At 35.0% G+C, this 122,728-nt stretch overlaps 9 protein-coding genes and 2 pseudogenes across 11 annotated transcripts; 10 read left to right on the top strand and 1 right to left on the bottom strand.

Moving 5' to 3' along the window:
- The first annotated feature begins 2,148 nt into the window (after positions 1-2,148).
- LOC114725867 (LEAF RUST 10 DISEASE-RESISTANCE LOCUS RECEPTOR-LIKE PROTEIN KINASE-like 1.1) lies at positions 2,149-5,783 on the top strand. The gene is made up of 4 exons (XM_028912438.1): positions 2,149-2,930; positions 3,255-3,293; positions 3,995-4,252; positions 4,634-5,783. Exons 1-4 carry the CDS (start codon positions 2,219-2,221, stop codon positions 5,620-5,622), a joined length of 1,998 nt encoding a protein of 665 aa, XP_028768271.1. The 5' UTR covers positions 2,149-2,218; the 3' UTR covers positions 5,623-5,783.
- A 9,057-nt stretch (positions 5,784-14,840) lies between these two features.
- On the top strand, positions 14,841-18,295 carry LOC114725868 (rust resistance kinase Lr10-like; annotated as a pseudogene).
- A 6,673-nt stretch (positions 18,296-24,968) lies between these two features.
- Positions 24,969-25,514, top strand: LOC114725875 (uncharacterized). The gene has a single exon (XM_028912447.1). The coding sequence runs from the start codon at positions 25,044-25,046 to the stop codon at positions 25,491-25,493; it is 450 nt and encodes a 149-aa protein (XP_028768280.1). The 5' UTR covers positions 24,969-25,043; the 3' UTR covers positions 25,494-25,514.
- A 14-nt stretch (positions 25,515-25,528) lies between these two features.
- On the top strand, positions 25,529-48,954 carry LOC114725889 (LEAF RUST 10 DISEASE-RESISTANCE LOCUS RECEPTOR-LIKE PROTEIN KINASE-like 1.1). The gene is made up of 4 exons (XM_028912455.1): positions 25,529-25,784; positions 26,106-26,147; positions 47,649-47,906; positions 47,984-48,954. The coding sequence occupies exons 1-4, from the start codon at positions 25,547-25,549 to the stop codon at positions 48,952-48,954; spliced, it is 1,509 nt and encodes a 502-aa protein (XP_028768288.1). The 5' UTR covers positions 25,529-25,546.
- On the top strand, positions 29,774-31,015 carry LOC114725873 (uncharacterized). The gene is made up of 2 exons (XM_028912445.1): positions 29,774-30,509; positions 30,900-31,015. The coding sequence occupies exons 1-2, from the start codon at positions 29,801-29,803 to the stop codon at positions 30,983-30,985; spliced, it is 795 nt and encodes a 264-aa protein (XP_028768278.1). The 5' UTR covers positions 29,774-29,800; the 3' UTR covers positions 30,986-31,015.
- A 1,948-nt stretch (positions 48,955-50,902) lies between the features above and the next one.
- On the top strand, positions 50,903-52,226 carry LOC114725874 (LEAF RUST 10 DISEASE-RESISTANCE LOCUS RECEPTOR-LIKE PROTEIN KINASE-like 1.1). The gene is made up of 3 exons (XM_028912446.1): positions 50,903-51,076; positions 51,517-51,564; positions 51,895-52,226. Exons 1-3 carry the CDS (start codon positions 50,932-50,934, stop codon positions 52,212-52,214), a joined length of 513 nt encoding a protein of 170 aa, XP_028768279.1. The 5' UTR covers positions 50,903-50,931; the 3' UTR covers positions 52,215-52,226.
- A 7-nt stretch (positions 52,227-52,233) lies between these two features.
- LOC114725872 (LEAF RUST 10 DISEASE-RESISTANCE LOCUS RECEPTOR-LIKE PROTEIN KINASE-like 1.1) lies at positions 52,234-53,699 on the top strand. The gene is made up of 2 exons (XM_028912444.1): positions 52,234-52,609; positions 52,864-53,699. The coding sequence occupies exons 1-2, from the start codon at positions 52,293-52,295 to the stop codon at positions 53,426-53,428; spliced, it is 882 nt and encodes a 293-aa protein (XP_028768277.1). The 5' UTR covers positions 52,234-52,292; the 3' UTR covers positions 53,429-53,699.
- A 5,634-nt stretch (positions 53,700-59,333) lies between these two features.
- LOC114725888 (uncharacterized) lies at positions 59,334-59,804 on the top strand. The gene has a single exon (XM_028912454.1). The coding sequence runs from the start codon at positions 59,334-59,336 to the stop codon at positions 59,802-59,804; it is 471 nt and encodes a 156-aa protein (XP_028768287.1).
- A 922-nt stretch (positions 59,805-60,726) lies between these two features.
- Positions 60,727-66,614, bottom strand: LOC114725871 (nicotinamide adenine dinucleotide transporter 1, chloroplastic-like). 2 transcript variants are annotated; one of them, XM_028912442.1, is made up of 9 exons: positions 66,035-66,614; positions 65,706-65,789; positions 65,153-65,259; positions 64,527-64,575; positions 64,257-64,369; positions 63,280-63,374; positions 61,588-61,676; positions 61,387-61,481; positions 60,727-61,271 (listed from the first exon to the last, which is right to left on the bottom strand). In XM_028912442.1, the coding sequence occupies exons 1-9, from the start codon at positions 66,114-66,116 to the stop codon at positions 60,891-60,893; spliced, it is 1,095 nt and encodes a 364-aa protein (XP_028768275.1). In that variant the 5' UTR covers positions 66,117-66,614; the 3' UTR covers positions 60,727-60,890. The 2 variants fall into 2 exon arrangements, with proteins under 2 accessions (XP_028768275.1, XP_028768276.1); XM_028912443.1 differs by having other exon boundaries at positions 64,257-64,366.
- Positions 66,615-83,110: 16,496 nt separating this feature from the next.
- LOC114725870 (probable protein phosphatase 2C 15) lies at positions 83,111-87,649 on the top strand. 2 transcript variants are annotated; one of them, XM_028912441.1, is made up of 9 exons: positions 83,111-83,266; positions 84,066-84,471; positions 84,721-84,892; positions 85,022-85,175; positions 85,257-85,320; positions 85,549-85,656; positions 85,768-85,893; positions 86,046-86,278; positions 87,170-87,649. In XM_028912441.1, the coding sequence occupies exons 2-9, from the start codon at positions 84,262-84,264 to the stop codon at positions 87,387-87,389; spliced, it is 1,287 nt and encodes a 428-aa protein (XP_028768274.1). In that variant the 5' UTR covers positions 83,111-83,266; positions 84,066-84,261; the 3' UTR covers positions 87,390-87,649. The 2 variants fall into 2 exon arrangements, with proteins under 2 accessions (XP_028768274.1, XP_028768273.1); XM_028912440.1 differs by lacking the exon at positions 83,111-83,266 and adding an exon at positions 83,395-83,762.
- Positions 87,650-100,930: 13,281 nt separating this feature from the next.
- LOC114725887 (rust resistance kinase Lr10-like) lies at positions 100,931-109,950 on the top strand (annotated as a pseudogene).
- Positions 109,951-122,728: the final 12,778 nt, after the last annotated feature.

The raw sequence follows: 122,728 nt of genomic DNA, 5'->3' as shown, positions 1-122,728 counted from the left end.
TTGAGGGTGTAAGTATAAATGAAAAATTCGAAGTAGATTCTATCCCTAAGAGATAACTAGATCAAGAAAACTGTACCCAAATTTCTGGTTAAAAAAAAAAACTGTACCAAAAAAAAATGTAAATGTGTTATATATATTATAATATTTATTTGGACGTCTGTGTATATATATCATTGCCTTTAGTTTTTTTTTAATTTTTTTTAATGTGAACATCGAATTTTCGCCCTTCATTAAATAAATACTTTGTCCTAGTGTTATAGATCAGCCTAAAAAATTTGGTCATGAATGAGATGGTTTCGTGTTGGGCTAAAGAGGAAAATAACAAATCAAAATAGCCTAGAGACGGAAGTAAGCCTTTTATATAAATGGCTCAAGGGCTTATTGTTTTTTTTTTTTTTGATCAAACGCTCAAGGGCTTATTGTGTATTTGCTTTAGAGTTTGGAAAATTGAATTTGGTTAGAATTTATTTTGTTACAGCGTGATTTAGGAAATGTTTGGGTTGAAATCAAATCATTATATTTTAATAGTGATTTTATGATATATAAAATAAGTATATGAGAGCAGTTTTGTCTCTATTTGCAAGAAAATTTTTTTAAAAATACTTTTTACTTAACCAAACACCCCTTAATTTATATTTGGATGCGTAATTATTAAAAAAAGAGAGTTTACAATATAACTTAACATAATGAATATTAATTGATTAATGAACTTACATATATTTATTTATATAATAAATAAAAATGTATATAAATATAAAACAAGCAAGAAGGGGTTAGAAATCGCAGGTGGCGAGAGAAAGAACAAAGAAAAATCTTAAAACAATACTTCTTGAATTTTAAAATTTCAAATCATTTTTGTTTATTATATTTTAATAGCAATCGACTACACTTAAAAAGCAAGTGACAACATATTTTTATATTAATTTTTGATTTGGTATTTTAAAATTTAAAAAGTATTTTTTAAAAGATTTTCTCAGAAGAATTAACGAACGAAGAAGAGAAAAAAAAGAGCAACAAATGGGGTACTAGTGGTTGGTGAAATATTTATTGCATGTAGCATGATTTTTTTTTTTTAAATACAAAAGTTGGTCTTTTTTCTCTTTCGTGGTTTGTAGGGCAAAGTCGGTGGATGTTTTGATCACTTCCAAAAAATCATTTTTATAAGACAATTCCTATCTCATTTATTTCATAGTGTAAAATTATTTAAAATCACTTAAAATACTAGTTACGTTTGGGTATGTTCTTAACTTGAATCCGATATTAAAGAACTGGGTATGGCTTGAGGGGTAATTTTATAAGTTGAGCTATTCTTATTTGAGGGATGATGACTTATTTACAATTTCACATAAGATTAGAGATCAAGGTTTAATCCAACATAATCTGACACCAAGCTTATTATAGGTAGATGGGTTGTGTTGGTTGTTAGAATCCAAGCAAAAGCCAACAGAATACAAGATAATAATGGTGGGATCCAATTTTTGAACTACTGAGATTACTGATATACTGTCACTGCTACAACAGGGCAACGTGTTTTTAGCATTGCTTAAATCTTTTTAGTATCATCAATTTCTTTATCTTTGGTTGTCTGTATAGTTTCTCTTCTTTTTACAGATTCCAAAAGCCTGTCCTCCTGTGATACACCCTCATTCTATGTAGTGTGGTCCTTGTAGCTGATTTTTGGAGTTAAATATAGACGTGCAAGCACAGTAATCATATTTACTTGACTTCCATCTTCAATACCAAACGCACTGAGCCTACTATTCCGACTTCCGAACGGCCATATCTTCGTCGTCCATTCCATTGGTCGGTTTGACAAAGTCACAAAGGACGGAAAAAAGTTTCATTTCGAATTTGATTGCTTGAACAGTAAACTTGGAGGATCGTATGAAAACTTTGATGGGTCCAAGATTCAATAGGCCAACTTGAGATGGAAAATTTGTCTTAGCTTCCTTCTTACAATGATCAACATAACATTTAGCTAGACCCTATTGATTACTCCCTTGGCTAGCTACCCCTTATTTTCTTTCAGGTCTCTTTCACCAAGTCTTGCCTGGTCACTTTCCAAGTCAACTTGCGTGTCAGTCAGTTCAAGTTGGAAAGGTTATATATGGATACACACACACACACACACCCGTATTATTATCTTGGGGGTGACAGTGGAAACAGCATTAGTCTGAACTAAATTATTATTAGATAACAAGTCTTTTGTTGGAGTATCATGGCTCTGGTTTTTGAGTTTCGTTTCCTCTTGATCTCTCACCTTTTACTTGTTTCAGCTAGGTATGGACATGCGAGCCATAATAAGTGTCCTAGATCGTTTAACTGCGGAAAACCTGGGAGCATCCGGTTCCCTTTCACCAAGGTAGAAAGGCCAGACTGTGGCTTACTGATGGTTCGTAATTGTGATGATCCAAATGCATCTTCAGAAAAAATTATTGAACTAGAGAAGGAACCCTGGCAGCTTACTAGAGCCCCTCGCCAATCACATAGCGTTACGGTTTTCAACCCAGATTTACACACTCGCTTACAATCCAATGGCTCTTGTGAAGCCCTCAAGAATAATATCAGTCTTCCTGCGAAAGCACCTTTGATTTCTTCTTATATCAAATATAACATAACACTCTTTAAATGCCACCACCACCTCAATGTCAGCATCCCAACTGGTTTTATTAAAAATCCCTGTCCTGGTTTTGATATATATCATTACAGCCGAGACGCTAATCTTAAACCTGTCGAAGAAAGCTCCTTCTCAGCATGTTCAACTGTGGTGCTTCCCAAGAAAGACTGGCCTGATAGCACAGACCTTCAATCGTTCTTATCTGCACAAATGGCTCTTGAGGTACGATTGTCTGATGGTTGTGAGAAGTGTTACAACGACCAAGGAGGCTACTGTCGACTGGACAACAACAATAACTTCTACTGCGACAATGGTCTGTGTTCCAAGAATAACCCTTGTCTACACAGGATAAGTGAAATTGTCACGTACCATAAATAATTTTGTCCTTGACATGGTTGTGTCAATTTCCGAATTGGAGTTATTTTCCTTGTTATTTATCTATGGCAAACGCAGAACTTTCTTGCTAACTTCCTTATATCTTATATATTCTAATTCCTTCGATTCCTCGTCTTCCCTTCCCCGCCTAATTTCCAATAAACACATCTTAAAGTTATGGCTCTGCACTAATTTGGTCTTATATTTTGTCGTTGTGTTTACTTCAATTTGTTCCTTCTTTTGATTGCAGCTCCGTCTAATCCAAGGAAACTTTGGAAGCTGGCACTGGGACTTGGGCTAGGTAATACACATATATGTTGTTATATTCTTTCTCAGCTATTAGCATCATTCTCTAATATTATACCTGGGTCCTCTTTCAAATTCTGTTTTGAGATACTGTGGATCCATTCTTCTTCACATTCAAAAATCAGCCTTCTATTAATATTTCAGAAAACTTTTTGTTCTCTTCCTCTGTTTCAGGCTATCACTCTCCATTCCGTTTCCACAATCCTTACAGTTTCAATCACTAAAATATTTCTACCTTGACAACTAACAAGCTGTGGAAGTCCCAAGATTATCTTAAACCAGCTTTTCATTACATCCTCTCTTGGTTAACAATGGCTAGATTTAAGAATTACTCCCTCCGTTCCTTATTATAAGAGACATTTGATGCTTATACCATGTTCCTAAATATAAGAGACACTTAAAAGTTGTCTCTACTTTTTTGTGTTGATTTCCTATTTTACCCATATTTATTGTCTCCAACTCACACTCTCTCTCCTTCCCACTTCTCTTTCTTTTAAGAATTTACTATTGTTCTCTCTCATACTCTCTCTCCTTATTAATGAGGGCATTTTTGGAAAAAAAATTATACTTTTTACACATTAATTGTTCTTAACTAATTTTAACTGTTTTTTTGATCAACGTAATTCGGTTATTCGTCTCTTATAATAAGGAACGGATGGAGTATAATATTAAAAAGTGGGAACTCCACTTTTGCAGGTCTATTTGTTGGAGTTTTAGGCATGTTGATAGTTTGGCGGCGACTTCGACAGCATTACAAACGAAAGTATCCATCAGACAACCAATTGCAAGTAACAAGCAATTATGCAATTGATCCGTACTCCAATGCAGACCGAGAAAGTGGCAGAATCTACTTGGGGGTGCCACTCTTCTCGTACGAGGAGCTTAAGAAAGCAACAAATAACTTTGATCGTTCAAGAGAACTGGGAAATGGAGGCTTTGGCTCTGTTTACTATGGTAATTCACTCACTATGATCTTTCTTCTAAAACATATAAATTACGACCTCTTGTCCTTATTATAAGGAAATTAGTGAAGTTAATTATTTTAATAAATATGTCTTGTCTTTTGTAAAATACTTTTACTAATCTAATCATATGTATTAGTAAGAACTACTATTTGATGAAATCTTCAATATATACAAACATTACAAGGGCTACTTTGAAAAAAATAGATAAATATGAGAGACCAAGTAGATTGGAGTCTTAAATTTAGGAACAAACTAAATGTCAAACTAACTCCTACATTTTGGCCACGGGTAGTATTATCTTGTCTTCTGATTCGTTTTAGAAACATGTTCCATCTTGTTCATATGCTGTGATTTGATGTTAAATAACCAGGAAAACTCCAAGATGGGCGTGAAGTTGCAGTTAAGCGCTTATATGACCACAACTATCGGCGAGTTGAGCAATTCATGAATGAGATTGAGATGCTAACTCGCTTGCACCATCCAAACCTTGTGTCCCTCTATGGCTGCACTTCATGCCGTAGCTGTGAGCTTCTCCTTGTTTATGAATACGTTCCCAATAGAACAGTTTCTTGTCATCTCCATGGTGAACCAGCAAATCGCAGTTTACTACCATGGCCTGTAAGAATGAAAATTGCCATAGAAACTGCAACTGCATTGGCTTTTCTCCATGCTTCTGACACCATTCATCGAGATGTCAAAACTAACAACATCCTTCTTGACAATAACTTTTCAGTTAAGGTTGCAGATTTTGGACTTTCAAGATTGTTTCCTGATGATGTTACCCATGTTTCCACTGCCCCACAAGGGACTCCTGGTTATGTTGACCCAGACTATCACCAATGCTACCAGCTTACTAGCAAAAGTGATGTGTATAGCTTTGGGGTGGTGCTTATCGAACTGATATCATCTATGCCAGCAGTTGATATGAGCAGGCCTAGAGATGAGATAAATCTAGCAAATCTAGCTGTAAATAAGATTCAAAGAAGTGCATTTGGGGAGCTGGTGGATCCTTGTCTCGGTTTTGAGTCAGACAATGAGGTGAGGAGGATGATAGTTTCAGTGGCGGAGCTGGCTTTTCAGTGTTTACAAAAGGAAAAGGAATTGAGACCTTCCATGGATGAGGTTTTGGAGATTCTGGAGAGAATAGAGAGTGGGAATGAGGAGCTTAATCAGATTGAAGAAGTTGATGTTAATGGTGCTATTGGGATATCACACAGTGGTCCTTTACATTCATCTTCACCACCTTCACCGGATTGCGATGAGATCGGATTATTGAAAAGTATCACGTCATTGCCTTCACCTGCAGCCGTGACTGATAAATGGCATAGCGAATCAACTACAAATTTTGGGAGTTCTTAATAATCATTCATCATACTGATTTATTAAAGATCATAGTGATTACAGAGGTTGTGGATGTAGATATAAATGAAAATTCAAATGTACGTTCTATTTGTAAGGGATAATTACACGAAGATATTAAGTTGATTATATTTTAATTAGGTTAATTATGACAACCATAATTTTACTATGAGTTGGTGGGATTTATTTTAGTAACTCCCAATTCATTCCAATTATGTTATGTGTAGTGGTTATCTTTCTTTGGTTTTTTTTTGCCTTTTAATTTTTTTGGGGATAATGTTATCTTTTCACTTATAAAGCTGCTTACACTATGCTTACAGTATTTTTTTTTTGGATACAACGGGACACAAAATAAAATAAATTACCAAATCTCTATCAAAAAAATGATTATCCTTTAGAGTTTTTGCTGAGACAGACAGTCTGAAAGCCAACGCCTATGCTTAGTCCTTTCTTTGCTAGCTTATTTGTTAATTCATTCGTGCAAAGTGACTTGCCATTCCTGTCTTAACATGGATTTGATTTGTCACTAGAGATAGATGTTCATGAGTTTCAGGAGTCTCATAAATAATTAGCTCAATTGTTTCTATTATATTTAATTGTTTTTCTAATTAATGAGCATGACAAGTTATAATATCCCAATAGCATAGATTCTACTGGTTGAATCTCGTTACTTTGTTAGGGAATGGTAATGCCTTCACCTTGATCTGACCACGAGAATTAATATATAGTCAAAGGTAAAAGGCTCTATGTATAATTTCAACATTAAAGATAAGAGATTAAATTTATATTAATAAGAAATTATAGGAAATGCCTCATTAATAATTGGATGGCACAATTGATTTTGCAATAGAAAAATAAAATTATTCAATTTTCAAATCAAAACAATCTAGGCTAGATTTAAAACAAAATATTAACCCCTGTTCAAACAGTTAACTAAATAAAACTAAGATCTCTTGGATCTCTTTACACTGCTTGGGCCTGTTGGTGGAAAGCCTTTATCATGTTCTATTGGGCTTAAAGATATGTGATCATGTGTCTTGGATTGGGCCTTGGTATATATCCCTTCTCCAAAAGGTAGGTGGGCTCTCTTTGTTGTAGCTCCATGATCCATCCTTGTAATGCTTATTTATTTCATAGCTTTTCTCAATGACATTGTCATTTTTTTCACCCAAAAAGGGGGGGGGGGGGGGAACTATCATTGCTGCTTCATTGTCGACTCCTTGAGGACCTCCATCAAGAATATTTTACAATGGCTTTTCTTTTACCATGACTTTTCTAGGGAAGTGCGAAGCATGCATCTAGGCTCCGGATTATAACTCAAAATTTTAAATTCAAATTAAACGTTTCCTTCCTTTAATAAAACTTCTAGTTTTTAATATAAGAGTTATATAATTAATTTATAAATAATAAATAAACTAGTCAAGTTAGTTATTAGTGATAAATGTGTCTTAGTTTTCCTAAAACTACTATCTTTGATTATATGCGTTGGAATTATTTCTTGATTAGGAGTCTTTTAATATGTGCAATTAATAAGGATATTTTAAGCAAAGATTTATAAATTTGGAAGATAAAATATATTGAGACCTTATATTTAGAAATAAAATTAACCGTTTGTTTAGCTCATATATTTAAGATAAAAGATAGTAAGTGAGTTGACAATATTTATTGCCTATTTAGTACGTGAAAAATAAATTTTAGGTTTAATATCTTACCTTTGTTATCCTTCTTGTGCATCAGACTTTTTAATGTAGCATGTAACTAACTATTTATCAAAATTTGATGCAAGAAAGTGAGGGGTAAATATATTACTATCTCCAATCTTTAATATAAGAGCTATTTAACTAATTTGAGTAGATTAAAGAAATTAGTTAGGTTAGATATTTGTAATAAAAATTTGTCTTTTTTTAAAAGTACTTTTACTAATTATGTATATTAACTAAAACTGCTATTTGATGAAACTTTTAATATGTGTAACTATTACAAGAATTATTTTAGAAAAAAAATAAATAAACATGAGAGACAAGATAAATTAAAGATCACATATTTAGAATTAAATAAATATAAAACTAGTTCTAATCGGATATATCTAATGCAAGATGTACGATGAGGATATTTATTTATAAACTAAATAAATTTGCCATATATCCCACCTGTACCTTCAACTCATATATTTGAGCTTCAAAAAAGATATTTTAATCCTACAACTTTTGTTTGATGCAATTAAAGTCGCCGTTCTAAATTGAATGCTCAACAATTCGGAAAGTTAAACGGAAAAAAAATATTTTGAACCCTGCCTATAAGTTTCATCGATAAATTACAAATGCGGCTTCAAATACTCTTTCAAGTGAACATTCGTAATAAAAATTTAGGACTATAATTCTTTTGGTAAGAGTATGTAGTTTGGCAAGTTGTTGTATCAGGAATCGATTGTCCAGGGGTCTAGTTGGATATGAGGGTGGACCGAAAAACCATGTAATGATACAAATATTGATCACAATAGTCAACATATGAGGTTTTTAAATATTCAAAAAGTCAAAATCAAAACATTGCATTTGGGTGAATGCGGTTAAATATAGAACATTTACTTAATGACTAAAAATTGATATAATGGTGAGTCATAGTTTTTTTTTTTTTTTTTGCTACGCATGTGTATCCTTTTATTAGAAATAGTTTCATCCAAAGCACAATTGGGTACCAAGTGTGAAAAGAAGAGTTTCAAACCGTGATCTGTCATATTGTAAAGGAATGACAAGTCACAGTTATAATCATAAGTTTAACTCCAACAACATGCTTTAATTTGAAGAAGGCGTGTGTTGGAGGGACTTGTTGGATTGGTCAACATAGCGTCATAACAAGGCAGTATAAAAGATTGGAATCATCTGATCAAAATATGGTGCATGAATTGATGTAATATGTTGTATGACTTTTGGCCTTATATAATAAACGATGGGTTGAATTCAAAATCAACCAATACGAAGTGCCATCTCTTTGGGGCAAACGAGATTCCCGTGCTCTTCAATTCAAAGCATGCATGGCTCTCATGGCTTCTAAGTCTTCCCCACTCGTTTTCCAAGTCAACTTTCCCTCTTGCATGAATCACTTCAAGTACGTGATATATTACCAACACCCTGAAATCACAATCTCCAGAAAACACTTGTCTCGTCTTCTTCTTGTTAGTTTTCTTGATTTGAAATTCTGGCATGGCTTCTTCAGTTCCTGTGTTTCTTTCCGTCTTCTTTCTTCACCTGGTTCATGTTTTCTCATCGGGGTATATTAATAGAATCCATGGAAACTGTTCTAGCTCGTTTGAGTGCGGAGAACTTGGGACATTCCAGTTCCCTTTCACCAAGCCAGAACTTTAAGACTGGGTTTATCACAGTTCATGGCTGTGATGATCCAAGTTCAAACAATTATTGATCTGGACAAGAATAACGGAAGGAAGAAGCTGCGGCTTCTAAACGTCTCCCAGAAGAACATCATCACAGTCTCGGACGAAGATCTAGACAAGATTCTGAAATCCAAAGGTTATTGTCAGGTTTTCGACACAAACCCAAGTCTTCTTCCGCCGAACTCAGCTTTGGTCTCTTTTGAGATCCTAAATCATGGGAATTTGATCAAATGCAGTCACTGTGACCATGTGCATCGTCCCGCTGGTTTTTCCAAACATGTCTGTTCTGACTTTGATGTCTACTGGGAAGACTCATCCAGGCATAAACCTAACAATAATATTCAGGCACCACTTGGTTCTTTCCCCGGTTGTTCATTTCTTCATCTTCCAAGTAAAGACATATCTAATACTAATGACCATCTGTCCTTCTTAATAGTCAAATTGTTATCCAAGTACGATTGTCTCATGATTGTGATAAGTGTCACAACCACTTGGGAGGCCAGTGTCTTCTTGATGCCAACGACAAGTTTTACTGCAAATATGGTAAGAGCTTTGTGCTTACAAACACACACGCGGACATATACTAAATTTTTATATATAAAAGTAGTATATATACATCATAATTGTTGTTTAGCTGACTTCAAATGGTGTCTTGTCTTAACTTGAGCTGCAGAGAACACAAGGAAGAACTACAAGCTGGGATTTGGGCTTGGGATAGGACGTGATGTGCACGCATATTTTTTTATTTGCCCATACATTTTAATGATTTAGTTTATCATACTTTACTGATATGTCAAATTTTCCATCCTTCTCAAATCTGGATCAGTAAAGAATTTAATAGAAACAGAGAAATTGAGACCCTTATTCACTTTTACAAGTGATGCTGATTTTGAATTTATTGTGCAAAAACAAGTTGAATTTGAACGTGTCCTGAAATGAATTAATTCCAATCTTTACTGGAAGAAGATTCACAAATAATTAGTATTTTCAAAACCTTTCATGTATATGCTATTAGAATTTTTATGTTCTACACTCCAGCCTTTAGTTACACACTTTTACGTTGACTATTGAAAATCCTCAGATGACGAGGCAACAAGGTTATCTCAATATATTTTTGTCAGGTCCATTACAATGGATTATCTGCGGGATTATTTGTTATTTTTTGTGTTTATAGTTATTCTGATAATTTGTCAGCTACGCCAAAGACATTACAAACAAAAAAAATTCCATCTTCAAACATCCAAATGCAATCAGCAAATAATAATAAAAGCAATCCTTTCACAAATGCAAACTCAGAAAGTTACAGAGCCTACTTGGGTCCTCTTCTCTTACGCCGAACTTGAGAAAGCCACAAATAACTTTGATCATTCAAGAGAACTTGGAACTAGAGGTTTTGACATTGTTTGCCATGGTAATTATTTCCTCACACTTCCTTTTTATTATTGTTCTGTTTCTGATAAAAAGGGTTCTTCAGAGTGATGTTTTGCCTAAGAGAGAAAGGAACTTGGTAAGAAGAGAGATCTAAAACCTATATGGAGTCTCCTTTGACGGCTTCTATTTGAATTGGTCCAGTAACTTCATCCCTTGTTCATAATGAACTTATGTTTTAACACCATAATAGAGCAGTTCATAAATGAAGTCAAGATTCTGACTCACCTATGCCATCGCAACCCTGTGTCTCTTTATGGTTGTTCTTCATGTCACTGTCACGAACTTCTTCTTGTCTACGAATACATTCCAAATGGCACCGTTTACTGTCATCTTCATGGTGTGCTAGCCAATCGTGGTCTCCTGCCATGGCTTATAAGAATCAAAATAGCCATAGAAACTGCCACTGCTTTGGCTTACCTTCATGCTTCAGACATTATCCATTGTGATGTCAAAACCAACAACATCCTCCTTGAAAATAACTTTTGTGTTAAGGTTGTAGATTTTGGTCTTTCAAGGTTGTTTCCCAATGCTGTCACGCATGTTTCCACTGCTTCACAAGGGAACCCCAGGTTATGTCGATCCAGAATATCACCAGTGTTACTAGCTTACTAGCCAAAGTGACGTGTGTAGTTTTGGGGTTGTGCTTATTGAACTAATTTTACCTTTACTTCCTGCAGATATTACGTGGGATAAAGGTGAGATAAACTTGGCAAATATTGCGGGGAAGAAGATTCAAGAGGGTGCATTTGGGGAGCTAGTTCATCCTTTGCTAAGATTTGAGTCAGATAGCGAGGTTAGGAGGATGATACTTTCAGTGGCAGAGTTGGCTTTTCAGTGTTTACAGAGGGAAAAGGACTTGAAACCTTCCATGGATGAGGTTTTGAAGTTTTTAAAGAGAATTGAGAGAGGAAATGAAAAGATTGATCACGTAGATGAAGTAGATATTCATGGCGCTATTGGGATTCCACACAGTAGTTATGCTGCACATTCTTCATCACCATACCATCTTGCCAGATTGTGATGAAATTGGATTGTTGAGAAACACAAAATCATTGCCTTCATCTAAAATTGTGACTCATAATGAGTCTAGCGTAGTTCATGTGAGCGCCTAATAATCACTTTTTGTAGTTAAATTGAAGAATAACTTATATCAATGATTAAAGAACCAAACCGGACAATCCAACTAGTTGAACCATCAATAAGACTCATTAACAACTTGGTTTGGACCAAAAAACTGCTTATTTAGTTGAGCTGGATTGATCGTAGTTGAACTGTTATTAAGCTGGAACAAGGACTTGGACTGGAAACTCGAATAATTTTTAGAAAAATGAATGATTTTTTAGCCTGACTGAAAAAATACTGAAAAATTAAAAATTATGTGAAAAATAAAAAAACCCCTCAAATATCCTAATATATTTTTAGACTATTTATAAGTATATAGTATTATTTCATTGAAAATTTCATATATTATGGTATTAAAACCATAAGCCGCTGGCCTTTTTACTTTGATGTTTGGTCTAGCTTTTGAAACAATATTTTGATTTAATGAATTAATAATTTTTAATATTATTGAATATTTTAAACATACATAAATTTAAATATATAAGGTTTTAGTGCATTTTCAATTATTTGTGAGTAATTTTAGATTATTTAATAATTTGATATTTTTCATATATATTAATTATATGTATATAATGTTATTTTTAATTAATTATTGTATCACCAGTCCGACTAGATGGTTTGATCGATCTAATCGATTGAATCATGACCAGCTGATCTTTTCAGTTTTACTTTCGTTTCAACTTTTAAAACATTGATTAATATATCGTACATGATAGCAATATTAAATATTGGGAAGGAAGTATGCATACATATGTAAAATACTTGTTGATTAATTATATTTTAAATGTATTAAAATGCGTTTATTTATTTATTCTTTATGTAAGCGATGAATATAAGGGAGAATAAAAAGGTAAAAGGCAAAAGACAATGAGGCAAATATCTAAGACCCCGTGTTACAGGGCCTAGCCTACCGTTGTATGAAAAAATAGGTACAGAAAGGACAAAAAAAGAAAGGACAAAAGGAATTGTTACGAACAGGGACATTAGTCCTAAAAGATAAAAGAGAATATAAAAAATATATATATTTCCCCAAACTAAACACGATTATGCTCTAAGAATTTTATAAGTTTGAAATTAATAAATCTTAAATAAGAAATTTTTATAAAATTATGTTATGATTTATAAGTTTAGTATTATTAAAATTTATTAAAGTATTGTTGTCAAACCTGATTTGAAGTTTAACAATTTTAAATTTTTTTTGTGTGGGATTCTTTCATAAATATATTTTCTATAGTGCTAAAATAGAACGTCAATTAGTATAACGGGGCGGGCTTTATGAAACCCATGCCCGGTTGACAGAAGCTCTTGGATGTGATCTGATCATCTGAACACGCTGGCCCTCTTGTGCTTAGGGATCAAGTTGGGCTTGCTACTAGATGAATTTTCTTTCTTCTTCTCAAGTGTACCAAAAGAAGTTATTTGTTCTGACCATACCTTTCTTTCCCCTTGTCCTTCTCGGTTCTCATTTCATCTTCTTTCATCCTATACATATTGCATAAATATTGAGTAACATATTTATTGAGTGGTTATAAACCTAACATAGTTGCCTAATTGCAAAGAAACGATGTGCCAAACCATCAACATCTATTTAACAGTAGTGCTGGATTTATGAAACCTGGCCCTTATATAAGTGGGCTTTAGCCGGGACCCGAGTTTTTAGCCTGTTTAAAATTTTTTATTTTTTATATCTTTTGATTTGTTTAAAAGCAATACAATAAACCTCATAACATTCAATTTTTCAATCATTAATATTAGTAAAACAAAATGTTAAATTGTTATCTAGATTTTCGAAACTAAACCAAATCAAGCAATTGTCCTAAACATTATACAAATTACAAACTAAACACTGAATGGTAGCGCCATCATCAATATGATTTTTATCACTATCTTCGATATCAATAATATTTGATTTTGCTTTACTATAAATAAGCTCTTCTTTAGTGACAAAAAAATCGAGGTTTTCTTCTTCAAATAAAATTTGCTTTCAAGTTTTGTGGTCTGGTTATTATTTTATTTTAATTTGGAATACATTAAAGTTGAACCTCGTAAATTTTTAATTCAAGTTATAAAATCACAAATCACATAAGTGTAAAAATATTCTCTCATCCAACATGTGTATAGTTTAAAGTATTGATATATATATAATATAAATCAAATAATTATTTAATGTTTAAATTAACTCATTTTTTAAAGTTCAATCGAACAAATCATTATCTAAAACCAAATAAATTAAACTATTTTATGAAATTTAACCAGATATTTAAAATATTATTAACAATGTAAATAAAAAAACATATTAACATCATATAAATAATTTAAAAAAAAAATTAAAAAGGCCTAAACTGGCCGCACTGGCCCTTTTAGGCCCGTTTTAAATTTAAGAGGTGAAATCACAAGTCTGGCTCTCATAATTTTGGGGATTTAAACGGGTTGGCCAACAAGGTGGCCCTGTTTTCTGGCTGTATTTGACAGCAAAAGGGTTTGGATCTGTTTTGGATGGGCCATCTGGGTTTATTCTTAAACGTGTTCACACTTGGGCTGTTTTAGTCCACGAATAAGAAGAAAATTCTTTTTGGGGACTGTGACAGACAGAAGTTTCACTCTCCTTGCGGTTCATTGGAATGCTGAACAAGTCACAGAACTAGAAAACAAAATCATAGACCTTGAACATTGACTTAACAAATGTGTGTGAGAAGCTTTTAAGGTGGAAAATGGGTGATACTTAAACAAGATGGTACGTGTCGCTTTATTATTATTAATTTTTTTTGGCAAGCCCCTTTCATGGAGTCTTCGCCAGTCATGTTCCAAGTCAACTGCGCATGAAGCAGTTCGAGTAGGTGATGTATAAATGGCAAGACAGTTGAATCATAATTTAGAGAGACTTAGGATTTCATAGTTTAATTTCTTGCTTGAGGATGGCTTCAGTTTATGTGTTTCGTTTCGTCCAGTTTTTTCACTTTGTACTTGTTCTTTCAGCTGTGTATGGAAATGGGAAGCATGACGACGAGTGTCCTCCATCGTTTGATTGTGGAAATCTTGGGAGCCTCCACTTCCCTTTCACCAAGCATGAACAGAAGCACTGTGGCCTCTTCGCAGTACGTGGCTGTGATGGTCCATCTCTGAATAAAACGATTCAACTGCAGAAGAATGGAAGAATATTACAGCTTACTAATGTTGTTCAGCAGGAGAAACTCATCATCACAGTTTTTGACCCAGATCGTCATAGAACCTGCGATGTAGCTTCCAATAGTAACATGCTTCTTCCTCAAAATTCTCCCTTGGCTTCCTTTCGTTTCGAACACAAAGTCGCAAGCCTGTTCAGATGCAAACACGACCCTCACATTAGACCCCCTCCTGGTTTGATCAATCATGCCTGTCCTGACTTCGATGTCTTTTTTCACGACTTATCACCACACACGCCTCCTCCTGGTCCTCCTAATCTTGACCAGATGCAAACCTATTTACCTGATTGCTCCGTTCTTCCCCTTCCTTGTAAGAACCTGACTTATGCCTCAGATTTTTCATCATTCTTATGCGGTGAAGTAGATATTGAAGTGCACGCATCTGGTGATTGTGATGAGTGTTACAACCACAAGGGAGGCCAATGTCAAGTTGATGACCACAATACCTTCTACTGCGACGTGGGCCCCATAGGTATGCGTATATGTTTGTGTGTATATATATGTTTTGGGTGTACCATTCAGGATGACCTTGTCTTTTTTTTGAGACGCACACTCCCATACACACACACACATGTATATAATCACTTAATTGTTAAATGGATACGATGAATAACTAATTCATTAGCTTGATGGTCAATAAATGCAGTAAATATCCTGAAACAGGGACTTTTTACATCAACTCATTCAAGTTTAGAATTTGCTAAAATGTGTTATCAATTGCCATAAGTAGGTAAAGTGAATAGATACATAAGTATTGTAAATAATAGCCAATGAAGCACGGGATATGTGTGTAAGGTCCATCAGCAGCATCATAACATCAAAGTTTTTGTGGAAGATGAATCCGAGCGTTTGAAATCTACAGCCTGTGAAGTTTTCCATAATCTTACAGCTCCTACTCCCAAGTCTCCTTTTGAAATCCAACCCAATTTACTCCTGTTCCCATGCGACCGCGATCTCCCCCTCATGACCCCCGATGCCTGTCCTGACTATGATCATTATTATGACATGCCACAAATATATCACCCAGAATGCTCCACTCTTCGCCTTCCTTGTAATGACACGACCCATTCCAAGGAACACTGGTTCTCATGTGGTGAACTAGATATTGAAGTGCGAACATTTGATGATTGTGATGAGTGTCACAACCATAAGGGAGGCCAATGTCTAGTTGACTACAACAACAACTTCTAGTGCCACATAGGCCACGCGCATACTCATACTCCAGCATCATCCCTTTTATATACTTTTCGGTGCGGGGTGTCTCCACTAACCTAATGATCCATTTCCCTCCACTTTGTTCAAACGATGTCATTGAGAGATGGGAGGCGCGGAGTGAAGCTTAAATTTGAGGAGCAATACATTGAGGACTGTGAAGCTGCTCACATCCAAAGTGTTCTTTTAATTTTACTTTATTTCAGGATCAAAAAAAAATTTTTTGTCTCTTTGTGCTGAAATTGTGAAATGGGAACGTTACAATGGTGGATGATGCAAAATGAATTTTAGGCCTCTAATAATGCAGGTAAACAAATATATCTTAACTAATTTACTTAAAAATAATGGATGTGAAATGGATTTTAGGCCTATCATAATTAATTTTAATTTAATTAATAATGTTTTTATTTTTATTTGTTAAAATAAAATAGACCTTAGTTAAATTAATTTAGCATCGTCCTAGGTTCCTCTGCTAAGCTTCATTCCATGCCTCCTGTCTCTCAACGACGTTGTTTGAACGAAGTGGAGGGAAATGGATCATTAACTTATGGAGACACCCAGCGCCGCTTTTATATATGCTTCTTTTCTGCTGCTTGTTTAATTTTCTGTTTATCATTCATTTATGTGTTTTTATTCTATAATGTACTAACTCGTATTTTATTTTGCTAGGAAACCGGAAGTCGTTGGTCATACCTGCTACAGGTGGTGCGTTGAATTTAATTAATTAACCTTTATTACTATCGGGTCCAACTCCAAACATTAGCCCTGAGTACGTGTAACTATTCTCGTGATGAAAAACACACGTTGTAAAAGCCATGATGAGATTAACATTTGATATTAATTGAGAGTGAGAGAGACCTTAAATTAAGGAAGATTTTCATATATGTTGAATATAGTTGAAAGACTCCTTGCGAAAACAATAGGATAGCTAATCAGTACTTGTGTTACTAAGTAATGTTCTGACATTTTGCATGATCTCACATCCTGTAATTTTATTGATCGCAGTTGTTGCAGCTACAATACTAGGAGTTTTTGTACTTATAATGTATTGGCTTAAAAGTACATTATTTCTTGATAAGATCACTACATTCTGGAAGAACAAATCGAAAACTCATCCAGAGTTTGAGGCTTTATTTATGAAGAGCCATGGATCACTTGCCACAAAAAGATATAGCTACTCGGAGATAAAAAAAATGACCAGCTGTTTCAAAGAAAACTTAGGGCAAGGAGGCTATGGAACTGTGTTCAAAGGGCAGTTACATGACCAATGTCCAGTTGCAGTGAAGGTTTTGAATGAAACAAAAGGTAATGGAGAGGAATTCATTAATGAGGTAGCAAGTATAAGCAAGACTTCCCATGTCAACATTGTCACACTTTTAGGATTTTGTTTTGAAGGGTCAAAGAAGGCACTTGTTTATGAGTTTATGGCTAATGGATCATTAGAGAAGTTCATCTTTGAAAATAAAGAAAACCTGCTTGATGTTAATCTCCAGTTGAGTTGTGAAATATTGCACCAAATTGCAATGGGTGTTGCATGAGGATTAGAGTATTTGCATAGAGGATGTAACACTCGGATATTACATTTTGACATAAAACCTCATAACATTTTGTTGGATGAAAACTTTTGTCCAAAAATCTCAGATTTCGGACTAGCCAAAATATGCCCAAGAAATGAGAGTTTTATATCCATGACGGGCGCTAGAGGAACCATAGGATATATTGCTCCTGAGGTAATTTCTAGAAATTTTGGTGTAGTCTCTCATAAGTCAGATGTTTATAGTTTTGGGATGATGATTCTTGAAATGGTTGGAGGAAGAAGGAATGTCAACGTCAATGTTGATAATAGTAGTGAAATATATTTTCCTCATTGGATTTACAAGCATCTAGAATTGAATGAAGAGCTTGCACTAAGGAGCATTAGAAATGAAAGTGACACAGAGAGCATAAGACAGATGGTGATAACCAGCTTATGGTGTATACAAACTAACCCTTTAGATCATCCAGTGATGAGTAAAGTGATGGAGATGCTTGAAGGCAGAGTTGAGACCTTGCAAATTCCACCAAAGCCTTACTTATCATCTCCTTCAACATCACCACGCTCTTCGTCTTCCTTAACTCACTGACTCTATAATTTTTATGCTATGGGGCATTTTCATTAAGTCATGATTACTCAAAAGCCTATATGTTTTTGTTTCTGTGCGTGCTTTTTTTTTTCTTATAGGACTCTGCTAATGCACTAAATTTTGCCATGTATAGACAACAAGAACATTGTAATGCTAGTGGACTTGTATTGTGGCCTTTTTTGTCTATATTGTTAATTTATATCATTCCTTGGTAATGTTTTTATGAATGCTTGTTAGTTTATGATAAGATCTCTACTATTAGGCTTTTTCATTAATGCTTGAGACTCTGTCTGGGGCTCATATGTTTCTATTTCTGTGCATGCTTCTTATTTGATTGCATGAGTGTCAAAAAAAGTGATGAATTGTGGATGTCAAAGCTAACCAACTATATTGTATTTGATTTAACATTTGCTTTCATCAAATACCATACTTTTTTGTGGTTTTGAACATGAAGCCAAATACAACAAGTTAAACTTTGATTATTGACGTACAAAGATAAAAGTTGGCTATGACTTGTGCTTGAGTTGTAAAATCTATAAGACCGAAAGAATACATTTCACATCTAATTTGATTGTGTCTATTAAGAGAGCCACCCTAGTGTGTTTTAACCTAAGATTATAAGATGAAGCTCAAAATACCTATTAACATGAATGAGGAAGAATCTTGGAAATACTAACGAGGTCTCTAGGAAAATTCAGAACATGCCAAAGATTTTTACAAGCAAAAAGTGATTTTGGTGGGCAGAGAGGTCCCCAAAAAAAAGCATTGCCCGTTGATTAATTATAATTTTCTAACGTCTTAAAAAGAAAAAGTTTTGCAATGTTACATATTTATTGTTTTATGGTTCTATACTTGATAGGCATTCCATACAATTATGACCCTATTTTGGCAGCATGAAGCATAACTAGCTCAAACAAAATTTAATTTCCTTATCAACAATTTTTTTATCCATAACGATCTTAAGTTTGCCCCTTTCTAAGAGTTTTAACTAGTTTTCGCCTTTAATTTCCAAGTTAACACTCATTGCAATAAAGTCCTCCATTAGTTTTAGCCCCCACTTATGTTCTGTTAGTGACTAATAGTCATGGTATGGAGAGCCTTGATTAGGTTAGAATTCACAGAGTGTAACTTTTTGAAATATGGTCCTTCACTAGCACACAAACACAGAAAAACCTTCCAACAATTAGACATTGAAGTCTGAAGGAAAAAGAAGTATTATCCAAGACAAGTCTGAAGGAAAAAGAAGTATTATCCAAGAGAGCAATGTCACCCCATGTTTCCATGTTGTTCATTCTGAACTGAATCTTTTGCTCTTTTTCCAAAATGTTGTGGGTTCCTAGAAACCGAACTTCTAAGCTTGCAAGTGCAAAACTCATTGTGTGAACCCTTTTACTGTGTAGTGTCTATGGATTGTGGTCTTTTCAGCTGATTCTTTTGGAGTTAGAGAGAGGTGTGCAAGCACAACTTCTATACCAAACTCACTAGTTCCACTTCTAATGGCGATATCTTTTCCATCCATTGGCCGACTTGACAAAGCCATAAAGAAAGAACAGAACTTACATCTTGAATTTAATTGTTTGAACGGCATGCAGCTTTGAAAATATGAGATTTTTGGAGGGTCTAGGATTCAACATGACAACCTGAAAAGTTTGCCTTGCCTTCTTTGCTGGAATAATCAAGATAACTTTCAACAAGCCTTATTGCGTACCTATTTTCTTTTAGGTTTCCTTCACAAAGTCTTGCTTGGTAATTTACCAACGCAACCTGCCATCAAACAGTTCAAATGGGAACTGCAGATTAGATACCGCTATCAAAAGAGGCTCTCGTCAGAGACCTTTATTGTTTTGCTCAAAAGTTACTTAATTATGGCTCTGGTTTTTGATTATTTTTTTCCTCTTGATTTCTCACCTTTTACTTCTTTCAGTTGGGTATGGAAATGCCAGGCATGTTGAGTAACTTGGGAGCCTCCAGTTCCCTTTCACTAAGCCAAAATTGCTGGACTGTGGCTTAATGGTGGTTCATAATTGTGATGCTTCAAGTAAAACAATTTAACTAGAGAGGAATGGATCAAGATCATTCTTGCAGCTTAACGGTGTCTTTCTGCAGCAAAATATGATTGCAGTTTTTGACTAGGATCTACATAATGGTTTGCAATCCAATGGCTCTTGTGAAGCCTTCAACAACAATATCCCAATTCTAGCAAGCTCTTCTTTGATTTCTTTTGATATTAAATACAACATAAGCCTGTTTAAATGCAACCACAAACTCAATCTCAGTGCCCCCACTGGTTTTATTAAACATCGTTATGTAAACTTCGATATCTATCAACACAGCCTGATCCTTGATCTTCAGCTTGACCGAAAAAGCCATTTCATAGCATGTTCAACTGCTCCCTAAAAAAGACCTGCCTGATAGCACAGACCCTCAAACGTTCTTATATGCCCAAATGGTTCTGGAGGTACGATTATCTGATGCTTGTGAATAGTGTCACAACAGAGGAGGCCAGTGTCAACTTGATGAAAACAATAACTTCTACTGCGCCAGAGGAGGCAAATTCTTTCAAAATTATAATTTTTTTAATGTTGGTTTGAGACAAATACTACCTCCAGTCTTTAATATAAGACTTCATTTGACTTTTATTTTGGTCCTACATATAATCCCTCAATCTATTTTATTTCTCATTTTTGTACATTTTTTCCTAAGTTAGTCCTTCTCATAATGGTAGTTGTAGCCAATACACTTGATTAGTAAGGATATTTTAAGAAAGACAATACCTATTTATTATAAATAAGTAACTTAACTTATTTCCTTAATCTTCTCAAATTAGTCAACTAGCTCTTATAATTAGGACCGGAGGTAGTATGTAACTTCCTAATTTATGTCTTTAATTTACTGTTAAGCACTTTTGGCTTCCAAGATCAAGTGATCTTTCTTGCTATCTACAGCAAAACTTCACCTTTCTTGCAACCTCCGTCATATGTTTCATATCCTCAAAATCGTATGTTAGAAAATGGAGTTTTTTTTTTTTGGTTGCTTTTATTGTTTTCGTTAAACACAATTAGATTTCATATCAAATAAGTTTGCAATGTTTTATGCGTATCCGATTGAGTTTGATTTATGCCAATACATTTCTTATCGTTGTGACTTCATTTCCTAAGATATATAGATGACACCATATTTCTGGTCCGTATAAAGAAGACAGACTTTTTCCCCCCTTGTGATTATAGAACTATATCAAACATTATTTCTCAATTTTTCTGAGATAAAGATCGAATCCTTTTCTGAAGGGTAACTAATTATTTTAATGTTAACTTTGGCTTAATTCTTCCTTGATTGCAGAGCGTAAGGGAAAAATTTTCAAGGTGATACTTGGAGTAGGTAATTTATGTAGTCATTTAATACATTTCATGCTTATAACGATGCTTATAACTTTCAAACTTAAAACTTACATCCATCCCTTTCGATTTTCATCTTCTTTTTGGCTATTTAGGAGGTCTTTGGATAAATCCAAATCATAGTTTGGAAAATAGTTTCTGAGAAATTAGTAATTTTAAGAGTTTGGATAGTTATTATCATAAGCATTTTTTATGTACAAATGACCAAAAAGTACATAAATTAATATGATAATTACATAAAAGATAGATTGTAATTTATAATTTCATTTGAAGTAATAAATTTGTTAATAATTTTTTTGCCAATATAGAAAATGAAATATAAAAAATATAATTAATCAATTATTAGTATGTGTATATATATTTATAAAATATAAGATTAAAAAATTTTTTACCTACGGAAAAACATATTTTACATAAAGATTACAAATATGAAATTCCATGATTTTTTTTACAAAATTGAATAAACACACATTAAAACAATTTATTATTTATTAAAATAATTAATAATTTGAAGGGTGAGGAGCTAGCGAGGAGATAAAACTAGTATTTTATTTCAATTTGAAGGGCATTTTTGTTCAAATACCATTGCATCTATTTTGACATCCATAATAATTACTCTAGCAACCAGCTGTTTAGCCCCAAGAGCAAAAATTTTTTGCTTTCTCCAAAACCATGGTTTGTGAGATTGAAACTGCGGTTTTGGTTCAAACCATAGTTTAGCAAAAAAATGAGGTGTTTGGATATTTTTGAGTCCAAATCATAGTTTGGGTTTTAAAAGTACTTTTTGAACAATTGTCAAACACTTGCTTAATTTCCATCAATTTACTACTTTTAGATAACAATTCACAACAACGATTTTTTTCCCAACTCATAAAACAAGTAGCCTACTTAATCCGTTTACCACTTATAAACATAGTCAAAAACGAGTCCTTACGGAAACAATAGGATAGCTAATCAATATTCATGTTACTTATTAAGTCATAAAATTTTGCATAATCTCACCTCTTCTAAATCTTATTGATCACAACTTCTGTAGTTGCAATACTAGGAGCTTTTGTTCTTATAATCTACTAGTTCAGAAGGACTTTATTTTAGAAAAACAAATCTAAAGCTCATCAAGATTTTGAAGCCTTTCTAAAGAGCCAAAGATCATTTGCCACAAAAAGATATAGCTACTTGAAGATAAAGAAAATCGCCAATTGTTTCAAAGAAAAATTAGGATAAGGAGGCTAGGGAACTGCGTTCAAAGGGAAGTTACATGATAAATGTCAAGTTGCCGTGAAGCTTTTGAACTAAACAAAAGGTAATGGAGAGAAATTCATCAATGAGGTAGCAAGTATAAGCAAGACTTCTCATGTTAACATTGTCACTCTTTTAGGATTTTGTTTTGAAGGGTCCAAGAAGGCACTCATTTATGAGTTTATGGCTAATGGGTCATCAGAGAAGCATCTTTGAAAATGAAGCAAACCTCCTTAATGGTAATCTCCAATTGACCTGTGAATTATTGCACCAAATTGCAATGGGTGTTGCATGAGGACTAAAGTATTTACACAAAGGATGTAACACTTGGATATCACATTTTGGCATAAAACCTCATAATATTTTGCTGGATGAGGACTTTTGCCCAAAGATCTCAAATTTTGGACTAGCTAAAATATGCGTAAGAAATGAGATCCTAAATCATGGGGATTTGATCAAATGCAGTCACTGCCACCATTTGAATCGTCCCGCTGCTTTTTCCAAACATGTCTGTTCTGACTTTGAAGTCTATTGGGAAGGCCCATCCAGGCGTAAACCTAACAATAATATTCAGGCACAACCTGGTTCTTTTCCTAATTGTTCATTTCTTGATCTTCCAAGTAAAGACATTTCTAATGCTAAATGACCATCTGTCCTTCTTGACTACTCAAATTGTTGTTCAAGTACGATTGTCTCATGACTGTGATAAGTGTTACAACCACTTGGGAGGCCAGTGTCTTCTTGACGCCAACAATAAGTTTTACTGCAAATATGGTAAAAGCCTTGTGCCTACAAGCACCCACACACACATAATAAATTTGATATATAAAATTAGTATATATACATCACAATTGTTGTTTAGCTGACTTCAAATGATGTCTTGTCTTAACTTGAGCTGCAGAGAACACAAGGAAGAACTACAAGCGGGGATTTGGACTTGGGATAGGAGGACGATGTGCACGCATGCTTTTTTATTTGCCCACGTATTTTAACGATTTAGTTTATCATACTTTACTGATATGTCAAATTTTCCTTCCTTCTCAAACTGGATCAGTAAAGAATTTAATAGAAACAGAGAAATTGAGACCCTTATTCACTTTTACAAGTGATGCTGATTTTGAATTTATTGTGCAAAAACAAGTTGAATTCGAACGTGTCCTGAGATGAACTAATTCCAGTCTTTACTGGAAGAAGATTCACAAATAATTAGTATTTTCAAAAGCTTTCATGTATATGCTATTAAAATTTTTATCTTCTACACTCCAGCCTTTACATACACGCTTTTACGTTGACTATTGAAAATTCTGAGATGAAGTTTGACTAGACATGATTATATTCTAACAAGAATCTCACAAAAAGAAGTTTGAAATTAATAAATTTCAAATAAAAATTTATATGAAAATGTATTGTTATTTGCAAGTTGAGTATTGTCAAAACTTATTAAAGTGTTATTATCAAATCTAATTTAGAATTTAGTAATCTCAAGTTTCTTCTTGTGGGATTCTCCTATAAATATATTTTCTATGATGCTAAAATAGAACATCATTTACCATAATGGGCCGGGCTTTATGAAAGCAATGTCCAGTTGGAATAAGCTCTTGGATGTGATCTGATCGTGCCGGCCCTCTTGTGCTTAGGGATCAAGTTGGGGTTAAATTCTCCTTAGCCTACTAGACGAATTTTCCTTCTTCTTCTCAAGTGTGCCAAAAGAAGTTATTTGTTCTAACCATGCCCTGTCCTTCTTAGTTCTCATTTCATCTTCTTTCATCCTATCTGTATTGCAAAGATCTTGAGTAACATATCAAAATGAGTTGTCATAAACCTAAGATAGTTGTATAATTGCAAAGAAACGATCGATGCGTCCAAATCTCAACACCTATTTGACGGCACAACGGTTTGGACCTGTTTTGAATGGGCCAACCAGGTTTATTCTTAAACGGGTCCACACTTGGGCCGTTTTAGTCCGCGAATAAGAAGAAAATTTCTGGTTGAAATTGTGACATGTAGAGGTTTCACTCTCTTTGCAGTTCATTGGAGTGTTGAAAAAGTCAGAGAACTAGAAAACAAAATCATAGACCTTGAACATTGACTTAAGACTTAACAAATGCGCGTGAGAAGCTTTTAAGGTGGAAAATGGGTGATGCTTAAACAAGATGGTACGTGTCTCTTTCTTTTATTTCCTGGCAAGCCCCTTCATGGAGTCTTCGCTGGTCATGTTCCAAGTCAACTGCATACGAAGCAGTTTGAGTAGGTGATGTATAAATGGGAAGACGGTTGAATCATAATTTAGAGAGACTCAGGATTTCATGGTTTAATTTGTTGCTTGAGGATGGCTTTAGTTTATGTGTTTCGTTTCGTCCAGCTTTTTCACTTTGTGCTTGTTCTTTCAGCTGGGTATGGATATGGGAAGCACGACGACAAGTGTCCTCCATCGTTTGATTGTGGAAATCTTGGGAGCCTCCGCTTCCCTTTCACCAAGCATGAACAGACGCACTGTGGCCTCTTCGCAGTACGTGGCTGTGATGGTCCATCTTTGAATAAAACGATTCAACTGCAAAAGAATGGAAGAACATTACAGCTTACTAATGTTGTTCAGCAGGAGAAACTCATCATCACAGTTTTTGACCCAGATCGTCATAGAACCTGCGATGTAGCTTCCAACTGTAACATGCTTTTTCCTCAAAATTCTCCCTTGGCTTCCTTTCGTTTTGAACACAACGTCGAAAGCCTGTTCAGATGCAAACATGACCTTCACTTTAGACCCCCCCCTTGGGTTTGATCAATCATGCCTGTCCTGACTTCGATGTCTTTTTTCACGACTTATCACAACACATGCCTCCTCCTTGTCCTCTTAATCTTGACCAGATGCTAACCTATTTACCTGATTGCTCCGTTCTTCCCCTTCCTTGTAAGAACCTGACATATACCTCAGATTTTTCATCATTCTTATGCGGTGAAGTAGATATTGAAGTGCACGTATCTGGTGATTGTGATAAGTGTTACAACCGGAAGGGAGGCCAATGTCAAGTTGACGGCAACAATACCTTCCACTGCCACATAGGCCACATAGGTATGTATGTGTGTGTGTGTATATATTTTGGGTGTACCTTTCAGGATGACCTTGTCTTTCTTTTGAGACACACACTCCCATACATACACATATATGTATATAAAATTCAAGTTATTTTCCTGTTATCATTGACGCAAAATAGATCGGCTTCCCCATATGGCTATGGTGAACATTATATATCTCTTGGCTTTGATGATTAAAACTGCGGACATTATATTATAGCCTTCTTCTCTATATCGTTGACAAATTTGATGCTGATGATACTTTATAATTGCTCAAGTGCTTTCTGACACCTGATTTATTCTCCATCTCGAGCTGTAGAGGACAGGCAGCCGAATTTGTGGTTTGGACTTGGGATTGGAGGTAATTTTGTTATAGTTATCTTTTAAAAGCTTTTTAAAGATCCTATCCATCATACTGCTATGTGAAATTCACAAGCATTCCTTCTCTATTGTTGTTGTTATTCAACCTTCTCATCATTACAATATTGTAGCAAAGAATTTCAACTGAGCTTATGAAGGAAAAGTATTTATGTACTTTTCTGGTGATGAAATTTTGACCTTTTTCCTCCCAAAGAATTTGAATCACAATTTATTGTACAACGACTGAAATATATATATTTATTTAAAGAAAAATAGTATTTCATTAATACCCATCTGATCTTATTTATAGGGCAAAGAGAGAAGACTTTTGTTTATCTTATTTATAGGGCACTTAGAGAAATTTTTCATAGGGATGTCCAATTTTACCCTTCATTTATTATTATGTTGATTTTGTTTACATTAGGTATAATGCATATTAAATAGGGATAAAATTGAAAAGTTGTTAAATTTTAAATGAGAATTAATGAAGTTTAAAGTTTTTTTGGTTTATGGGAAACATGTTGGAAGTGATTTATAAATAAGACTAAAGAGGCATATCTCTAGTTAATGATAAACCCATCCCTATTTTTATACTACTAAGAGAAGATTTAGGAAGAATTAGTATCTCCGGCACTTTTCATGAGCAAGGTGAACAAGTTACAAGATCATCTTCACCTTAGTTTTCAGGTACTCTTTTGGTCCTTAATATAAGACCCATTTAAATAATTTCATTAGATTAAGGAAGTTAAGTAAGTTAGTTAATTATAAGAAAAGTGATACATTTTCCCTAAAACATCATAATCATTTTTTTAATACCTCCTCTCTCTCTTCTAGTTGATTATGGTTGAGGGAGTATCTATAGGGGTAATTTAGAGAAAGTTAATAAATATGAGAAATGGGCCTTATATTTAGGACCAAAATCAACTCAAGAATTGGGTCCTATATTAAGGACCAGAGAAGTACAATGGATTATAATTTAGAAGTGGTCACATATAAAATGGGATTGATCTCGTATTCTGCAGGTTTATATATCGGACTGATATGCTGTCTAATCATAATTTGGCTGCAACGTAAGCAACATAACAGACATAAACATGCGTCTTCAAATGTCCAATTGCAATCAGCAAACAATGATGGAACTGTTCGTAATACTGATCTAGAAAGTGGCATGGCTTACTTTGGGATACCCATCTTCTCTTACGAGGAGCTTGAAAATGCAACAAATAATTTTGATCATTCAAGAGAACTTGGAAGTGGAGGCTTTGGCAATGTTTATCATGGTAATAATGCTTTTCTTCAATGAAACAATACAGACCATTACATTATTAACTGACTTGTATTGATCTTCAATAACCAGGAAAACTTCGAGATGGACGAGAAGTTGCAGTGAAGCGACTATATGATCATAATTACAGACGAATAGAGCAGTTTATGAATGAAGTAAATATCCTGACTCGCTTGCGCCATCGAAACCTTGTGTCTCTCTATGGCTGCACTTCCCGCCATTGCCGAGAACTTCTGCTTGTGTATGAATATATTCCAAATGGAACCCTTTCCTATCATCTTCATGATGAGCTAGCCAATCGTAGTTTACTTCCATGGCCGATAAGAATCAAGATAGCCATAGAAACTGCATCTGCATTAGCCTATCTTCATGCTTCTGACACCATTCATCGAGACGTCAAAACCAACAACATCCTCTTAAAAAATGATTTCTGTGTTAAGGGTGCTGATTTTGGGCTTTCAAGGTTGTTTCCCAATGATGTTAGCCATGTTTCTACTGCCCCACAAGGGACAGCTGGCTATGTTGACCCAGAATATTACTACTGTTATCAACTTACTAGCAAAAGCGATGTGTATAGCTTTGGGGTTGTGCTTATTGAATTGATATCATCTTTGCCTGCAGTTGACATCACAAGGAGTAAAGATGAGATAAACTTGGCTAGTCTAGCTGTGAATAAGATACAGAATAGTGCATTTAGGGAGCTAGTTGATCCTTGTCTTGGTTTTGAGTCAGATAGTGAGGTTAGGAGGATGATAGTCTCAGTTGCAGAGTTGGCTTTTCAGTGTTTGCAAAGGGACAAGGAATTGAGACCTTCCATGGATGAGGTTTTGCAGATACTAAGGAGAATAGAGAGTGGAAAGGAGGAAGAAAATTATGTAGAAGAAGTGGAAATCCATGGCGGCATCAATGGCATTTCATGCAGTGGCCCAATACTTCCACCATCACCACCTTCGCCAGATTCCGGTGAATCTATATTGTTAAAAACTCCAAAGTCACTGCCTCTGGCAACCAAAGCTCGCAACTCATAAATGTTATTAGGACCTAGTTAATGGCTTATATTTATTTGTTAATATATGATCATATCCGCCAAAGTATACTAATGGCGAGGCCGGCAGATGTAAACATTTTAAAGTACATTTTGTTTGTAAAAATAGTTTCAGTCTTTTGTATTACTATAAGATTAGGAGTTGTACTGTATGATAAATAATGCAATTTGTCGAATTTTTATATTTTATATTTAGATTAGTGTAACTAATTCAAATTGAGTGGAAGGAATACGTACATGAATTTAATGCTCTTCTCAAGAGATTTTTTTAATTATTATTACACAATACTACACTTCTACTTAAAAGAGAACAAAGTAAACATTAATCCACGATTATGCTTCAACAAAAATCCTACAAAAATAAATTTGAAATTAATAAATTTTAAATAAGAAATTTCTACAAAAAAGTATTGTCAAAACCTAGTAAAATGTTATTATCAAATCTAATTCAAAATTTAGTAATTTTAAACTTCTTTTTGTGGGATTCTCCTTTGAGTATATTTTCAATGATACTAAAATGGAACATCAATTAGCATAATGGGCTGGGCTTTATGACAGCAGTGCCCAGTTGGAATAAGCTCTCGGATGTGATCTAATCATGCTGGCCCTCTTGTGCTTAGGGATCAAGTTGGGCTTAAATTGTAATTAAGCTACTAGACGCATTTCCTTTCTTCTTCTCAAGCGTACCGAAAGAAGTTATTTATTCTGACCATACCTTTCCTCTTGTCCTTCTCAGTTCTCATTTCATCTTCTTTCATCCTATCTATGTTGCATAAGTCTTGAGTAGCATATCAAAATGAGTGGTTATAAACCTAACGTAGTTGTATAATTGCAAAGAAACGATCGATGTGCCAAAATCTCAACATCTATTTGACAGCAAAAGGGTTTGGACCTGTTTATTCTTAAACGGAGTCCACACTTGGGCCGTTTTAAAAGAAAATTCCTAGGTGAAATTGCGACAAGCAGAAGTTTCACTCTCTTTGCGGTTCATCGGAATGCTGAACAAGTCATAGAACTAGAAAACAAAATCAAAGACCCTGAACATTGACTTAACAAATGTGCGTGAGAAGCTTTTAAAGGGTGATTGGAAATTAATTAAGGTGGAAAATAGGTGACACTTAAACAAGATGTTGCGTGTCATCATATGGCCATCCTATGCTTTATTTTATTGTCTCTCAAGTCCTTTTCATCAAGTCTTCCGCGGTCATATTCCAAGTCAACTGCGTATGAAGCAAGTTGAGTAGGTGATATATAATGGGAGGACAGTTGAATCATAATTTAGAGAGACTCAGGATTTCATAGTTTTAATTTGTTGCTTGGGTATATGGCTTCACTCCCTGTGTTTCGTTTCCTCTTGTTTCTTCACTCCGTACTTGTTCTCTTCGCTGGGTATGGAAATGGGAAGCATCGTGAGAAGTGTTCTCCATCCTTTCAGTGTGGAGATCTTGGGATCCTTCGCTTCCCTTTCACCAAGGATGAATTGCCACACTGTGGCTTCTTCGCCATACATGGCTGTGACGACCATGATCCATCTTCGGATAAAACGATTCAACTGCAGAAGAATGGAAAACCATTGCTGCTTAAAGAGGTCGTCCCTCGTCAGCAGCATCATAACATCAAAGTTACTGTCCAAGATCAACCTGAGCGTTTCAAATCTCGAACCTGTGAAGTTTTCGACCATGATGATGCAGATCTAATTCCTCTGAATTCTCCTATGCCTTCATCTCAAATCAAATCCAATTTCACATGCAACCTAGAGCACCACATGATGCGTCCCCATGCCTGTCCTGGCTATCATGACTATTGTGACCAGTTACGTGGTGCTCCTCCTCCTCCTAACTTGGCACGGAGCTCTCTCCCAGCATGGTCCACTCTTCGGCTTCCTTGCAAAGACGTGTCCTATACCAAAGACCTTTGGTTCTCATGTGGTGAAATAGTTATTGAAGTAGAATTACCAGTTGATGATGACTGTGACAAGTGCAACCAGATCGGAGGACAATGTCTAGTTGACGACAACTACTATTGCGATACAGGTGTGTGCCCAAACACAAACACGCACTCCAGCAACATCCCTTTTATCTATGCTTTCCATATATCTGATGAATTCCTTGTCTTTCTTCATTCATTTATGTGACTTGCTCCTTGTTTTTTGCGCAATATTCTCGGTATAAATCTAGTGAGAATCTCATGCACTGTTTTTTGAGTATTCTTTCTTTTGGTTTTCTGGTGTACCTTTCAGGATGGCCTATTGCCTTTTTTTAACATACGCGCATATTCAAGTGATTTTCATCTTATCATTGGCATAAACTTGCCTTAGCTTTGATGATTAAAACAGTGGAGCCTTAACAAATTTGATGCTGATACTTTACATATAACTGCTCAAGTGATTTTTGACACATGATTTATTTTCTCATCTTGAGCAGCAGAGAAGGACCACGGGCTGCTGAAGTTGGGGTTTGGACTTGGGCTTGGAGGTAATGTTATAATTTACACTATAAAAGCTTTTTAATGATTCCGTCTGCTGCTACGCCAAATTCAATCAAAATTTATCAAGCACCAGCTAAAATATAATTTTTTCGAGGAAAAAAAAAATATTTCATTAATATATCCGGTTAATGATAAACCCATCCCTATTTTTATACTACTATAGGAGAAGATTTAGGAAGAATTAATATCTTTGAGACCTTTCATGTGCATGGTGAACAAGTACTTAATTACAAGATTATATTCAATCTCGTTTTCAGGTATAATAAACTATAATTTAGAAGTAGTCACATATAAAGTGGGATCTTGGACTAGGTAATTTACACAACCATTTAGTTCGTTTGATGCTTATAACTTTTAAATTTTAAACTTATATCCATCCGTTTTGAGTTTCATCTTCTTTTTTAGCTATTTAATTTCCATCAATTTATCACTTTTAGATGATAATTCACAACAGAGATTTTCTTTTCTTTTGGATCAAGTCATAAAACAATTAGTCTATCTAATCAATTTACCACTTATAAACATAGTTGAAAGAGTCTTTCCGGAAACAATAGGATAGCTAATCAGTGTTTATGTTACTCATTATTACCATAAAATTTTCCATAATTCCACCTCTTCTAATCTTATTAACCATAGTTTCTGCAGCTGTAATAGTGGGAGTTTTTGTTCTTATAATCTACTTGTTTAGAAGGACATTATTTTGGAAAAACAAATCTAAAGCTCATCAAGATTTTGAGACCTTCCTAAAGAGTCATGGATCACTTGCCACAAAAAGATATAGCTACTCGGATATAAAGAAAATGACCAGTTGTTTCAAAGAAAAATTGGGGCAAGGAGGATATGGAAGTGTGTTCAAAGGGAAGTTAATGGACAAATCTATAGTTGCGGTGAAGGTTTTGAATGAAATGAAAGGCAATGGAGAGGAATTCATCAATGAGGTAGCAAGTATAAGCAAGACTTCTCATGTTAACATCGTCACTCTTTTAGGATTTTGTTTTGAGGGGTCCAAGAAGGCACTTATTTATGAGTTTATGGCTAATGGGTCATTAGAGAAGTTTATCTTTGAAAATGAAGCAAACCTCCTCAATGGTAATCTCCAACTAAGCTGTGAAATATTGCACCAAATTGCAGTAGGTGTTGCACGAGGATTAGAGTATTTGCACAGAGGATGTAACACTCGGATATTGCATTTTGACATAAAGCCTCACAACATTTTGTTGGATGAGAACTTTAACCCAAAGATCTCAGACTTCGGACTAGCTAAAATATGCCTAAGAAATGAGAGTGTTGTATCTATGACAGGTGCTAGAGGAACCATAGGCTATATTGCCCCCGAGGTAGTTTCTAGGAATTTTGGAGTTGTCTCTCAAAAGTCAGATGTTTATAGCTTTGGGATGATGATTTTTGAAATGGTTGGGGGAAGAAGGAATGTCAATGTGAATGTTGATAATAGCAGTGAAATATATTTTCCTCATTGGATTTACAAGCGTATAGAATTGAATGAAGACCTTACGCTAAGGAGTATTAGAAATGAAGGTGACAAAGAGAGAATAAGACAGATGGTGATAACTAGCTTATGGTGCATACAAACAAACCCTTCAAAGCGTCCAATGATGAGTAAAGTGGTGGAGATGCTTGAAGGAAGAGTTGAGACCTTGCAAGTTCCGCCAAAGCCTTACTTATCATCTCCTTCAACATCACCACGCTCTTCATCTTCCTCAACTCACTGACTCCATAGTGTTTATGCTATGGGGCATTTTCATCAAGTCATGATTACTCAAAGGCCCATATGTTTTTGATTCTGTGCATGCTTGTTATTTTTTGATAAGACTATGCTAATGCATTGAATTTTGCCACGTAATGCTTGTGGACTTGTATTGTGGCCTTTTTTTTTGTCTATATTGTTAATTTATATCATTCCTTGGTAATGTTTTTATGAATGCTTGTTAGTTTATGATAAGATCTCTACTATTAGGCTTTTTCATTAATGCTTGAGACTCTGTCTGGGGCTCATATGTTTCTATTTCTGTGCATGCTTCTTATTTGATTGCATGAGTGTCAAAAAAAGTGATGAATTGTGGATGTCAAAGCTAACCAACTATATTGTATTTGATTTAACATTTGCTTTCATCAAATACCATACTTTTTTGTGGTTTTGAACATGAAGCCAAATACAACAAGTTAAACTTTGATTATTGACGTACAAAGATAAAAGTTGGCTATGACTTGTGCTTGAGTTGTAAAATCTATAAGACCGAAAGAATACATTTCACATCTAATTTGATTGTGTCTATTAAGAGAGCCACCCTAGTGTGTTTTAACCTAAGATTATAAGATGAAGCTCAAAATACCTATTAACATGAACAAGGAAGAATCTTGGAAATACTAACGAGGTCTCTAGGAAAATTCAGAACATGCCAAAGATTTTTACAAGCAAAAAGTGATTTTGGTGGGCAGAGAGGTCCCCAAAAAAAAGCATTGCCCGTTGATTAATTATAATTTTCTAACGTCTTAAAAAGAAAAAGTTTTGCAATGTTACATATTTATTGTTTTATGGTTCTATACTTGATAAGCATTCCATACAATTATGACCCTATTTTGGCAGCATGAAGCATAACTAGCTCAAACAAAATTTAATTTCCTTATCAATGATTTTGTTATCCGTAATGATCTTAAGTTTGCCCCCTTCTAAGTGGTTTAACCAGTCTTCACCTTTAATTTCCAAGTTAACACTCATTGCAATAAAGACCTCCATTAATTTTAGCCCCTACTTATGTTCTAGTGGTGACTAATAGTCATGGTATGGAGAGCCTCGACCAGGTTAGAATTCATAGAGTGACACTTTTTGAAACATGGTCCTTCACTAAGCACACAAACACAGGAAAACCTTCTAACAGTTAGACATTGAAGTCTAAAGGAAAAAGAAGTATTATCTGAGAGAGGAATGTCACCCCATGTTTCCATGTTGTTTATTCTAAACTAAACCTTTTGCTCTTTTTCCAAAATGTTGTGGGTTCTTAGAACCTGAACTTCCAAGCTCGCAAGTGCAAAACTCACTGTATGAACCCTCTTATTGTGTAGTTTCTGTGGTCTTTTCAGCTGATTCTTTTAGAGTTAGAGAGAGGTGTGCAAGCATAACTTCTATATCAGACTCACTAGTTCCACTTCTAATAGCTATATCTTTTCCATCTATTAGCTGACTTGACAAAGCCATAAAGAAAGAACAGAAATTACATCTTGAATTTAATTTTTTGAACGGCATGCAGCTTTGAAAATATGAGATTTTTGGAGGGTCTAGGATTCAACAGGACAACCTGAAAAGTTTACTTTGTCTTCTTTGCCAGAATAATCAACATAACTTTCAACAAGCCCTATTGCCTACCTATTTTCGTTCAGGTCACCTTCACAAAGTCTTGCTTGGTAATTTATCAACACAACCTGCACCATCAAACAGTTCAAATGGGAACTACGAATTAGATACTACTATTAAATGAGGCTCTTGTCAGAGGCCTTTATTGTTTTGCTCAAAAGTTACTTAATTATGGCTCTGGTTTTTGTTTTTTTCCCCTCCTGATTTCTTACCTTTTACTTCTTTCAGTTGGGTATGGAAATGCCAAGCATGTTGAGTGTCCTTTATCTTTTGATTGAGGAGAACTTGGGAGCCTCCAGTTCCCTTTCACCAAGCTAGAATTGCTGGACTGTGGCTTAATGGTAGTTCATAACTGTGATGCTTCAAGTAAAATGATTGAACTAGAAAAGAATGGATCAAGATCATTCTTGCAGCTTAACGGTGTCTTTCTGCAGCAAAATATGATTACAGTTCTTGACCAGGATCTACATAGTGGTTTGCAGTCCAATAGCTCTTATGAAGCCTTCAACAACAATATCCCAATTCTGCCAAGTTCTTCTTTGATTTCATTTGATATTAAATACAACATAAGCCTATTTAAATGCGATCACAAACACAATCTCATTGCCCCCACTGGTTTTATTAAACATCCTTGTGTAAACTTCAATATCTATCATTACAGCCTAATCCCTGATCTTCAGCCTGACCGAAAAGCCATTTCACAGCATGTTCAACTCTTATGCTCCCTAAAAAAGACCCGCCTAATAGCACGGACCCTCAAACGTTCTTATCTACCCAAATGACTCTGGAGGTATGATTATCTTATGCTTGTGAACAGTGTCACAACAGGGGAGGCCAGTGTCAACTTGACGAAAACAATAACTTCTACTGTGCTAGAGGAGGTATATTCTTTCCAAATTATAATCTTTTTTAATGTTGGTTTTTGAGACAAATATGTAACTTCCTAATTTATGTCTTCAATTTACTATTAAGCACTTTTTGCTTTCGAGATCAAGTGATCTTTCTTGCTTTCTACAGTAAAACTTCACCTTTCTTGCAAGCTCGATCATATGTTTCATGTCCTTAGAATCATATATTTGAAAATAGAGTTTTTTTTTGTTGCTTTTATCATTTTTGTTAAATACAATTAGATTTCATATCAAATAAGTTTGCAATGTTTTATGTGTGTTCGGTTGAGTTTGGTTTAAGGAAAAAATATCATGACATTTCTTATCTTTGTGACGTTATTTCCTAAGATATACAGATGACACCATGTTTCTGGCTTGGATAAAGAAGATGGACATTTTTTTTTCTTTGTCATTATAGAACTATATCAAACATTATTTCTCAATTTTTCTAAGATAAAAATCGAATCATTTTCTGAAGGGTAACTAATTATTTTAATGTTAACTTTGGCTTAATTCTTCTTGATTGCAGAGCATAAGGGAAAAATTTTCAAGGTGATACTTAGAGTAGGTAATTTACATAACCATCTACATTTCATGCTTATAACTCTCAAATTTAAAACTTACATCCATCCGTTTTGATTTTCATCTTCTTTTTTCGATCAATTTACCACTTTCAGATAACAATTCACAACAACGATTTTTTTCCAACTCATAAAACAAGTAGCCTACTTAATATGTTTGCCAGTTATAAACATAGTTGAAAAAGAGTCCTTATAAAAGCAATAGGATAGCTAATCAATATTCATGTTACTCATTAAGCCATAAAAATTTGCATAATCTCACCTCCTCTAAATCTTATTGATCATAGCTTCTGCAACTGCAATACTAGGAGTTTTTGTTTCTTATAATCTATTTTTTCAGAAGAATGTTATTTTGGGAAAAAAAATCTAAAGCTCATCAAGATTTTGAGGCCTTTCTAAAGAGCCACAGATCACTTGCCACAAAAAGATATAGCTACTTGAAGATAAAGAAAATGGCCAATTGTTTCAAAGAAAAATTAGGGCAAGGAGGCTATGGAACTGAGTTCAAAGGGAAGTTACATGACAAATGTCCAGTTGCCGCAAAGCTTTTGAAAGAAAAAAAAGGTAATAGAGAGGAATTCATCAATGAGGTAGCAAGTATAAGCAAGACTTCTCATGTTAACATTGTCATTCTTTTAGGATTTTGTTTTGAAGGGTCCAAGAAGGCACTCATTTATGAGTTTATTGCTAATGGGTCATTAGAGAAGTTCATCTTTGAAAATGAAGCAAACCTCCTTAATGGTAATCTCCAACTGAACTGTGAAATGTTGCACCAAATTTCAATGGGTGTTGCATGAGGACTAGAGTATTTGCACAAAGAATGTAACACTTGGATATTGCATTCTAACATAAAACCTCCCAAGATTTTGTTAGATGAGGACTTTTGCCCAAAGATCTCAGATTTTAGACTAGCTAAAATATGCCTAAGAAATGAGAGTGTTATATCTATGATAGGTGCTAGAGGAAGGATAGGATATATTGCTCCTAAGGTAATTTCTAGAAATTTTGGTGCGGTCTCTCACAATCAAATGTTTATAGTTTCGGGATAAAGATTCTTGAAATGGTTGGGGGAAGAAGGAATGTCAATATGAATGTTGATAATGGAAGTGAAATGCATTTTCCTCATTGGATTTACAAGCATCTAGAATTAAATGAGGACCTTGCACTAAGGAGCATTAGAAATGAAGGTGACAAAGAGAGGATAAGACAAATGATGATAACTAGCTTATGGTGCATACAAACTAACCCTTCAAAGCATCTAATGATGAGTAATGTGGTAGAGATGCTTGATGGCAGAGTTGAGACCTTGCTGGTTCCACCAAAGCCTTACTCATCATCTCCTTCAATATCACCACGCTCTTCCTCTTCTTCAACTCATTGATTCCATAGTTTTTATTCCATGGGGCATTTTCATTAGGCATGATGCTCCAAGGCCCATTTGTTTATGTTTCTATGCTGGTTGTTATTTTATGATAAGATCTCTACTAATGCACTAAAGTTTGCCATGTATAGGCAACGAGAACATTGTAATGCTTGTGGACTTGTGTTTTGGCCTTTGTTATATCGTTCCTTGGTAATGTTTCTATGCATGCTTGTTATTTTTTGATAAAATCTCTTCTATTGGGTTCTGTTTCTGTGCATGCTTCTTATTTTCTAAAGTTATCATTTGCAAATAAGATCTTTGCTTACCTATAGATGCTGTCATGTATTGACATCAAGAACGTGATAATACTTTTAGACTTGAAATTTGTTAACTTATCTCTTCACTGTAAAAATTCTATCAGTGTTGCCTGTTAAAAAAAAAAAAGAAATAGGCAAATGGAGGTGTCGTAGGTGTGATAATGTAAAAATTCTGCAATTCTCTGAATCTTTCAATTTGAAAATGTTTTGCTCTGGCAACATATTTCCCCAATCTTAGCAGTCTATTTCCAAGTCCACTCAACAGTCTTAGACAACTATTTTAGCAAAAAAGTTTAGTGTTTTATTGCTTTCATCTTTAGGCAATATTTCTACCTTTTATCATTTCTTTTTTTAGATATACATTTTTTTTTATCATTTCTACATTCTTATTTACAGCAACAGAGATAAACAGAGAATGAAAGTGACACCGATTTTGGGCACTTCTGGTTAAAGTTGACTTTAAGATACATTTCAATGTGAAACTTTCACAATATCTTCCTTGAGCACAACGTTATTAAAGATTTTAACTTTATTTTCTCACTTTTACGGAAGCACAGATTTGTCATTGAATATTGCTGTGCGGTGTGGGAACAATTTTAGGCATGTAACTATTGAAGTGTTTATCATATTGAAGATCCAGTTATGCTTCAATATTCCTGGGAAATTCTTTGATTGAATCCCACTTTAGATGCTATGCCTGTGGCTTTTATAGCTTAGCAACTTGCAAGTTATTCTCAAATATCATGGTATGTTCTGAAACCGTAATTTGACTAGAGTATTATGATGTAATTCACAATAAAACAAACATGAAGTTCCTTGTATTTTTGCTGTTCTATTCGCTAAAAATTAGTTCACGGACGTTTTGACAAATCTGCACGACATTATTTACTACTTAATCAATCACCTAAAATAAGAACTACGCTGAGGTATTTTCTTGTAGTTTTCCAAGTCAGATACTCTCATCAATGTTTTCAACAAGAATGTGAAGTGATTAAATATATACTACCCCGATCCATTAAATAACTATTTTGAAGATGTTTAGAAAATTGGTTATGTTGATTATTTATGAGAAACATGTGTTGACTTCCCTAAACTATCATATTTATTTATGTGTATTGGAACTACTCTTTGGTGGAAATTTTTTAATATGTACAATCAATATAGGCACTTTGAGGAAAAAAAATTATAAATTTAGAAGATAAAGTGAATTGAGGTAATATATTTAGGATCAAATCTAACCCCTAATTAGCTCTTATAATAAGGGCTGGATATAGTATTAATTTTATGATAATTTCATAAATATGAATGGCCGAGCATATTTTGCAGACTCAAGAATTATGGGAATTCTGGTAGATCGTGGGTTTTTCCATGTTAATGAACTATCGGCATTTAGTTTGGGGCACTGTAATTTATGTGACTATCTCGAGAGACAGAAACTTCAAAAGCATTGAAAATTACTCCTCTAATCATTAATATAAGACTCATTTAACTAATTTAGTTAGATTAAAAAAGTTAAGTAAGTTAGTTAATTATAAAAAATGTGATACGTTTTTCCTAAAATACTATAATCATCTTTTTTAATACCCTCTCTTCCACTTCTACTTGATTATGGATGAGGGAGTATTTAGGGGTAATTTAGAGAAAAATGATAAATATGAAAAATAGGTCTTATATTTAGGACCAAAATCATCTCAATAATTGGGTCTTATATTAAAAACCGGAGGAGTAGTAACCCAATTGTGGTTTCAATGGCGAAATGTTGCAAACTTTTTTTTTTTTGTGACAGTTGCAAACTTATTTTGTATGGCTTAAGTTGTTGCCCGGCCGTGTCTGGTATGATTCAAAATAGCATGAAAAAGACGTATGTGAGAGGATCTCAATGACCATATCCCGAAAAAAGGTGCACTAAGTAGTTTTATAAGAAAGTTTTTGTTTTTTTATAGGCCTTGAGAAATAGATATCATGCAAAACCGAAGATTTTTGTCTTGGAAAGCATAACAAGGCGAAACGTGGAAAAGTTGTTAAAGGCGAGTATCAAGTTGAAGAACATCAATGATAAGAATATAAGATAAGCCAATGTGAAGAAAGCATCTTCTCACAATTTAGCAAATCACAAAAAAAAAAAGACAAGATTATTTCCTAACAATAGACACATTTTGCTGGTCCCATATGGACAGGAATGTGTATAATTCGGCATTTCAGAGAGACGGGAAGGAAAACTTCTAAATGCACCGCTCCAGTCACATTGTAGGTGTTTTGTTTCATTTTTTGCTTTTCATCTTTATTCATTTTTTTTAGTTTTATTGCCGTTTGTTATTTGAAATCAATTTTTTTTTATATTTTTTTTTTATTCTTTTTGGTGTTATTTGAATACAAGTTTGTAATGCATGCACACTGAGCCTTGTAGACCTTCCAACAATGAATAACGTGGCGGACATGCTTGAAGACAGAGTTGAGGCCTTGCAAGTACAGAGATGCAGAGCATCAAGGAAGAGCCGTGGAAGGTAGTTGTGAGCGTGTTAGACGTGAATCAGAAGGATATGAATTTATAATCTAATATTACATGATCAATTAAACTGCACAAATTGATATTATTTAATAAATATGCGTAGCTTTATATGTTTAGCATCAGTTAATCTCTTTAACATCACCGTTCACCAATTTCTGTATCCTTAGTTCTCTGTTTAGTTTTTCCTCTCTACACAAATTCCAGGTTCCTGTCCTTCTATTATCACTTCATATGTCTGTGTGGTGTGGTCCTTCTAGCTGAATTTTTGGAGTCAGATAAGGACGCGCAAGCACAATAATATTCTTTCCTTTACTTCCATCTTCAATACCATAATTGCAAGATCTTTGTTATCCAATCCGTTGGTCGGTTTGACAAAGTCATAAAGGAAGAAAAAAAATGTTTTATTTTGAATTTGATTGGTTGAACGGTAAGCTTCAAGAATATTACGAAAATTTTTATGGGTCCAGTAACATTGAATAGGCCGAACTTGAGATGGAAACTTTGCCCACAATGACCCTGTTAACTTCCCTAGCTTATTTCACCAAGTCGTGCCTGGTCACTTTCCAAGTCAACTCGCGTATCAAACAGTTCAAGTAGGAACTGGAGGTTATATCTTGGGGGACAAGGTGGAAACATGATTAGTCTAAACTAAATCATTGCAACTCTTTTGTTGGAGTACTATGGCTCTGGTTTTCGAGTTTCGTTTACTCTTGATTTCTTACCTTTTATTTGTTTCAGCTAGGTATGGATATGCCAACCGTGAAAAGTGTCCTAGATCATTTAACTGCGAAAAACCTGGGAGCATCCGGTTCCCTTTCACCAGGGTAGAAAGACCAGACTGTGGCTTGATGATGGCTCATAATTGTGATGATCCGAATCCATCTTCAGAAAAAATTATTGAACTAGACAAGAAACCCTGAATTGTGGGACTAAAGTGGACTCATTGTTTAGCTCTTATATTTAAGATCAAAGGTAGTAGATGAGTTGTATATATATATGACCTATTTAGTACGTGGAAAATAAATTTTACATTTCATATCTTACCTCTGTTATCATTCTTTTTTTTTTTTAATTTCGCATCTAAATTTTTAATGTAACTAACTCCTTGTTAAAATTGATGCAAGAAAGTGAGGGGTAAAAAAATTTTTAAGACTATAATTGTTTTGGTAACAGTATGGAGTTTGACAAGTTGAATCAGGAATCGACTGTCCGGGGTCTAGTTTGGATAGGAGGGGTCAAAATATGAGGTTTTTAAATCTTAAAAGAGTCAAATCAAAGCATGGCATTTGGGTGAATGCAGTTAAATAGAACATTTAATTAATGACTTAAAATTGATATAATGACGAGTCATGGTTATAATCGTAAGTTTTTTTTCCCCTGGTGTCTCTGTTGCTAATTTCATCATTAAATAAAAATTCTGTACCTAATCACTTTTTTTTTTTGGGTCGTGGAAGAAGGCGTGTGGAAGGAATTGTTGGCGTGGTCAGCATAATGTCTTAACAAGGCAGTATAAAAGACTGGAATGATTTGATTAAAACTCAGTGCATGAATTGATGTAATATGTTGTACAAATTTTGGCCTTATGATAAATGGTGAATTGAATTCAACATCAGCCAACACAAGAAGTGCCGTCTCTTTGGTGCAAACAAGATTCCCATGGTCTTCAATTCTAAGCATGCATGGCTCAAATGGCTTCTAAGCCTTCCCCACTAGTTTTCCAAGTCAACTCCCTCTTGCATGAATCACCTCAAGTACGTGACATATTGCCACCACACTGAAATCACAATGTCCAGAAAACACTTGTCTCTTCTTCTTCTTGTTAGTTTTCTTGATTTGAAATAATTCTGACATGGCTTCTTCAGTTTCTGTGTTTCCTTCCCTCTTCATTCTTCACCTGGTTCTTGTTTTCTTATCTGGGTATGGTAATAGAGTCCATGGACACTGTTCTAGCTCGTTTCAGTGCGAATAACTTGGGACATTCCACTTCCCTTTCACCAAGCCAGAACTTCAAGACTGTGTGATGATCCAAGTTCAAAGAAAAGTATTGAACTAGACGAGAACAACGGAAGGAGGAAGCTGCGGCTTCTAAAACTCTCCCAGGAGAACATCATCAGAGTCTTGGACGAAGATCTAGACAAGCTTCTGAAATCAAAGGTTATTGTCAAGTTTTCAACACAAACCCAAGTCTTCTTCCTCCGAACTCAGCTTTGGTCTCTTTGGAGATCCTAAATGCAGTCAGTTCTGACTTTGATGTCTATTGGGAAGGCTCATCCAGGGCAGACCCGACAATAATATTTAGGCAACACTCGGTTCTTTCCCTAGTTGTTCATTTCCTCATCTTCCAAGTAAAGACATTTCTAATACTAGCGGCCATCTGTCCTTCTTAACCGGTCAAATTGTTATTCAAGTACGATTTTCTCATGATTGTGATAAGTGTTACAACCACTTGAGAGGTCCGTGTCTTCTGGACGCCAACAATAAGTTCTACTGCAAGTATGGTAAAAGCTTGGTCCTTACAAACACACATGCACACACGTAATAAATTTGATATAAAAAAGTAGTGTGTGTGTGTATATCATAATTGTTGTTTAGCTGTTCAAATGATGTCTTGTCTGAACTTGAGCTGCAGAGAACACAAGGAAGAACTACAAGCTGGGATTTGGACTTGGGATAGGAGGTGATGTGCATGCATACTTTTTTATTTGCCCATCTATTTGAACGATTTAGTTTGCCATACTTTACTGATATGTTAAATTTTCCTTCCTTCTCAAAACTGGATCAGTAAAGAATTTAATAGAAACAGAGAAATGGAGACCCTTATTCACTTTTATAAGTGATGCTGATTTTGAATTTATTGTGCAAAAACAAGCTGAATTTCAATGTGTCCTGAGATAAACTAATTCCAATCTTTACGGGAAGAAGATTCACAAATAATTAGTATTTTCAAAACCTTTCATGTATATGCTACTAGAATTTTTATCTTCTACCCTCCAGCCTTTACATACACACTTTTGCGTTGACTATTGAAAATCCTCAGATGACGAAGTAACAAGGTTATCTCAATATATTTTTGTTGGTTCCATTACAATGGATTATATATAATTGAAAAGTGGTGGTCATGACTAATGTGGGATTTCCTCATCTGCAAGATTATTTGTTGTGCTTGTAGTTATTCCGATAATTTGTCAGCTACGCCAAAGATATTACAAAAAAAAAAAATTGTCTCCAAACATCCAAATGCGATCAGCAAACAATAATAAAAGTAATCCTTTCTCAGATGCAAACTCAGAAAGTTACAGAGCCTACTTGGGGTTACCCCTCTTCTCTTACGCCGAACTCGAGAAAGCCATAAGTAACTTCGATCATTCAAGAGAACTTGGAACTGGAGGCTTTGGCACTGTTTACCATGGCAATTATTCCCTCACACTTCCTTTTTAGTGTCATTCTGTTTCTAGTAAAAAGGGTTCTTCAAAGTGATGTTTTGCCTAAGAGAGAAAGGAACTTAGTAAGAAGAGAGATCTAAAACCTTATATGGGGTCTCCTTTGACAGTTTCTATTTGAATTAGCCTAGCAACTTCATCCCTTGTTCATAATGAACTTGTGTTTTAATCTTCAATAATGACTGGGAATTCTGCAAGATAGATGAGAAGTTCCCATGAAGCATCTTTACGAATACAATTATCAGCGAGTAGAGCAGTTCATAAATGAAGTCAAGATTCTGACTCGCTTACGCCATCGAAACCTTGTGTTTCTTTATGGTTGTACTTCGCGTCACAGTTGTGAACTTCTTGTCTACGAATACCTTCCAAATGGCACTCTTTACTGTCATCTTCATGGTGAGCTAGCCAATCGTGGTCTCCTACCATGTCCTATAAGAATCAAAATAGCCATAGAAACTGCCACTGCACTGTCTTACCTTCATGCTTCAGACATTATCCATCGTGATATCAAAACCAACAACATCCTCTGAGAAAAGCATTAAGGTTGCAGATTTTGGTCTTTCAAGGTTGTTTCCCAATAATGTCATTCATGTTTCCACTGCTCCACAAGGAATCTCAGGTTATGTCGATCCAGAATATCACTAGTTACTAGCTAACTAGCAAAAGCAATGTGTAATATTACAAGGAATAAAGGTGAGATAAACTTGGCAAATCTGGCACTGAAGAAGATTCAAGAGACTGCATTTGGAGAGCTAGCTGATCCTTCGCCAAGGTTTGAGTCTGATGGTGAGATTAGGAGGATGATAATTTCAGTGGCAGAGTTGGCTTTTCAATGTTTACAAGGTGCTGCATATTCTCCATCACCGTCTTTACCAGATTGTGATGAAATTAGATTGTTGAGGAATACAAAATCATTGGCTTCATCTAAAATTGTGACTCATAATGAGTCTAGCATAGTTCGTGTGAGCGCCTAATAATTACTTTTTGTAGTTAAATTGAAGAATCATTTATATATCCTACATGATAGCAATATTAAATATTGGGAAGGAAATATGTATACCTATGTAAAATACTTGTTGATTAATTATATTTCAAATGTATTATGATGCATTTATTTATTTATTCTTTATGTAAACAATGAATGTAAGGGAGAATACAAAGGAAAAGGGCAAAAAAACAATGAGGTAAATGTTTGAGACACCATCTCATAGCGCCCTGTCATTATATAATGAATAGTATACAAAAAAAGAATATAAAAAAATTGGTACAAGATAGGGACACGTAGCTCTAAAGGATAAAAGAGAATATGAAATAATAAAAGAATATTCTCCTAAATATAATACAAATGAGTAGATATGATTATATTCCAACAAGAATCTCACAAAAAGAAGTTTGAAATTAATAAATTGAAAATAAAAATTTATACGAAAATGTATTGTTATTTGCAAGTTGAGTATTGTCAAAACTTATTAAAGTGTTATTATCAAATCTGATTTAGAATTTAGTAATCTCAAGCTTCTTTTTGTGGGATTCTGCTATAAATATATTTTCCATGTTGCTAAAATAGAACATCATTTATCATAATAGGCCAGGCTTTATGAAAGGAATGCCCAGTTGGAATAAGCTCTTGGATATGATCTGATCATGCCGGCCCTCTTGTGCTTAGGGATCAAGTTGGGCTTAAATTCTCCTTGGCCTACTAGACGAATTTTCCTTCTTCTTCTCAAGTGTGCCAAAAGAAGTTATTTGTTCTGACCATGCCTCGTCCTTCTTAGTTCTCATTTCATCTTCTTTCATCCTATCTGTATTGCAAAAATCTTGACTAACATATCAAAATGAGTTGTCATAAACCTAAGATAGTTGGTATAATTGCGAAGAAACGATCGATGTGCCCAAATCTCAGCATCTATTTGACAGCACAACGGTTTGGACCTGTTTTGAATGGGCCAACCGGGTTTATTCTTAAACGGGTCCACACTTGGGCCCTTTTAGTCCGCGAATAAGAAGAAAATTTCTGGTTGAAATTGTGACATACAGAAGTTTCACTCTCTTTGCGGTTCATTGGAGTGTTGAAAAAGTCACAGAACTAGAAAACAAAATCATAGACCTTGAACATTGACTTAAGACTTAACAAATGCGCGTGAGAAGCTTGTAAGGTGGAAAATGGGTGATGCTTAAACAAGATGGTACGTGTCACTTTATTTTATTTTCTGCCAGCCCCTTTCATGGAGTCTTCGCCAGTCGTGTTCCAAGTCAACTGCGTATGAAGCAGTTCGAGTAGGTGATGTATAAATGGGAAGACAGGTGAATCATAATTTAGGGAGACTCAAGATTTCACAGTTTAATTTCTTGCTTGAGGATGGCTTCAGTTTATGTGTTTCACTTTCACTTCATCCAACTTTTTCACTTTGTACTTGTTCTCTCAGCTGGGTATGGAAATGGGAAGCATGACGACAGGTGTCCTCCATCGTTTGATTGTGGAAATCTCGGGAGCCTCCACTTTCCTTTCACCAAGCATGAACTGAAGCACTGTGGCCTCCTCGCAGTACGTGGCTGTGATGATCCATCTCTGAATAAAAAGATTCAACTGCAGAAGAATGGAAAACCATTACAGCTTACTAATGTTGTTCAGCAGAAGAAACTCATCATCACAGTTTTTGACCCAGATCTTCATAAAACTTGCAAAGTAGCTTCCGACTATAACATGCTTCTTCCTCAAAATTCTTCCTTGGCTTTCTTTCGTTTCAAACACGACGTCGCAAGCCTGTTCAAATGCAAACACGACCTTCACCTTAGAACCCCCCCTGATCATGCCTGTCTTGACTTCGATGTCTTTTGTCACGACTTATCACCACACATGCGTTCTCCTTATCCCCCAAATCTCGACCAGATGCAAACCTATTTGGCTGATTGCTTCATTCTTCCGCTTTCTTGTAAGAACCTGACATGTGCCACAGATTTTTCATCATTCTTATGCGGTGAGGTAGATATTGAAGTGCAAGTATCTGATGCTTGTGATGAGTGTTACAACCAGAAGGGAGGCCAATGTCAAGTTGACGGCAACAATACCTTCCACTGCGCCATCATAAGCCACAGAGGTATATATATATTTTGGGTGTACCCTTCAGGATGACCTTGTCTTTTTTTTTTTTTTTTTTTTGAGACACACACTCCCACACACACACATATATGTATATAAAGTTCAAGTTATTTTCCTGTTATCATTGACGCAAACTTGATCGGCTTCCCCATATGTCTATGGTGAACATTATATATCTCTTGGCTTTGATGATTACAACTGCGGACATTATATTATAGCCTTCTTCTCTAAAGCATTGACAAATTTGATGCTGACGATACTTTATAATTGCTCAAGTGCTTTCTGACACCTGATTTATTCTCCATCTCGAGGTGCAGAGGACAGGCAGCCGAGTTTGTGGTTTGGACTTGGGATTGGAGGTAATGTTGTTATAGTTATCTTTTAAAAGCTTTTTAAAGATCCTGTCCATCATACTGCTATGTGAAATTCACAAGCATTCCTTCTCTATTGTTGTTGTTGTTCAACCTTCTCATCATTACAATATTGTAGCAAACAGTTTCAACTGGGCTTATGAACGAAAAAAATGGATGTACTTTTCTGGTGATGAAATTTTGACCTTTTTCCTCCCAAAAGAATTTGAATCACAATTTATTGTACAACGACTGAAATATATATATATATTTCTTTAAAGAAAAATAGTATTTACTTAATACTCCTCTAGTCCTATTTATAGAGTATAGAGCAGAGAGAGAAAACTTTTTTTGGTCCTATTTATAGGGTATTTAGAGAAATTTTTTATATTGACGTATAATTTTATTCTTATTTATTATTGTGTTGACTTTGTTTATATGAGGTATAATATATATTAAATAGGGATAAAATTGAAAAATTGTTAAATTTTAAAAGAGAGTTAATGGGGTTTAATGTTTTTCTTAATTTGTATGAAACATTGAAAATGACATATAAATAAGACTAGAGAGGCATATCTCTAGTTAATGATAAACCCATCCCTATTTTCATACTATTAAGAGAAGATTTAGGAAGAATTAGTATCTTCGGCACTTTTCATGAGCAAGGTGAACAAGTTACAAGATCATCTTCACCTTAGTTTTCAGGTACAATGGATAATAATTTAGAAGTGGTCACATATAAAATGGGATCGATCTCGTATTCTGCAGGTTTATTGATCGGACTGATATGCTGTCTAATCATAATTTGGCGGCAACGTAAGCAACATAACAAACATAAACATGCGTCTTCAAATGTCCAATTGCAATCAGCAAACAGTGATAGAATTGTTCGTAATACTGATCTAGAAAGTGGCATGGCTTACTTTGGGATACCCATCTTCTCTTACGAGGAGCTTGAAAATGCAACAAATAATTTTGATCATTCAAGAGAACTTGGAAGTGGAGGCTTTGGCAATGTTTATCATGGTAATAATGCTTTTCTTCAATGAAACAATACAGACCATTACATTATTAACTGACTTGTATTGATCTTCAATAACCAGGAAAACTTCGAGATGGACGAGAAGTTGCAGTGAAGCGACTATATGATCATAATTACAGACGAATAGAGCAGTTTATGAATGAAGTAAATATCCTGACTCGCTTGCGCCATCGAAACCTTGTGTCTCTCTATGGCTGCACTTCCCGCCATTGCCGAGAACTTCTGCTTGTGTATGAATATATTCCAAATGGAACCCTTTCCTATCATCTTCATGGTGAGCTAGCCAATTGTAGTTTACTTCCATGGCCGATAAGAATCAAGATAGCCATAGAAACTGCATCTGCATTAGCCTATCTTCATGCTTCTGACACCATTCATCGAGACGTCAAAACCAACAACATCCTCCTAAAAAATGATTTCTGTGTTAAGGTTGCTGATTTTGGGCTTTCAAGGTTGTTTCCCAATGATGTCACCCATGTTTCTACTGCCCCACAAGGGACAGCTGGCTATGTTGACCCAGAATATTACTACTGTTATCAACTTACCAACAAAAGTGATGTGTACAGCTTTGGGGTTGTGCTTATTGAACTGATATCATCTCTGCCTGCAGTGGATATCACAAGGGGTAAAGATGAGATAAACTTGGCAGATCTAGCTATGAATAAGATACAGAACAGTGCACTTAGGGAGCTAGTTGATCCTTGTCTTGGTTTTGAGTTAGATAGTGAGGTTAGGAGGATGATAGTCTCAGTTGCAGAGTTGGCTTTTCAGTGTTTGCAAAGGGACAAGGAATTGAGACCTTCCATGGACGAGGTTTTGCGGATACTAAGGAGAATAGAGAGTGGAAAGGAGGAAGAAAATCATGTAGAAGAAGTGGAAATCCATGGCGGCGTCAATGGCATTTCATGCAGTGGCCTAGTACTTTCACCATCACCACTTTCGCCAGATTCCGATGAATCTATATTGTTAAAATCTACAAAGTCACTGCCTCCGGCAACCAAAGCTCGCACCATAAATGTTATTAGTACCTAGTTAATGGCTTATATTTATTTGTTAATATATGGTCATATCCGACAAAGTATACTAATGGCGAGGCCGGCAGATGTAAACATTTTAAAGTACATTTTGTTTGTAAAAATAGTTTCAGTCTTTTGTATTACTATAAGATTAGGAGTTGTACTGTATGATAAATAATGCAATTTGTCGAATTTTTATATTTTATATTTAGATTAGTGTAACTAATTCGAATTAAGTGGAAGGAATACGTACATGAATTTAATGCTCTTCTCAAGAGATTTTTTTAATTATTATTACACAATACTACACTTCTACTTAAAAGAGAACAAAGTAAACATTAATCCACAATTATGCTTTAACAAGAATCCCACAAAAAAGAATTGAAATTAATAAATTTTAAATAAGAAATTTCTACGAAAAAATACTGTCAAAACCTAGTAAAGTGTTATTATCAAATCTAATTTAAAATTTACCAATTTTAAACTTCTTTTTGTGGGATTCTCCTTTAAGTATATTTTCAATGATGTTAAAACAGAACATCAATTAGCATAATGGGCTGGGCTTTATTAAAGCAATGCCCAGTTGGAATAAGCTCTCGGATGTGATCTGATCATGTTGGCCCTCTTGTGCTTAGGGATCAAGTTGGGCTTAAATTCTCCTTAAGCTACCAGACGAATTTCCTTTATTCTCCTCAAGTGTGCCAAAAGAAGTTATTTGTTCTGACCATACCCTTCCTCTTGTCCTTCTTAGTTCTCATTTCATCTTCTTTCATTCTCTCTATGTCGCATAAATCTTGAGTAACATATCAAAATGAGTGGTTATAAACCTAACGTAATTGTATAATTGCAAAGAAACGATCGATGTGCCAAAATCTCAACATCTATTAGACAGCAAAAGGGTTTGGACCTGTTTTGTGTGGGCCAAGTGGGTTTATTCTTAAACGGCATCCACACTTGGGCCGTTTTAGAAGAAAATTCCTGGGTGAAATTGCAACAGGCAGAAGTTTCACTCTCTTTGCGGTTCATCGGAATGCTGAACAAGTCATAGAACTAGAAAACAAAATCAAGGACCCTGAACATTGACTTAACAAATGCGCGTGAGAAGCTTTTAAAGGGTGATTGGAAATTAATTAAGGTGGAAAATAGGTGATACTTAAACAAGATGTTGCGTGTCATCATATGGCCATCCTACGCTTTATTTTATTTTCTCTCAAGTCCTTTTCATCGAGTCTTCCACGGTCATATTCCAAGTCAACTGCGTATGAAGCAATTCGAGTAGGTGATATATAATGGGAGGACAGTTGAATCATAATTTAGAGAGACTCAGGATTTCATAGTTTTAATTTGTTGCTTGGGTATATGGCTTCACTACCTGTGTTTCGTTTCCTCTTGTTTCTTCACTCCGTACTTGTTCTCTTCGCTGGGTATGGAAATGGGAAGCATCGTGAGAAGTGTTCTCCATCCTTTCAGTGTGGAGATCTTGGGATCCTCCGCTTCCCTTTCACCAAGGATGAATTGCCACACTGTGGCTTCTTCGCCATACATGGCTGTGACGACCATGATCCATTTTCGGATAAAACAATTCAACTGCGGAAGAATGGAAAACCATTGCTGCTTAAAAGGTCGTCCCTCGTCAGCAGCATCATAACATCAAAGTTATTGTCCAAGATCAACCTGAGCGTTTCAAATCTCAAACCTGTGAAGTTTTCGACCATGATGATGCAGATCTAATTCCTCTGAATTCTCCTATGCCTTCATCTCAAATCAAATCCAATTTCACATGCAACCTGGAGCATGACATGATGCGCCCCCATGCTGTCCTGGCTATCATGACTATTGTGACCAGTTACTGGTGCTCCTCGTCCTCCTGACCTGGCACGAGCTCTCTCCCAGAATGCTCCACTCTTCGGCGTCCTTGCAGCATGTCCTACACAAAGACTTTTGGTTCTCATGTGGTGCAAAATGCTCCACTCTTCGGCGTCCTTGCAAAGACATGTCCTACACCAAAGACTTTTGGTTCTCATGTGGTGCAATAGTTATTGAAGTAGAATTATCAGTTGATGATGACTGTAACAAGTGCAACCACAACGGAGGACAATGTCTAGTTGACGACAACTATAACTTCTATTGCGATACAGGTGTGTGTGTATATCTCTCTCTCTCTCTATATATATATATATCCATACACAAAAACACGCACTCCAGCAACATCCCTTTTATCTATGCTTTCCTTATATATGATTAATTCCTTGGCTTTTTTTATTCATTTATGTGACTTGCTCCTTGTTTTCTGCACAAATATTCTTGGTATAAATCTAGTGAGAATCCCACGGATGCAGACACTGTGTCTTTTGAGTATTATTTCTTTTGGTTTTCTGGTTTACCTTTCAGCATGGCCTATTGCCCATTTTTAACACGCACGCATATTCAAGTGATTTTCCTCTTATCATTGGCATAAACTTGCCTTAGCTTTGATAATTAGAACAGTGGAGCCTTGACAAATTTGATGCTGATACTTTATATATAATTGCTCAATTGATTTTTGACACATGATTTATTTTCTCATCTCGAGCTGCAGAGAAGGAGAACAGGCTGCTGAAGTTGGGGTTTGGACTTGGGCTTGGAGGTAATCTTATAATTTACACTTTAAAAAGCTTTTAATGATCCTGTCTGCTACTACGTCAAATTCAATCAAAATTTATCTAGCACCGGCTATAAAATATATTTTTTGAGGAAAAAAATAATGTTTCATTAATATATCCAGTTAACGATAAACCCATCCCTTTTTATGCTACTATAGGAGAAGATTTAGGAAGAATTAATATCTTTGACACCTTTCATGTGCAAGGTGAACAAGTACTTAATTACAAGATTATATTCAATCTCGTTTTCAGGTATAATAAACTATAATTTAGAATTAGGCACATATAAAGCGGGATCTCGTATTCTTGTGCAGTTTTGTCGATTGGACTGATAGGCTGTTTGATCATAATTTGGCGGCAACGTAAGCAGTATAACAAACACAAACACGCATCTTCAAATGTCCAATTGCAATCAGCAAACAATGGTGGAACTGTTCGTAATACTGATCTAGAAAGTGGCATGTCTTACTTTGGGATACCCATCTTCTCTTACGAGGAGCTTGAAAATGCAACAAATAATTTTGATCATTCAAGAGAACTTGGAAGTGGAGGCTTTGGCAATGTTTATTATGGTAATAATGCTCTCACACACTATATACTTTCTTTTTCTTCAATGAAACATTTAGATTATTAATTAACTAGTGTTGATGTTGGACGAGAAGTTGCAGTGAAGCGACTATATGATCATAATTACAAACGAATAGAACAGTTTATGAATGAAGTAACTATCCTAACTCGCTTGCGCCATCGCAATCTCGTGTCTCTTTATGGCTGCACTTCCCGCCGTTGCCGAGAACTTTTGCTTGTGTATGAATACATTCCAAATGGAACTCTTTCGTGTCATCTTCATGGTGAGATAGGCATTGTAGTTTACTCTTCCATGGCCGATAAGAATCAAGATAGCCATAGAACTGCATCTGCATTAGCATATCTTCATGCTTGTGACACCATTCATCGAGACGTCAAAACCAACAACATCCTCCTAGAAAATGATTGCTGTGTTAAGGTTGCTGATTTTGGGCTTTCAAGGTTGTTTCCCGTTGCCGAGAACTTTTGCTTGTGTATGAATACATTCCAAATGGAACTCTTTCGTGTCATCTTCATGGTGAGATAGGCAATGTAGTTTACTTCCACTTCCGGCCGATAATCAAGATAGCCATAGAAACTGCATCTGCATTAGCATATCTTCATGCTTGTGACACCATTCATCGAGACGTCAAAACCAACAACATCCTCCTAGAAAATGATTGCTGTGTTAAGGTTGCTGATTTTGGGCTTTCAAGGTTGTTTCCCAATGATGTCACCCATGTTTCTACTGCCCCACAAGGGACACCTGGCTATGTTGACCCGGAATATTACCATTGTTATCAACTTACCAACAAAAGTGATGTGTACAGCTTTGGGGTTGTGCTTATTGAACTGATATCATCTCTGCCTGCAGTGGATATCACAAGGGGTAAAGATGAGATAAACTTGGCAGATCTAGCTATGAATAAGATACAGAACAGTGCATTTAAAGAGCTAGTTGATCCTTGTCTTGGTTTTGAGTCAGATAGTGAGGTTAGGAGGATGATAGTTTCAGTTGCAGAGTTGGCTTTTCAGTGTTTACAAAGGGACAAGGAATTGAGACCTTCCATGGATGAGGTTTTGCAGATACTAAGGAGAATAGAGAGTGGAGAGGAGGAAGACAATCATGTAGAAGAAGTGGAAATCCATGGCGGCGTCAATGGCATTTCATGCAGTGGCCCAATATTTCCATCATCACCACCTTCGCCAGATTCCGATGAATCTATATTGTTAAAAACTACAAAGTCACTGCCTCCGGCAACCAAAGCTCGCCACTCATAAATGTTATCAGTACTTAGTTAATGGCTTGTATTTATTTCTTAATATATGATCATATACACCAAAGCATGCTTATGGCGAGGCCGGCAGATGTAAACATTTTAAACTTTAGAGTACGTTTTGTTTGTAAAAATAGTTTCAGTCTTTTGTATTACTATAAGATTAGGAGCTGTACTGTGATAAATACTGCAATTTGTTGAAGTTTTATATTTTATATTTAGATAATAGTGTAACTAATTCGAATTGAGTGGAAGGAATACGTACATGAATTTAATGCTCTTCTCGAGAGTTTTTTTTAAAAAATTATTATTACTCAATACTACACTTCTACTTAAAAGAGAACAAAGTAAACATTAAACGCCCCATTTATATCTTACTCCACTTTTATTTCACAGTACTCAAATTCAATTTTTAAACAGTATACTTATCTTTTTCCTGTCAAAAAAAAAAAAAAAGCAGCATACTTGTCTTCTTTTATCTGTACTACAAGACCGAGATTTTAGATCCAATTATCAAAATTCAAAAGTATTAATATTAAACTTTAATAAAGGCCAAAAAAATATATATTAAACTTTAGTAGACTTATGATGATAATTTAACATATTATTTAGACCTTTTTATTTTTGTTTAAACTTATATGAATATATTTTAGTAAACTGAGTTTTGGTTCTTTTGGGGGAAAAAAAATACTCCTCCGGTTCTTAATATTTAATATAGGACTTAATTGCTAAGTTAATTTTGGTTCTAAATATAAAACTTATTTCTTATATTTATTAATTTTTTCTAAATTACCCACATGGATACTCCCTCAACTATAATCAAGTGAGGGATAAAAGATATTAAGAAAGATGATTATGGTGTTTTAGAAAAAATATATAATATTTTTTATAATTAACTAACTTACCTAACTTTCTTAATCTAATCAAATTAGTTAAATAAATTTTATATTAAGGACCAGATGATTAATTTTCTTCAGAAAGATTAATTGTGGATTCAAAGATCTTAACGTGAACGAAGGGGAGGTTTGAATTTGAGATGGAGAAACTTGAAAACAATGGCCAAGTAAGGACCAGACATGTATGTGTCTTGTGTCACAAGGCTTCCCCACGTCATAATGTTTCTCTCAAGCGTCTTTGACCAAGTCTTCCCCCATTCATTTTTCAGCTCAGGTTTCGTATCAAATGGTTCAAGACGAGGGGACATATTGGAGAAAAGCTTTCTCGTATAATAATTAAAAATAGAAAGTTACATTAGAGAATCAATTTCTAGGGTATAATGGCTCATTTTGAGATGATTGTGTATCCAAATTCATCATTGTTGAATTTTGAAATAAAAAATAGATATCTTTAATTTAGATTATATATATTACTTTTATCTTTTCTCCTGGATTAACCCTTATAGCTCTGATCATTTATATTGCATAAATCTTGGGAAAAAAACGTATTACAACGAGATATGATGAGCCTCGGCATCAACATTTATTTCATGGAAAAAGACCTTGGACCCGTTTTGCCTGAGCCAGACTGATCCATTGTTGAACCGGGTCACACCTGGGCCACAAGTGAAAAAGAAGAAATCACTCTCTTCCCTTTTCTTTTGTGGTCTTAGATGGTTTGATGGCCTTATTTGGTATTACAATTGAAATAACTTATAAACATATTTTTTATAAGTTAAGATAAAAAAATTTTTGCAACTTACCTCATATTCTGTAAATCACGTTTAAAAAGTTACTTATAAACCATTCTAAACAGGTCCAATAACAATTCACAAAACTAGAGTTTAAACTTTGAACATTGACTTGAAAAATGCGTGACTCACACGTCAGGAATTCAAAACAAATAGTCTTTCTGACGAATTCATTAGGGGAAACTAAGATGAAAAATTGGTCATGCTCCTTCACCGGAACAAAAGGTCTACGTAAATTCAAACTAATGACTCGTTTGGAATATAAAGTAAATATATAAGAGGAGTTTTATCTTAACTTACATAAAACGTATTTATAAGTATTTTTGAATGCTATCCCAAACAAGCCTTAAATGTCACAGGACTGCCTTCCCCTTCATTTTCTCGCAAGCCCATTTCATCCAATTCTTCCAGTCATATTCCAAACCATAGCGCGTATGAAACAGTTCGAGTATGTGATATACTGGGAAGAAAGTTCAACCATAGTCACAGAGAATCAGGTTCTTGTCCCAGTCTATAGTCTCCTTGGCGGGGAATGGCTTCGTTTGCGTGTTTCCCTTCCTCTTGTTTCTTCTCTCAGTCGTATAAAAGTGGGAAGCCTGAGAAGTGTCCCTCATCGTTTAATTGTGGACAATTTGGGAGCCTCCACTTCCCTCTCGCCGAGCCAGAACTGAGACACTGTAGCTTTATGGTAACACGTGGTTGTGATTAGAGCGGTTAATATGAGTTGAGTTTGCGGGCTCAACTTGTCAACCCCCCATAAAGTGATATGTTAGGTTGAAGAAAATAAAATTCATTTTAATGCGGGCTGAAAAACCTAGTAACCTACAACCTACATCAGACTAACCCGCCACCCTTTTTTAAATTTTCTTACAATTTTTATTTAATTTTGATAAAAATTTTTTTATCATTTTCACTTAATTTATATATAACTTTGTATTTTATTAGAGATTTTGATTCTAAATTTGATTGCTCATTTTTTTATTGTTTTACTATTTTTATACCAATAAAATAATTATTAGCATTTTATATTCAACCTTTGAGATTAATTTAATTATATAATTATATGAATATATAATAATAAGAAGAATTTGGTTTATAAAAAATTTATAACTTAATCTAAAAGAATTTTAAATATATGCATAAAAATTTTTTTAAAAAAATGGAGACCCACCAACCGACCTTTTAACAGGCAGGTTGGCCAAATATGAGCCTGTCACGAGACAGTCTTTTTAGGACCAGCTCGTATGGTCTCGAGTCCACAACGCGCTGATCCACCGTCAACCAAAACGATTCGACTGGGGAATAATGGAAAAATATTTCTGCTTAGAAATGTGGTTCAGCAGGAGAAACTCATCACAGTTTATAACCTAGAACAGTATAGAACCTCAGGAGTTTTCAACACTAACATGCCTCTTCCTGTAATAAATTCTCCTTCGGCTCCCTTTCATGTAAAAAACAACGTAACCAGTTTAGACGCAACCACGACCTCCCCAATGCATCAGCCCCCCTGCTGGTTTCAACAATCATGCCTGTCCTGACCTTGATGTCTTTTGTCGCAACTTACACATGCCTCCTCCTCCTCCTACCCGTGACCAGCAACAAATCTCTTTTAATGCTTGCTCCATTCTTCAGCTTCCTCGCAAGAACCTGACATGTATCACAGATTTTTCGTCATTCTGATGCGGTGAAATAGATATTGAAGTACGAGTATCTAATGACTGTGATGAGTGTTACAACCACAAGGGAGGCCAATGTCAAGTTGACAACAACAATAACTTCTACTGCCACATAGGTATACACACACACACACACACAGCAGCAACCTCCCTTTTATATATGCTTTCCATTCCATTACCCAAATATCGGATCTATAGTTATGCTAAAAAAATTTCATCTTAGCTTTTTCTTTTTTGACCAAGAATTTTATATCCTAGCTAGATGATTAGAATTTTGGACGTTTTAGTTATCTGCACTCCAGTCAGTCAGTATTTACAAATTTGACGCCGAGACCCGGGTAATGATTTCTTCTCTCAAGTTTAACTGCAGAGACTGGGAGTAGGCTATTCAAATGGGACCCTGGTTTGGGCTGGCAAGTAATGTTCATACTAGCGTTTTAAAGATTCTGTTTATCATCAATCACTGCTATGTCAAATTCAAAGTGTCTTCCTTCTCTGGTGTTCTTATTTCACATTCTCATCATTTCAATATTGTTGCAGACAAGGAATTGAGACCTCCTATGGATGAGGTTCTGGAGATACTAACAAGTATTGAGAGTGGGAAGGAGGAACTCAGTTGTCCAGAAGAAGGGACTAATCATGGGGTAACGGGGACTTTCCATAGTGGTATGGAACATCACCCGTCTCCTCCTTCACCGGACAACGAAGAGGCTATGTTGTTGAAAAATATATAGTCACTTCCTTCAACAAAAGACGTCACTGATAAGTGGCACAGTGGGTTAACATGTAGCGTCAGTAATTAGATAATGGCTTATCTTTTACACCACATAATAGTGATGACATGGTACGGGGATGTAAATATAAAAGGATAAACATAAAAAGCAGAGTTTGCAAACTATAAGAACTGGTTTTTCGCATGCAATAGTCAGTAAAAGTTGATTATGGTCCGCAACGATTTTTCCTGTCTTTTTTATAGCTGCTGGTTTGTTTTTACATCATCATTTAAGGATATTCAAGCAGTTACACAGAAAACGAAAGATCCGAGGCTTTTTTGTTTTTCAGTCTTACAAATGGAAAAAAAGCCATAAAGTCTTTTAAAAATGATGATTGAATTCAAAGAAAGAAAGAGAATCAGCCCATCAATTGTGTCCTGGTGAACAAGAAAAAGGACACAGAAAACCATTCCGAAAACAGATCTCGTCCTTCCCCCCTGTTTTGACTATGCCTTAAAACTTGGAAATGGAGGCTTTGTCACCGCTTACTACAGTAAAGTTCCCTCACACTGCCCAGTTCCCAACATGCTTAAAGCATGGATTTGAATTCCATTTTCATTTTCATATGCCCAATTCCATGCTACCAGACGGGTTAGTTTTAAAAAAAAAAAAAGAAAGAAAGAAAGAAAGAAATTCATCTTTTTGAGTTGAAATGCATATCACTAACGTGCTCTTTTTCTGAAAACGAGGGTTCTTCATAATCATGCTGTGCCTCAGACAAAGCATGGAGATCAAACAAACACAATCCAAATTAGAGCCCGTTTGAATGATTTATAAATAACTTTTTATATGGAATACGAAATTTATTCGTGAATATGCCCATTTCCAAGCTACCAAAGGGGTTAGTTGAAGTTTATCTCGACTTGTACGTGTTTATTCGTGAATGTGATTCTAAACGAGCTCTTACCGCATGAAACCTACATATGCCTGAGCAACTGTGGATCCTTATTCCCTTGACCAATTAACCTCATATCATCAATATCTCTTTCTGTAGTTCTCTGTTTTCTGCTCTTCTTCCCATGACTTTATTAAAATTTTATTAATTAATAGAATATTTAAAAATTACACTTTGGTCTAATCTGATTTTACATGGGGCGACAAATTATGGGAATGAGCAAAATTGCCTTCATCCATATATATGGAATTTGTCATAGTATGGTTTTTTTTCCATATAAATGGCCAGATTCGGTAAAAATGTCTTGCGGTATTAGATTTTTCCCACTAATCATATAAAAAGACATAGCTGTTTATTTTTTTCCAATGACATTGACAGTTAACGAATGTTTTATTTAATTTTTCCATTTTGACTTCACAATGAAAACTCATTACTGATGGATTTCTTTTATATTCAAGGAGTAAGATGGAGAACGAAGAGCTGTGGGGGAGTGTGAGACTTTTTTGGGTTTTATGTTTCGCATTCGGAAAAAGTCATAAAGTCCTTTTCTGAGATCTTTGGCCAAACCATTGATGATTGAATATCTGTCCTCTGTTTGAAATTATAAAGAAAGAAAGAGAAGCAATCCATCAATTGTGTCATGGGATGAAAAGGAAAAAGATCAAAGCAAACCATTTCCAAAACCGATCACGCTCTGCCTCCCAACCTTGAACTCATAATTCCCCTTGTTCCCTTTACAATCATAACTCAATTCAAATTCAAAGTCACTGAAACTCAAACAAGTACGTTTAAGAGAGCCTTTAAACATTCAAGCCACGTACTCAGACTCGCACTCAGAGAGAGAGAGTGTGTGAGAGTGAGAGAAGACTCACCTGGAAATGGCGACGCTTCAGAAATTCAAGCTTCTCGCGACGCAGTGTGGCATGACTCGGAGCCCGACACGAAGCCCCAGGACAAGCCCGATGGTTCAATTCCGCCGGCGGAAAATCACTCTGCGGATGCTGCTAAACCGCAACACAGGCCGCCAGTCACCAAGGCGGCGAAATTCACCGATTGAGAAGAGTCTTCTGTTTGGTGTGTCGGAGGTAAAGAAGAAGGAGAAACGCAAGGAACTGATGCGGCGGCACTCTTTGAAGGAACTCTTCGTGTCTTCGCCGCCAAAAGAAGAAACCAGGGAGGATATTCCGATCAGAGTGTCAGACTCCGTGGGGACGGTGGTCGGTCTTGGCGGTCCGGTTATATGGAGCAATGGACCCGGGTCACCCAAATCAGTTTGGAGGGGCTTTAGAATCCGGTTGTTGCTGAAGAGAGGTTGGCGCCCTGGGCTTGATACTGTTTTCGAGCAATAAAAATTTCACGGATCTGTAAACACTTATGTGGGTCACTGGATCATGTTTACGAATTACGATACAGTGAAGATTAATTTCAGTATTCACAAAATCACGAGTAATCAGCTTGTTCTCGCTTTATCAATTATTAACTTTTTTGTTATGAAGATGATATGTATGTAATATATTCTCCATCGGAATATTTCATTGCTTAAATAAAAACGTCCGCGTCTGTGCTTAATTTCTTTGTTTTTATTTAGAAATTGATCTATTTCTTCTTTAAACATTCCTTGACAGTATATGAGTTGATTTAAATAATAAGATATTATATTTTAAAATAAATTTTGAAAAAATTAAACTAAAATTCTTATTGTATTCATTACCAAGAATGAGAAGTTCAACTTTTTTTCTTGTGACTGTTGTTATTTGTCAAAACTGCTTGTTTTTAGGCTTCATTTTTTGGTCACAGCCTGGAGAATATTTGTGACATGGGAGTTAATGGAAAACAAATTTAGAAGTCAAGATGCTTCAGCCTATTTTCTTCACAACTCATCAAGCCTCCTATAAATTTTGGCAAGAAGAATAAAACTTTTTCTATTGTAGCAAATGATATAGGGAAAATGGCAAAAAAAAAAAAAACCGTTGAAATTAAATAATTGCATACAAGGACCAAGTCATAAAATTGTTGTCAAAATCTACACTATTTTGTAACGGGTCTTGATTTGTAATTTTTCTATTTTGACGGTCTTGTTTTGCAATTTTTCCAATGATATATGTAATATTAAACAGGGATCTTCTAAATTTGAAGATTCCTGAAGTTCTTTGAGTTTGTGAGTTGAATTTTCTTGTTTTCTGTGACATTCACTAGCGCAAAGCAAAATCAGGTTTAAGAATAGAAGAAAGAAATCCAACCCCATCCATTTTGCGTTCCAGAATGGCCTTATTTTATTCAACACCCTGTTTTTGGGTCAACACCCTGCACATTCATGTTGAATCAAGCATTTGCATCCCAGAGAAGAAATTTCAGAGGTGACCCCAACTTATTATAAATAAAAAAATGAATAAAATAAAAACGAAAAGGAGACTACAGAAAATAACATAACTCCCCTATCCGTGTCTAGATAGCTGCTCTTTATTTAAAGCTGTCTTATTAGACTCAGACGGTGATTGCCTCCACCCTGTGTTGTCTTCGAATTTTTTGTCACTGTTGTTTGGCTGCGGCTTGCTAAGGTCATCTGGTTTACGAGACCCTTGTGAGTATCCCATGTCCTGAGGTACAACACGTTGCAGAAACCTCTGTATCATCTCAAAGCTGGTGAATGTAATTACAGCTGATGGAGTTGTTCTTAGTAAATTTGTCGCACAACCCCGATAGAAGCCGGGAAGGCCTTCAGTATGGAACACCTTCCTAGAACAGTCAACAAGCCCAGCATACTGGACCCCGGCACTTTTGGCCTGGCCTTGCTCCTGCAGCCTCGCACGAATCACCTGGGAAATTGACATTAAGAGGGAAAAAAAATAAAAACTTTAAAACTACAGAGAGCTACTGCAGATGGAGATCCAACAATTGTTTTGCATATCAATTTAGCCAGGCTTAGCATACCTCATGTGGATAAGTCATTACAGAGGCAATTACTTTTGCAATTGAGGATGCAATGGCAACCTTTCCGGGGCCCAGTTTGTCAACAGTTGTATCATCTGAAGTATTTGAAATTTTCACTTAATCAGCTATGCTTCAGAAAGAGAGATTCATTTGCTCCAAGTTTAGAGGAATATGTAGATAAATCTGTGTCATCGAAATTACCCTTTTCCGCCATGTATGACTTGATCTTTTCATATGCTGGGAATTGAATAGCAACATGACTTACACCAGCCAAGGAAGGCACTATGCCACTGTTTCACAAGAACAAACTATCACTGACTCCAGAAAGAGGTAGGCCCAGCTCATCTAGCGTATTTTACTTTATTTTGCTTGAATTGTGTTTACTCTAGGGTAAATGAACGATTTCATCCTTCAAAAGTCACTCTCTAAATTTCTGGTCCTCCAAAAGCAAAGCATCTCAATAGGATTCATTCTCAAGCTCAACTGAAATCCCCACCTAATATCAATAGCACATGGCTATTAGACATAAAAGGGGTTGACATTAATGAATCAATAAATAGCATGGGCACCAGAGGTCCAAAAGAGTAGTTGGAAGAATAGACAAGGAGGACACTTGTCGTGCAGGAAATGGAGAATTTAAAGGGGTCACATGGATTGATGGGGAAGAACGTTTTAGTGAACGGTCCAGAAGGGAGAGGAAGTAACTGCCTTTCTCTTTATGTTATTGTGTTGAGAAAATTTCTGTGTGCGTGCGCCATGCTTGTAGCTCTTGTGCTACCAAGTCTTTTATCTGTAGCGATAATACTATGTTTATCTGTAACAGTAATACTATGAGCTATGATCTCTGAGTTTTGGGGAGTCTTGTTGTAGATATTTTCTGTCCATAGTGTGCTTTTGGTTTCAATATCAGTGCAGAGTTTATTTTGACATCCGACCAAGTCAGGACAAGTTACTGACAGTCGTCCAAAGGCTTTTTACCCGATCAAAATGGGCCATCTAATAGACAAAGCTCGTGTTCATTTAACAGACTTGCTGATGTAGCATTAACAGAAACCTATATGGCCATCGACACTTGCTGAGTGGCATTTCCCAAAAGTGGCATCACACTGACGGCGTCTTAGCTTTATAAAATTTGCCTAACGGTGTCTTTTTGAGGGACATGCCACCAAGCAAGCTCGGTTCATTAGTTAACATCATCTTACGCTCCCATTAGTGCCACATCAGCAAGTCTTTAAGGTTTGCTCGATGGAAGGGTCATTTTGATTGGGAGAAAACTTTTTGGAAGACTAAGTTGTGAGGCTTTACAATTGGAGGACCAAATTGAGAGGAAAGTGACAATATAGAAACTCCATCAATTCACTCTCCAGTATACCATGAGCAGGGCAGTCTGTATACATCTATGAACTTAGATTGGTATGCGGGAGACAGATCAAAGAGATAATGTGCACAACAACGAAAAATTATCAGCAAACATGCATAGTTTATGCTTCACTGTTAATTTTTTACACATTTATCTAATTTTAAATAACACTTAATTTACTGTCTTCTTTCCCCATGAACAGATGTACCAAACGAGGATACTTAGCAGCCAAAGGCTCTAGAAGATCCCCAGACATTTATTTTTTATTAGATAGTACAATTGATCAGATCTTCATAAGCATGCGGTTAATAAAAATAGTATTCATTATGTTTAGCTAATCAAAATAAGATTCATTACATTTTTTAAAGGAAAAGAATGTAATATAAGCAAACATTACTTCATCAAGCTAAATAGTAAATATTACAAGTTGGAGGTTGTAGGGTTGTCCCACTTGTGTAACGGGCCATTAGTGCCAGCCCCTCTAATTTAACCAAGAAAAAAGACAAGAAGACAACTACAACTGAAAAACTTACCTATACAGCCCTCGTATGCCTTCCTCGTGCATTATCCTCGTCAAAGCAGAAAGAATGCTTTTGTACGGAACAACGTCAGACCTCATTCCTTGCGTCTGATGTGTTTTGGGGGGAAAAAAAGAATCAATCAATGCCCAAAATAGCAATAAAAAAAACCATTTTCAAAATGATGTTAGGTAAAAAGGAGTAAGAAAGCTAAGCCATTGATTGCACGACGCATATGAAGATTCTGTTTCCAAAGTCCATCCTGAAGTAATGGCTTAGATTTTTTTTTTTCCAAGGGGAAAAAACGACCCAATGTACATATAAGCAAAATGAAGAAAAGGGAAAATCGAGGAATTGGCCAAAAGCAATCTTGAACTACACTACTTTGATATTTTCATCTACTTCCCTCAGTAGAATTCTAATTTCTTGGCTAGATGAAGGTTTTGCAGGAATGATTTTAATCACCAATGATTTCTCATATGAGGATAATTTTCAAGGCCTTGCATCATGCTTTTACAACCCACTTTTCCTTCATTATCTTAATATATAAGAAGAAGGGTTACTGCTAAACCAAACTATCTTTGGAATTAAAAAGAATCATGATAAAACTTGGCTGATACTGAAGATATGGCAATCCTAGCATGTACCAATGAATATATAGATTTAAAAGAATAAGAATTTATGATAAACAATTTCATTGAAACTGAAAGACTTACAGGCAAAGGGTAGATACATAATTTAACTCCAAAATATTAAACCATTAAACAGCTAGAAATTAGAGCATAAACAGATTTTCAAGCCTAACCATTTAGTTGGGAAAGAAAATACTACAGGTGCAGCCAAGGAGCTTAAAATTACATGCAAAGAAATAAGATATAGGGGACATGTGCATGAAAGATTGAGAAGCAATGATTGTGAGCTCAAAATCATAGGCTTCTTTTTATATATTTTAACTGCAATTACATTTACAGGCATGAGAAGCATATACTTACTTGAAGTCTGGTCTTAACAACCCACAATGGATTTGTTGAAATTGCTGTTGCTGCCCCAGCACCAGCAGCAGCTACCATATTTTCAACAGTTGATAATTGGCGGCAACTATCTGCTGCAGTACTACCAATGAAGAATGTTATAAAAATAAAACCAAACTGGAAAAGAAAGCTTGATTGAAATAAATCACATAATTTAGTAGTCAGCATTTAAGAAATTCAAATGAAGACACAATGCCTGTGTGTAGTGCTCAACATTTGCATAATATTTACCTTGTGAAAGGAAAAGGCCTTTCAGTTGACCATAAACTGTGAAGTAAACCTACAAATAAAAACAGTATAACTTCTACATTTCGAGAAATATGAAGAGCAACTATAACAAACACATAACGGGATGCTATAGGGAAGACACTTCATAGTCTAATATAATGAATATTCATCCCTCAACCACATACTTCCGAAAACTCATCATGATGCTGGTAGCAGCAGTTAATTTTCAAGTGACAAATTTCTCCAAGACAGATGTGCAAAAATGTTTATTCCTCCAGACCCAACAGTCGCATGGAGAAAACTCAATATGGCGCTTTGTTAAAATAAGGAGCATATGGAGAGGGGGGGAGCTTTAAGATTAGGAAGGATACCAAAAACTCTATTAAAAAAGCAGATGCATAGTTGTAAGCAGGTGGGTTGAAATCGATTGTTAACATTGAAGTATGTTAAAGAGGGGAAGGACAAAAGACTAACAAGTACACCCTAAGTCCTAAGTCACAGATCTTGCATTTTTTTGTTATGATAATTATTTATAAATATTCATGCGAAGAATAAAGATGTAGTTACTATCCAAAAAAATAAATAAATAATAAAGACGTAGTTAGAGAGCAACAGGAGGAGAAATGCACCGCCCAGTTTGGAAGTAATGCTATTATTGTTGGGGAAAGGCCACGGTAAATTCCCCTGAAACCTTCAGTCCTGATTATATTCCGCAAGCTTGTGACAATAAAACTACCTAGGAAATAGCACACCTCAGCTTGAGGAAAATCCAATAACAAATGATTTATTAATGCATATTTGAACAGTACTTCCAACTTATATCTACGACAATTCTCATAGAATAAAATGATCCAGCACCAGCTGCAGAACGTACAACCCCAGCCTTTTTTGAAAGACAGGAAACACATGTTTATCATATATATCGAAGTCCCAGATTTTCAAAACCAAGATTACTTCTCTATCTTGTTAATATTTAACAAGTTAACGCGGAACTATTGTCTTTGAGCAATTGGACAAGAAACACATGTTTATCGCATACATCAAAGTCCCAGATTTTCAAATCTCAACCAATATTACTTCTCTATCTTATTAATATTTAACAAGTTAACGCAAACTATTGTCCTTGAGCAATTGAGAATTAAATTAAGTGAACCAACTTAAAGAAAAGGAATTTTAGCATGCCTTTGTGCCCAGGAGGAACGCCATGAACTTGTAGTCTCGTCTTGATTACATCCAGTGGACAAACAAATGTAGCCGCTATAGCCCCTGCAATGCGATCAAGTCAGTCCTCTAGTAATAAATTTAACACTAACACTCGAACAAGAAGCAATACAAATCTGTGCCTCAAAAACTTACAAGTCACTATTTAAATAAGTAAATGATAGGATAGACTTCGAGTGAAATAACAGAAAAGTAGCTTTCAGCGATTGGAATGAAAAATGAAGAAAACAACATAAAAGCAATAAAACTGAGCTCAAAATTGAGCAAGGATCAGAAGCAGAGTAACTTACCAGCAGCAGCTCCAGCACCCGCGTTGCAGATGACATCTCTGGCGCTTTGCTTACCACCATGAGATTTACCATTACTACTCATATTAAAGAAAACAAATCAATGCAAAATTTTCCTAACAAACCGAAGTAAATGCCTTGATAATATCTCAAAACGAAATCGAGTTCTCATGGCAGATCTTCAGAATGGGCTACTTTTATACGAACCCTGCAACTATTGGGGTGTCGAACATCCCAGAAGACGGGCTATTCAATTTGCTGTTAACTTCTCCGAAGGGTTTATTGAAGCGATGAATCGGTCTAAGAACGATGTGGGCGCGAACAAAACGGCTTGGACTGGGAAAAAGCCTAAGAAATTCATAGGAAATCTAAGAGACGAAAGACGATGTAATTTGACAGAATGTTTGCGTTCTCTTTCTCTCTATTCTTCAGGGTATTTGTTTTCATTCTTTCCCAGAGTACCTGATGCTAAAAGGTGCGGACTTGACTGTTGGTCATGCTCTCTCAATGTTAAAGCAGACGTTGCTGCCAAATTCGTGGACCTTTCTTCGTGAAACAGATCATTACATTCTTGGTAAGCATAACCGTGGATTCAGGGTTTAGACTTTGGAGAAATGAGGCGAGGCGGTTAATGTTGCCGGCGAGTTTTAAAAGTGGGACCACATGGTCAACCGGAAAGGCGGCAGTTCTCGGTTTTCCTATTTCAATCGCTTTAACAATTTTTTTCCCAACAAATTTAAATTAAAAAAAAATCAATTAGTATAATGTGATTTGTGTTTAAATTAGTATTTATAAAAAATCAGTTAAAAAATAAAACTCATTTAGATGGTTAATAAAAAATAAGTTAAATGTAAAATAATTAAAAAAGATATAAACTTTATTAAATAGTAATGTTTTATATTATGTGATATTCATGTAATAATTTATTTAGCTTCCTCAATTTCTTCAAATTAATTTATTGGGGCCTTATGTTAAAGAGTAAAAGTAGTGTATACTTACGTATACAATTTTATAAATTCAAAAAAAATAATTAAATTTTATTAGGTAACTTTTTTAGAAAAACTATTAAATTATTGGATCAAGATAGAATCCACTTAAATACTATTATCTTTCTTTTCATTTTTATTGTTTTCTCTGTCCTTGCTACCAACTAAAAAGGCTCAAATTTTAAGTTTTGTTTGTAATTGAATTTTTCTCCAAAAGCTCATTTGAGAAAAAGCTAATTCAAACAAGTATCATTATGAAAATAAGCCACCAATGCTGGTTATACACTATCCTATATACATTTGGAGTTGCAAACGACATTCCAAACACACATTATAATGACTATCCGAGAAAACTCGCTTGGTCAGATGGTTAAATAAAGGGTTGCCAAGGTGCGCACCCGCCTACCTGGTCTCGGTTTCGAGCCCTCACCTGTCAGTTACCTACGGGTGCCAGATACCGGGTGAATTATACCCTAATTAAAAAATAATAATGACTATCGTAAAAAAAAGATAAATATAAGATATAAAATATATTGAAGTTTTATATTTAATTCTAAATTAAATGGTAAACTAACTCTTATATTAAGTATCAAAAATATTACTGATTGGTAGTGAACTAGCATAATAATCAAATAAAAATAATATTAAAAATAATTAGATAAAATAAAGATTTCAATTTAAGTGAACAAGTTGATATGTATTAGTAACTCTGATGTTTAATATAAGATCTTAAAAAAAAAAAACTGAATTACGAAGTGAACCTCATTTTAGGGATTGGAATAGTGACATGTGTCCTAGACCTAGACTAATAAAATTCCTAAAAGTAACTAACTAACAATTCAACAATCAATATAACACCATATGACTAATAAAAACTCAACGTATTACGCTAATAACTACTACTCCTAGTTTTCAATATAAAGCTAGTTAAAAGATTATATTGGTTTTAAATATAATATCTTAATTTAGTTTGTCTCTTATTTTTTTAAATATTTTTATTGATTATAAGATGTTATAAAAAATATTTCAATGCATATAATTAAATAAGATAATTTAGAAAGATCAGCACACATTTGTGACAAATAATTAAGTTAACTAATTTTTTTAATATACTCAAATTAACATGATCATGGTATAAATTTTGTAACTTGTCAAGCTGATGAATATTAATTGAACCGTAATACGAGTTTTTTGAAACGCACATGCACCGCAATGAAGGTTTTTTTTCCTTTTTTTTTGGGTCCTAGTAGAAGTAGATCGGGGCAGGTGAAACATATATTTAAATAAGTGGCTTTTCAACCAATTTTTAAAGTTTTTATAGAGGTATTTGCCATTTTTTTAAAATCCATTTTCTTTTTCTGGGCATCAATTTTTTATGTTTCTGTTCAGGGCCCAATGACGATTTTTGACCAACAATGGTTTAAATCCAATTCAAAACGGTCCAAGGACCAAAAAGAGAGCCATTACTGAGGTGGAAGGTGTTTGTCTTAACTTTTTGGAAGAAACTTTATTGTGTTTACGATAAATATGTAAAAAAAAGTTTTATCTTGACTTGTGTTAAAATATTTTTTTAAATGTTTTTAAGGATTTTCAAACTCCTCCTCCAACTAACAATGTGGGGAAACTGTGATTGGATATAGGTTTTTCTTTGTAAACTTTTCACTATCGTATATGATTGATGTTTGTTTCAAAGACATGTTGAAGATATGAGTGTGAAATAGAAGGTGGCTTACAAACTAGGAAAAAAAAATACCTAAAAAATTTCTCATTATAAAATTTATTGCCTAAAAGTATCTAAAAACACGAGTAATTAAGTGGATGTAACTCATTTTCAATCGATGTGACTCCTTTTTAATTATGGCCAACATAACTTCAGTTTTGTATGAATAATTTTCAAAGTAAATGGACAAATTTACCTATTGTAATATAAAAAAAAGAACACTAAACACCATAATAAAATGTTAGATGTAAAGATACCTACAAACTTTTTAAAACAAAACAAAATTGCCATAAATTTACTGCCGTCACTTTTAAATGGTGGGCCCCATATTGTTGTTACTTTTACTCAGCCTAATAGAAAGATGGCAACTCAAACTCCTTTCATGTTTCAATCCAGTCACCATATAATATTTATTATTTTAATAATATTTTTAATAATTGATATTCTCTCTCCTAATTACTCAATATCCACTTCCCCTTCCTCTCTCATTCTCCCATTTTTCTTTCAATGACAATGCCCATACCAGCTAGGAGCTTGAAAGAATGACCGAAACGGTGAAAAGAAGAAGAAGAGAAGGAGGAGGATGAAAGCTACTACGCATGGCATCTATATGAAGTTAGTACAGAGCGGCTGCCAAGAGAAGGATCATAGGGACGACGAAGAAGGAATTAAAGAGAGGCGGGAGAGAGAGAGAGAGAGAGATCCAAAAAGACAGTAAACCAATCAAGGCCTTCACAACCACATGCTTAAATTAGAGAGGAGAGAGAATGGTTATAGAGAGAGAGAGAAGGTTAGATGAGCTTTTCCTTTCTTATTGAAAAAGAGAAAGGGAATAGGCATAGAATGTGGGACATGTGTTAGGAGGAGAAGAACAAAGAAAAGATGAGAGGAAATTAGAGTTGACTCATGCGACAGATAAAAATAAAAATGAGATTCAAGCATTTAACACTAGACATTGAGTGAGACCCATTAAAAAAAAAAAAAAGTAACGGCCATTTACAAGGGTTAACAGTAATGACATTTTGGTTTGTTTTAAAATGTTCATAGGTATTTTTGCAGCCAACATTTTATTATGATGTCTAATGCTCCTTTTTGACATTACAATAGTTAAATTTGCCCATTCACCCTATTTTTTATTATTTTTATATATTTTATAATAGAGGTCAAGTATTTATTTATTATATCTACATTATAATTAATAAATGGTTGTCACCTTTTAAATTCATGGACACATATTATAGTTTGTACCCACTATTATTTTTAAGTTAATTATATCTTCATTCCTTTCATGAAGCAGATTTAAAATAACTTTGTGAATATTAAATCATTGGTCGTACTAGATGGGCTCTACATCGCATAATGTGTGCGCAATATAACCTGGCCCTTAAAAACTGGACTCTCACGAAGGGCCCATGGAAGGGCAAAAAATACAAGGGCTCATGGAAGGCCCATTTAAGAACCAATCCATTCACATTGAATTCAATGTGGACGTGACCACAAGTTAAGAAGTTGATTGATTCCAAAAGAAATATTTCCTCCGGTCTTAAATGTAAGACCTATTTTATAGTGTATATTGTATTACAAAATGAGTGTTATTTTTAAGATGGGGGAGTAGAATAATTTGGGTTGGGACAAATGGTTAAGAATTAGACAGAAAAATCTTATTTAAATTTTTTTCCCCGTATGTGTGGTTTTAAAGTTAGTTGTGTAGTTGGATTAAAAAATTCACAGTTAATAATGACAATGCAATTATCATCTTGGTTGGACTTCTACAATTCTATTAGTACCCCTAACATTCACTTCAAATATTACTATTATATCCAGTGTGATGGTGGTTTTCTTTGATCTTTACCATCTTAACCTTTTTTTTTTTTTTAATATTATGGTTGTGATTTCGAACAAATGCGTTTTATTTCTGATATAACTATAGCTAAATTCTTAAAGTCATACTTAAGAATATCCAATCAACTCAATGGCTTGATTTTTCTCTATTACTTTGAATAGCATAAGGCTAAAATGAATAGTAAAATTCATACTAAATTAGAGCAAACATCAAATTGAGGTCAAATTTGATTCGTATTAGGGGTGAGCAACAAACTCATTACCTGCTAGCTCGCCTATGGCCCATGAACTTGTTGCCCATTTAAGCCTGCCCAATTAGCCCAAATAAGATATTATAAACGGGTGGGCTTAAATGGATGGGGTAGCCCATTAAACGGGTTGGGCTACGGGCAAAGTATTGGACTACTCATACCCGCCCGTTTAAATTTTAATATTTTAAAAATATTTTTATTCTTCATTTAATTGATGGTATTGTTTCTCATCCATCTTTTATCAAACCTTTATACTTGTCTAAGTTTTTATTTTATCTTTTAGGTGAAATTGGAATTTTTAAAGTTTATGAGACTTTATGATTGGTGACTACTTTTATGATTTTATGAGACTTTGATTGTTTGCGAATCTAAGTGAGGTTGTGTAATTGAATATGGTTGATGTTATTTCATATTTGATTTGTTATTTGGCATGCAAAATTTATTGATAACTTCATAAGGTTACATATACAAAATAGCTATACTTAAAAAAATAAATGGGTTACCTCGTAACCCAGTTAGCCCAAATGGGCTGCCCCGTAGCCCATTTAATATGGGCTAAATGGGCTACTACAGGGTTATGGGTTAGCCCATACTCATGAGTGCGCGAAGGTTAGCTCACCCTGTCCATTGCTCAACCCTAATTCGTATACACTCAAATTCAATTTGACTGCTGGTAAATAACGACAAATTTGAATTTGAACAAAATGGATTCCTAAATGTTGATTAATGAAGTTAGCTAATTTTGAAAATGTCATTGTCCACAATCATAAATGACTTGTTAATGCGTGGCTGCAGTGACGCTACAAATTGAAGATGAGAATAAAAGGACATTTAATATGCAGTGTGTGGGGCACATGGAGGGGTGATAAGCATTCAACCTTATGATAATTGGGATTAAATGAGGCAGTTGGGAAGAGAAAAACAGTGTAATTACTAATTAGAGGCTAGTGGGCATGAGTGCTGCTTTTTGGATGTGACCTTTGTAGCTGTCCTAGAAACATAACATGTTAACTTCGAACACTATTATTGTATCATACCATAAACATGGTTTGGATTTTTTTGAATTAGAGCATGACTTTACTGATAAAATTGAAACCGCGACTTTCTTTTAGGAAAAATCGTAAGAAAAAAATTGTCGAAATAAAAAAATTACACATAGGGATTTGTTCACAAAATTATTGTCAAAACTTATACTAACGTTGTTATGAGTTTTTATTTATAATTTTTTTATTTTGATGGGTTTTTTGTGATTTTTTTCTTTTTTTTTAATGGGAGTGGACGCAAGGTTTGCATTCTAAGTTTTTTTTTTAAAATATGCTTTTCATGTATTGCTTTTTGGTGGTCCAGTGTCTTAATTTTGCCATCACTGCTTTCTTTAGGGGAATTGTAAATACTAGTTGGGGCAAGAGTATCATGTGATTTATTTTACTTAATTTATCTCTGTTAATAATGTAATCAAATACGTAGTCTTACAACAAAAATAAATTTGAGAAGATGGGCTTAAATAGAATAGAAATTTAAGGTAGTACAAGAGTCAATTATAATTATACATATTTAATCATAGAGTGAGGTACTCTAGCCATATTTTTATTTTTCTTTAATTACACATACTTTTTTTTAATTTCAAAAACATGTTTTAATCCAAACCACTAATATATTTTTAGACAATATTTCAAAAAAAATTTTAAAATATGTTTTTAATTCAAAACTGTATTCGAATAAATCTTTGTTTACTAAATAAGAGAAAGATGTCTGTAATTTAAATTAATTAGAAGGAAAGTCAATATACTTCACTCAAAATAATATTAACACTCTCATTATTTGCATCTTGCAAACTATGCACTTAAGGATTATAAAAAAATAGTTATATATATTTACTGCATCATTACAATACTGCAAGTAGGGTGTATGCCGATTAATTGATTAATTTATCATGATTTGATTACAAAATCGAATAAAACGATCAATATTAATTAGTTTCTTTTAATATATAATTGTAATTCTTCAAGTAATATAACCAGACATGTTTTCTCTTGTATATTGATACAGAATTTTGATACCTTTTACGTTATATTAAACTCTGTGTTGGCAAAAAAAAAAAAGTTACATTATGTGTGTATATATGTATGTATTGCTACAATATGTAAATAAAATTACTAATATTATGGACACCTGAAAGGTTAAAACTAGACAAAAGCTTTTGGCTCAAGTGATACTTATATGAAACTTAAATGCATGTTTTATTTTCCTATAAAAAAGGGGCTAAGTTCACTACAAAAAAACATGCTTTTAGCGACGGAATTTTTTATTTAGTGACGGATCAGCAACGGAAATGGATTAGCGACGGAATTTGTTTACTAATAAAATGCCACGTGACACCTCTACCAATTGCCACGTTATTACTAGGGACCACCTCCACGTGTCGCTACCACCTCACCTCACCTTTGAGTGTCACATGTGCTGCCACCACATAATTCCTTCTTCAAAGTGACTTCTCCATGGCTCGAACCCAGGACTTTCTCTGTGCGCGCGTGCGGCTTTACCAGTTGAACTGCAATGAACTTGTTGACTTATTATGTAAAATTAAATATATATATATATAATATTATTTTACACAAACAATTATATATACATATATATTATTAAACACTAAAAATATACTATATGATAATTTTAATCATAACTATTTTAATGAAAAAATAATTTTTCAATATTTGTTTTATAATGTTTTATTTTTAAAAAATATTTTTAACATAATTTTAATTTCTAACGACACTAATTTTGAATTTAAATCATAAATAATTTTTTATAAATAATTTTTAAATTTTTTTTTAATTAACATTGATAAGGTATACAACTTAATGATATATGTATTATATTACATTATATTATATTATCTATACGTGTTTTATATATTTGAAGAAAATCATTTATAATTAGTCAAAAAATCTTATTATTAAAAAAATAACTACTATAATAAAATCTAATAAATTATTCTATATAAAAAATTAAATAATTTGAATAGATTATGATAAACAGTATTTTCCTATTTGTATATATATCCTATGTAATTTATTTTCTTAAAATTCTTTGTATATACTATTTGTTTTTGTATTGAAAACCAACATCAATCTATATCACGGGTATTAATTATATCGTGACTAAATTTTATTGTTTAATGATTGAAATTTAAAATTCACTTCAATATTAATTTGCATTCATATAAATTTATTAAATCGTTTTGAATTTCTATCATATATTATATATTTTAATATATTTTACATATGATAAAATTATTTCTTTTTTATATTAGTTTGTATAAGAAAGTTATTAATATTCTCATTGTATTTTTTTAATTATTATTAATAATCAAGAGGAATTTATTTTAACAAAATATAAATAAGTTTTCTAAAAAATTGTCTTTCTATTTTCAGTATATACATAATGATGACATGAATGATGACGATATCTTCATTAACACCAACTCCACAAGTATATCAATTTATTTTATAATTAAAAATGTTTTTAAATTATTATATTCTTAATTGTTATTATATAATTTTTGTAAGATTATAATTTAAAATAACAAAATTTAAAATTAGTGACGGATTAACAATCGAATTGTGATGAAATAGAATTACCAACGGAATTAGTGACAAAAACTTCTATGACAAACAATTTAGCGATAGAAATTTCTGACGGAAAAAATTCCGTCCCCAAATATTTACTGACAGATTTTTCGACGATTAGCGACGGAATTTAGCGACGACAGAAATTCCGTTGCTAATCCGCAGAAAAAATTAGCGACAAAATTTTCGTTACAATTCCGTCAGAAATTAGCGACGAAATTTGTTTCTGTCACAAATTCCGTCGGTAATTAGTGACGGAATTTGTTTCTGTCACAAATTTCATCGCTAATCAGTTGTTTTTTGTAGTGGTTAGAGATAAAATTATATATATTTATATATAAAGAGAATAAAACTAGATACCACATGCAATGTAGAAGGGTCTAATTTATCTGATACTTTCCATGTATCCAAACAGACACTAAAATATGCATTTTGATGGCTTTAAAATCTTTTTGGAAACTGATTGTTTTTAAAGCTGTTAAATTTAAATTAGGGTTAATATGAATTTTGGTTCTTTAAATTTGTTTTCATTTTGATTTTGGTCTATTAGGTTTTAAATCAGAGATTTTAATCCTTCAATTTCTTTTCATTTAAAATAATAATCCTTCTAATCTGATAAAAACATAGACAATTTTGTCTCTTCAGGAACCAAAACTTATTATTTAAATTTAAGAACCAAAACCAAAAAAAAGATAAACTTAAAAAACCAAATACTACATTAACCTTTTAAATTAATAGATATGGTTGAATGGCAGTGTGTTGATTGGCGGTCAGCTGTCCTCTCCTTGCGGGACACAAATCCGTCTGCCGAGATTGTCTCGGTGTCAAGACATGGTAATCAGGCTGGCTGCTGATTTTGTCGCAACTTGTGGAGAAAGAGGGATGGGTTCCAATGAAATGCTAGCTTTAGCGCCATCTCATCTTCAACAAATATTGGAGGCTAATATAAGCTTGCAGCGATGAGTCATGAGATGAACGCAAGACGCCTTACTTGGGCGACCCCACCTGGCTGGATTGAAGAACTCGTCAAGATGGATGCGTCTGGCTTTGAAACCCCGAGAAGAATAGTTGTCATGTAATGGTTGGGCTTGGCCCCTTTCTTTCACCAAAAAAAAAAAAATATTGGAGGCTAATCTTTGCAATGGGGAGAGCAATCAGTGTTTTGCAAAAAGAAACAATTCTACAGTTCCAATGGGTGTTGGTTAATGTTGTATTTCAATTATTTTTGTCGCTGTTCTTTGTTTCTGTTTGGTTTGTATTATTAGACCTTTGTTTCCTTTTATCAATAAAATTTCTGTTTGTTAGAAGAAAAAAGACGCTAAATATACTCTCTTTTTTTGCCAACCACTAAAATATGCACTAAACTACGTTAAATCTCATTTGCATATTATATGCATTACATATATGTTTTATCATGAACTTAGTTTATAAACGACAAATAATATAATTATTTTAGTCACCACATGAAAAAACTATGTTTCAGCTTTTTATTGATAAATAGCAGTCTTTCTTATTTTACATATACAAACTAATTATTGCTAACTCCGGTTTTTAATATAAGAACTAGTTAATTAATTTTAACAGATTAAAGAAGTTTGTTAAGTTAGTTATTTGTACTAATTAGGCGTTGTTTTTCCTAAAATACCTTTACTAATCATGTATTAGTTAAAACTACCATTTGATTAAACCTTTAATATTTGCAACTACTAAAAGGACTATTTTGGAAAATAAATAAATAAATATAAGAGACAAAGTGGATTAGGATCTTATATTTAGGATCAAATTGAAAGTCAAACTAGTTCTTATATTAAGGACCTGAGGTAGTACTTCACATAAATTAAGAAATTAATTATTTATAAAAATATATATTAATTTTAAGTATCTTTTGTTTTAATTATTTATATAATTTATACAGCAAATAAAAGTTTAACTTAGTTTTAAAATAGGTTAATACAAATTTTGGTCCTCCAAGTTTGACCTCATTTAGGTTTTGGTCCCTCAAGTTTCTTTGTTTTTTTTTTAATGATAACTGAGATACAAATACAAACACAGGAAAACCAGTCCAGCTAGCTAAACCTACTGTCTATCATCACTTACCACCTCTGAACATAGAGGGGAAGGGTGATCAAAGACACAAAAATTACTATTCATCCTATGAGATGTCTTTGCTAAACAATTAGCTAAGGGAATCCTCTCCCTATCTGTATGGCAAAAAATAACATGCCAATCCCTGTGTATAGCTACTCTTACATTGGTTACCAAATCCTTAAAAGGGTAATTATCATCACAACCCCTAGTCGCCAAATTACTTGCCTCAATACAATCCGAAAACAGACAAATACTTATAAAGCCTTTAGCCCAGCATAGGTTTAATCCATGTAGGAAGCCCATAAGCTCTGCAATAATTGGGGGAACGTTCGTCAATTTCGCACTAAAACAGCTGATCCACTGATCTTGATGATCTCGAATAACTCCTCCACGTCCGCCGTTACCTTCCCTTAGCACGGAACCATCAACTTCTAATCCGGTGTACATCTCCCCAACACGACAGGCCTCTTCCCGCCGTTCAGTAGTAGCCCTATAGATGTAGGAGGTGTTGGAAAGGTCTTGATCTAAGGCCGCCTTAAAGAAGTTATCCCTTGCGTCCCTTCTCGCTGCAATATCCTGTACATTGAACACTCTGTTACAGCGTGATGTCCAAATGTCCCAGCATATATACCCAAAAAGGATCTTCCACGGTACTTTTCTAGTGTAGGAGCGACCAGCCTCATGGTTGAGATTCCATTTAACCCACTCTGCATCCGAAAGTGAGAAAAAAGTATCCCAATACGTAGAGGACACAATAGACTTCCATCGATCAATGGCGTTCGAACAATCCCGAATAAGGTGCATTTGATCTTCTGCTAACTAGCATCCCATCGGTTATAAGGAAGAATCTTCGATCCCTCTTTGCCTTCTTACGACAGTTGTATGTATCCGTCCATGACAAAAGAGCCACATGAATGTTTTGATCTTCTCTGAGAGGGGCCATCTCCAAAGTTTCTTCCCCAAGCGGTCCTTGCTACCACCGGTACTTGAAAATAAAAAACCATATGCAGATTTCACAGAAAAATTACCATATGCAGATGGTTTCCAGTAGTGTTTATCCTCTCCTCTCTACTCTCTTGGTGGGTGTGCACAGATTAATCGATCAATCACATACAGGGAAACCACCATTGCAACTTATTGATATCCCAGTTGCCATTCGATCCAACATAATCAAGCAACCTTTCATTCCCATCAATATATTCCTTATATTTTGTCATGATCTCAATGAGAGGTCTATTTAGCTTTGACCAATTATCATACCAAAAGGAAGTAGATATGCCAATCTTCTTTCCCACACCTTTCTTGAACTTCTCCCAGACATCACATATACCTCTCCACGTAAGAAAAGAGTTCTTCTTCTTATGAACTATCTGCATCGTCATATCTTCACACCCATATTTACTCCTTAGTACCTTGACCCAGAGTGCCTCCTTCTTAGTTAGAAGACCCCAATATAGCTTCATGATAAAAGCCTCATTCTACTTTCTTAAGTTCCGGATCCCCAACCCTCGTAGCTTTCTATCCTTTGTCACTTGATCCCAAGAAAGGAGATGAAGTTTTCTAGTATCATCTTGTTGCCCCCAAAGGAAGCTCCGACTCTTCTTTTCAATATCATGCATGAGTTTTTCTGGCAGCAAAAATGTTTGCATATAGTAGGACGGGAGCGCTGAGAGGACGGCCTTTATCAAAGTAGCCCTTCCAGCCACATTGAGGCAATTTTTTCCTAACCTGAAAGCCTTTTTTGCGTTTTTTCAAGGACCGGGATGAAAAGTGCATAGGAGACCCTTTTGTGTATAAGGGGAATCCCAAATATTTGCCCAAATCCCCTGTGAGTCCCACACCCATCTTCCTGCTCAATTCCAACTCTCTTATAATGTGCACATTCTTAGAAAAGCATATCTTAGTCTTTGTGAAGTTCATTTTCTGACCCGAAGCTTGACAAAAGCCATTCAAGCAATTGAGCATAGTTTCCACTTGAGAGCCTGAAGCCTCCTCAAAGAGAATAAGGTCGTATGCAAAAAACAGGTGAGAGATCTTTGGGCCTCCCACATTTATTTGAATTGGTTTCCATCTACCTTCTTCCACTACATCCCAAATTATGTGGTTCAGCAGTTCCATACATAAAGTGAAAATGTAGGGGGATATCAGGTCTCCCTGTCTTATGCCTCGAGACGGATGGAAAGAAGCTGTTTGTTCTCCATTCCACATCACTTGAAAAGAGGAGCTAGATATACAAGCCATAATTAGGTCACACATTCTCCCCTGCACACCAATAGCCTGCAAAGTTTCTTCAATGAAATGCCACTCAAGTCTATTGTAACTTTCTCCAAGTCTACCTTAATTGCAAGCCATCCCTTATTCCCTTTCTTCAATCTCATTGAATGGATCACTTCTTGTGCAATAATAATATTATCACTGCTTTGCCTACCCTTAATAAAGCTGCATTGATGTTGTCCCACAACCTTGTTCATGAACCCTTTCAATCTTCTACTGATTATTTTGGTCACTACTTTATAGCTCACATTTCACAATGAAATGGGTCTAAAATCCTTCATCGTTTCTGGCTGGTCATTTTTTGGAATAAGGACAATGTTGGTGTTATTTAGTTTCTTTACTCTGGACGGTTCTTGAAAAATGCCCTTGACCAGCTCACATAGAGAGTCACCGATTACCTGCCAATATTTATGGTAAAAAAAAGGCTTGAATCCCATCTGGTCCCGGGGCTTTAAAAGCACCCAGATCAAAAAGGCTTGCTTAATTTCTTCATTTGTAACCTCTACAGACAACTGTAGGGAGTCTTGTAGAGATATGCTAGGAAAGCCATTATTAGTCCTTAACCAAACACCATCAGTTCTATTGCTTCAGAACAGGTCTCTGTAGTACTCCATCACCCTAGCCTTCAACTCCTCTTGATTAAAACACCACTCTCCGTCTTCATTTTTGAGACCCTCAATTCTATTCTTTCGTTTTCTAATGATGGCTGAAGCATGAAAATACTTGCTATTCCTATTCCCCCACTGTAGCCAATTGCATCATGACTTTTGAAACCATATCAATTCCTCTTGTGCCAGGACTTTATGGTACTCATTCCATAGTTCTTTCTCCAGCTGAACTAAATATTGATTGTCTCTTCTGGTTCTGGCTCTATCAATGCCCTCAATTCTTCTCAGGAGAGCCTTTTTCTTAGCTGGCAGGTTACCGATCTTTATTCTATTCCAGTCTCTGGCTTCCTTTGCAAACTACTGAACTTTATTTGTCTAATCTACTTTTTCCCAGGCCCTCTTCACAACATCAACAAATCCCTCCTCTAGTAACCAAGCCGTATTACATCTGAAGGGAGGTTTTTTTCTCTGCATGTCATGGTCCAGTCTACACTTTAGGAGCAACAGCCTATGGTCGGATCCATATCTACTCAGGTGGTGTGTTTTCCCTTCAAGAAATAACAGATTCCAATCTTCATTCCCAAAGGCCTAGTCAATTTTTTCTTTGATATTATTCCTTTCCCAAGTGAATTTGTCCCCCACCGTGTCTAACTCTATCAAACTAGAATCATGAATACAATTATTAAAGGTTTGCATTGATATAAAATTTGGAGCAGCATCACCTTTTTTGTCTTCACTAGATAAGTAAGTGTTAAAATCTCCTATAACCAACCATAGACTAGATGTATTTGTGCTCAAAGTCATCAAGTCTTCCTAGAGAAAATTTCAAAGAATACCACAAGGTTCAACATAAACACAGGTAATATAAAGTTCCTGTTGTGAATCGCTGCCTACCACTCCAAGGTGGAGAAATTCGGTAGAGGAAGCAATGTAGCAAATTGTAAAGTCTTCCTCCTGCCAAAGAACCCAAATACCCCCTGCAAATCCAGTAGCCTCAAGTCTGATCCATCTATTATAGCCTAGACATCTAATGATTTTGTCAGCTTTCACACCATTGATAAGAGTTTCTATCAGGACTAGAATATTCACATTCCTCCCTTTTGTCAAATCCCGGACAATACCAGGAAATAATTTTAAGGCCGCTCCGTGGCAATTCCAAGCCATCAAATTCATTATTAAAACAGAAGTTAACAAAAGGGAGGACTGAGCAGTACCTTCTTACAGTTTTGGGCCGACATTGGTCAATTTCTCATCATCCTCTTCCGCCTCCTTGACATCATCTTGCGTTTCGTACCAACAATCATTCCCTTCCCCTGTATCTTTTTCCTGATTTCCAAAGCCTATCAGAAGCTCCGTATTCGGTCTCATTGTAGGGTATGAAGACAGTATTTTTTCCGGTACGTGGTGATCATGCACCTTCGTTTTGTCTATGCCCGAACCTGGTTTCATATTTTCCTTTACTGGACCCTCTTTGGACAACATTGAGAAATTGACTTGGTTGAAGTCAAGTGGTCCAGTGTGCAAAAGTGACCTAAAAACCACCTGGTGGGCTCTCGTGGATGCTGGTTTCCTCTTGAGTACTGGTGAGACGATCTTGGGCCTCGTGGCTTGCCCCCTCTTTTTGCTCTCTGTTTTCTTCCTATTCTGTCCTCCTAACACTCCACTTGGTCCATTTGAAACTGGGCTTATCTCAAGGCCCACAACATCATTATTTATATTCTCCCTATTTTCCTGGCTTTTCCTATGTTCATTCAACGTCTTCCTCCTTCCATCAACATCCGACGTCATCTCTCCTTGCTTCTGCTTCCCTTTTAATCTTTGCTCAGACCCTAATGATGTCTCATCAACCTGTTTCTCTTTCTTTCCAGCGTTCTCTTTACCTTTTGGTATATCCTCTTTGACAACTTTCTTTTTCCATTCCTTTATCATTTCCTTTTCTTTTGTTTTGAGTCCTGTAGCTTGATTTGTTAATGTGACTGGCTCCCCTAAATTGTGCAACACATCATATCTTGACCCCAGCTTAGTCTTCTGCTCTTTTGCCATAGGTCTGCTAGTAGTACCCACTTTTTCCTGACTTCTCCCTTCTACCTCCGTTCTTGGGTACCTAGCTTTGAAAGTTTTTGTTGCTTTCATCCATGGACTGTACGGTTCAGCAGAGGTTACCCCTGGCACACTGAACAGGTTGTTCTTTTCCTTGTTGAAGTTCTCCGGTTGATCGACTTTTATGGCGGAATCTCTCTTCTCCGTCGATTCCTGCCCCTTCTCACCATTCAAGGGGCATCTCTCCTGGCTGTGACCATATAACCCACACTTGAAGCATATCACATCTAGTCCTTCATACTCGACCGTATAGATGGTTCTCCGAATGACAAATCTGGACTGGAGTTTTTTATTCAGATCAACCTCTACACTGACCCTTGTAAACTTGCCTCGTTCCACTGTATGACTGTTATTGCTGTTTGACTGGGCAAGCGTATTCATGTCAGCTTTCAGAGCTTTCCCAATCATGTTGCTTAATTCCCACATACATTCTTCTGAATAACAATGCATTGGCAATGTAGGTACTCTAATCCAAATCGCTACTTTCCTCACCTTATTCCAGTAGGGATTAAAATTTGGACTCCATCTTTGCATTGCTATATAGCGTCCCTGATACAGCCAATGACCATCAAGCATCAGTTTACGGCATAAGCTTTTATCTTCGGATCGGAGCACAAAATAGTTATTGGGTAAATCAATCAGTTCAAAGTTTTTTGTTCTGAAAAGCCACCAAATTCTGTCCCTCATACCTTTCAGATTAGCAACTCCTCCTAGAACAGTGAGAATAAGTGCATCCTTCCAAGGCCAACAAAGTTCTCGCAACCTTGCATCGTCCATATTTAGTTTTGGTAGTGAGTCCATTAGTCTTTTTCCTCATCAGTTAGAGAAGGCGTGACCTCTTCTTCCTCCTCCATTCTTTCATTTGTTCTTCCAAGTCTCTATCCATCTCTTCTTCCAAGTCTCTATCCATCTCCTCTTCATTTTGCCCCAGGAGTTTACTTTTGTAAGAGATTTGAGACTTTCCTCCCTATTTGGCGTTTTCTTGGGGTTGTGGGTTCTCATACTGGTTCTTAGACCCTTCAGTTTCATCCATTTTAACATCTCTATCTGTTTGCCCCCTGTTCTGGGATAGGAACTTCCCTTCTCCAGTATTGGTTCATCCTCCCATCGATGCTCCTTCCCTCCGTCAGGAGGTTTCCTTTGATTGATCAGAAACCTCTGTTGCACACCCTCACTCTCTGTTTCACTCTCTCGCTCTAACATTCTCGCATTTCGTCCCTCGCTTGTCTCATATACTTTTATTTTTTGTTTTGTTAGTTATTGGTTCCTCAAGTTTCAAACCATAGATTTTAGTTTCTTAAGTTCCTTTTCATTTAAAACATTGGTCTTTACAATCTAGTAAAAACTTGGATCATTTTACTTCGTGAAGGACTAAAACCTATAATTTAAAATTTAAGGGATTAAAACAAAAATAATAACAAATTTGACGGATCAAAAGATTATATTAACTTTTTTGAAAAAATAATAAAGGTGGAAGAGGAATCTAGCAGAAAAAAGATAGAAGTTTCATTGAGATTTAGGTCCAAAGACCGAAGCAAATATATATATGTGATGCGTCCGGAAAATGACGATGCAATTTTCTTACCCAGGGACAAGCGCACCAGAACAATAAGTACATATTTTGCCCGAATCACCGATTAAATTTGTTGCCGTTTGTTAGTTCTTACGTAAATTTTCTGTGATGGAAGAAAATTGTGTTGACTTTTTCCTCCGGCAAAAGGAATCAGAGAAAAAAAGGTTTGTGATCCCAACTTTTATCAGAAACTGAATGTGCGATCTTTTCTAGGGACGGTAGGCTTCATAGTCAGCAAAGCCACTTTGTCTCTCCTCTTTCCCTCAAATGTATGGAGGCTAGCTTGACACCAAGCTCCCTTGGCATGTGCTTTGTGTTATCCTTTCTGGTTGGAAAATAGAATACATAATTTAAGAGCATCTCTGTACAGGTGCTTGGCGAGGAAAATTTGTTCAGAAGCTGACCTGGGTTGGTCCTGAAATATTTTAATGCCTTTTTTAACTATCCCCAATTTCTTAATTCTTAATCCATCCCAAGAAATTAGCTTTTTTTAATCGAAGGTTTCGGTTTAGATTATTGGGTTTACAGTTCATACCTTGTCATCAGTACGCGTATCGTATCTGAGTTGATATCTTCCGTTCTTCTCCTCTGTGTATTTGCTTACTTCGCAGTCCGATCTGCATCTTGTTTTGCGGGGCACGCAGCCAGACATTCTCACGGGTAATTCAGCTACATTAATTCTTTTGTTGGGAATTTTTACTCTGTTTGGCTGCTTTAAAAACCATGTCACAAACCTCAAGTTTCTTCTTTCTCGAAATTAAAATAAGTAGTGATGACCTTGGAACTTCAAATGTCATTTCCCATAAAGTTCGGTCGAAGGCAAAGTTTGATGAAACAAATTGTTGTTACACTTGTAGTCTAGTATGCTTTATCAGTTTGGTTTTACTTTAGCCTAATTATTGCTGGAGATCAGTTTGTAATGGATCGATCCTAGCTTGACAACTTCGTTCCTGATGAGTGCAGATCAAGTTGGATGAAGTTGATCTGAAGCCAGTTTCGTTTTTTTGTTTTTCTGCAAATTACTGGGTGGAACGACCTTGCTGATTTCTTTGTGTAGTGTGCTGTAGTGTCCTCCTTTGGAGTTCAAATATGGTTGTGAGAAAGAGAGCTTACTAAATTTGAGATCTCGGTCTGAGAAAAAGGTTTTGGTGGCCAAGATATGGCGTCTGGTGGAGGGAGGCGTCATCATCATAATCTTGTGCCTCTTGCTGCATTGATAAGCAGGGAGATGAAGAGTGAGAAGATGGAGAAGCCCACAGTGAGATATGGACATGCTGCACAGTCTAAGAAAGGGGAAGATTACTTTTTAATAAAGACTGATTGTCAGCGAATACCTGGAAGTTCTTCATCACCATTTTCTGTATATGCGGTATTTTCTCCATTTCTGTCTTATATTTTTTTTTGCCACATGTTCTGTGTGAAAGAGCAACTGCCAGTTTGAGGATTACTGGTTTTTCGGTTCTGGTTTGTATGAGTGGAAAATTCATATATCTTTTGACTCGAGAGTGTAGGGACAAATGTTCAGATCGTAGATTTGATTTGTGTGCCAAAGTGAATATTTGTTAAGGAAAAGGACATCATCTTTTGAGATGGTTGCTAATGTATTCCATTTTTGCAGATCTTTGATGGTCACAATGGAAATGCTGCAGCAATTTTTAGCAGAGAAAATTTGTTAAATCACATTTTGAGTGCCCTTCCTCAACGTATTGGAAGAGAGGAGTGGCTTCAGGCATTACCTAGGGCATTGGTTGCTGGGTTTGTGAAGACTGACAAGGAGTTTCAGAGCAGAGGTGTGGAGTTATGGCCCTTATTCCCTTTCCTCCCTCCCCTTGATGACGGAGGGAAATGAAATATGGAACAGGAAGACCTGGCATTAGATTATTCTTATCTAATTTTGTGTCCTATCTGGTTTCCTCCAGGAGAAACTTCTGGCACTACAGCAACATTTGTGATAGTTGATAGATGGACTGTGACGGTAGCATCTGTTGGAGATTCCCGTTGCATACTAGACGCCCAAGGTGGCCCTATTACTAACTTAACTGTTGATCACAGACTTGAAGAGAATATTGAAGAGTATGATTTTATCTCTCGGCCTTACTTGGTTATTTTGTTCTGTGTGCGCATGGTAATCACTTGCACTGTCTGTATTTGCAGGAGAGAACGTATTACTGCAAGTGGAGGTGAAGTTGGAAGGCTTAGTATTTGCGGTGGTGCTGAGGTGGGAACATATTATCTTAATATCCCCTTTTGCTTCTAAAAACTGAAAAAAAAAAAAAACAAAAGGAAGAGAGAACTCAATCATTTTTCTTTTTCTTTGCTTTTTTTTTTTTTTTTGGCTTATCCTCTTATCTTCTTTCTCTCTCTTTTCCTCTTCCATGTTAAGTACTTCATATCTTGCATATCCAATCATTATCTTTTTGAAGCTAGTGTTTCTGAATCATTTCAGATTGGTCCTCTTCGTTGCTGGCCAGGGGGTCTGTGCCTTTCTCGGTCAATTGGAGATGTGGATGTAGGGGAGTTTATAGTTCCAATACCGTATGTCAAACAAGTGAAGGTATCATTATTTGGAGATAATATCTTCTACTTTCAAGCTTTGTTTCTTAAACCTACGCGTGCTGTTAGGTCTGTCTTCAGGATGAAACCTGACACTACTCCTATATTATAGCTGTCAAATGCTGGTGGGAGGCTTATAATTGCTTCGGATGGCATCTGGGATGCTCTATCCTCAGAAATGGCTGCAAAATCTTGTCGGGGTTTGCCTGCTGAACTTGCTGCTAGGCAGGTTGTGAAGGTAACGTGCTTCAAAATGCTTTCTGCTAATTTTTATCAAGCCAATGTTTCTTTTAGCCTGAGGTTTGACTTAAGATTCATGTTGAACATATCTGACATTTGTGCTCATATTCATATATGCTTAAGCCTGTAATTATTTCCCTTGTCATTCAGGAAGCATTAAGGACAAGAGGTTTAAGGGACGATACAACTTGCATAGTAGTTGACATAATTCCTCCTGATACTGGAGTGCCACCGCCTCCTCCCCCCAAAAAGCAGAGTAAATTGAGAGCTTTACTGTTCAGGAAGAAATCCAGTGATCCTGCTAGTAAGCTGTCAAAGAGGCTTGCAGCTGTTAATATAGTAGAGGAATTGTTTGAAGAAGGATCAGCAATGCTCGCTGAAAGGTAATCTCGCATTCTTTGAGGGAAAAATTTTAATTTTTGGAGGGATCATACGAATCTCATGACAATGACTCGCATCATGGTTTCCTTCTTCAAACATCTGTTTGCCCCGTGAGATTTTATGCTGTTAAAAGTGATGGCTAACATTTGCTTGAAGTTTGAGATAAGGAAAAAGAAGAGAGACAGATAAAAGGAAGAGGATGATCTTTTCAAAGGAACAGAGAGAGAGAGAGAGAGAGAGGAAGTCGCCCCAATTTTTGAGCAGTTTCGAATTAGAGCTGGATTTTAGGTGTGATTTTAACATGCGGATTATAAACTTTTGAAATAGAAAACTTGCAAAGGGCCTTTATCTTCTCTCTTTTATAGGGCCTCATATTTTTATCACTGAACCGTGCGTTCTCGTGTAAGCCTAAGCATGTTACGTTTGATAAATAATTGAGTATGCATGGATTCTTCTTCCACTTAGTCCTACTTTGGATTCTATTCCTGTTATAGCTCTGCAACTTGCAAGCTAATCTCAGATGTCAGAATGTTCTGAAATTGCAATTTGATGAGAGTATTATGATTTTATTCGCCCAACAACTACGCCTGACTATGTTCTTCTAATTTTCCCAGATTTCCATTGAACTCTTGTCAGATATTTGCTATCAAGTTTTTCAACAAAAAACTTGATATCTGAACATGACATATTAGATGTTCATCACGTGATTTACTGGTCTGAAAACTATTCCTCCATGAATTACATTTTCATTATACAGCCTACTAGTAAACGCTTAAATAAGTTCAATTAGGTTTTGTCTATTGTTCTTTGACTCTTTTCATATATCTTCTTTTTTCACGCACATCTTTTTCATTGTTATTTCATAAATATGAAAATTTGAGCAAATGTTGCAGATTAGGGAACGAAGGGAATTCAGGGGAATCAACCTCTGGGATTTTTGTGTGCGCAGTGTGCCAGAACGATATTGCTTCAAGTGAAAGCATATCTGTTCATGCTGGCTCCATTTTCTCTACCACCACTAAGCCTTGGCAAGGCCCTTTTCTTTGCGCTGATTGTCGCATCAAGAAGGACGCCATGGAAGGCAAGCGTCCTAGCGGAATTAGAGTCTCGTAGCTTTTCTTTACCTATTCACTCTCATTTCCCCCCGTTTTTCTTGTAGTTATGATTTTTATAGGTCAAATAATTGCTTAGATCCCACTATTAAGTAGTGACGGATGTATATGTATGAATTTAGAATCGGGGATATGGGTCAGCCCCTCCTACAATGCGGTCCTATAGGCCTAAAATTTTAGAAATATCTTGTTTTGCTTGACTCAACTTTTAAACTGGCAGGCTCAAAACTGGCCTGCGGGCTTTTAGCCTGTTTTAAAAAATATAATTTTTATATTTTTTATATGTTTTATCAAAAATAATAAAAATAAAGCAATGAAATTATTAATAAAAAATATAAATATGGGTAAAATTAAGTCATAAACACAAAACATCATCATATCTAAATATCAACATCCAAGATCATTTAAAATATCCATCAATAGGATAATATTATTAAAAAGTTTCATAAATGATGCAAATGTGCAATAGAGAAATATTATCAATTTTTTGAAACTTTCTTATGACTATCATCAATTGTGTTTTTTTAGTGGTAAAAATATCAAGTTTTTTTTGTTCATAGAAATTTTATTTTTAAATTTTGCAGTCTAGTTATTATTTTACTTTAATTTGAGATATATTATTGTTGAAACTTATAAATTTTTAATTCAAATTATAGAATCATAAGTTATATAAGTATAAAAATGCTCTCTTATAAAATATATATATAGAGTTTAAAAATATCGACACAGAATATAAATCAAATTATTATTAAAGACTAAATTAACATATTTTTTAAAAAAATTTAATTGAACAAATTATTGTCTAAAATGATAATAATAAATAAATATTTGAAATATCATTAACAATGTAAATTATATAAAAAATTAAAAAAACAAAAATTATATATAAAAACTTAAACGGGTTGGTCATCGGCCTTGTAAGGTTAGCTTGTTTAAGCTTTTATTCCTATAAGGTCAACTTTTTTAAGCTTTTTTTTTTAAGGAAAAAATTTTAAACCCAATTCTCATAATTTTTGAGCTTAAATGGGTTGTCCTGATAGGTTTGACTTGTTTTTTTGATTCTATGTATTTTTTTAAGCCTGATTTCCTGGCTCTATGTATGATTCTCAAGTTATTACAAAATAAGCATCGCTTTTAATTTGCAAAAGCTGGATTGAGCTTTGGGAAATTTATTGGTGTCATTTTATAGATGATAAACAATGGAGCTTAGACTCACCGGTTAAAATCAAGGTTGAAAAAAAAAAAAAAGGACTTACCTGTTAAAAGTATATCTTATAATCATTAGCGTGGGGTTCACATGTCATGATAGGAAAGCTAGGTTTCTTGGCCGGTACAAACTGAATAGATTTGGATTATTTAGATTTGATTTAAATGGTCTACATTTAAAATTTTTAGTAAATTATGTTTAAATAAAAAATATTTTTTTTAAAATAATAATTACAATATTATTTTTATTTTAAATTTTATTCTTATTAAAATAATTATTTTTTAAAAAATAAAAATAAAAAACAAATTTGATTTTCAGATTTGAACTAATCAAATTTGATGAGTTTAAGGTGCTCATCATTTTAATAAGCACCCAAACTCTTTTTTTCATCTAAACTCATTTCTTTTTCATCTTCACTAAGTATTGAAATTAAGCTTCGCCCACTGTAATTTATGAGACTTCGAAAACATTGGAAATTGTCACCATCCAATTGGGGTTTCAATTGGTAGCGTGTTAACCATGTTCGGTATCACTCAAAATTGCTGTGGAAAAAAGAAGTTGAATTCTCTATAAAGGATGCGTACTTCACGATGTCAAAAGGAAAAAAAGCGTCCTTCACAGTTCACCCACCCCCCAAATATGCGAAGTCAAAATAAGTTCATAAAATGAAAATCTCTAGAAGTGTGGATTTGCACAGAAGGGGAGAAGCACTTGTATCGCCTTCTATGCTGTTCAAAAGCCTGTTGCTTTGGCCTAACACGAGTTAGTCTAGTCTGATCCTATCCAATCCAGCAAAATTGTAATACTCCTCTAATCCTTAATATAGAACTTAATTATTGAATTGATTTTGGTTCTAAATATAAGACCTATTTCTCATATTTATCAATACTCCTTCAACTGTAATCAAGTAAAAGAGGAAGGAAGAATATTAAGAAAGATGATTATGGTCTTTTAAGAAAAACATGTTATTTTTTTGTAATTAACTAACTTACCTAACTTCTTTAATTTAATCAAATTAGTTAAATATGTCTTATATTAAGAACCGGAAGAATATAATGAGATGATTAGACCCATTGGACCAGACTGATTAGTCGGGTTAGAGTGGACTTCAGACCAAGGCATCAAACTACTTGGTGTGGTCTAACCTGAGGGTGATAATTATTTTTTATATAATAAATAAAATTTTAATGGTCTCTCACTCTCACTTATATGCTGTCGTTTCCCTTTACTCTTCACTTTGGTGTTTCATTCACGGCTCACCCTTAGTCCTTCACCTCAAACATTACACCGTAAAGCCCTCATATTCTTTAATGACTGTTTGGATTAGTGGTAGAAAAATTACCTTATTTTTAATTTGACTTTTAGAAAAATTAAATTAGGTGATGTGATTTGTGTTTGAAATAACTTTTGTAAATAAGCAATTTTATAAAAGTAAGTTGTTTGGATTATTATTGGAAAATCAAGTTTAGTTATAAAATGACTGAAAAGGACATGAATGATTGGAAATGACATGGATTTTATTAAATAATACTACCCCTGGTTCTTAATATAAGAGCTACTTAGAGACTTATAAGACCACAATCTATTTTATCTTATATTTATTCATTTTGCCTTAAATAATCCCTATGCTAATTACACATGTTAATGAGATTTCATCAAGGGTAGCTTCAATGCACCTGATTTATGAGATATTTTAAAGAAGACAACATCTATTTATTATAGGTAATTAACTTAATTTTTTTATATTTACAAATTAGTTATCTAGTTCTTATATTAAGAATTAGTATATATATATCTATATATTATATTAATATGAAAAATTTGATAATTATGTTTCGAACTAGAAAGAGTATAAATTTGGATATGAGTAAGATAGAAAGATGTGATTTAAGATAAATTTCTTTAAAGGTGGGATCCAAGTTTTTTTCTTTTAATCTTCTCCACTTTTCAAAAGCCGTGAGCTTCAAATTTTTGTTTGTCAGTTATTGTGGCTTTTCACCCAAAAGTTAAATTGCTCCACCGTCATTACAAACGCTTCCAATTTCAGTCATATTGCACCATTTCGCGTTCTGGCCAAATAAGCTGCTTTTCTCCCATTGAAAGGTGAAAGCAAACAGTCCCTTACTCTCTAATAGCAGTGGCATCACCGTTGGCCGCTCACCAGCGACATTCACACTTAGCCCCTCATTACTGTCGCACGGCATCGCTCACAAGTTGGGAGTCACCTTAGCGTCATTCACTTTGGTCACGACTAGCTTGTCTCCATTGCTCCTCTCCTGGAGTTGGTTAGATCGCTCAGCCTTGTGGTATACTCAACACTCATTCCTCTCTCCCTCTCTTCGCATCTTCCTTCTTCAGCATTTAAAATTAGTTAAATGTCTCAAATTTAGTTGATTGTGTTTTTTCATTGATAAGTAATTTAAATATATCGCAAGAATAATTTAGAATCAGATAGATGAGTGACAGGTTTTTGTACTCCATGGTTGTCTTGTGCTTTGCCTATGAAAGTATGTGTTTGTTATATAAGGACTAAGAAGCGGATACCAAGCAAAATCCACTATTTTTTTGGGAAATGTAACATGATTCCCCCCCCCCCCCAATGGCAGTATCAAATGGAGCAGTAGCTAGCCAATAACAAGAAACAAGAGAGATAATCATGTATTGATAACCTCATGTTATGTCTGTGCTTCCTTGCAATGGAACTATTGGTATATTTTATTGACATGATTTGATTTATATTTATCTCTTGATTTATTGTCTTTTATTGGGATTTATTATTCCTTTCTCTTGTATATATTGATTTAATCATCTCATTCCATAATACATATAATTTTTATCTCCTTACTCTTCTAACATGATCCATTTTGCTGATGGGCATAAATCAACAGAATACTCTGTATAATTCCATTTTTAAGTTAGGAAGTAAGGATGTGTTTCTTTTCGGAATTTAAGGTCTTAATTGATAAAGGAGGTTTAGGGTAGCTTGTGAGCTTCATATGTTAGCATGCAACACAATAGGAAACTTCTTTATCAGAATGAGTGATATCACAATTAAGAATGGCTAAAAAAAAAACAGAGACAAATTATAATGCATAATTGGTCATGATTCTTGACTTCGACACTTAGAGATGAAAGTAGGCTGTGACTTGTCCTGGAGTTGTAAAGAATCAAAAGAATACCGTCAGAAACAAAAATGAGGCATGTCAAGAGGACTTCTATAGTCTATGGTAACTTGACAATAATTAGGATAAAGTTTAAAATACTACCTCTGGTTCTAATTACGACCGGAGGTAGTACATGTTACCGTTGACATATTTGGACGTTAATGTTCGTCGGGGCCCTATAAGTCATATTAGAGTCTAGTTGGGACAAAAACTGATGTGAAAAAGCTGAAGCCCAGATTGAAAGATTACAGGCGTGTGGCCACCTTCGGAGAGCAGTGGTGGGGCTATTAGGCTAGGCCATTGCAATCTAGATTGTCATCTTCAGAATAAGGGTAAAAGGGGGGGGGGGCATGTTTACGTAACTCATAATAATATAAATGGAAATTCAAGTTTTACCATTTCGTAGAGCTTATTTGAATTAGTAGTGGGATTCTTTAAAAGGAGAATTATAATAAGATTTCAAATAAAAATAATTACAAAATAAATCTTAAAAGTTACTCCTCCGGTCCTTATTATAAGACCCAATTTGACTTTTATTTGGTCCTAATTATAAGACCCAATCCATTTTTTCTCTTATATTTATGCATTTTTTTCCAAGATAATCTTTCTAATAATGATAGTTTTAGCCAATATACTTAATTAGCAAGGATATTTTAGGAATAACAACACTTATTTATTATAAATAACCAACTTAACTTACTTCCTTAATCTCCTCAAATAAGTCAATTGGGTCTTATAATTAGGACCGGAGGAGTATCATTTTCTATTCTGAAATTTGTCATTATAGGCTCCTTAGATTGTTATTAGGACTTTTTAATAATTATTTTTTTCCTTGATACCTCATTGTAATTTTCTCTCTTTAAAAACAGTATTTCAATCGTGATTTATAGAATACAAGATTAAGATTAGAATGTAAAAAAATTTATACCTCAAATTACGTGAATAAGTTGTTTTGGAGTGCACTAAGCCAATTGATTAATTCCCTCTAAAACCCAACCCGTGACTTGTTATGCTCAAGTTTAACATAGATACATAACAACAAATACATAGGGATGTATAGGCTATCGGTATATCTCTGCTACAAAATATTGAACAACTGCTGAAATATTGAACAAGACAAAAATTACAAAGGACACTGTTAAAATGAAGACATGGATCCACAATTTCAAAACAGTAATAAATGAGATAAACACAAGGCTTAAACATATGAAAAATTGTTGAAAAATCTCCTATTATATTGTACAAATACAATAAGTTAAACTTCGATTCTTGACAGAAATAAAAGTAGGTCGTGCCTTATGCTTGAGTTGTAAAATCTTCAAGACTAAAAGAATATAGTCCCCATCTGATATGATCGTATTCATCAAGAGAACCACTCAACCACCTGATGGTTACAAGATGAAACTCAAAATACCTATTAACATGAACGAGGAAGAAACTTGGAGACACTAGTGAGATCTCTAGAAAAGTTTGGAACATGCCAAAAGTTTTGATGATTAATAACAAGAAGTGTGTTTGGCTTCATGGTAGGAAAACTAACTTTTATTTTAACTGATTTTCACAAACTTAGGGTGTGTTTAGGATGCCGTATGGGCCCCCAAACGTGCATCCCAACCGGAAAAGTTGAAGGTATGGGAAAAAAAGATGTTTGGGCTCACGTTTTGGGAATATGACTTTTGGCCCTCAAATGGAGTTTTGCAATAAGCTCCCTTGAGCTATTTTTTTCCAATTGACAGGGCATTCAATAATGCCGTTAGAGCATTAATGGCATTTTAAAATTTGTTACCTGCCCTGACCCTCTCTTGCAGGTATTTTCTCTCACTTGAGAGTTTAAAAAAAAAAAAGACACATTGCGGTCTTTGGCCCTTTGATAAAATAGAACAGAGGTGTGAAACCACATCTTCCCAGTGTCTTCTGCCATCTCCCCACTGTGTCCCCCTCGTCTTTTGCCGTATCCTTGTTCTGGTTCTTGTGTGGGAGTCGCTGCACTGTGGTCTTCCTTTGTTTGTTGGTGTTGTCCGTTTGGTTGCTTCTTCTTCAGTTTGTTTGTTGCAAGCATTGGTCGCCATCCATTCTGTCACCATCATCAGATCTCCTCTACTCCTGGTCTATGCTGGTGAAGGTCTCCTTTGTTCACCTGGTAAGAGATCAATATTTTTTGACCCAGATCTGCTCGTTTTTTTGCTTCTTCTTAGCTGCCGTTGGATTATATATTGTTGTTCTTGATTGCTCATTTTTTGACCCCAATTTGTGCTTCTTTCATGTTCTGTTCTGGCTCTTTTCTCGGGTAGGTGGATTCCATTTCTATGTGTCCGTCACTACTTGGTTTTCGGTTCTTCTACCTCTAGGTAGCTTGGTTACACGGATAGAAACCCCACCTACCATGTCCTTTCTTGTTTGATTTTTCTGACCATTCTCCTAGCATTCAATGTGTGTGTAATTGTGGTTTCTAGTTGGAAGATGAATTTTTTTTAAGGACTCTTCATTTTATATTCCGTTCTGGCATTGCCCTGTCCCCATCTCTATTTTTTCCCCTTAAATTGATAATACTGTAGATTTTCTTCTTGGCTGCCACTGGTCTTGTTTGTGAATACAGTTGCTTACTCTTTCTTTCTGCATGTTCCTTTTTATTTTGTATCGAAGAAAAGCTCATTGTTGATCAGGTTCACTGTGAACTTCTAGCAATATGGGCTTTTTAACAACAATGACTGATATGCCTGCATAAAGTGATCAATCAATTAGCTTTTCTTCATTTTGCTAGTTGAGAATGAAGATTACTTCAATTTCTCAATTAAGATGATTTTTCTCATCCAGGTTGGTATACATATTTCCGCATCGCCATTTTATCTAAATTTATATTTTCATGTGATTATCTTATTTTGGTGATTCAATCAAGCTTATTTCTTTTTGACCTTGATCAATCAGGCTTATTTCAGCCCCTTTGATTAGATATCAACAAATTTCTATTCTGTTTTTTTAAATTCTATAAATAATCAAGCAAGGGATCATATCAAACAATTTCAGAGACTTTAGCAAAAGGTTAGAGGGATGCAGTAGTGGTTTAATTTAGGAGGGATGCATTAGATTTATGCTTTTCCCCCTTTCGGTGTTGAAGAAAGACCTTTTCCCTTCTTCTCCTCTAAATCCCCTACTATTCCGAATGCAATTTTGCTATTACATAAATTTTGTCTTTTTTTTGACTCCATGCACTTATTTGTATAACTTTGCTTTTAATTTTTTGATTAATAACTTAATGTCTGAATTGAATCTAACTCGGCCCCTTTAATTATATATGAGCACATGGTATGACTTTGTTGTTTCTGAATTATTTTGGCCCATTTGATTCAATATCAACATATGGTATGACTTTGCTTTTACTGATATATTTCAGCCCTTTTGATCAGATATCAACAAATGGTAGTATTACTTTTTGACATTTTCCCATAGAATTATGAACAAAGAAAAAGGTAAGGCAATGTGGGATGCAAGCTCCACAGAGATGTTGCTTAAAGAATGCATGGAGTAAATCTACTGGAAACATTGTCAAGGAACATCATTTACAAAGATAGGGTGGAACAACATTGACTCTGCATTCAATGCAATAACAGGGAAATCATATGGGAAGAAGCAATTGAAAAATAGGCTAGATAGCTTGAGGAAGGATTGGAGGACATAGGATAATTTAACCAAAGAGACTGGTGTAGGTTGGGACCCCACTACAAATACAGTAGTGGCAACAAATGAGTGGTGGGAGAAGGAAAAAATGGTATATAATTGTTAATCTTGAGTTATGAGCTGTATTATTATTTGTTATAGGCTTTCATTTTTGTTGATTGTATGCTTGCAGGAGAATCCCTAGTATGAAAAGTTTAGATACAATGGGTTGAAGTTTTCTCATGAATTAAACACCATATTCTAGGGTGTGATGGTATCTAGAGAGGATATGTTGGCACCATCTTTAACCCAGCCTCAGACACAAGAGGATGACGAAGAGAATGTATACAGAGTTGAAATGGATCTACTTGAAGGATCAGGGGATAGCGAAGAAGATCTTGGAGGTGCTAGTGTATGAGTTACGGATGAGATGGCAGGCGTGAACTTAATAGCAAACACTGCACCTAGCTAGTGGTTCAGGAAGCCATGGGAAGAGGAAGAGAGGTGAAGGGTCTAGTAGGCAGAAAAGGAAAAAAATTCCAGCCTCAAGATAAATCGCAGATTCAATTAGTGCAATAGCTACTGCATCTAAGGATAGAGCGATAACACTAAACAAAATAAAGAGGTATCAATTTCTGAGGTTACGACTGAATTGCTCTGCCTTGAGGAAATTACAAGTAACTCTGACCTTCGAACCTGATGTTTAAGACTTGTAATGCACAAGAGTGTTCAAGAAATGGTTGTTGCACTAAAAGGACAACGAGAATACTTGGTAGCATGGCTACAGGATATGACATACAACCCACCATTATGGCTGAAAGCCTGAAACCCCCTTGCTTGAACTATATTTTAGGACACATATTATGACTTTATTTTGTCTAACTCGAACCATAGTCGTTATTGTATATTTCTAAGTTAATGTTAGTGAAATTGTGAAAGTATGTAACTTGTTGACTGATTATATGTGTTGTTTATGGTGGTAATTGCAGCTTATGATACATGTTTTTAGACTGATTTTATGTGTTTGCATGTTTAACAACAACAAAAATATTTATTTCTCACAAAAAATGCTTACAGTTGAATTTAACCATACTCACAGGTCACATTATCTATGGCAAATTGGAACAATTAGTTTATGTTTGAGTGGATGGAGGAAGATGAACAGTCTCAAGAGGAGTCGGAGGAAGATGAACAATCTCAATTGATTTCCCTTTTAGATGAAGAGATAACCCAATATGAAGAGGTAGCTGTATTGGTTAGTCAATATGTGATGCCTTATGTGTGCAAAGAACCGCGTAGAACTAGTTAGCAAAGAGGTAATTTATGGGTGCAGGAAATTTTGCAAGAGCATGAAGTATGGTCTTATGACATGCTTCGAATCGAAAAAGAAATGTTCATGCGATTATGCTCTAAACTGGTCGAACATGGTTTACAAAATTTTAAGTACCTGGGAGTGGAAGAAATTGTTGCTATGTTCTTGAACATAATCAGTCATGGACAATATAGTAGGATGATACAAGCAAGGTTTCAACATTCAGGAGAAACTGTAAGTATGCATTTTCATAGAGTATTACAAGCTTGCCTTAGTCTATCCGAGAAATATATCAAACTACTCGATCTTATGTTTTCCATAACTCACCCAAAAATAAAAAATGATAAACGATATTGGCCATATTTTAGGGATGCAATATGAGCAATTGATGGCACTCACATACAATGTGTGGTGAGTCTTTCTAAGTAAGACAAATATATCGGGAGAAAGGGATATCCAGCACAGAATGTCATGCTTGTATGTGATTGGGATATATGCTTTACTTTTTTGTTGGCAGAATGGGAAGGTACTGCACATGATGCTCGTGTGTTTAACACTGCTATCTCAACTCCATTCTTGGATTTCTCTTATCCACCTCAAGGTATATTTTGATTAGCTTCAATTTTAATTACGTCAAATTCATTTTATATTTGCATTAATTTCACATTGTCAACATAATTTCACGATTTATTAGGGAAGTATTATTTTGTCGATGCTGGCTATCCAACACCACTGGGATATCTTCGTCTGTACAGATGTGAGCGCTATCACCTTCTAGACTTCAGGCGACAACTGGGATTCAAAAATTATAACGAAGTCTTCAATTATTATCATTCAAGTTTGATGACTATAGAAAGGACTTTTGGGGTGTGGAAGAATAAGTTTTGAATCTTAGACAAGATACCCAAATACGAGTATAAAACTCAAGTCCAAATAGTTTGTGCGACGATGGCTATACATAATTTTCTCTAAAGAAATTCTGAAACTGATAGAGATTTTATACAAGCTCAATCTGAACGTACAATTGAGGAAGACAATGATGATCAAGTTGGCAAGACATCCTCATCAAATTTACCTAGATCAAGACAAATGAATCATGTGCGTGACACAATCAGAGACCAAATTGTATTGAGCATGGCATTCAGTTAGTTATGTAATGTATTTAGTTTAAAAATACTACATTTGTATGATTTCTAATTTGTGTGTGTATATATATATCCATTACATATATTGAATAAGTTTTTTAGTATTTTTCAATTTCCTTCTAATAATAAATTAAATTTCTTTATTTTTAATAATTTTATTTCAATACTTCTTGTAAAATGGTCACATTATGTATATATATAATTTCTTTCTAATAATAAATTAAATTTCTTTATTTTTAATAATTTTATTTTTCTTACTTTTTTTTAAAATGGTCACATTATATATATTACCTTCGGTCCTAATTATAAGAGCTAATTGACTAATTTGAGGAGATTAAGGAAGTAAGTTGAGTTAGTTATTTGTCCTAAATATGTATTGTTTTTCCTAAAATATCCTTACTAATCAAATGTATTGACTAGAATTATCATTGTTAGAAGGGCTACTTTGGAAAAAAAATGTATAAATATGGGAAACAAAGTGGATTGGGGTCTTATATTTAAGACCAAAATAAAGATCAAACATGGTCTTATATTAAGGACCAAAGGTAGTATAATATGAGATATGTACTACTTAATAAAATCTATGTCTTTTTAAGTCATTTTGTATCCAAAATTACTTTTCTATTTATTATCTAAACAAGTTTTAACTTCTCAAACTGACTTTTTTATAAAACTTAATCCAAACATAAATCACATTACACTATCTGACTTCTGTAAAGTCAGATTGAAAAAAAGTTACTTCTGTCACTGTTAATCCAAACACACCCTTAAGTTAGTTATGATTGGATTGGCATTTATAAAAATACAGTTGAAAAAGTTAAAACTTATTTAGATGAGTAATCTAAAAACAAATTTAGATGTAAAATGACTAAAAAGGGTATGATTTTTATTAAATAATAAATATTTATATTATATTACTTCCAGTCCTAAATATAAGAGTTAGTTGAATAATTTGGGTAGATTAAAAAAATAAGTTAAGTTAGTTATTTATAATAAATAGGTGTTGTTTTTCCTAAAATATTTTTATTAGTTAAGTATATGGGTTAAAGCTATCATTATTAGAAAGACTACCTTAAAAAATAGATAAATATAAGAGAAAAGTGGATTGAAATATTATATTTAGGACCAAAATAAAAATTAAAAAAAGTTTTATATTAAGGACAGAAAGTAGTATGTATATAAGGTGATAATTATTAGACAACTATTAAAGCTAAAATTATAAAAATAAAATTAGTTATTATTGGGGAAAATTTGAAAATACAGTTTATCAAGTTAAATATAGTTAATGGATAAACATAAATATTAAAAAAAAAACGTTTTGGCTAATTAAATATGTTTAAAGGGAAAAATCAATAACATCCAAATATCCGTAAAAATATAGTGAAGGAAGAAAACACTATTCAATTTTCCAAAACATGTGCGGCTGCTAAGATAACAGTGCTTGTCGTGAGGGGAGGATTTCATCGCCATAGCTGGATAGGAATTTGATGGTGGACCCCAGAGAGCGTGCTGTGACTACGACCATGGGCAATTTGGGCTGAGACAAGAGAGAGACCGGTCCAAGTTTCATACTAAAGTATATTTTGAGATGGCAATAAAAAAGAGGCAATAAAAAAGAAGATTTTTGAGATGGCTATAACTCATTAGTTTGAATATCTTTAAAGTATATTTTGAATAATTTTTGAAGAGTTATCGATTTGAGTGATTTTAAAGAGTTTTGAAAAGAAATTAGTTGTGATTTGTCAGCATTATTTGGAGATTATCTTATAAATATCTTATTTCAATTTTTTATAGTTTATTTCCTTTCTTTTTATTTTATTTTGCCTTTTCATTTCATTTTTTATTGAATTGACTTAGTATTAAATTTTGATTACTTGATGTCGTTTTATTTGTCCAAGTGATGTTAATTGTGAATTTGAGAATTAAAATTTTTATTGACAAATAAAATTTTAATTAAGCTCTTAGATTATGTAATAGGAGATTGGATTGATAATCAAGTAATAGGAGATTGATTGATAATCTAATTTGTGATTATAATAGAAATATATCTAATTATCCCGTATAATTGTTGATGAGTGAGACCAAATTTTTAGCTACTTAGATAATTGTGTGAGAAATTGTATAATTAATTTAAGAGAATGTTATAAGTGGACCAACAGGCACTTGTAGATAATTAAACTCTAAATTAACAAAATTGACATTAAAGCTAATCAATTCAAGGAAACAAAGTTTAAGAAGCTAGTAAGGGATTGGTCACTCTAAGTTGGTCTTTTTAATATTTGTTTTTATTAATTTAATAAAGCTTTGTTTTGTTTATTTTAATTTCTTTCCACTCAATTTTATAAAATTTTGATTTACTCAATTTAAATAAAAATAGAATTTTTATTATCTAACTACTGTTAACTGAGCTTTTGGATCGGTTTTGATTTGTCATTGTCTATTTTTTTCTATTTTTATGACGTGCATATTTATATTTGCAGTGCGTCTTTGGAATCACTCTACTAGAGAGATAAGGGAAAAGAAGCGATGCGAATGGGCAGAGAAAATAAAAGGAGACGAGGGAGCAGAGGTGTGAGAGAAAAGAGAGAGAAGGGGCAGATGAGGCTCAGAAGCCCAGTAGAATGACGATGCCCACTGCCCGCATTTCCTGACTTCTGCGGTACCGTGTTTTTCCCCCATAAATCAAAAAAGGTCACCCAAACAACCATTGATGTTCAAACACACCAGCAGCCCACGTTTTGCGTGTGCCAGTGCACATTTGGATCTCCGTACACATGCAAAATCTTCTAGCGGGATTCATGCGAGACAATTAAACCAGCCTTCACCTTTTTTTTTTTCCAAGTCCAACACTCATTTCAATGATTGAAGTCCTCCATTGATTTTACTGCCCATCTATCTTCTTGTGGCGACTAATGAGCAGTCATGGTATGGAGAGCCTCGACCAGACGAGAAAACAAAATGTGTCATTTTTTGGAAATATGGTCACTCATTATTCATCAAGCAAACAAACACAGAAAAACCTTCCACCAATTAGACATTGCAGTTCGAAGGAAAAACAGGTATTACCCAGAGAGGATGCTCTCTTCTTCTTCGTCCTCCCCCTCCTCTCTCAAAATTCCCAAATCCCAAATCAATCCAACCCCCTTCTTCATCCTCCTCTTCTCTGTTCTAATCAGAACCACCCTCTGTTATGTGAATCCCAACTTCCAAGCTTGCGAGCCCCAAACCTGTGGGAACGGCCCAAACATAACCTACCCTTCCGTATCAAGGTAAACAAGAGAGCTTCTGCGGGTTCCCTAGTTTCGACCTTTTCTGTGCTTCCAATGGCTTCCCAATGCTCAATCTCTCCAGTACTTTCTACATAGTCGATGAAATTTTCTACGACAATCTCTCTCTCCGAGTCTTCAATCCTAACTTCCGAATCTCCAATTCCACCAAATGTCTCTCTCCCTCCAACAAGCTCACTCTCGACTTCAGATACGCTGTGGCTCCGAACCAGAAGGAGGTGTTTCTGTTCTTCGATTGCGACTTGCCGTCGCTGCCGGAGGAGATGAAACAAAACGTATTGGGGTGTTCTGAAGGGAACAGAACGAGGTCGGTGCTGGGCATGGCGGTGGATGACGCAGCTAAGAAGTTGAAGTATGCGAAGGATAATTGCAGGGGTGGGCCGACGATGAGGATGGTGGTGGAGAATGTGGAAGGAGGGATAAGAGAGGCTTTGGGAAGAGGATTGTTGCTGAAGCCAAGGAATTGGACGGCGAGTAAGTGCGAGGCATGCCAGAGCCGCGGAGGGAGGTGCGGCTTCCTCTCCGGAGATGTGTTTGACTTCCGGTGCTTCTGCCGCGACCGCGACTACTTCAACAGATGTTCTTCTGGAGCAGGTTTGTTACTTTGTACTGCCGTGGTCCGATCATTTTAATATTTTTTTTTCGAACGTCTTTTATTATTTTTTTTTGTCAACTCAATTAAAGAACCCAAACCAGTTTTCTTTTCTTTTGTTTTTTTTTGCCAGCCCCGAACCAGTTAATATCAGATTAGCGCATCATGCTAAACTGGAATTTGGATAAATTAAGCTCTCACTACGCTGACTCTCATTAAAAAAGCATGCAGCCTCGCTCGGCCCACCGGGCGCCCGAACTCTATTGTGGCAAAACTAGTTAAGATAGAGCTTCATCCCCCTACTTGTTAGATTTCCTTCCCTTTTTTTTTTTCGAATGATCCACTTGATGGATTTCAAAAAAAAAATGGTATAACTATTTAGCCGTTAAACCATATTATTAAAATAGTGCAAAATAATATTACCCCGGTGCTTAATATAAAAGTTACATAATTGATTTGAAAATATTACAAAATTAAATAACTTAGTTATTTGTAATAAATATATGTTGACTCATTTAAACTATCATATTTAACCATATGCATTAGAAATATCTCTTAGAAAAAGTCCCTTACAATTAATAGGATATTTTTGGAGAAGAAGTTTGAAATTTGAAAGACAAAATGAATTAAAATTTTATATTTAGAATTAAATCGAACTCTCAACTAGCTCATATATTAAAGACAGGAAATAATATTTGAGATAATTATCAAGGTTTGGCTATTTAAACAAATAGTTGTTTACTTTTTTTTTTTGCGCTATTTACCACAACGATTGAGATATTTGCCATTATCATTTAACAATTGGCAACATGTTTCAGTCAGTTTTAAACTTGAATAAATCAATGTTAAATGCCCCTCATTAGGGTATTTACTACATTTCATTAGCTATTGACACTCCCCCCATCTTTTTTCCTTTAAAGAAATAATCTCTCTTATAGTGATATCCTTAAATATAAAAAAAAAATCCTCTTTGTTCGAAATTTTAAATCAGCTTTTTCACTTTTACCCTATTGAATATATTCCACTTATTATTTATTTGCAATAAATTTTTAGTTATTATCTTTCATGTATTCTCTTTACAAACAATGATATAATTAAAAAAATATGTATATATATCTTACATATGAATTGTTTTTAACTAAATTTAGTTGACATTCGAGTGATTTTGGTAGTTATCTCTTAAGAGACCAAGTGAGTAGTTTCTTATGTATTCACCATACGTCTTAAGTAACTGACTACACGTTTTAGCTAATTTCACACTTAAATAAATTAATGTAAGACGTCCCTAAATACAATTTTTTAAGCTATTTACTACAATGATTTGGCTATTTACAATAATCAATTGGCCATTTAAAACATGAGTGTTTTATATTAATTTATTCAAGTGTGGAATTGGCTAAAATCTGGTGTCGATTTTTTTTCATATACACCAAACATCATGTTAATCACTTAATTGTTATATGGACACGGTGAATAACTAATTTATTAGCTTAGTCAATAAATGCAGTAAATATCCTGAAACAGGGGCTTTTTACGTCAACTTATGCAAGTTTAGAATTTGCTAAAATGTGTTATCAATTGCTATAAATGGGTAAAGTGAATAGATACATAATTAAGTATTCTAAATAATAGCCAATGAAGTATAGGATATAAGTGTGTGTGTGTCCTTTTACATTAGCTTGCTCAATTGTGGAATTTGTTAAAATGTGTCTTCAATTACCAAATAGGTATGATGAATAGTTATTAAAGGACAATATGAATATCTTAAAATAATTATGTTTTGCATTAATTTATTTAAGTGTGAAATTAGCTAAAACGTATTGTCAATTATTAAATTATAAAAGCGAATAATTAATTTATTATAGTAAACAGCTAAAGATATTCTAAATACATGTTGTTTGAATGGTCAAAACTTGATAGTTAACTATATACTAGCCGGTCCTTAATATAAGAGCTAGTTGACTAATTTTAGTAGATTAAGAAAATTAGGTAAGTTAGTTATTTATAATAAATATGTGTTTTTTTTAAAATATCCTTGCTAATCAAGTATATTAGCTAGAACTACTATTATTTTAAGGACTATCTTTAAAAAAAAAAAGATAAATATGAGAGACAAAATAGATTTGAGTCTTATATATATGACCAAAATAAAAGTCAAATTAACTCTTCTATTAATTACAAGAGGTAGTATTATTTTGTACTATTTTAACAATATAGTTTAGCAGCTTAATGGTGATATGATCTTTTGGGATCTAAGTAGTGGTGGGATTGAATCTCACATTGACTAACTTTGCCACAAAATATTTCAATAAGCGGCAGGGTGATTGGCTGAAATGGCTTTTTAAAAAAAAAAAAATTAAGTGAGGGGCAGTAAGGCAGAAACACTATTTCCAAATTTCATTTTGGTTCATATGGACTGATATTGCATTTGGCAAATTGGAGTCACTAATTTGGGTTTTCCAAATCATAGGGGTATTTGTTTGCAATTTTCCTTTTGTTTAATAGACAAAATCCTTTTAAAATTTTAATAGAGTATCTAAAAGTGAGTTGTATATAAAATGAAGATCCCACTCCTTTCTTTTTCCATTTCTTCTTTTAACCTTTATTTAAGGATCTAATTGAAGTTTAATTTGGATCCTTAGGTGATAATTAATTAAATGTAAATTTTAACCAGCCTTAATCTTTAGGATCTTATTTGGACTCATCTTGATCATAATTTATTCCTTTTCTTTTGGTCTTTAGGATCTTATATTGAAATTTGTAATATTTTAAGAATACTTTGGGTATCAGTTTTAACTATAATTTACTGACTCGTTTGATAACATGGCCAGGAGAAACAGGGAAGTTCGTGGTTATAGCTGCTACAGGTGATACATTGTATTTAATCAACCTCTATTATTTCAACTCAAAACACAGTTGGCAAAAAAAAAAAAAACACACACACACACACACTTGTCATGAGCACGCATAAGTCATAACTATTTTCATGATGAACAAAGATAATCTTAAAGTCTTATTTACAGGGAAGATGAGATTTTTTTTTGGTTATATTTATAAGTCGCATTATTAAATTTTTAATATGAATGTAATATTTTTATCATTTATTTATTATTGTGTATATTGCTATTTTCTTCAAAAATATATATATTAAACACAGATAAAACTGAGAAGTTGTTAAATTCTAAAATATAGTTAATGAGATTTAAAGTTAAAAGTGACTTATAAATACGACTAGAATAATATATCCTAAAAGATAAGTCATCTGGAAATTAAAATTTAATTAATGTTAATTGAGAGAGAGTGACTTATAAATACGACTAGAATAGTATATCCTAAACTAACTAAGGAAGCTTTTTATATAAAAACATACTTGAAAAAGTCCTTACAGAAACAATAAATAACTCATAAGTTAATTTTGTCACTCGTTGATGCCCCAAAATTTTGCATAATCTAACCTCTTATAATTTTTTTGATTGCAGTTTCTACAGTTTCAATACTAGGAGTTTTTGTTATGATAAGCTACTGGTTGAGAAGGACGTTGTTTCTTGATAAAATCACTAAATTTTGGAAATGTAAATCTAAAGCTCATCAAGATTTTGAGGCTTTTCTAGGCAACCACAGTTCACTTGCCACAAAAAGATATAGCTACTCAGATATTAAGAAAATGACGAATTGTTTCAAAGAAAAATTAGGGCAAGGAGGCTATGGAAGTGTGTTCAAAGGAAAGTTACATGACAAATGTTTAGTTGCTGTGAAGGTTTTGAAGGAAACAAAAGGTAATGGAGAGGAATTCATCAATGAAGTAGCAAGTATAAGCAAGACTTCTCATGTTAACATTGTCACTCTTTTAGGATTTTGTTTTGAAGGGTCCAAGAAGGCACTTGTTTATGAGTTTATGGCTAATGGATCCTTAGAGAAGTTCATCTTTGAAAATGAAGCGAACCTCCTTAATGGTAGTCTCCAATTGAGCTGTGAAATATTGCACCAAATTGCAGTGAGTGTTGCACGAGGACTAGAGTATTTGCACAGAGGATGTAATGCTCGGATATTGCATTTTGACATAAAACCTCACAACATTTTGTTGGATGAGAACTTTTGCCCAAAGATCTCAGACTTTGGACTAGCTAAAATATGCCTAAGGAATGAGAGTGTTGTATCCATGACGGGTGCTAGAGGAACCATAGGATATATTGCTCCTGAGGTAATTTCTAGGAATTTTGGAGTTGTCTCTCAAAAGTCAGATGTTTATAGTTTTGGGATGATGATTCTTGAAATGGTTGGAGGAAGAAGGAATGTCAATGTCAATGTTGATAATAGCAGTGAAATATATTTCCCTCATTGGATTTACAAGCGTCTAGAATTGAATAAAGACCTTGAGTTGAGGAGCATTAGAAATGAAGGTGACAAAGAGAGGATAAGACAAATGGTGATAACAAGCTTGTGGTGCATACAAACTAACCCTTCAAAGCGTCCAATAATGAGTAAAGTGGTGGAGATGCTTGAAGGCAAAGTTGAGACGTTGCAAGTCCCACCAAAGCCTTACTTACCATCTCCTTCAACATCACCATGCTCTTCCTCTTCCTCAACTCACTGACTCCTTTTTTTTTTTTTATGCTATGGGCATTTTGTTCAAGGCATGATACTCCAAGCCCATGTGTTTATGTTTCTATACATCCTTTTATTTTCTGATAAGATCTCTGCTAATGCATTGAAATTTGGCATGGTTAGACAACAAGAACATTGTAATGCTTGTGGACTTGTATTGTGGACTTCTTTGTCTATCTTGTTAATTCATCTCATTCCATGGTAATGTTTCTGTGCATGCATGCTTGTTACTTTGGGGCTCATATGTTTCTGTTTCTGTTTTTGTGCATGCTTGTTATTTTCTGAAGTTAGCATTTGCATATAGGATCTCTGCTTAACTGTAGAAGGCATGATTACTCAAAGGCCCATATGCATAATTCTTGAGCAGCATATCAAATGAGAACGAGTATAAGCCTAATAGTCATCTAGTTGCAAAGAAACGATGGATGTGCCAAAATTTCTTCATCTATTTGGTAGCAAAAAGGGTTTGGACTTGTTCACAGACGGGATTCTTTAAAAGCAATTTTTGTAAGGGAGAATGACCGAAAAAAAAGATGGAAATTGCAAATCCCAAATCATGTTTGGTAATACGATTTTATTTGGTATTAATAAGTCTGAATTTGCAAATGACAACAAATTTTTATTGACATTTCTTGTTTGGTATTTACAAAATTTCAGTTTCTTTTTTTTTGTCATTGTCTCTTTTTGTAATTATATTTTAATTTTTATTGAATGTAAAATAAGTATGCAATAAGAGTTACATTAAGTAACTCCAAACAGAAATTCCCTGACAAAACCGCTCCGGCTTATAGCACTCTTGCCCTCCAACTTTGAAGACGTTCCCATTTCCGTTCTTGATTGTGCGAGTATAGAGTCCTCCTTATGGAAAAGGTAATGTGTTTGGGTGATAAAAAACATAAACAGAGGAAGAAATTCCCTTTGCGGTCCATTGGAATGTTGTAACAAGTCACAAACTAGAAAACAAAATCATAAGCAGCACATAATGGGAAATTTTCATTGTGCATCACCATAAATATGATTGTCTCGAATAAAATATTAACGTTCAGGAAAAAAAACCAAAAAGAGAACAAAATCATAGATCTTGAACATTGAGTCTTTGCCACTTGCATTAACAAATGCGTGAGAAGCTTTTAAGGTGGAAAATGGGTGATACTTGATTTGATTTTCCCGTGAGCCCTTTCCATGGAGTCTTAGCTAGTGATATTCCAAGTCAACTGCGTATGAAGCAGAACGGGTAGTTGATAGAATGGCAAGACACAGTTTAATCATAATTTAGAGATTCTGGATTTCGTTCCGCTCTCTTGTAGTTTTCTTAGTCGGGGATGGCTTCACTCTCTGCGTTTCGTTTCCTCCTGTTTCTTTGCTCCGTACTTGTTCTCTCAGCTGGCTATGAAAATGGCTATAAGTGCCCTACATCGTTTGATTGTGGACAACTTGGGAGTCCGCAGTTCCATTTCACCAGCTTGAACTCCCACACTGTGGCTTCTTCGCAATACGTGGCTGTGATGATTATTCATTTGCGGATAAAACGATTCAACTGGGGAAGAACGGAAGGCCATTACTGCTTTAAAAGGTCCATCAGCAGCATAATAACATCAAAGTTTTTGTGGAAGATGAATCCGAGCGTTTGAAATCTACAGCCTGTGAAGTTTTTCACAATCTTACAGGTCTTACTCCCAAGTCTCCTTTTGAAATCCAACCCAATTTAATCCTGTTCCTATGCGACCGCGAGCTCTCCATGATGACCCTCGATGCCTGTCCTGACTATGATCAGTACTATGACATGCCACAAAGCTCTCACCCAGAATGCTCCACTCTTCGCCTTCCTTGTAATGGCACGACCTATTCCAGGGATCTTTGCTTCTCATGTGGTGAACTAGATATTGAAGTGCAGACATTTGATGATTGTGATGAGTGTTACAACCACATGGGAGGCCAATGTCTAGTTGACTACAACAATAACTTCTACTGCCACAAAGGCCACATAGGTTCACACACACTCTCTCTCTCTCCAGCATCATCGCTTTTACATATGTTTCTTTTCCCCATTCATTTATGTGTTTTAATTAACTAGGATGTAATAACTCATTTTTCATTTTGCTAGGAAACCGGAAGCCATTGGTCATACCTGCTACGGGTGATGCACTGAATTTAATTCATTAACCTTTATTACTATCGGGTCCAACTCCAAACATTAGCCCTTAGTACGTGTAACTATTGTCGTGATGAAAAAACATATATCGTAAAACCATGATGAGATTAACATTTGATATTAATTGAGAGTGACAGAGATCTTAAATTCGTCTTTTTCTTTTTTGGTGAACAAAGAGATCTTAAATTAAGGAAGCTTTTCATATATGTTAAATATAGTTGAAAGACTCCTTACGAAAACAATAGGATAGCTAATCAGTATTTGTGTTACTAATTAATGTTCCAACATTTTGCATGATTTGACATCCTGTAATTTTATTGATCACAGTTGTTGCAGCTGTAATACTAGGAGTTTTTGTACTTATAATGTGTTGGTTTAGAAGTACATTATTTCTTGATAAGATCACCATATTCTGGAAGAACAAATCAAAAACTCGTCAAGATTTTGAGGCTTTATTTCTAAAGAGCCACAGATCACTTGCCACAAAAAGATATAACTACTCGGAGATGAAGAAAATGACCAGTTTTTTCAAAGAAAAGTTAAGGCAAGGAGGCTATGGAAGTGTGTTCAAAGGGAAGTTACATGACCAATGTCCAGTTGCTGTGAAGGTTTTGAATGAAACAAAAGGTAATAGAGAGGAATTCATCAATGAGATAGCAAGTATAAGCAAGACTTCCCATGTTAACACTGTCACACTTTTAGGACTTTGTTTTCAAGGTTCAAGGAAGGCACTTGTTTATGAGTTTATGGCTAATGGATCATTAGAGAAGTTCATCTTTGAAAATAAAGAAAACCTGCTTGATGTTAATCTCCAGTTGAGTTGTGAAATATTGTATCAAATTGCAGTGGGTGTTGCACAAGGATTAGAGTATTTGCACAAAGGATGTAACACTCAGATATTGCATTTTGACATAAAACCTCATAACATTTTGTTGGATGAAAACTTTTGCCCAAAAATCTCATATTTCGAACTAGCCAAAATATGCCCAAGAAATGGAGTTTTATATCCATGATAGGTGCTAGAGGAACTATAGGATATATTGCTCCTGAGGTAATTTTGAGAAATTTTTGTGTAGTCTCTCATAAGTCGGATGTTTATAGTTTTGGGATTATGATTCTTGAAATGGTTGGAGGAAGAAGGAATGTCAACGTAAATGTTGATAATAACAATGAAATATACTTTCCTCATTAGATTTACAAGTGTTTGTGATTGAATGAAGAACTTGCGCTGAGGGGCATTAGAAATGAAGGTGACAAAGAGAGGATAAGACAGATAGTGATCACAAGCTTATGGTGCATACAAACTAACCCTTCAGACCGTCCAGTGATGAGTAAAGTGGTGGAGATGCTTGAAGGCAGAGTTAAGACCTTGCAAATTCCTCCAAAGCCTTGCTTATCATCTCCTTCAACATCACCATGCTATTCGTCTTCCTTAACTCACTGATTCCATAGTTTTTATCACTACAAAAAAATATGTCAATTATAGCGGTTAGAGTGATACATTTCTAGCAGTTTTAACCGCAACAAATAACATTTGTAGCGGTTAACAAAACCGCTAGAAAAACAGGCGCAAGAAAAAATTTCTAGCGGTTATCGCAACCGCTACACATTATGGTCAACACGCTAGAAACTTTCTAGCGGTTTATAACCGCTAGAAAATATATAAAGGAAAAACATTTCTAGCGGTTATAAAACCGCTAGAAAATGTGCCCGGAATAAAATTTCTAGCGGTTTTATAACTGCTAGAAACATGCTAAACCAAATCAATTTTGCCGGGAAATAAATAATTTCAGTAGTGCGCGGAAATTTCTAGCGGTTATAGAACCGCTAGAAATATTTGGGAAATTAAATTTTCCCGCCAATTAAATTTCTGGAATGGCGGCAAAAAAATTTTCTACCGGTTTGAACCGCTAGAAATTTTGGCGCAAAATTTAAATTTGACGAAATATTTCTAGCGGTTCGGAACCGCTAGAAATGTTTACCATGCCAGAAAAAAATTTTTTGGTTTTTCATATAATAATTTTAAAAACCATTAAATAAATTATGTTGAAGAATTTTTGTTAATTTGTATAATTAGTTATATGTTACATTTTATATATTTAAATTTTGTAATAAACAATATGTAATTAAATTATGAATGTGTCAAAAGAAGTGAATTTAATTTAATAAGATAATTTAATTGAATATTTAATAAGATAGTTGAATTGAAGATGATATATTTTGTAATATTGAACCTATAGTGTTAGGTTGAGGAGTATTTGAATCAGTTGAGGAGGGCATGACAAGTGTGGAGAAGAAAAATCTGAAAGAAAAGGAGAAATAAATATGTTAGTAAATTTTAAATAAAAACAAATAAAAGATACAATGAATTATAAAATAAAATTCACTTACCATACAGTAAAGAGAAAGAAACCACCATATGAGATAGTAAGAAAAAAAGAGAGAATTATGAAGAAGAATAGGAGAGGAAAGAAAAGAGATGGAGTAAATAAATGTAAAGAAGATATGGTATTTATAGAGATCAGCGACACATTTGTAGCGGTGATTTTGTAGCGTTTCATTGCATTTTGTAGCTGTTATTCATTTTCTAGCGTATATATAACCGCTAGTATTTTGTAGCGGTTTTATTTGTAGCGGTTATTAACCGCTACAAATTTAATTTTTTTAATTTTTAAAAAGCTGAACGAATTTTAATTTATAGATATATATTTGTAGCGGTTAATAACCGCTACAAATTTTTTTTTTATTTTTAAATATCTGAACGAATTTTAATTTATAGATATGTATTTGTAGCGGTTAATAACCGCTACAAATTATAATTTTGTAAAATAAATTTGTAGCGGTTATTTAACCGCTACAAATTAAACTTTTTTTATTTTTTAAAAAACTGTACGAATTTTAATTTATACATATGTATTTATGGACGGAAAATTTTTTTAATAATTTATTTTGGATGCTGCTATTCTCCATCATCATCCGGCCTGAAAGGACACATTTTAAAAAAATTTGTTAAATTTATAATGTATTTGGAAAAAATTAGTAATTAGTAGTTAATTATTTAAATAATTTAAGAAAGACGTGTACCTGATAATTGGCAAATTATCATCTCCTTGAGGAAAGAAGTCTTCAAAATTCGAGGGTTGGAAGGGTTCACTGTCGTAAATAATGTCACCATCACCCATATCATAAAGATCCCGTGGCTTGAGGTGAACGACCATATTCCAGTCTTTATGTTTCTCGTCCTCGACATAGTAAATTTGGTGTGCCTCAGAAGCAAGGATATATGGCTCATCATCTTCAGATGCCCCCGTATGAATAAGTCTAGAGAAATTAACTGAGGTGATGCCCAAATGGTCAGTAGCGAGTCCCCGTGAAGTTGTCGTATTTGCCCAGGAGCACTTGAACAGTGTCACGGTGAAAAGCTGGTAACTCAACTCAATAATGTCAATTAGCTTTCCATAGTAAGTGACGCCTCCAAAGCGCATATCGCCATCACTACTGCTAGCATAACATCTCGTTCCGAATGTCCCGCAAACTCCAGAGTTTTGTGTGAGCAATCCCTGATCACGTCCAACCGTACAGAACTTGAAGCCGTTGACATTGTACGCGGTAAACCTTCGTGCATGGTCTAACGGACCGAGAGAAAGAGCTTTGAATTCATCTGTGTATGGGCTGTTGTCATTACGTATTCGACGTGTAAACCAACTGGGAAACTCTTTGTGGACTCTTTTATCAATGTCAGCAGAACGCGCACGGCCCCGTAGCTGACGCCTGAGATAACTCCTAAACTCACTATAGTAAAGTGTAATTTGTTAGAAGAGTCAGTAAGAAACAAATATAAAGTGTAAAAGCTAGTGAGCTTATATGATATATATACTTACTGCATGAAGGGTTCAACTTGGCTGCAATTTATCAAAACGTGTCTGTGTGCCTGGAGTTTCTCTGTAGGAGTGAGTCTGAAGAATTCATATCCTCCAACTGGTTTCCCAACAGGAGGAAATAAAGTTGACGTGGAAGGACCAGGAGGAGAATCATCTACGCGACGCGGGCGGTTAAAAGATGTCTCCATGTCATCAAAGTACCTCGAACAGAAAGTTAGGACCTCATCTCCGGAATAACCTTCTGCTATTGACCCCTCAGGCCATGCCTTATTCCTAACATATGATTTTAATTTTCCCAAGTACCTGTAAGTTAAAATTGCATTAATAATTACGAGTAAATGAAAGAACAATGTGAAATTTAAAGAGGCGGGAATAAAAGATAATCTAGTACCTCTCTATAGGGTACATCCATCGATAGTGAACTGGGCCAGCAACCTTTGCTTCTCGAACAAGGTGGACAGTCAAGTGAACCATAACAGTAAAGAATGATGGAGGAAATATCATCTCCAAGTGACAAAGTGTAAGAATAATTTTATTTTGCAGCTGATCAAGCTCTTCCGCTACCAAGACCTTCGCACACAACTTCTTGAAAAATGAACATAATTCTACCAAAACCACCGATACATCAGAAGGAAGTGTGTTTTTCAAGGCCAATGGAAGTAACTGTTGCATAAGAACATGAGAGTCATGACTTTTCAACCCAGTAACCTTTCGAGCCTGCAGATCGATACACCTTGAGATGTTGCTAGAATATCCATCTGGTACTTTTATGTTCTTCAACGTCGAGAGGAAGATATCCTTGTTATGCTTTGTCAAGGTGAATTTAGCTGGCTGAAACTTGTCGTTTTCATCAGGCCAAGCCTCTTCACGAATTCCCCAGGCCCGTAAATCTTTTCTAGCTGCGAGATGGTCTTTGGACTTTCCAGCTTCATTGAGCAACGTATATAGCACATTATCGCACACATTTTTTTCAATGTGCATAACATCCAAACTGTGTCGTAGCAAATTAGATTCCCAATAAGGAAGAGTGAAAAATATGCTTCTCTTCCGCCATTGCATAGGTTGCGTATCAGATGTCCCACGAGATCGTCGTCCCAATCGTTCGGGATCCACACTCTTACCAAACTCGACATGAACATCTTCTAACTGCCGCAAAATATCCATACCAGACAAAGTAACAGGAGGATCTCTCTTCTCCTGTTTCCCATCGAAGCGAATCCGTTGCAATCTAAGTCTGTGCTTGGAATCAAGGAACCGTCGATGTCCTATGAAGCACCACTTGCGACTGTGTGGAAGGCGACATGGCACAGAATCAAAATTGCACTCAGGACAGGCCAACCCAGTATGCACATTCCAGCCAGACAAAGTTCCCAAACCGGGAAAATCACTTATTGTCCACATCAAGGCTGCACGGAGATTGAATAGTTGCTTGTCATGTGAGTCATATGCCTCAACACCATTCGTCCATAGGTCGATCAATTCGTGTATCAACGGTTGCAGGTATACGTCAATATCATTTCCTGGTGCTTTCTTGCCAGGAATGATCATGGAAAGCAAAAAGGAGCTCTGCTTCATGCACATCCAAGGTGGTAGATTGTATGGAATTAACACCACCGGCCAGATACTGTAACTTGTGCTCATGTTTCCGAAGGGATTGAAACCATCGGTTGCCAATGCAAGACGTACATTTCTAGGATCATTGGCAAAGTCTGGAAATTTCGCATCAAATGCTTTCCACGCCTCCGAGTCTCGTGGGTGCCTTAACCTACCATCTAGATTTTCCTCAGTCGCGTGCCACCTCATATGCTGAGCCATTTTTGATGACATATACATTCTTTGCAACCGTGGTTTCAAAGGAAAGTATCTAAGAAAATAATATATTAAAAATTTAAAATACCGAATATTTAAATACTAAATATCGACTCAATTTAAAAAAATTGATGACATAATCAATTGTTTTAAGAATTTCAAATATCGAATATTTAGAGACGGAACAAGTAACACGCTGTAATAATTTGTACCTGAGAATTTTGGCCGGTTTCTTCTTTTGCTTCTTGCCCTTCCGTACCGACTTATAGCGTGACGTCTTGCATCTCGTACAAATCTCTTTGTTGGCATCATCTCCCCAGTATAGCATACAGTCGTTTGGGCATGCATCTATCTTCTTATAGTTCAAGCCAAGCTTGTTAATAATCTTTTTTGCTTCGTAAAAAGATGGAGGGAATTCAGCTTGGGGGAAAGCATCTCCCAGTAATTCCAGCAACATGGACATCGCCTTGTCAGTCATACCGCACAAGCATTTGATGTGATACAGCCTCACCAAGAATGACAACTTCGAATACTTTGTGCACCCAGAATAAAGAGGCTTGTCAGCTTCGGTCATGAGGTCAAAAAATTCCCGAGCAGTTTCGTTTCTTAGAAACTCCGGTTGAGGTCCCTCTACTTCATCTTCGTTGGGATTCGAGCTTTCGTGAACACCAAAAGCATCACGCACAGCATCATTCACGGCATCGGCTTCATCCACTCGAACTCCCATCCGTGAAACTACTGGAACTGACTCAGCACCCATATCTAGCCGTTCCCCATGTAGTTGCCAAAATACGTACTCTCGCGGAAAAGGCTTAAAGATTAAATGTTCCCTAACAATATCTTTGGGATGCCACTTTTTGAAATTACATTTAGGACAGGGACACTGAATCTTACCATTTACGGCAGCATTGGCGAAAGCAAAATCCAAGAAATAGTTTAGACCAGCCAAGTATTGCGGAGTCGACCGGTGCAAGTTGATCCACGACCTATCCATCACTAATAATGCTCAAATTTCGTGAAAATATGACACAGGAAGCTCAAAGAGAAGTTAAAATGGAATTCAGTTGGAGTGCTTCAGCTTATAAAGGAGGCTGGTGGAACGGTCATTTTTTTGTAGCGGTTACAAAACCGCTACAAATTTGTAGCGGTTTTAACGGAAATTTTCATTTTCCAGCGGTTATTAACCGCTAGAAATTCAAAATATCGGTTACAAACCGATAGAAATTTCTAGCGGTTTAACGGGAATTTTGTCTCCAACGGTTTTGAAATTTCTAGCGGTTATAAAACCGCTAGAAAATTACGTAAAATTAGGTAATTTTCTAGCGGTTTTTATCAACCGCTAGAAAATGAGGTAAGTTTCTAGCGGTTTTTTGTAAACCGCTAGAAAATTACTAATTTTCTAGCGGTTTATAAAACCGCTAGAAAGTTTCACGATGTAATAAATTCAGTTGAATTTTCTAACGGTTTTAGAACCGCTACAAATGATATTATTTTAAATATTAAATAGAAATACTGCACAATAAATTAATAACATTACAAAATAAATATTTATTAAATTAATAAATGATTATAGAATTATTTTGATTAATTAACATGTTTAACGTGTTTAATAAATTGTAATGTTGATGTTGTAATAAATAAATAAATATTTCAATATTAATTAATACTTGACATAAATAAAATTATAGAAATAAATAAAGTAAACAAATAAATATAAAATTTAAATAAATATCTAAATAGTATATAAAACCGTAAAATCAAAATTCTAATAAAATCCATACAATGAAAGCAAGATAAATCATGGGTGAGGGGCAGAAGCAGCATCATCGTGATCATCCTCTGCTGGATCCTCCGGCTGGGGGTGGGCAGGCCGCTCAACCTGCTGGGACTGGACTGGCGGATGGGGGGGTAGGGGCGGGACTGGTGGCAGGTGTAGGTCGGGGATCTCAGGAACCGAGATGTTTGGAGCTATACTGACCACCACATGACGCAGAGCCGTAGCAGCTGCCAAGAGCTGGTCAAGCTGCGTCTGGAGCTGACGATCACGCTCCTGCAGCTGACGATCACGCTCCTGCAGCTGACGATCACGCTCCACGATCCTGGCCTCCATCCTGGCCTCGAACTCTTGTCTGAGCTCCTCTCGCAATTCCTCTGAGGATGAGGAACCCGGCCGCTTCGCACTCGCATGAGAGCTCCCGGCAGTATATGAAGGGCCAGCGCCACTTGAGCGGGGCAACCTAGTCGGTGTAGGTCCAAGTCCAAGCCCGCTAACTCGACCAGGGTGCTGCGGCCGGCCACGACCCGCTAAAAGTGAGGCGGTGGGATCCAAGGCAGACCCCTGAGACTCACGCAACTCGGAATCGACCTGAGTCATCCGTGCCTACCAAAATTAATATAAAGAAGTTAATTATAATATAATGATATCTACACTGTGATATTATATTAATATTTAATTTATTACTTACCGCTATCTCCTCAACCTCATCCGACGCACGCCCGTCTCGAGGTCTATACACCATCGGCCACATCTCGCCATAAGTGGCCGTGTATCCCCGCTCCTGCCGTATCTTTTCCCTCTGTAAATGAAATCAAAGAAATAATTAGTTACAAATTAAATACATATACATATTTAATAAATTTATTTCAAGTACTCACAATCTCGTCATAAGTGATCGCAAAGCTCCTGGATCCAGCCCTATGACGTATCGTCTGATGCCTGACGCTCCCAGCATTTCTCCTAGAAAGAGCCTGAAGCAAAATGTAAAAAAATTAAATTAAATGAGTCAAGTCAGATAAAAAATAAAGAAATTATAATTAATACAATATTATCATACCATCTGGTCAGCCGTCATCCTAAAATAGACGTAACTGGACCAGTCTTGGTCCAGGACTCCACCAGGTACATCTGCCAGTATCTCCTGGAGGGGCCTCGTCCCGTCACCTTTCTTCTCCCTCCACAGGTCGGCCCTCCTGTTCTTCCATGCCATCTCAAGCCTCTTGATCGTGTCAGCCCTCAACTCCTCCCCCAGAATAAATTTACTCTATGATTAAAATAATAAATTAACTAAATAACAAATTATAAACAAATAATTAAGCAATTTCAATAATCAAAAACAAATAATTATTTTTTAACTAATTTAAAAATATTATAAATAAAATATAAATTAATCAAAAACAAATAATAATTAAACAATTAAGTAATTTAAATGAAAAATATTTTTACTCAACTAAATTTAAAATTTTATAAGTAATAAATTAATGAAATCAATAACAAATTTTTTTCATTTAACTACTTTTAATAATTTAAATAAAAAAAATATATATTCATTTAACTACTTTTAAAAATATTATAAATAACAAACAAATTAAATAAATAAAAAATTATAATCAAACAGTTAAATTATTTGAAAACAAAATATATAATCATTTATTTAAATTAAAAAAATTATAAATAACAATTTTATATTACCTTCATCATTTCCCAGCCTTGCTGCTTCTTGTCTGAGGTGATCTTCTTCCAGTCCTGCACGTAGATGGGGAACAACGTCCACTGCTGACCAAAGAGGCGCACGTACTTGTTGTACAACTGGCCACCTTTCTTCGTCGGTTGGCCCAACTCATTGAGCGGCACAACCACTCGTCCGCTCGTCATCATAGACAGCTCTCTAGCTGTCAGCCTCCGATAGGACCTGTTCCCCTCAGTGTCTGCAAAATTTAATTAAGAAATAAATTATATATCAATAAATTAATACAATTTCTATATAAATTAAATACTGATCAAAATTTTAAAAAGTTAAATAAATACTTACCGAAAATTCCATCTCATAACCAGCCTGACGTCTGGAGCAGGACGCTGCGCAGCCTGGGGATACTCATTCCCCTGATCCTGCTCCTCCTCCTCCTCCTCGTCAGCAGCATCAGCATCAGCATGGGTTGCTCATCCCCAGTAAAATGAGCCTCCTCAGTCCGCTCAACATCATCCTGCTCCATAAAACTGAGGATATCCTCCTCGCTGAGATCGTAGTCATGAATGCTGGGGAATGGCTCACCAGCATCATGATGAACCTCACTGGGTCCAGCTCTCTCAGGATCAACTGGGTCTTTCCCGTGCCGACGAGTCATCCTAATAACAACAAATAGTAATTATTTATAAATAAAATAAAAAGAAAAATTATTTATAAGCTACAACATAATAAATTAAATAAAATAAAACATAAAATAAAAATTATTTATCAATAAATTACTATTTTTACCTGAAAATAAGGATCTGCAACTGAATCAGAACTCGAATATGTTTGTGGAGAAAATTCAGCAGAGCTTCGCTTCCAGAACGATTGAAGAAGTGAGAGTGGGGGGGTTTATATAGACCGAGAATTTCTAGCGGTTTTCCACAAAACCGCTAGAAATTTCTAGCAGTTTTGGACAGAACCGCTAGAAATTCCCAACGGTCAGAAGGCCTCGGGAATTGGCAGATATTTCTAGCGGTTTATACCGAACCACTAGAAATTTCTAAACTCCTCGGGGAATTAAAAATATTTCTAGCGGTTCATGCATCAACCGCTAGAAATTTTCAGTGTCTAGCGGTTTATTGGCCTGAACTGCTAGAAAATAAACGCTACAAATTTGGCGCCAAGTTCCCGCCAAAACCCGGGAAATTTTCTAGCTCTAAATTTCTAGCGGTTAGGTGGTAACCGCTAGAAATGTACGGGCAATGTTCAAACCGTCGGTAATTTGCAGCGGTTTTTCTGAAAACCGCTAGACTAATTCTACATTTTCTTGTAGTGTATGCTATGGGGCATTTTCATTAAGTCATGATTACTCAAAGGCCCATATACTCTTGTTTCTATGTGTGCTTGTTATTTTCTGATAAGACTCTGCTAATGCACTGAATTTTGCCATGTATATACAACAAGAACATTGTAATGCTTGTGGACTTGTATTGTGGCCTTTTCTGTTTATATTGTTAATCTATATCATTCCTTGGTAATGTTTCTGTGAATGCTTGTTAGTTTGTGATAAAGTCTCTGCTATTAGGCTTTTTCATTAATGCTTGAGACTCTGTTTGGAGCTCATATTTTTCTATTTCTGTGCATGCTTGTTATTTGATTGCAAGAGTGTCGAAAAAAGTGATGAATTGAGGATGTCAAAGCTGAACGTGAAGCCAAATGCAATGAGTTAAACTTTGATTATTGATGTACAAAGATAAAACATGGCCATGACTTGTGCTTGAGTTGTAAAATCTATAAGACCAAAAGAATACATTTCACATTTAATTTGATCGTGTCTATTGAGAGAACCACCTTAGTATATTTTAACCCAAGATTATAAGATGAAGCTCAAAATACCCATTAACATGAATGCGGAAGAATCTTGGAAACACTGACGAGGTCTCTAGGAAAATTCGGAACACGCCAAAGATTTTTACAAGCAAAAAGTCATTTTGGTGGACAAGTAGGTCCCAAAAACAATTAAAAAAAAGCATTGCCTGTTGATTAATTATAGTTTTCCAACATCTTATGTTGTTAAAAAGAAATAGTTTTGTAGTGTTACATGTTTCTTGTTTCATGGTTCCATACTTGATAAGCATTCCATACAATTATGACGCTATTTTGGCAGCATGAAGCTAAGTAGCTCAAACAAAATTTAATTTCCTTATCAACGATTTTGTTATCTGTAATGATCTTAAGTTTTCCCCCTTTTAACATGTTTAACTAGTCTTCAACTTTAATTTCCAGGTTAACACTCATTGCAATAAAGTCCTCTATTAATTTTAGCCCCCACTTATGTTCTCGAGGTGACTAATAGTCATAGTATGGAGAGCCTCGACCAGGTCAAAATTCACAGCGTCACTTTTTCAAATATGGTCCTTCACTAAGCACACAACAACAACAACAAGTCTTATCCAACAAACATAGAAAAAGAAATATGGTCCTTCACTAAGCACACAAACACAGAAAAACCTTCCAACAATTAGACATTGAAGTCTGAAGGAAAAGAAAGTATTATCCGAGAGAGGAATGCCACCCCATGTTTCCATGTTATTCATTCTGAACTGAACCTTCTGCTCTTGTTACAAAATGTTGTGGGTTCTTCGAACCTTAACTTACAAGCTCGCAAGTGCAAAACTCATTGTGTGAACCCTCTTACTGTGTAGTGTCTATGGTCTTTTTAGCTGATTCTTTTGGAGTTAGAGAGAGGAGTGCAAGCACAACTTCTCTACCAGACTCACTAGTTCCACTTCTAATGGCAATATCTTTTCTATCCATTGGCTGGTTTGACAAAGCCATAAAGGAAGAACAGAAATTACATCTTTAATTTAATTGTTTGAACGGCATTCAACTTTGAAAATATGAGATTTTTGGAGGGTCCAGGATTCAACAGGCCAACTTGAAAAGTTTACCTTGTCTTCTTTGCTGGAATGATCAACATAACTTTCAACAAAGCCCTATTGCCTACCTATTTTCTTTCAGGTCTCCTTCACAAAGTCTTGCTTGGTAATTTACCAGCTCAACCTGCGCCATCAAACAGTTCAAATGGGAACTGCGAATTAGATACTTTTATTAAATGAGGCTCTTGTCAGAGACCTTTATTGTTTTGCTCAAAAGTTACTAAATTATGGCTTTGGTTTCTTATTTTCGTTTCCTCTTGATTTCTCACCTTTTACTTCTTTCAGTTGGGTATAGAAATGCCAGATATGTTGAATTTCCTTTATCTTTTGATTGCGAAGACCTTGGGAGCCTGCAGTTCTCTTTCACCAAGCCAGAATTGCAGGGCTGTGGCCTAATAGTGGTTCATAACTGTGATGCTTCAAATAAAATGATAGAACTAAAGAAGAATGGATCAAGATCATTCTTGCAGCTTAACGGTGTCTTTCTGCAGTAAAATATGATTATGGTTTTTGACCAGGATCTACATAATGGTCTGCAATCCAATCGCTCTTGTGAAGCCTTCAACAACAATATCCAAATTCCTACAAGCTCTCCTCTAGTTTCTTTTGATATTAAATACAACATAAGCCTGTTTAAATGCAACCACAAACTCAATCTCAGCACCCCTACTGGTTTTATTAAACGTGCTTGTGCAAACTTCGATATCTATCATTACAGCCTAATCCTTGATCTTCAGCCTGACCGAACTAGCCATTTCACAGCATGTTCAACTCTTGTGCTCCCTAAAAAAGACCTGCTTAATAGCACAAACCTTCAAGCTTCCTTATCTACCCAAATGACTCTGGAGATACGATTATTTGATGCTTCTGAACAGTGTCACAACAGAGGAGGCTAGTGTCAACTTGACGAAAACAATAACTTCTACTGCACTAGAGAAGGTATATTCTTTCCAAATTATAATTTTTTTAATGTTGGTTTTTGAGACAAATATGTAACTTCCTAATTTATGTCTAGATTACTGTTAAGCACTTTTTACTTCCGAGATCAAGTGATTTTTCTTGCTCTCCACAGCAAAGCCTCACCTTTCTTGCAACCTCGATCATATGCTTCATATCCTCAAAATCGCATATTTGAAAGTGAAGTTATCATTTGCAAATAAGATCTCTGCTTACCTATAGATGTTGTCATGTGTTGACATCAAGAACGTGATAATGCTTTTAGACTTGAATTTTGTTAACTTCTCTCTTCACTGTAGAAATTCTATCAATGTTGCTTGTTAAAAAAAAACAAAAGAAACAGACAAATGGAGATGTCTTTAGTGTGATAATGTAAAAATTCTGCAATTCTCCGAGGCTTTCAATTTGAAATTGTTTTGCTCTGGTAACATATTTCCCCAATATTTGCAGTCTATTTCCAAGTCCACTCAACAGTCTTAGACACAGCTATGCTAACCAAAAAGTTTCAGTGTTTTATTGCTTTCATCTTTAGGCAATATTTCTACCTTTTATCATTTCTTTTTTTTAGATATACACATTTTTTAAAAAAAATCATTTCTGCATTCTTATTTACAGGAACAGAGATAAACAGAGAATGAAAGTAACACCGATTTTTGGCACTTCTGGTTAAAGTTGACATTAAGATACATTTCGATGTAATACTTCCAAAATATCTTCCTTGAGCACAATATTAAAGTTTTGAACTTACTTTTACAAAAGCACAGAATTGTCATTGAATATTGCTGTATGGTGCGGAAATAATTTTAGGCATGTAACTATTGAAGTGTTTATCATATTGAAGATCCAGTTGTGCTTTAATATTCCGGGGAAATTCTTTGATTGAATCCCTGAATGATCGCATTTACTTATGTGCATTGGAACTACTATTTGGTGGGAATCTTTTAATATGTATAATCAATATGGGCACTTTGAGAAAAAATTATAAATTTGAAAGACAGAGAATCGGGATTTTATATTTATGATCAAATATGACCCCCAATTAGCTCTTATAATAAGGGCCGGATATAGTATTAATTTTATGATAATTTCATAAATATGAATGGCCAAGCATATTTTGTAGACTCAAGAATTATGGGAATTCTGGTAGATCGTGGGTCTTCCATGTTAATGAACTATCGGCATTTAGT

The sequence above is a fragment of the Neltuma alba genome, unplaced genomic scaffold (assembly GCF_004799145.2).
Source record: "Neltuma alba isolate B1F8T4 unplaced genomic scaffold, ASM479914v2 tig00012286_pilon, whole genome shotgun sequence".
Classification (NCBI taxonomy): Eukaryota; Viridiplantae; Streptophyta; class Magnoliopsida; order Fabales; family Fabaceae; genus Neltuma; species Neltuma alba.
Note: the sequence above shows the minus strand (reverse complement) of the source record. Positions and strands in the feature narration are given on the sequence as shown.

Bases quoted from the DNA above. Each gene is read 5' to 3' on its own strand.
- LOC114725867 (XM_028912438.1), top strand. From the start codon at position 2,219: ATGGCTCTGGTTTTTGAGTTTCGTTTCCTCTTGATCTCTCACCTTTTA. The intron at 2,931-3,254 runs GTCTGTGTTCCA...CTCCGTCTAATC, and splicing joins TAACTTCTACTGCGACAATG to CAAGGAAACTTTGGAAGCTG. The intron at 3,294-3,994 runs GTAATACACATA...CCACTTTTGCAG, and splicing joins GGCACTGGGACTTGGGCTAG to GTCTATTTGTTGGAGTTTTA.
- LOC114725875 (XM_028912447.1), top strand. From the start codon at position 25,044: ATGGCTTTAGTTTATGTGTTTCGTTTCGTCCAGCTTTTTCACTTTGTG.
- LOC114725889 (XM_028912455.1), top strand. From the start codon at position 25,547: ATGCCTCCTCCTTGTCCTCTTAATCTTGACCAGATGCTAACCTATTTA. The intron at 25,785-26,105 runs GTATGTATGTGT...CTCGAGCTGTAG, and splicing joins CTGCCACATAGGCCACATAG to AGGACAGGCAGCCGAATTTG. The intron at 47,907-47,983 runs GTAATAATGCTT...TTCAATAACCAG, and splicing joins CTTTGGCAATGTTTATCATG to GAAAACTTCGAGATGGACGA.
- LOC114725873 (XM_028912445.1), top strand. From the start codon at position 29,801: ATGGCTTCACTCCCTGTGTTTCGTTTCCTCTTGTTTCTTCACTCCGTA. The intron at 30,510-30,899 runs GTGTGTGCCCAA...CATCTTGAGCAG, and splicing joins CAACTACTATTGCGATACAG to CAGAGAAGGACCACGGGCTG.
- LOC114725874 (XM_028912446.1), top strand. From the start codon at position 50,932: ATGTCCTACACCAAAGACTTTTGGTTCTCATGTGGTGCAATAGTTATT. The intron at 51,077-51,516 runs GTGTGTGTGTAT...CTCGAGCTGCAG, and splicing joins TAACTTCTATTGCGATACAG to AGAAGGAGAACAGGCTGCTG. The intron at 51,565-51,894 runs GTAATCTTATAA...ATTCTTGTGCAG, and splicing joins GTTTGGACTTGGGCTTGGAG to TTTTGTCGATTGGACTGATA.
- LOC114725872 (XM_028912444.1), top strand. From the start codon at position 52,293: ATGAATGAAGTAACTATCCTAACTCGCTTGCGCCATCGCAATCTCGTG. The intron at 52,610-52,863 runs GTTGTTTCCCGT...TGGGCTTTCAAG, and splicing joins GCTGATTTTGGGCTTTCAAG to GTTGTTTCCCAATGATGTCA.
- LOC114725888 (XM_028912454.1), top strand. From the start codon at position 59,334: ATGGCGACGCTTCAGAAATTCAAGCTTCTCGCGACGCAGTGTGGCATG.
- LOC114725871 (XM_028912442.1), bottom strand. From the start codon at position 66,116: ATGAGTAGTAATGGTAAATCTCATGGTGGTAAGCAAAGCGCCAGAGAT. The intron at 64,576-65,152 runs GTGCATTTCTCC...TTTTATTTGTAG, and splicing joins CATTACTTCCAAACTGGGCG to GTTTACTTCACAGTTTATGG. The intron at 61,677-63,279 runs GTAAGTTTTTCA...CTTGTGAAACAG, and splicing joins GGCATACGAGGGCTGTATAG to TGGCATAGTGCCTTCCTTGG.
- LOC114725870 (XM_028912441.1), top strand. From the start codon at position 84,262: ATGGCGTCTGGTGGAGGGAGGCGTCATCATCATAATCTTGTGCCTCTT. The intron at 85,657-85,767 runs GTATCATTATTT...CCTATATTATAG, and splicing joins CGTATGTCAAACAAGTGAAG to CTGTCAAATGCTGGTGGGAG. The intron at 86,279-87,169 runs GTAATCTCGCAT...CAAATGTTGCAG, and splicing joins TCAGCAATGCTCGCTGAAAG to ATTAGGGAACGAAGGGAATT.